A 108,314-nucleotide genomic window follows, 5' to 3' on the forward strand; every position below is an offset into this window, starting at 1 on the left:
TGAGAACAGCGCTCCGTGTGGTGAACACGTGTCATTACAGGGCAGTAACTGAGAACAGCGCTTAGTGTGGTGAACACGTGTCATTACAGGGCAGTAACTGAGAACAGCGCTTAGTGTGGTGAACACGTGTCATTACAGGGCAGTAACTGAGAACAGCGCTTAGTGTGGTGAACACATGTCATTACAGGGCGGTAACTGAGAACAGCGCTCCGTGTGGTGAACACGTGTCATTACAGGGCGGTAACTGAGAACAGCGCTTAGTGTGGTGAACAAGTGTCATTACAGGGCGGTAACTGAGAACAGCGCTTAGTGTGGTGAACACGTGTCATTACAGGGCGGTAACTGAGAACAGCGCTTAGTGTGGTGAACAAGTGTCATTACAGGGCGGTAACTGAGAACAGCGCTTAGTGTGGTGAAGACGTGTCATTACAGGGCGGGAAGACGTGTGGAGCACAGGTAGTACATTAGTCTGCGTTCACACTGCTGTATTATAGGTTACTGCGACAATAGCATTACCTCCTTCCCTTACATTACCACCCCTGTGACTATATATCATGGGGCCCCCTCAGGGGCAGGAGCATAGCACTTTCTTGTACTTTCTGGGTTCTATATGGCGGTATTATTCACAGATACTCATATATGACTCTGTGAGGTAATATTACACACACTGGACGTGATGCTATGTCCGCAGGTTATAGCGGTATTACCTGGGCACTATATGGCGGTGGTACGTATAGCGGCCCCCCCAGCTGTTGCAAAACTACAATTCCCATCATGCCAGGACAGATAAATGGTTCAGGCTGTTCAGGAATGATGGGAGTTGTAGTTTAGGTACAGCTGGAGGGCCACTATACATACCACCGCCATATAGAGCCCAGGTTATACCGCTATAATCTGCAGACATAACAGCGTCACGTCCAGTGTGTGTAATATTACCTCACAGAGTCATATATGAGTATCTGTGAATAATACCGCCATATAGAGCCCAGGTAATACCGCTATAACCTGCGGACATAACAGCGTCACGTCCAGTGTGTAATATTACCTCACAGAGTCATATATGAGTATCTGTGAATAATACCGCCATATAGAGCCCAGGTAATACCGCTATAACCTGCGGACATCACAGCGTCACGTCCAGTGTGTGTAATATTACCTCACAGAGTCACTGTATCACTGAGTATCTGTGAATAATACCGCCATATAGAGCCCAGGTAATACCGCTATAACCTGCGGACATAACAGCGTCACGTCCAGTGTGTGTAATATTACCTCACAGAGTCACATATGAGTATCTGTGAATAATACCGCCATATAGAACCCAGAAAGTAGAAGAAAGCGCTATGCTCTTGCCCCTGAGCCACCAGTGCCCGTATATACCGCCACACGTTACTGCCATCCAGGGTTCTGTTCACATGGATGAAACGCTGTCACATTAGAAGACTCCACAACCAATGACTTCAGGGGGAGACGGGAAACAGCGCAGTGACGTCACTACTGATCTGCGCAGCTTTGATCTGAAGATCCCACAGACTGAGAGAAAGCTGCAGCACTGCATTTAAAGGGGAACTCTGGAGAAAAAATTTAGGTCACATGGTGTCAGAAAGTTATATAGATTTGTAAATTCCAGTACTTATCAGCTGTTGTATGTCCTGCAGGAAGTGGTGTATTCTCTCCAGTCTTCCAGTACTTATCAGCTGCTGTATGTCCTGCAGGAAGTGGTGTATTCTCTCCAGTTGTCCAGTACTTATCAGTTGCTGTATGTCCTGCAGGAAGTTGTGTATTCTCTCCAGTCTTCCAGTACTTATCAGCTGCTGTATGTCCCACAGGAAGTGGTTTATTCTCTCCAGTTGTCCAGTACTTATCAGTAGCTGTATGTCCTGCAGGAAGTGGTGTATTCTCTCCAGTTGTCCAGTACTTATCAGCTGCTGTATGTCCTGCAGAAAGTGGTGTATTCTCTCCAGTCTTCCAGTTCTTATCAGCTGCTGTATGTCCTGCAGGAAGTGGTGTATTCTCTCCAGTCTGACACAGTGGTCTCTGCTGCCACCTCTGTCCATGTCAGGAACTGTCCGGAGCAGCAGCAAATCCCCATAGAAAACCTCTCCTGCTCTGGACAGTTCCTGACATGGACAGAGGTGGCAGCAGAGAGCACTGTGTCAGACTGGAGAGAATACACCACTTCCTGCAGGTTATACAGCAGCTGATAAGTACTGGAAGACTGGAGAGAATACACCACTTCCTGCAGGACATACAGCAGCTGATAAGTACAGGAAGACTGGAATTTCTCTGGCATAGCGGCTACGCGGCAGCTTATGGGCAACACATGGGGCACAGCAGCAAATAGTAGGATGGGGGGAGAAGAAACCACTCCGGGAATACAGGTTATTCCAGCGAACAAATCACTGACTAGAGATCGGCGGCAGCGTTACAGGATTCTCCAAATACCTCACATTCTCTGCAGGATATAAACCTCCAGGAACAGAAAGAGCGGAAGTACAAGCGGCTGTGCCGAGCCCTGGGTACTGTATACTGTATACGGGAGATCCGTCATGTCCCTGCTGCCCCCCTCCCCACATGTCTATATGGACCTTGCTGTGCGCACCAGTCATGTTCTTCCCCTCCATGTCTTTATGGACCTCGCTGTGTGCACCAGTCATGTTCTTCCCCTCCATGTCTTTATGGACCTTGCTGTGCGCACCAGTCATGTTCTTCCCCTCCATGTCTTTATGGACCTCGCTGTGTGCACCAGTCATGTTCTTCCCCTCCATGTCTTTATGGACCTCACTGTGTGCACCAGTCATGTTCTTCCCCCTCCCTCCATGTGTTTATGGACCTCGCTGTGTGCACCTGTCATGTTCTTCCCCTCCATGTCTTTATGGACCTCGCTGTGTGCACCAGTCATGTTCTTCCCCCTCCCTCCATGTCTTTATGGACCTCGCTGTGTGCACCAGTCATGTTCTTCCCCCTCCATGTCTTTATGGACCTCGCTGTGTGCACCAGTCATGTTCTTCCCCCTCCCTCCATGTCTTTATGGACCTCGCTGTGTGCACCAGTCATGTTCTTCCCCTCCATGTCTTTATGGACCTCGCTGTGTGCACCAGTCATGTTCTCCCCCCTCCATGTCTTTATGGACCTCGCTGTGTGCACCAGTCATGTTCTTCCCCTCCATGTCTTTATGGACTTCGCTGTGTGCACATGTCATGTTCTTCCCCTCCATGTCTTTATGGACTTCGCTGTGTGCACCAGTCATGTTCTCCCCCCTCCATGTCTTTATGGACCTCGCTGTGTGCACCAGTCATGTTCTTCCCCTCCATGTCTTTATGGACCTCGCTGTGTGCACCAGTCATGTTCTTCCCCTCCATGTCTTTATGGACCTCGCTGTGTGCACCAGTCATGTTCTCCCCCCTCCATGTCTTTATGGACCTCGCTGTGTGCACCAGTCATGTTCTCCCCCCTCCATGTCTTTATGGACCTTGCTGTGTGCACCAGTCATGTTCTTCCCCCTTCATGTCTTTATGGACCTCGCTGTGTGCACCAGTCATGTTCTTCCCCCTCCATGTCTTTATGGACCTCGCTGTGTGCACCAGTCATGGTCTTCCCCCTTCATGTCTTTATGGACCTCGCTGTGTGCACCAGTCATGTTCTTCCCCCTCCATGTCTTTATGGACCTCGCTGTGTGCACCAGTCATGGTCTTCCCCCTTCATGTCTTTATGGACCTCGCTGTGTGCACCAGTCATGTTCTTCCCCCTCCATGTCTTTATGGACCTCGCTGTGCACCAGTCATGTTCTTCCCCTCCATGTCTTTATGGACCTCGCTGTGTGCACCTGTCATGTTCTTCCCCCTCCATGTCTTTATGGACCTCGCTGTGTGCACCAGTCATGTTCTTCCCCTCCATGTCTTTATGGACCTTGTTCCCACAAATCTGGAAGAGACAATTGTCCACAATGTTTTGAGGCTGAAGCATTAGGATTTCCCGTCACTGGAGTCTCCTTCCCCCAGTTCTCATCTGCTGCTTTATTTGAAAACACCAAAGCCTGTGTGTGAGCCTTTCTCCCCCCTCCCTTCTGAGATGGCTGATGTAAACAAGTCCCTGGCCTGACTGTATCTGCAACACTGTAGCTTCTTTGTAATGATTGACCTCAGAGTAACCATGCCAGCATTACAAAAAAGCTACAATGTTTCAGATACAGCCTGCCAGAGACTTCTTTACATTAGCCGTCTCAGAAGGAAGGGGGAGGAGTGGGAGACAGAGAGAAAAGCTCGCACACAGATTTTTGTGTCTTCAGCAGAAAGCAGAAAACCTATCACTTATATCTCTCACATTCATGTATTATTATAGGACAGTAAAGAATAAGTCTAATGAAATCCATGTGCATGAAAGCTTCAACTAAAAAAAAAACGACACACACACAATGTGAACATTGACATAAAATGTATTGACACAAACCATGAGCATTGATCTGCAATGAGACATCTCCACTCTTTACTGCATTACCATAAAGCACAAGACTCACATACAATGGTACAATACAGAGAGGACCTGGAGAATAGCCGTCAGTGTGTGTGACAATATAGCATATATTATATATAATGGAACACATGGATAGGGGGCCGGCGTCACATAAACAACGGCAGTGGGAATGTACATGGTAAAAAGAGTAAAGCGGGGTGAGTGACGGCAGTGAAAGAGCAAACAAGGGACGGCAGTGGTGGAAAAGATCAGGAAGATAGACACTGGGGCCGTATTCCTGGCTGCAAACCCGCTATAATCCCCCTTCATCTTATTACAAGTTCATGGTCACTTTTTGTATAATGGATCAGATGTGTGAGGACCCAGACGCAATAATATTGTTATTAATGTCATATTCCAGGCAAAATATATATATTTTTTTTAAATGCCTCTAAGGCATATAAGTCATACTCACCTGCCCTGATCCCCCGCTGCTGCTGTGACGGCTTCCAGTGCTCGTCGCTCTTCCCCTCTTGTTCCAGACAAACACCGGCTCAGACAAGTCACTGATTGGCTCCATAGGCAAAATATATTATAAGAACCAGGAAGGCAAAGAGCAGCAGAAAACAGAAGTCACGAAAGCAGCAACAGCGGCGGCGGCAGGGAGTCAGGGCAGGTGAGTATGACTTATCTTTACTGCAGCTGGAGGCAGTGTGTGAGAAAGTGTTTGGAAGATGTTATTGTCTTCTTTGTGGATTCCTCTTTTCTTTGCTTATCCTGGTTTTGCTTTTTATAAAAAAATAGTTGAAAATGGAAAGAAAATACCTAAAAAGCAGCGATGATTCAGGGCTGGAAATGCGGAGAAGAGGCGAGGTAAAGCCGGAGCGGAACAGTGATAACTGTGATCCTGTAACACTCCAGTACGTGTCTATGGTTCAGCAGCTTTATGTCCAGATGACTTATACAGTCGTTTTGCTTTTTTTTATGTGGAAAATTGCATAGTCTATTAGCCACAATAATAACACACACATATATATATATATAGGCGGACAGCTACAAACATTCAGAATACGTTGTTATTTTCTAGAGAACAAATGACACTGGGTAAATTGGTGCGACTGCATTTCACATTAATTATATTTCTCTATAGCAATATGTACTGAGTGTATGAGAAACACGCTGCACAGGTTACTGAGTGTATGAGAAACACGCGGCACAGGTTACTGAGCGTATGAGAAACACGCTGCACAGGTTACTGAGTGTATGAGAAACACGCGGCACAGGTTACTGAGTGTATGAGAAACACGCTGCACAGGTCACTGAGCGTATGAGAAACATGCTGCACAGGTTACTGAGCGTATGAGAAACATGCTGCACAGGTTACTGAGCGTATGAGAAACACGCTGCACAGGTCACTGAGCGTATGAGAAACACGCTGCACAGGTTACTGAGCGTATGAGAAACACGCTGCACAGGTTACTGAGCGTATGAAAAACACGCTGCACAGGTCACTGAGTATGAGAAACACCCTGCACAGGTCACTGAGTGTATGAGAAACATGCTGCACAGGTTACTGAGCGTATGAGAAACACGCTGCACAGGTCACTGAGCGTATGAGAAACACGCTGCACAGGTTACTGAGCGTATGAAAAACACGCTGCACAGGTCACTGAGTATGAGAAACACGCTGCACAGGTCACTGAGTATGAGAAACACGCTGCACAGGTCACTGAGTATGAGAAACATGCTGCACAGGTCACTGAGTATGAGAAACACGCTGCACAGGTCACTGAGTGTATGAGAAACACGCTGCACAGGTCACTGAGTATGGGAAACACGCTGCAAAGGTCACTGGATGGCACACAACCCAGTTTTTCTTTCTGTCGCATTTAGTACAGTGAAACCTCTTAATAAGAGAATATTTATAAAAATATAAAAAGAACATTTATTCAAATATCACACAAAGAGTCGTGTCGCCTATGGCGCATCCACAGCAAATACAGTAGCAGCAAAGTAGATGAGATTTAAAGGGGTACCCCAGCGATTTTAATTATTATTTTTTTATTCAACTGGTACCAGAGAGTTATAGAGATTTGTAATTTACTTCCATTTAAAAATCTCCAGTCTTCCAGTACTTATCAGCTGCTGTATGTCCTGCAGGAAGTGGTGTATTCTCTCCAGTCTGACACAGTGCTCTCTGCTGCCACCTCTGTCCATGTCAGGAACTGTCCAGAGCAGCAAATCCTCATAGAAAACCTTTCCTGCTTTCTAGACTGGAAAAAATTAAGACTTCCTGTAGGACATACAGCAGCTGATAAGTATTTGAAGACTGACACTTTCAGTACATTTGAAAACTCCCCCCCCCCCCCCCCCCCTGGAGTACCCCTTTAATAAAATCCGCATGGGAAGTTATCTTGCTTTGTGGCTTTTAAATCGCAGCACAGCCAATTGTTTTATTGTGTATTCCAATCACAGCCAATACAACACATAGAACGTCCATGATGAAGAGAACGGAGGACAGAGGCGCCGGAGGACCTGGAGATGAGGAAGAGTTTCTCAGAAAATATTCAGATGGTGGATTTACACGTAATCCTCGTCCCTACACTTCTTCACCACCATGGAGGCTCCAGCTGAGGTCGGTGTGATGGACCATCAGGCTCAGGCCGCTTGGTACTCATCATATGCTGTATACCATATACTGTACACCACATACTGTATACCATATACTGTACACCATATACTGTATACCATATACTGTACACCACATACTGTATACCATATACTGTTCACCACATACTGTATACCATATACTGTTCACCACATACTGTATACCATATACTGTACACCATATACCGTATACCACATGCTGTACACCATATACCGTATACCCACATGCTGTATGCCATATACTGTACACCATATACCGTATACTGTACACTGGACTAGTTATATTTGTAAAAATAATATCAGCAAGAAAAAAAAAATCTTGAATTATAGACTCAGCTGAGAATGTCATCATCACTTTGTGCGTAGGAGAAGCCGATGAAGGCGTTGGAGCAGCTGGAGCCGATACTGTTCAGGTCAGGAGTACGACTCACGGAGCTCGGCACTGCTTCCTGGGTGAACTCTGGATCAAAGTGGCGCAGATCGCCTGGACCGGCCTATTAAGGTGAGAGCACAGATATAACAAACACAATAAACATCATATACAAAAGATATCAGTCAGTAAACATGTATAGTGGCGGATTACAATGAGTGATGCACAGGGGGGACTGCACAGGGGACCACATATAATAGGAGACTACACAGGGGGCCATAGACTAAAGGGGGACTACACAGGGGACCATTTATTAAAGGAGACTACACAGGGGGCCATAGACTACAGGGGGATTACACAGGGGACCATTTATTAAAGGAGACTACACAGGGGGCCATAGACTACAGGGGGATTACACAGGGGACCATTTATTAAAGGAGACTACACAGGGGGCCATAGACTAAAGGGGGATTACACAGGGGACCATTTATTAAAGGAGACTACACAGGGGGCCATAGACTAAAGGGGGATTACACAGGGGACCATCTATTAAAGGAGACTACACAGGAAGCCATGAACTAAAGGGGGGCTACACAGGGGACCATCTACTACACAGGAACCTCACTGAAGGCCATCTACTATAGGGGACCTACACAGGGGGGCATTTACTATATGGGGGATGCACAGCACTATGTACAGAGTGCACACTGATGGGGGGCAGGTTATGTGGACAGCCTGGGGTACAGGAAGAAGTGTCTGCAACACCAGAAGCTCTGAGTGGTTTGGCCTTTTATAAAGAACCTGTTATTTCAGTCACTAATATGAAGAAGAAGATGCTCGTCTGCATTCACTCTGCCCTTTAGTCTCGGCTTTGCTGACTTCAGGTAGCTAAAGCGAGTGGTAGCACAGACAGATATATGACAGGTACCATGTGTCTCCTTGACCTTATAGCATCTAATAGTGTCAGCAGTTTTAAACGTGAATTACAGCGGTGAGATTCCCCTTAAAGAGTCACTGTCATCAGGAATGTCAAAGGTCGCAGCGGTCTCACTGCCAACACCCTCTGTGATCAGGAGATGCATCTGGGGGGTGGATGGCGCCGCTGCCACGCACTCTCTCTAACTATATCTCCTGATCACATGGGGTCTCGGCACTGAGACTGGTGCGACTTTAGACATTCCTGATGACATCTTACATGTTGTTGGTAATGCAGGGTACTCTTTAAGTCGATGCTCGTGCCCCTCTTCTTTACTAAGTGGTTGTAGTAAAATGAGATGGTTACGTACGACATTCGGGTTGTACGGTGGATGAATCTTCTTATGATACAGGTCGTCCCAGTTGATTGGACTGAAGAACATGTGATTCTTGATTTCCAGCTGGAAAACAGTGAAACTACATTTCAGTCTATATAGCAACATTGGGATCTCATCATCTCACCTTTCCTGACTATACATTTCTTCTTATAGCCAAATGCATATATGAACTGGTATATAGATGATGTCAGACTGTACATGTACATCATGATTAAAGGGGTATTCCACTCACACATAACCTTTGATATTTTGCTGCCCATGGTGAGACTAACAATTCCTTCCATACCTGCACAATGTTGCAGATAAAGCCTGCCAGAGGATGTTTGCAAAATGCTGTGTGTGTGAAACTTGCCATATAGGCTCCGGAAACATTTTAAAAATTTTTTTTTTTAATTCTTGCTTTGTACTCATATGGTATAAAACACCTTCTCCATAGGTCTATATTAAACATTTAGTTTAGTTTCTTCTCTACAGTGTGTACAGTTTGCTGTAGGTGCTCTGCTTTCTCTTTATACTTGTATACAGCCTGTATGGTTGCTATGTATTTTGATTTCTACTTATTATGGTATAAAAACACTTTCTCCAGAGGTCTATATTAAACATTTAGTTTAGTTTCTTCTCTACAGTGTATACAGTTTGCTGTAGGTTCTCTGCTTTCTCTTTATACTCGTATACAGCCTGTATGGTTGCTATGTATTTTGATTTCTACTTATTATGGTATAAAAACATGTTCTCCATAGGCCTTTATTAAAGATTTTGTTTAGTTTCTCCTCTACAGTGTGTAGTTTGCTGTTGGTGCTCTTCTTTCTCGTTATACTTGTATACAGCCTTTATGGTTGCCATGTATTTTGCTTTCTACTTATTTGGTATAAAAAACACGTTCTCCATAGGTCTTTATTAAAGATTTTGTTTAGTTTCTCCCCTACAGTGTGTACAGTTTGCTGTGGATGCTGTTCCTTTTCTTTTTACTAGTATACACACTATATTATTGTCATGTATTTTGCTTTCTACTTATAATGGTATAAAAACTCTTTCTCTATAGGTCCATATTAAACATTTCATTTAGTTTCTCCTGTACAGTGTGTAAGTTTGTTGTGGGTGCTCTGCTTTCTCTTTATACTTGTATACAGGCTGTATGATTGCTATGTATCTGCTCTCCTGTCTATCTACACCCTGTGAGCGCTGACCTCCGATGATTCTCTCCCTACTGTCCACACTCTGAGCTTATGTGTAACTTCCTCCCCATCTGTGCGGATAACATTGACTCTAGACGTCAGAGATCGGGCTGTTGGATTTATCCTATCTTTTTTCTGAGTAGCAGCTAAACGGTAGGAAATCTTTAATGAAGACTATAGGACGGAGCAGGGAATACAATAACAGATGAAGAGTAGTAATAATGAATTACAAAGTCGGTCTTGGCTCCCAGGCGGCAATGCTGATCCTTGTGTAGTAGTCCCTGAAGAATGTCGCAGGCTGCGGTGGTTTTCCCTCCCGGTAGTTGCAGGGGTTGATGGAGGATATTGTCATACATCTGTGACACATCCCGGCTATAGAAAGGCGGCTGCACACAAACAATAAAAGGATAATGTCAGAGCTTACTGTGTATAAGGACAGGCCTATAATATAAAGAGCTGCTATAGGTGAAAGCCACGAATGATACAATAGAATGGCTGTTATTGGAGAACTCCGACCACGGCAATTACCGGAATATCAGGGTGGGAGAATACTGTGTATTATATGTGAAGAGTCGTCTACGCGCCTTTGTCTCTTCTACACTTTAAGGACGTGGAAGAAGAAGAAGGTCTAGAGACCTGGAGGATCACACACATCTGTGAACTGACTGTGTAACTGATCACTGCCTCTGCATACAGGTCCTGTACAGCAGTACTTAAAGGGGCACTCCAGACAAAAATGTATTGTTTTCAGATCAAGTGGTGTCAGGAAATTATACTGATTTGTAAATTTCTTCTATTTAATAATCTCCAATCTTCCAGTGCTTATCAGCTGCTGTACGTCCTGCAGGAAGTGGTGTATTCTCTCCAGTCTTCCAGTACTTATGAGCTGCTGTATGCCCTGCAGGAAGTGATGTATTCTTTCCAGTGCGACACAGTGCTCTCTGCTGCCACCTCTGTCCATGTCAGGAACTGTCCAAAGCAGGAGAGGTTTTCTATGGGGATTTGCTGCTGCTCTGGACAGTTCCTGACATGGACAGAGGTGGCAGCAGAGAGCACTGTGCCAGACTGGAGAGAATACACCACTTCCTGCAGGACATACAGCAGCTGATAAGTACTGGAAGACTTGTAATTTACTTCTTTTAAAAAAATCTCCAATCTATATAACTTTCGGGCACCTTAGACTCACAATAACGGGAAGTGATGTCATTTAACTGACAAATTAAAAATGGAGAAGGCAATTTGGAGTGAAAGATCACGTGATCATGTGACTCAGCACATTGTTCCATTTGTTCCATTATCGTTTTACTACTGTACTAAGAACATTGTCAGAGAAATAGGTGAAGTGTGAACTATGGGGCGGAATGATGCAAAGGACACAACTGGGAGCTCACCCCGTCCAGGATTACTCACACTGCCCCCACCTCCTGCAGCATATCCTCAGCTACCGGGGAAAGAGAAGAGGAGACGGAGCGAGAGCCAGAGAGAGAGGCGGGATGCATCATATATAACATATACCGGGGAAAGAGAAGAGGAGATGGAGCAAGAGCCATAGAGAGAGGCGGGATGCATCATATATAACATATACCGGGGAAAGAGAAGAGGAGACGGAGCGAGAGCCATAGAGAGAGGCGGGATGCATCATATATATAACATATACCAGGGAAAGAGAAGAGGAGACGGAGCGAGAGCCATAGAGAGAGGCGGGATGCATCATATATAACATATACCGGGGAAAGAGAAGAGGAGATGGAGCAAGAGCCATAGAGAGAGGCGGGATGCATCATATATATAACAGACACCGGGGAAGGAGAAGAGGAGACGGAGCGAGAGCCATAGAGAGAGGCGGGATGCATCATATATATATAACAGACACCGGGGAAGGAGAAGAGGAGACGGAGCGAGAGCCATAGAGAGAGGCGGGATGCATCATATATAACATATACCGGGGAAAGAGAAGAGGAGACGGAGCGAGAGCCATAGAGAGAGGCGGGATGCATCATATATAACAGATACCGGGGAAGGAGAAGAGGAACCAGAGCGAGAGCCATAGAGAGAGGCGGGATGCATCATATATAACAGATACCGGGGAAGGAGAAGAGGAGACGGAGCGAGAGCCATAGAGAGAAGCGGGATGCATCATATATATAACATATACCGGGAAAGAGAAGAGGGAGCGAGAGCCATAGAGAGAGGCGGGATGCATCATATATAACATATACCGGGGAAAGAGAAGAGGAGACGGAGCGAGAGCCATAGAGAGAAGCGGGATGCATCATATATATAACATATACCGGGAAAGAGAAGAGGGAGCGAGAGCCATAGAGAGAGGCGGGATGCATCATATATAACAGATACCGGGGAAGGAGAAGAGGAACCAGAGCGAGAGCCATAGAGAGAGGCGGGATGCATCATATATAACATATACCGGGGAAAGAGAAGAGGAGACGGAGCGAGAGCCATAGAGAGAAGCGGGATGCATCATATATATAACATATACCGGGAAAGAGAAGAGGGAGCGAGAGCCATAGAGAGAGGCGGGATGCATCATATATAACAGATACCGGGGAAGGAGAAGAGGAACCAGAGCGAGAGCCATAGAGAGAGGCGGGATGCATCATATATAACAGACACCGGGGAAGGAGAAGAGGGAGCGAGAGCCATAGAGAAAGGCGGGATGCGTCATATATAACATATACCGGGGAAGGAGAAGAGGAACCAGAGCGAGAGCCATAGAGAGAGGCGGGATGCATCATATATAACATATACCGGGGAAAGGAGAAGAGAAGACGGAGTGAGAGCCATAGAGAGAGGCGGGATGCATCATATATAACATATACCGGGGAAAGAGAAGAGGAAGCGAGAGCCATAGAGAGAGGCGGGATGCATCATATATAACAGATACCGGGGAAGGAGAAGAGGGAGCGAGAGCCATAGAGAGAGGCGGGATGCATCATATATAACATATACCGGGGAAGGAGAAGAGGAGACGGAGCGAGAGCCATAGAGAGAAGCGGGATGCATCATATATATAACATATACCGGGAAAGAGAAGAGGGAGCGAGAGCCATAGAGAGAGGCGGGATGCATCATATATAACATATACCGGGGAAAGAGAAGAGGAGCCGGAGCGAGAGCCATAGAGAGAGGCGGGATGCATCATATATAACAGATACCGGGGAAGGAGAAGAGGAGACGGAGCGAGAGCCATAGAGAGAGGCGGGATGCATCATATATAACAGATACCGGGGAAAGAGAAGAGGAGCCGGAGCGAGAGCCATAGAGAGAGGCGGGATGCATCATATATAACAGATACCGGGGAAAGAGAAGAGGAGCCGGAGCGAGAGCCATAGAGAGAGGCGGGATGCATCATATATAACAGATACCGGGGAAAGAGAAGAGGAGCCGGAGCGAGAGCCATAGAGAGAGGCGGGATGCATCATATATAACAGATACCGGGGAAAGAGAAGAGGAGCCGGAGCGAGAGCCATAGAGAGAGGCGGGATGCATCATATATAACAGATACCGGGGAAGGAGAAGAGGAGCCGGAGCGAGAGCCATAGAGAGAGGCGGGATGCATCATATATAACAGATACCGGGGAAGGAGAAGAGGAACCAGAGCGAGAGCCATAGAGAGAGGCGGGATGCATCATATATAACATATACCGGGGAAGGAGAAGAGGAACCAGAGCGAGAGCCATAGAGAGAGGCGGGATGCATCATATATATAACATATACCGGGGAAAGAGAAGAGGAGACGGAGCGAGAGCCATAGAGAGAGGCGGGATGCATCATATATATAACATATACCGGGGAAAGAGAAGAGGAGACGGAGCGAGAGCCATAGAGAGAGGCGGGATGCATCATATATAACAGATACCGGGGAAAGAGGAGACGGAGCGAGAGCCATAGAGAGAGGCGGGATGCATCATATATAACAGATACCGGGGAAAGAGGAGACGGAGCGAGAGCCATAGAGAGAGGCGGGATGCATCATATATAACAGATACCGGGGAAAGAGGAGACGGAGCGAGAGCCATAGAGAGAGGCGGGATGCATCATATATAACAGATAGTTACCAGTCCATACAGCATCTCATACAGAACGGCCCCCAGACACCACCAGTCCACCGTGCGATCATACGGCTGCTTCCTAAGAACTTCTGGCGCCAGGTACTTGGAAGAAAAGAAAAATTAAAATGAACTCTACATAAGCATCATAGTACTGGTAGCTGGGTGGTATATCAGGTGTATATACCATATATGTGTGTGTATACTATGTGCACAGCGTTCTTTATGACACCACAAGGCATAATACATAGGAAACAGCAATATGAATCCAGAGAATTACCTCCGGCGTCCCACAGAAAGTGCTGGTGGTCCCTTCTGCCTCCATCCCCTCCTTACAGAGTCCAAAGTCCGTCAGCACCACGTGGCCCTGAGCAGAGGAGAAGATTAGTCTGTGACCGGCCGGCCTCACACTGCATTATTGCAATCTGTATTTTTCATTTGTTTATTGCAAAAAAAAACATACAAAACAAAAAAAAAAAACAGACAAAAAAAACTGAAGGATTTCTGTCCATCCATTTTGATCCGTTTTCCATTGACTTCCATAAAAAAAAAAAAAAAAAAAAAAAAAACAGATCAAAATGCATCCTTATTTTGGCGTACACAAGAATAGGGTCAACCACATTTTTGGGTACGCTAAAAGTCAATGGAAAACGGATGAAAATGGATGGACATAAATGCTTCTGTTTTTTCGTCTGTTTTTTGATGGAACGGATGAAAAAAAATGGATTGCAATAACGCTGTGTGAACCCGGCCTAATTGTGTCCTGTTTGTCAGCATGACGCTAGGTTATGGTTCTTGTCCCCTACCTGGCTGTCCAGCAGGATGTTTTCTGGTTTTAAATCCCTAGAAAAACAAAACAACGATTGACTTAAAGGAGCAGTGTCACAAGAAAACCAGGTCTATACGGATACATTAGGTTAATTTAAACATTTCCAATGTACAAGCATTTCCTACACTGTGTCGTTTGAGAGCTATAGATTCACTAACCATGTGCTGCTGTGTTTGATAACCTGTTGCCATTGGTTACAGCCCACCAGGAATCCACTAGGTGGGCTCAATCACAGTTACATGATCTGTTCTATTAGTACTGTCAGTTGGTCTTAACTTCACATGCAGCAAGGGGGATTATGGGAATGTATAAACAAATCCCTGGCAGGCTGTATCTGCAACATTATAGCTTCTTTGTGACGCTGCAAGGGTTAATCACAGTCAGTTTATCAGCAACTTGACCTCAGAATAACCCTGCCATCATTACAAAGAAGCTACAATGTTGCAGATAAAGCCTGCCAGCGACTTGTTTACATCAGCTGTCTCAGAAGGGAGGGGGAGACAGAGAGAAAAGCTCACACACAGATTTTTGTGTCTTCAGTAGAAAGTAGCAGCTGAGAATTGGGGGAAGGAGACTGAACAGATAATAACAAGTATGGAAGGAATTGTTAGTCTCACGATGGGCAGCGACATATCAGAAGTTATGTTTGAGCGGAACCCCCCTTTAATAATGTATGGGATGCTGTAGTTTGCTGTTCTCTGGTGACATACTATTACAGAGCACATATTGCATTGTACACATAGTTTTGTTCTCCTGGTTCCTACCTGTAGATAATGTTCTGAGAGTGTAAGTAGCCAATAGCGCTGGCCACCTCCGCCGAGTAGAACCGCGCCCGCGGCTCCAGGAAAGAACGCTCCCTTTGCAAGTGGAAAAAAAGCTGAAGAATAGAGAGGAGAAAGAGTCAGCACCTTCTTAGGAGGGATTGGTTATATAACTATATCACCCGTGTTCCCTTATACAATGAGGTATGGAGGTCATAGGTCACTGCGTATACCGCCAAACCCTCTCATGCTGAAATCACCAGTTACCCTATTACATAGTATTACATAGTCTCCTCTATGAGCCAAGTATTTGGAAATGATACGATTGTGTAAGCAGTACATTAGAAATCAGAGCCGCTGGCGCTATATCGTAACGTCAGACTAATGCCAGACTAAAGAACACAAAAATGACAGTGTACAGAGGGTCCTGCATCCATAGTGTCCAAGCAGCAACGTACTGCATCTCGTGCACAGAGAACAGCAACGGCTCGGTAAAAACACAGGCCAGTCGAAACGTTGCTGTTCTCTGTGGCTATGGATGCTGCAGGACCCTCTGTATACTGTAAGTGCAGTCAGCATTAAGGTGTGCGGCAGTCCCGGCGTGCACCCTCATCACTTCCTTGGCAGATTGGAGACACTATTGAAGGTTGAATAACGTTGAATAACACAGAACATTATACAGCGCTTATACTTTACATCCATTCAGACATGGAGACGTATTAGGTGTCCTCAGATTTCTTCTCTGTAGGCGCCATCTTTTATTTTCAGTATAGACTGTTTGCTATGACATCTCCCATACACTGCACACACACAGATCCTGCTCCTCTACTACATCACAGGAAGGAACATCAGTATGGAGGACATTCTAGAGCAGCACTGAGCAGTGTAAGCTGTGTATAAAGCCCTGGGAAGAGCTCTATAACAGTACATTTGCAGTCTCTTTTTACTTCCGGCCTTCTCCATTCACTTCCCCTTCCATCTCCCTATTTGCCCCCCCCCCCCCCCCCCTCCACCCATTATCTTGTTTGGGTAGCATGTATTCTGATCCCTCTGTCTTATAAACACATCATTACATCCGCTGGCAATATTGATTCACGCAACGTTTGTTACAATGGCGGTGACTATTTCGGACCCCTATTGTGGGGTGATGGGATGACGTTGTGTAACAGATGATAGTCGCGCTCCAGTTATACTGCTGATGTGATGGTGTCTGTCAGCATCTGTGCCGCCACATGGGGGAACCTGCTGATCGCAGCACAAACACACAGGGCTTTGTTTACTTATTCCAATACAACTCGGTGTAGAACCTCAGAAGATGACAGCAGCTAATACTGCGCGGTGGACAAAACCGTATACAGGGGAGTCAAGGGTCTTAGGACGAGAGATGAGCAAACTTGGAGCGAACCTGAGGGTGGGTAATCCAATGCCGCAAGGTCAGGTTCAGACTCTACGCAGGTCCCATTTATTTCAGAAACAAAATGGAAAATTATACATCTGATACCCCAGCAAGTAACACTTAAGGGGTCTATCTTTTTCGGATATGTTCAGGACATGGCCGCCATCTTGAAAGCTGCCACATTGGATCAACAGAAAGTGTTCCCAAGGGGAAGGTGGTCATGTAGAATATCAGAGAAGACCACATTTGTCACACGTCACTGAAAGCTGCAACAACGACCTGGAACGTTCTCTGGGATGCACAGCTATCGGACGTGTTCAATGTGTTGTCCCTGGTGCTGAACACAAAGCAAAATCTGTGTTGAAAATTTTTGAAACACAAGAGATATTGCAAATCTGATTGATATGCTATATTATCACTGATTTAATACGGCGGCTTTCAAAATGGCGGCCATGTTCTGGCCTACAAGATAGACCCCGCCCCCCTTGCCCATTACTTGCTGGGATATTCAGGTTTTCCCTTCTGTTTCTGAAATAAAAGGGTCCTGAGTGACTCTAACTCACACATTCACATATTGGGTCCACCATCGCGAGAAGTAAGTCGGGGAGGAAAGATATCGGAAACAACGACCTCCGATATTGGCCGACCCAGCAGAGGACTCTGGGCTACTAGTGGTCGGATCTCACCTCTCCCCCATTTACATAGTCCAGGACAAAGTAGAGTTTCTCTGAGGTCTGGAAGGAGTAGTGCAGGCCCACCAGGAATGGATGCTTCAGGTTCTTCAGCAAGACGTTCCTCTCGGCCATGATGTGAGATTGCTGAAAACGAAACAATAGGTGATGAACGCCGAGGAACCCATAAAGCCAATCTGCAGCCGGGTATGTTGGAGTGCACGGTGGAGTGTATGGTGAAGTGTCTGGTGGAGTGTACGGTGGAATATATGGTGGAGTGTACGGTGAAGTGTATGGTGGAGTGTAGGGTGGAGTGTATGGTGGAGTGTATGGTGAAGTGTATGGTGGAGTGTACAGTGAAGTGTATGGTGGAGTGTACGGTGGAATATATGGTGGAGTGTACGGTGAAGTGTATGGTGGAGTGTAGGGTGGAGTGTACGGTGGAGTATATGGTGGAGTGTACGGTGAAGTGTATGGTGGAGTGTAGGGTGGAGTGTATGGTGAAGTGTACAGTGGAGTGTAGGGTGGAGTGTATGGTGGAGTGTAGGGTGGAGTGTATGGTGGAGTGTAGGGTGGAGTGTATGGTGAAGTGTACGGTGAAGTGTCTGGTGAAGTGTATGGTGGAGTATATGGTGGAGTGTAGGGTGGAGTGTATGGTGGAGTGTAGGGTGGAGTGTATGGTGAAGTGTACGGTGAAGTGTCTGGTGAAGTGTATGGTGGAGTATATGGTGGAGTATAGGGTGGAGTATATGGTGGAGTATATGGTGGAGTGCACGGTGGAGTGTATGGTGAAGTGTCTGGCGAAGTGTACAGTGGAGTATATGGTGGAGTGTACGGTGAAGTGTACAGTGGAGTATATGGTGGAGTGTACGGTGGAGTGTATGGTGAAGTGTACAGTGGAGTGTACGGTGGAGTGTATGGTGGAGTGTATGGTGAAGTGTACGGTGGAGTGTACGGTGAAGTGTATGGTGGACGATACCTCTTTCCTCTTCAGGATGGTCTTCTTCTGTAGAACTTTTACAGCATAGAACTTATTGTCACTCTTATGTTTGGCCAGCAGCACCTGTGGAGCATAAACCTTCTTTATTGCATCAACGTGTTTAGAAACAAAGAAGAAAAGGACCCGCTCCATCTAATCCGCCCTTATATTATCTCCTTCCTTATTATCTTAGGATAGATTATATGTACATACCAGGCAGGTTTGCATCATGTCCCCCCCATACAGCCCAGCATACCATTATATATATATATATATATATATATATATATATATATATATATATATATATATACAGCCCAGCATACCATTATATATATATATATATATATATATATATACAGCCCAGCACACCATTATATATATATATATACAGCCCAGCATACCATTATATATATATATATATATACATATACAGCCCAGCATATTATATATATATATATATATATATATATACAGCCCAGCATACCATTTTATATATATATATATATATATATATATATATATATACAGCCCAGCACACTATTATATATATACAGCCCAGCATACCATATTATATATATATATATATATATATATATATACATATACAGCCCAGCATATTATATATATATATATATATATACAGCCCAGCATACCATTTTATATATATATATATATATATATATATATATATATACAGCCCAGCACACTATTATATATATACAGCCCAGCATACCATATTATATATATATATATATATATATATATATATATATATATATACATATACAGCCCAGCATATTATATATATATATATATATACAGCCCAGCACACTATTATATATATATATAGCCCAGCATACTATTATATATACATCCCGGCAGTTAGTTCCTCTGCAGTTTGGCTCCCATACACTGCTATGGTCTCCACAGTTAGATTCACTCAGGATTTAGTCCTCATAGAGCTCATTTTATTTCAGTATTTTTAGCACATTATTATGGGATTATTATGGTATATAGACCGCCACAATGTTTCTAGAGCAGAACTTTGCTCTAATGGTGACTGTCTGGGAATGGACAGTCTATAAGCACTCAGCAGTCCTAATGCAGCAGATAGATGTGTAACGTCAGCCGTAGGGACAGGTGAGTATAAGTGTGACTATAAAACAACAAGATCTCCTAATACACAGAGAAACAGCAGCCCCCCCCCCCCCCCCCCCCCATGTGGCCGATCCTGCAGCGTCAGCTCCAGATTATAAGATTAGCTGCAAACTCAGAGTCCTTGGCAGCAGCAGCTGGAATTCTCACTGCGGGGCCCCCGAACTTCTCCAACCTGGAGCCCCATGCAGCACAAATCCCACCCAATGCCACAGAGGAATGGCGACTATATACTATATACTGTCACAGCCAGGGATTTTATCTCTGCTTATACTCTTATTGGCAGTGGAAGGAACAATCATCTGACAGGACAGCGCCTCCAATCTGTGACTATCCACACTACAACTACCATAAAGACAAAAATTCTTTCCAGTCTTCCGGTACTTATAAGCTGCCTTATGTCCAGCCTTCCGATACTTATCAGCTGCTGTACGTCCTGCAGGAAGTGGTGTATTCTCTCCAGTCTGACACAGTGCTCTCTGCTGCCACCTCTGTCCATGTCAGGAACTGTCCAGAGCAGCAGCAAATCCCCATAGAAAACCTCTCCTGCTCTGGACAGTTCCTGACATGGACAGAGGTGGCAGCAGAGAGCGCTGTGTCAGACTGGAGAGAATACACCACTTCCTGCAGGACATACAGCAGCTGATAAGTACTGGGAGAAATGAAACCTAACAGTGAGAGTACCGCTGTCTTGGAAGCAGGAAGTGAGTTTATAAATTAAGCAATAACTCCCGTCTTCCCGTCGCTCTCAGCTCCTTCATTGCTTCTTTCCCCTTTGTTCTCGGTGCAGATTACAATCTTATATCAGTTCAGTTATACAAGGCCTCAGAATCTCTCTGGATAGAATCAGCGGTTTAGGTTTGATCCACACCACAGGATCCAGATTTACGGACAGGGGAAGGACCCATTGGTGTTAGTGGGGGTCATCCACACATCCATTGTTTGGCTGCGGATCTGATCTGCAAATGGATGGAGCCTGCATGGTCTGCACGGTCAGTGTTTGCAAAGCGGAGACTCCAATAAAATCAATGGATCTGTTATGTTTACATACAGTATAACAACGGCCATTGTTATACTGGCCGAACATCGGCCGATGTTTCCATGTTCCTGCGGCCGTCAGAACATTTATTTCCATACACACCAGGCAAGAACAGACTGCAGCTGTGTCTGCGTGGTAGATTAAGGCTATGTTCACACACAGTAAGAGACTGGCCGTTCTGCGACCCCTGGTACTTAAGTACCAGCCGGATGATCTTTCTGGCCGCAGAGCTCTGAAGCGGGCGCACGCTGAGCTTCCCATAGCCCACAGTGAAGCGAACGATGTGTATACGCTCCAGCCGGGATCCCATTAAGAAACAGGCTATGTTCACAGGCACATAAAATACGGCCGTTGTTGCCGATGTGAACATAGCCTAATAACGGATGCTGTCTGTGGAACGCCCCTTTTCGGTGCAGCGTGTGGCTATGTTCACACGTTTTTTTCAGCTCCGTTTAAAATGCCGTCCGTTATTTTGAGTCTAACAATAACGGACATTTTTAGCAGCCTGCCTCCCCTTAGGGTCCTATTCCACGGGCCGAGGAGGGCCCGATCAACGATGTAAACGAGCGGCGATCTGCTAGATCGCCGCTCGTTTACTGGGCCTATTCCACGGCCCGATGATCGTTGAGCGAGGGCTGCAGGGACATTGTTACCGATGTCCTTGCAGCCTTTGCAGCATCGTACATTACCTGTCCAGGCTTTTTCTCCGCGCTGTCTTCATCCCCGGGTCCCGCGCGCTCTATCTTCAGAATGGCCGGTCAGCTGATAGGCCACACTCAGCCAATCACAGGCCACGGCGGTCCCGGCCTGTGATTGGCTGAGCGCTGCGTCAGCTGACCGGCCATTCTGAAGATAGAGCGCGCGGGACCCGGGGATGAAGACAGCGTGGAGAAGAAGCCTGGACAGGTAATGTATGATGCTTGAATATGCAAAAGAGGAGCCCGTGGAGCCTCATTTAAGAGTCTCAAAACCCAGGACTAGCCAGATGTCCCTCCGGGAAGGAGCCGGCTCCTGTAGGGAAACCACCAAAACCACCATATTAAGTGGCCCTATTAGTCAATGTAATGACAAAGGATTATCCAAGGCCAGGTAACCATCCACATACAGCTGTTTCGGGGTGTTGCCCTTCATCAGTGTGGAGCAGGATTCTGGCTAGGTGGGAGCAATGCCTAGTAGAGCCATAAGAGAAACAGATCACTGATCTCAGGGAGACCAGCCAAATGACAACACTGCCGGCTGCTAGTGAAAGCGCTCAATGCAGTGAAGTCCCAGGTGCATTGCCCCCTGGGAAACATGAATATGCAAAAGAGGAGCCCGTGGAGCCTCATTGAAGAGTCTCAAGACACAGGACTAGCCAGATATCCCTCCGGGAAGGACAAATGTATGATGCTGCTTGTCAAATCGTCGGTCGCCCGCCGCGCACCGCTATTCAACGATGATTTTAGGTCTGGTCCTAAATGAACGATCAGCCGATGACACGATCACCGGCTGATTGTTCTCTCTATTTCACCGAACGATAATCGGCCGAGTCGGGCCAAATGGGGCCGATCCGGCCGATTATCGTTACTGTGGAATAGGGCCCTTAGTGCAATGACTAAGGGTGCGTTTACACAGAGAGATTTATCTGACAGATTTTGGAAGCCAAAGCCAGGAATGGATTTGAAAAGAGAAGAAATCTCAGTCTTTCCTTTAAAACCTGATCCCTGTTTATAGTCTGTTCCTGGCTTTGGCTTCAAAGATCTGTCAGATAAATCTGTCTGTGTAAACGCACCATGATGTTTGCACATTATTTTAGTTTGAGGTTACTAATTGTCCGCTGTTTGGAAAGATGTCCGAAAATAATGTTCATGTTCATTATTTTGACGTCCGTCTTCCCATTGACTCCAATGCATTGCCATTGCAGTCAGTTAAATCGCGGCAAAAACAGACTTTTTTTAAATAGCGATGTTTTTTTCTCCATTTTTGATGTTGTGTGAACATGGAACAGGCGGCAGTGCATGGTTTTCAATACGATATTGCCCAGGCTAAAAAGAGCATGTTGTGTGAACATGGCCTTACACCGATGCCACACAGCTGCACCATGCATGTGTCGGCCGTTCTCAGGGAGGCATTGCCTGCCATCCCCCCCGCAGGCTCTATCACATTACCGATGCCGCACTGATCACTGATCCTGATCCCAGAAGAAAAACTGACCGTGTGGATGAGGCCTTAGTGTACAATCTGTTTTAGGTTGCCCGTACACCTTTAATAACTGATGGCTGATCGTCCGTCCGTTCTCTCTCCCGTCCTCCCCATGCACATACACTGCGCGGCTGAGAGTCCCTGTGTTCTCTATGGGGAGGAGTGAGCTGCAGCCAGCTCTCAGAACAAAGGGGCTGGGGGTGATTTTCCATCACATCCGTCCGTGTATCTCCGCTGGCATCATCTGTTGGTAGACGGTCAGGCGCCGTACACCTCACAGTGATGTCCGAACCCTCCCTGAGCGGCAGACATGGCCGACACGAGTATAAAGTGTACGGGGACCTATAGAAACCGTTTTCCACCCGCAGACCTCCCCTTATAGATTTGTGGCTATAGACGGGGGGACAAACCTTGCCGAAGCTTCCTTTTCCTATCACTTTTAGGAAGTCGAAGTCTGTCGGTTTAGCACTAAAAGGAGAAAAACCAACAATATAACAATATAATGACAATTAGGCTGCGTTCACACTACGTATATTTCAGTCAGTATAGCAACCAAAACCAGGAGTGGATTAAAAACACAGAAAGGCTCTGTCCACACAATGGTGAAATTGAGTGGATGGCCGCCATATAATGGCAAATATTTGCTGTTATTTTAGAACAACGGCTGTTATATTGAAATAATGGCCGTTATTTACTGTTATATGGCGGCCATCCACTCAATTTCACCATTGTGTGAACAGATCCTTTCTGTGTTTTAAATCCACTCCTGGTTTTGGTTGCAAGACTGACTGAAATATACGTAGTGTACGTAGTATAGGACTGAGAGGAGTCGTCACATGTAGCAGATTCTGTGGCTGCTCCAATCATCTGATTCCACAGACACCAAAATCTGCTGCACACGGCCGTCCTGACTGTGCACGGCTGCTCAATATAAAAGTATACGACAAAACCAAATGTATACAATAATCAAGAACATCCGAACTATCCCCCCCCCCATATAGGCTATGTTCACACAATTTTTTTTTTTATCTCCGTTTAAAATTACGTCCGTTATTTTGAGTCTAAAATAACGGACTTTATTTAGCTGTCTGGCCTCCCCTTAGTGCACTGACAGGTGTTTGTACATTATACTGGTATTAGTTACTAATTGGACTTTGGATGCGGCTTAATTAAAAAGTCCATTGAATTTAATAGTAAAAATGGAGACAGAACGGTGACAAAAGGAAAACTGTGTGTAAACTACAAATAAAAACGTCCGCTGTTTGCAAAAGACGTCCGAAAATAATGATCATGTTTATTATTTTGACGCCCGCAAAAACGTCTGTTATTCAATACGCTGTGTGCATTGGACGTCCGTCTTTCCATTGACTTCAATGCATTGCAGTCTGTTAAATCTCGGCAAAAACGGACGTTATTTTAAATATAAAAATCGGCCGCCTTTTTAATATTTTTGACATTGTGTGAACACAGCCATACACCGAGCATGAAAAATAATTCTTAGTAAATTACTTCAACCCTGCAAGTAAGGTTACCTATATAGTATATATAGTATATAAGGTTACCAGTGCCCATAGTATATATGGTATATAAGGTTACCAGTGCACATAGTATATATAGTGTATATAAGGGTAGCAGTGTATATAGTATACATGGTATATAAGGTTACCAGTGCACATAGTATATATAGTATATAAGGGTAGCAGTGTATATAGTATACATGGTATATAAGGTTACCAGTGCACATAGTATATATAGTATATAAGGGTAGCAGTGTATATAGTATATATGGTATATAAGGTTACCAGTGCACATAGTATATATAGTATATAAGGATAGCAGTGTATATAGTATATATGGTATATAAGGTTACCAGTGCACATAGTATATATAGTATATAAGGGTAGCAGTATATATAGTATATAAGGGTAGCAGTGCACATAGGGTGACATGCATGAAAAGGCGTAAATGCCTTTTTTACGTGCAGATGGGGCAACTCGGCGTAAAAATATTTGCAAACGGTATTTTTGTGAATATTTTTTTTGCATCTGTGCCACCTTTGCCAGTGGGGCGGAGAGGGGGTGTTGCGGCAGCACACAGAGGGGGCGCCGCATTTATCATTTTTCCAGGGGTGGGGGGACGTGCACTCACTTGGGGTTGGCAGACGGGCCCAGGTTTATGGTGGAAGTCATGATGGGACGGAGGCGTCTGCTGCTCCAGTGTCGATGTCACTCAATGATCTGTAAAGTGAAAAGGTCAGATCCCTTGTAGTTACCAGAAAGCTTCAGATTTATGAGGAAAGAGACAAAGTCAGATATAAGAACTATGAGGCTCATTCACATGTACCCCGGGGATCCCCAACCTGGGGCTCATTCACATGTACCCCGGGGATCCCCAACCTGGGGCTCATTCACATGTACACCATACACTGGGGAACCCCAACCTGGGGCTCTTGCACATGTACCCCAGGGATCCCCAACCTGGGGCTCATTCACATGTACCCCGGGGATCCCCAACCTGGGGCTCATTCACATGTACACCATACACCTCTCTGCTATTCACCTTAAAGCCATCAATGTATCTATTGACATTCACCATTGGGTATTGTCTCAAGATTGTCTCAAGATAGTCACAAAATTGGAGCAGAAAGACACTTTACAAAACCACAAAAAAAAAAAAAAAAACACTTAAAGGGGGATTCCTATCTCAGCTAATACACTTATACGGCTTGTTAAAGGTAAATATTTTTGCACATACAGTCATTTACCAAATGTGTCTTCTTCTCCGACCACCACTCTGCTCTAAAGGCAATGGTCTGGCTGGTGTATATGGGGATATAATGTAGATGTATACATACTGTATAATATATAAATATGTATATATACACCAGCCAGACCGCTGCTTTTAGAGCAGAGTGGTGGTCGGTAACCTAGACAAGAAGCTGTAAAAAAAAACGGGAGGAGAAGAGCAGCAGATCAGGAGAAGAGGAAGAGACGTTGCTGAATGTCTGTGCAGAAATATTTCCCCCGGTGAGTTGTGGACATTGTTGCGCCAGGATCACATTCACGTCTCACTTCAGTGACTCTGCGGAAAGAAGCTTTTGCTGTAAAGAACACGGCCCCAGTAGGGTAACATTACAGGATGGGTGACCACTCTCACCTCCCTGTATATAGCTGTATATACCTGTATATTAAGCATTCACCCCATTCAGGTTACACTTGTTGCTTTGTATATGTGGTCGCGGAGGTGTCGCCATTACGCTGCATTTATGCTACCGGCCGTTGTATGGAAATTCTAGGCTGAGACTTTGTTTTCTTCACAAGGATTAGAGATATGATGTGTAGAACATAGTGACCTCACCGGGGTGCGGGATACTATTACTTATACACCAGAAATCAGGCACAGAGTTCATTTACAGCAGGGATTGTTCACATTCACCAAGTAGACAAAGCTTAGCGGGAAGAAGACGCGTTCCTGCAGCCCAGAGTGTTAATAAAGCATTAGGACATTTATAGTAACATTTAACCTCGGAAGTTAATGATTAGACTGGTTCGGACTCCTGAGACCGGCTGTAATCCTGAGAGTATGTGACAGTGATCCTGGGAGTATGTGAAAGTGATCCGGAAAGTATGTGACAGTGATCCTGGTAGTATGTGACAGTGATCCTGAGAGTATATGGCAGTGATCCTGGTAGTATGTGAAAGTGATCCTGAGAGTATGTGACAGTGATCCTGAGAGTATATGGCAGTGATGCTGGGAATATGTGCCAGTGATCCTGGGAGTATGTGAAAGTGATCCTGTTAGTATGTGACAGTGATCCTGGGAGTATGTGGCAGTGATCCTGAGAGAATGTGGCAGTGATCCTGGTAGTATGTGGAAGTGATCCTGAAAGTATGTGACAGTGATCCTGAGAGTATGTAGCAGTGATGCTGGGAATATGTGCCAGTGATCCTGGTAGTATGTGGAAGTGATCCTAAAAGTATGTGACAGTGATCCTGAGAGTATGTGGCAGTGATGCTGGGAGTATGTGGCAGTGATCCTGAGAGCATGTGACACAGATCCCGAGATTATGTGGCAGTGATTCTGAGAGTACATGGCAGCGATCTCTAGAGTATGTGACAGTGATCCTGAGAGTATGTGGCAGTGATCCTGAGAGTATGTGACAGTGATCCTGAGAGTATGTGGCAGTGATCCTGAGAGTATGTGGCAGTGATCCTGAGAGTATGTGGCAGTGATGCTGGGAGTATGTTACAGTAAGATTATGTGACACTGATCCTGAGAATATGTGGCAGTGACCATGAGAGTATGTGTCAGTGATTCAGAGAGTACATGGCAGCGATCTCTAGAGTATGTGGCAGCGATCCTGAAAGTACATGGCAGTGATCCTGCGAGCATGTGGCAGTGATCCTGAGAGCATGTGGCAGTGATCCTGAGAGTATGTGGCAGTGATGCTTGGAGTATGTGACAGTGGTCCTCAGAGTATGTGGCAATGCGCTACACTCAGATTTTATTAAAGGAGAAGTTTGGCCAAAATAATTTTTTTTATATGTTATTACTTTGGAAAGTTAGACAAATTTCTAATATACATTAATTATGGGAAATGCACATATACTGCTATTTCCCTTACATTAGTAGATCAGGGAGACTTCAAATTATCTCAGAAACCGTGACGTCACGAATCAGGTGTGAGGGTGCGTGCACACTACGAAATTCCTGCATTAAACCCGCGGCGGATTCCGTCGCTCGTACCTACACGCGGCACTGCGCATTTCCGCCCGTGCCATAGACACTATTCTATGCACGGGCGGATTACGCATTCTGCCGAAAGAATTGACATGTCACTTCTTTCGGCGGAATGCGGAATCCGCCTGTGCATAGAATAGTGTCTATGGCATGGGCGGAGACGTGCGCCGCCACGTGCGGGTACGAGCGACAAAATCCGCCGCGGGTCATACGCAGGAATTTCATAGTGTGCACGCACCCTAATTCCTATGAGTACCATTGACTTCTATATATAGTGCGCCCCCTGCTGGACACTCTATGGATTCAATTGATGTGTATTTAAAAATGTAATATACAGTATGTTTTTGATTGAATACATTTATGGAATACTTTGAGGAGCAAGTGTCCTTGCTCCCCAAAGTTTTCTTTAAATGTATTCAATCATTCAATCTGGCAGGGAGGGGGGTGGGCGGACTGTTTAGTGATGGCCCTGGTACTACTCCCCCATTATCTGTTCATACTATGAGCAGATGATGGGGGAGTAGTACTGTGTATATGTGTCCAGCACTGAGCAGGGAGGAAGGGGGGAGGTAGTTAGATGCACAGGCACCTCTCTCCCTCCCTGCTCGGTGCCCTCCAAATCTACTGATTGAATACAGTTATGGAATACTTTGGGGAGCAAGGACACTTGCTCCCTAAAGTATTCCATAAATGTATTTAATAAAAAACGTACTGTACATTACATTTTTACATACACATCAATTGAATCCATAGAGTGTCCAGCAGGGGGGTGCACTATATATATATAGAAGTCAGTGGTACTCATTGACTTCTATATATAGTGCGCCCCCCTCCTGGACACTCTATTGGAATTACAGCTGATTCGTGACATCATATTTTCTGAGACAATTTGAAGTCTCCCTGATCTACTAAATTAAGGGAAATAGCAGTATATGTGCATTTCCCATAATTAATTTACATTAAAAATTTGTCTAATTTTCCATAAGTAATAACATATTAAAAAATACTTTTGGCCGGAGTTATCCTTTAACAGCTGTATGGGTATGCACGCAGTGAGTAAGTTTGGCGGAAACTCCGTCGCGGAATTCTCAGCTCGTTCCCGCTCACGAACTGCTGCGGGTGCACGCGTCTCCACAGGTGTCATAGACTTCATTTTATGCCCGGGCGGATTCCGCCCTCCATCCAAAGTACTTGATCATTCTTTGGACGGATGAAAGAATCTGCCCGTGCAAAGAATGGAGTCTATGACTCACGCGCACCCGCCGCAATCTGCACGCGGAAGAGAGTTTAGAATTCCGCAATGGAGTTTCCGTCAAAATTACTCAGTGTGCACATACCCTATCTCAGGAAACAGACTCAGTCCTACCTGTTCTGCTCTCCAGCTCTTCACTTCCTCCCTTTGGTCGTCTCTAGAGATGACTTTCAAGATGAGAGGGAGACGGAGCAAGTTGCAGGCTTTAATAGATGCCTGATGTCACCGATCTCACAGTGTATGTTGGTGTAATGCTGCCCGATGTTACTGATCTCACAGTGTGTGCGGGTGTGATGCTGCCCGATGTTACTGATCTCACAGTGTGTGCGGGTGTGATGCTGCCCGATGTTACTGATCTCACAGTGTGTGCGGGTGTGATGCTGCCCGATGTTACTGATCTCACAGTGTGTGCGGGTGTGATGCTGCCCGATGTTACTGATCTCACAGTGTGTGGGGGTGTGATGCTGCCCAATGTTACTGATCTCACAGTGTGTGTGTGTGGGTGTGTGCTGCCCGATGTTACTGATCTCACAGTGTGTGCGGGTGTGGTGCTGCCCGATGTTACTGATCTCACAGTGTGTGCGGGTGTGATGCTGCCCGATGTTACTGATCTCACAGTGTGTGTGTGTGTGGGTGTGTGCTGCCCGATGTTACTGATCTCACAGTGTGTGCGGGTGTGATGCTGCCCGATGTTACTGATCTCACAGTGTGTGCGGGTGTGGCTCCTGCCTTCTCTCATCTCAGAAGTTATCAGCACAGAGGGAGGACTTGGAGTGCTGGAGAGCAGAAGAGGTGGGACCACTTACCTTCGAATTAACTGTTGTAGATTTCCTCTCGGTCCCCGGCCTCTTCGTTTTTTTTTATGGAGCCGCTCTCTATATGTTATCCCATATGTTACCCCCCTCTCATTCTGTGGATAGGGGATTAGTGTGGGCAGAATCTTTCTTCCTGCAGCTGCAGTCCAGGTGGCTTATTCCTATGGGGCACGGCCGGCCGCAGATGTCGCAGCTTGGTGTGCTTCTCCTGATACATTGGCAGCTATTTACAGACGGGAGTGTAAAGTGTCGGCCGTATGTAAATCTGCTCCTACGTCCGGTCACTGGCATTACAGTTTCTTCCTCCTTTCTCCTTTTCGTTCCCGTTTTTAGTACAACAGAGAAAGTAAATATTTTATAAAGGGGATGGAGACCTGCAGCCCTCCTGATGTATCAGAACTACAACTCCCATCATGCCTGGAGAGCTGAGCTGGAGGGACGCAGGGTCCCAGGTGTAAAGAGACGTTATTACTTATTACAAATATATTCTCCGCTGGGGCAGGGACACCCAGGGACCCCCGGACACCCAGGGACCCCCGACCCCCAGGGCGCTATAATGCAGATCTGGTACAAAGGTTTGGTTTTCTGCAGTCACTGCCGGTGTTATATATAGAAGGAGTGACCACATTGTGGTACTGTCAGTGTTACGTGGTGTCCCACCACGGGTGTTGCTATTGGTTACACCCTTCATAAAAGCCTGTACTTTTAAGTGTAAGTTGTAATTTAGTAATACCAGAGTTTTGCCACAAGATGTTGTTGTTATAACTATGTGTATTCAGATATTGCACATAGATTATTGTTTGTTTATGTATCACATGGATCTGCACACCAATGAGAGTTCTTTCTTCTCTTCAGCTATCATCTCTCTCCTTACTTCTTCATACGCACTCCTCACCCACTCACAGCACAAGTTACACATGCTGTAGGAAGGAAGTCACATGGGTAGAGGAAGTGTAGGGTCTTTTGCCGTTAGACTCTGTAGAGGTAGGATGCTCCCTACAGTTTCTCCTCAAGTAACTGTATTCTACACTATGCAGTGTTAAGCTTCCACTAGAAAGGACAAGTCAGGGATCATCCTAAGCCATGCCGTGGACCAGAGGAACACAGTGCAGGATAGTATCCTCAAAGAAGTAAGGGAACTGATCCGGATAAAGCAAAACTGCTAGAAGCCTATGCACTCTATGTCACAGCACGGGTGTAATCAGAGAACTCTGACCACTCTGCTCATCCCAGGTAACAAGGTCTGGGGCTTGTGTCTCCCTCTAGGACGGGTCACCCGACACTGGTGGGCAATAGGTGGTGCAAAGACCAAAGAGTCAAAACACAGTCACAAGTCTTCTCTCTACTCTCAAGTAGTATTCTATTTCTACCTCTGAAGTTCCGGCAGAGCACAGAACTACTTGGGTTGGGACTCTCTCAACATCCTTCTCTCTACTCTTCTGTTCCTCTTTTCTACCCCTCATCAAGCAACTCAATCAGCACAGCTGTATCACTCCTTCTCCTCTCAGTACAGATCTGGACTCTAACGTATTAAGTAGCTTATCAAGTGTAACGTCTTGTATCAAGGCAAAGCTGTATTACCTGCTGCCTCCTTCAGGTATCTTCAGAGTAAACAAGATTATATTTATGATAGAGAGACTCTGTGATACCTCGTCAAGCACCGACTCAGCACACACACCTTCCTGGGGTCATCTCCCCTTTCTGTGGGTGGCAGTACCAATAGTCCGGGTGGGTCACTACTCCACTCTGGACCACTGTGATAAGTACCCAAGGGACCCAGCAACAACCCGGCAGGACACTGTCCACAGGGGAACAAGATTTAGCCGGCCACCATAACTGTGTGCCCAACCGGCACTGGCGTCACAACACATTACCACTGGGCAGAACTATACCTCGGCCAACCACCATAGGACTGGCGTCACGCTTAACCATCTAGCAAGTGATTGTCCGCACCTCCACACCGGGGGAGAGCCCGGGGCAGTCTGCACATTGTGGTACTGTCACTTATCTATATATATATATATATATATATATATATATATATATATATATATATATATATGAGAGCCCAGGGCAGTGTGCACATTGTGGTACTGTCACAGATAGATATATTATTTATATATATATATATATATATATATATATATAGGATAGCCCAGGGCAATGTGCACATTGTTGTACTGTCACAGATTTTATATATATATATATATATATATATATATAGATATATAGATAGATAGATAAACCAGCAGCACTCTGTTCTCTGTAGTTCAAACACAAAAAGTGACTTTTATTCCATATTGGTGCGACGTCTCGGGGCCTTTTTCAACCATGCTTGAAAAAGGCCGCGAGAGGCGGTTGAAATGTCGCACCTATATGGAATAAAAGTCACTTTTTGTGTTTGAACTACAGAGAACAGAGTGCTGCTGGTTTATCTACGTATATACTACAGTGGACCCAAGTCTACGATCCGACCCGCTGGCACCAGTTACAACTACGAGTAGTGCTGCTCTGATCCTTTGAATATATATATATATATATATATATATATATACACTCACCGGCCACTTTATTAGGTACACCTGTCCAACTGCACTTTACCACTTAATTTCTAATCAGCCAATCACATGGCGGCAACTCAGTGCATTTAGGCATGTAGACAAGGTCAAGACAATCTCCTGCAGTTCAAACCGAGCATCAGTATGGGGAAGAAAGGTGATTTGAGGCCTTTGAACGTGGCATGGTTGTTGGTGCCAGAAGGGCTGGTCTGAGTATTTCAGAAACTGCTGATCTACTGGGATTTCCACGCACAACCATCTCTAGGGTTTACAGAGAATGGTCCGAAAAAGAAAAACCATCCAGTGAGCGGCAGTTCTGTGGGCGGAAATGCCTTGTGGATGCCAGAGGTCAGAGGAGAATGGGCAGACTGGTTCCAGCTGATAGAAAGGCAACAGTGACTCAAATAGCCAACCGTTACAGCCAAGGTAGGCAGAAGAGCATCTCTGAGCGCACAGTACGGCCAACTCTGAGGCAGATGGGCTACAGCAGCAGAAGACCACACCGGGGGCCACTCCGCTCAGCTAAGAACAGGAAACTGAGGCTACAATTTGCACAAGCTCATCGAAATTGGACAGTAGAAGATTGGAAAAACGTTGCCTGGTCTGATGAGTCTCGATTTCTGCTTGAACATGACAATGAGGTCACTGTACTCCAATGGCCTCCACAGTCACCAGATCTCAATCCAATAGAGCATCTTTGGGATGTGGTGGAACGGGAGATTGGCATCATGGATGTGCAGCCGACAAATCTGCGGCAACTGTGTGATGTCATCATGTCACTATGGACCAAAATCTCTGAGGAAGCTTCCAGCACCTTGTTGTATCTATGCCACCAAGAATTGGGGCAGTTCTGAAGGCAAAATATATAGGAGAGCCCAGGGCAGTGTGCACATTGTGGTACTGTCACAGTGTTATATATATAGGAGCCCAGGGCAGTGGTGACCACCGTGTAACACAGCAGGAGCCGCCCCGCGCTCTTCCCAGACTGTATCAGTAGAGAATAGGATGACTTTATGCTTTTATAGCTGTTTTATGTCTGACTCTTCCGTCTATTATACTCCCACAGATCAACTATTTTGTTGCATTTTGTTCTGTATTCTACAATTCCTTAAAGGGGCCGTTCACCCTTTTTTTCCTTTCAAATCGTCTGGTGTCAGAACGTTATACAGATTTGTAATTTACTTCTATTAAAAAATCTCCAGTCTTCCAGTATTTATCAGCTGCTGTATGTCCTGCAGGAAGTGGTGTATTCTCTCCAGTCTGACCCAGTGCTCTCTGCTGCCACCTCTGTCCATGTCAGGAACTGTCCAGAGTACCTCTTTTAGCCTGTCTGTAGATCCTGTGATTCCCATGACATTTCCTTCTTGGAGTTGCAGCTTCAGGGGTGAGCAGTGTATTTGCCGGTTGATTTCCGCCATGATTTCGGCATTCACCCAATTTACAGCCAAACAAATACCAGGAAATACAAACAGTAGTTTGTTTTTTTTTACTGCAAATACTTAAAGGACAACTCCGAACAGGGCGATTTTTTGTAAAAGTTTCGGGGAGAAGGAGGCTGAAAGAAATAACGTGCACTCACCTCCCCCGCCTCCAGCACTGATGCCTCCACCACTCCGGTCCCCCAACCACTTCCTGTTAGAGAGACGTGACGTGTCAGGTCCGCTCAGCCAATCAGCGGCTGTAACAGGGTCCCACCTCGACCACCGACACATCACGACCCGTGTCCCCTTTCTAACCAGGAAGCAGCCGGGGACCCAGGAGATCGGAGCAGCGGTGCACAGCGTCAGCGCTGGAGCCGAGGAGGTGAGCGAACCTTGTTTCTTTCAGCCTCCCCCTCTCCTTTACAAAAAAAAATCAGAGTTGTCCTTCAAAGTGACTGTACCACCAGGCCCAGGCTGAAGCACTGGAGGCGGCCGACCCACCCTTAGTGGGAAGAAACCCCCGCCCCTCTATGACCTGACTCCATTAGAATCAATGGAACCCTATCATAGAGGGCCGGGGGTTTCCTCCCACTAAGGGTGGGTCGGCCGCCTCCAGTGCTTCAGCCTGAGCCTGGTGGTACAGTCACTTTAAGACACCAGTGGAGGGGGAACACCAGAGATCAGGCTCAACTCCTGCTTGAAATGAAGCTGGTCAGGTGATCAGCTACACATACAACAGACCTCCTCCACTCAGGTGATCAGCTGTGGATACATCCCCCCCCCCCCCCACACCAGGTGATCAGCTGCGGATACATCCCCCCCCCCCCCCACTCAGGTGATCAGCTACAGATACAACAGATCTCCTCCCCTCAGGTGATCAGCTACACATACAACAGACCTCCTCCACTCAGGTGATCAGCTACAGATACAACAGACCTCCTCCACTCAGGTGATCAGCTACACATACAACAGACCTCCTCCACTCAGGTGATCAGCTACAGATACAACAGACCTCCTCCACTCAGGTGATCAGCTGCGGATACATCCCCCCCCCCCCCCACCAGGTGATCAGCTGCGGATACATCCCCCCCCCACCAGGTGATCAGCTGATATGACAGACCCCCCTCCCCTCCACCAGGTGATCAGCAGTAACTGCTGCTGCTCCTCAGGCGTCTGATCTGGCTCTGATCCCTTGTCGGGTCACCCCCCCTCCCCCCACCTCTATAACGGTGATATCCCCAATAAAGCAGCTGAGGAATCACCACAACTCCCATCATTGTAGGACGCCGTATAACAACCTGTGGCTCTCCAGCTCCATCAGGAATGATGGGAATTTAGTTTCTGAAACAACCGGACAGCAGCAGGTTGGGGAGGCTGGAAGCCATTGTTGTGTCCCCCGACCCAAGCACGGCTCATTCTACATCACCGCCCTGCGCAGCGGTCCGGTCAGAGATTAGTCGTCCGTCATAGTTCTCTATCAGCGCAGACTTTCCCTGGTTTATGACACTACAGACTGATGGGAACTGGTGGCGCCTCACATGGACAACAGCTAATCCTGTGGATAGAACCAAATATCCAGCTGGGAAACCGTCCGTGAGGCTGAAGTCACACAGCGCAGTTATTGTGCCAAAACCAGAGGAGGATTCAAATGGGACAGAAAATATACAGACAGGATGTGGCTACAGCACACCGTCACCCCCTCAGGTACAGCTACAGCACACTGTCACCCCCTCAGGTACAGCTACAGCGCACTGTCACCCCCTCAGGTACAGCTACAGCACACCGTCACCCCCTCAGGTACAGCTACAGCACACTGTCACCACCTCAGGTACAGCTACAGCACACTGTCACCGCCTCAGGTACAGCTACAGCACACCGTCACCCCCTCAGGTACAGCTACAGCACACCGTCACCCCCTCAGGTACAGCTACAGCACACTGTCACCCCCTCAGGTACAGCTACAGCACACTGTCACCCCCTCAGGTACAGCTACAGCACACTGTCACCACCTCAGGTACAGCTACAGCACACTGTCACCGCCTCAGGTACAGCTACAGCACACTGTCACCACCTCAGGTACAGCTACAGCACACTGTCACCGCCTCAGGTACAGCTACAGCACACCGTCACCCCCTCAGGTACAGCCACAGCACACTGTCACCCCCTCAGGTACAGCCACAGCACACTGTCACCACCTCAGGTACAGCTACAGCACACTGTCACCACCTCAGGTACAGCTACAGCACACTGTCACCCCCTCAGGTACAGCTACAGCACACTGTCACCCCCTCAGGTACAGCTACAGCACACTGTCACCACCTCAGGTACAGCCACAGCACACTGTCACCACCTCAGGTACAGCCACAGCACACCGTCACCACCTCAGGTACAGCTACAGCACACCGTCACCCCCTCAGGTACAGCTACAGCACACCGTCACCCCCTCAGGTACAGCTACAGCACACCGTCACCCCCTCAGGTACAGCTACAGCACACCGTCACCCCCTCAGGTACAGCTACAGCACACCGTCACCCCCTCAGGTACAGCTACAGCACACCGTCACCCCCTCAGGTACAGCTACAGCACACCGTCACCCCCTCAGGTACAGCTACAGCACACCGTCACCCCCTCAGGTACAGCTACAGCACACCGTCACCCCCTCAGGTACAGCTACAGCACACCGTCACCCCCTCAGGTACAGCTACAGCACACCGTCACCACCTCAGGTACAGCTACAGCACACCGTCACCACCTCAGGTACAGCTACAGCACACCGTCACCACCTCAGGTACAGCTACAGCACACCGTCACCACCTCAGGTACAGCTACAGCACACCGTCACCACCTCAGGTACAGCTACAGCACACCGTCACCTCCCCAGGTACAGCTACAGCATACCGTCACCACCTCAGGTACAGCTACAGCACACCGTCACCTCCCCAGGTACAGCTGCAGCACACCGTCACCACCTCAGGTACAGCTACAGCACACCGTCACCTCCCCAGGTACAGCTACAGCACACCGTCACCACCTCAGGTACAGCTACAGCACACCGTCACCACCTCAGGTACAGCTACAGCACACCGTCACCTCCCCAGGTACAGCTACAGCACACCGTCACCACCTCAGGTACAGCTACAGCACACCGTCACCACCTCAGGTACAGCTACAGCACACTGTCACCCCCTCAGGTACAGCTACAGCACACCGTCACCCCCTCAGGTACAGCTACAGCACACCGTCACCACCTCAGGTACAGCTACAGCACACCGTCACCTCCCCAGGTACAGCTACAGCACACTGTCACCCCCTCAGGTACAGATACAGCACACTGTCACCCCCTCAGGTACAGCTACAGCTACAGCACACTGTCACCACCTCAGGTACAGGTACAGCTACAGCACACTGTCACCCCCTCAGGTACAGCTACAGCACACTGTCACCACCTCAGGTACAGCTACAGCACACTGTCACCACCTCAGGTACAGGTACAGCTACAGCACACTGTCACCCCCTCAGGTACAGCTACAGCACACTGTCACCCCCTCAGGTACAGCTACAGCTACAGCACACTGTCACCACCTCAGGTACAGCTACAGCACACTGTCACCCCCTCAGGTACAGCTACAGCACACTGTCACCACCTCAGGTACAGCTACAGCACACCGTCACCACCTCAGGTACAGCTACAGCACACTGTCACCCCCTCAGGTACAGCTACAGCACACTGTCACCACCTCAGGTACAGCTACAGCACACTGTCACCCCCTCAGGTACAGCTACAGCACACTGTCACCCCCTCAGGTCGGCCCAGGAGCTGACAGATTCCCTTTAAGCTTTTTATGCTGCATTTTTACATTTGTACCCAACATTTTGGTGATTTTCTCCCTCTCAGTCTGGTTAGTTCCCTCCATCACCTTTCACTGACAGGAAGCGGAGATTTAGAGACCTCCCTGGGCGCCAAAACAGAAAAGTCTTTGGTTGTTGATAGTAACGCGGGATGTCACTTATAGAACAGAAGAGGCAAACAAGATCATCTTGTCTTCACATGTTAGGAAAACAATCCCTGTTGTGTATACACCGAGAGCGATCAGCAGGATCGTCCCCATTCACCTCGCTGATCCGTCTGACTGCGAGCGATCAGCGTGGAAGACAATGAGGAGATGTGTCACCTCCAGGGACCTCAGTGTGTACATGTCCTAAATAGGACAGGGGTGACCCCGGCTACAAGGTGACCGGACAGCAGATGGATGCAACATCTAATGGCCGGGCCTACATGGTGACATCACATCCAATGACTGCAGCATGATGGCACCACCGCACTATAGTTACCACATTGGGCAGTGGTTGACCCCCTGGCTACGAGGTGACCTATCAGGTCAGCAGATGGATCCAACATCTAATACCCGGGCCTACATGGTGACATGACATCCAATGACTGCAGCATGATGGCACCACCGCACTATAGTTACACTAAACATTTTTTATACTTTTAGTTGCAAGTAATTTTGCCTCAGTGTAAGTTGTGTCACTTATCTACAATTTGTTTTATTTTAACTTATAATAATTATACAAGTTCGACGACTGGATGCGGTTTGGTTGGAGTGACGCCGCTCAGCCGGTGCTCCTGGCCTTAACGTTAGTGTCAAATAAATGAACCCTGACCCCATGTGACCTGACGGAATGCTGAATGTTCATTTATCTGACACTAAAACTCGATCACACTATATACTAACAATCACACTATATACTAACAATCACACTATATACTATTCTATATACTAACGTTCATACTATATACTAACTGTCACACTATATACCATACTATATACTAATGATCACACTATATACTAATGATCACACTATATACTATTCTATATACTAACATTCATACTATATACCATACTATATACTAACTGTCACACTATATACCATACTATATACTAACGATCACACTATATACTAATGATCACACTATATACTAACAATCACACTATATACTATTCTATTTACTAACATTCATACTATATACCATACTATATACTGTCACACTATATACCATACTATATACTAATGATCACACTATATACCATACTATATACTAATGATCACACTATATACAGTACTAACAATCACACTATATACCATACTATATACTAACGATCACACTATATACTATTCTATATACTAACATTCATACTATATACCATACTATATACTAACTGTCACACTATATACCATACTATATACTAATGATCACACTATATACTATTCTATATACTAACATTCATACTATATACCATACTATATACTAACTGTCACACTATATACCATACTATATACTAACTGTCACACTATATACCATACTATATACTAACGATCACACTATATACCATACTATATACTAACGATCACACTATATACTAATGATCACACTATATACTATTCTATTTACTAACATTCATACTATATACCATACTATATACTGTCACACTATATACCATACTATATACTAATGATCACACTATATACCATACTATATACTAATGATCACACTATATACAGTACTAACAATCACACTATATACCATACTATATACTAACGATCACACTATATACTATTCTATATACTAACATTCATACTATATACCATACTATATACTGTCACACTATATAACATACTATATACTAATGATCACACTATATACCATACTATATACTAACGATCACACTATATACCATACTATATACTAATGATCACACTATATACCATACTATATACTAATGATCACACTATATACCATACTATATACTAACGATCACACTATATACCATACTATATACTAATGATCACACTATATACAGTACTAACAATCACACTATATACCATACTATATACTAATGATCACACTATATACAGTACTAACAATCACACTATATACCATACTATATACTAATGATCACACTATATACCATACTATATACTAACGATCACACTATATACCATACTATATACTAATGATCACACTATATACCATACTATATACTAATGATCACACTATATACCATACTATATACTAACGATCACACTATATACCATACTATATACTAATGATCACACTATATACAGTACTAACAATCACACTATATACCATACTATATACTAATGATCACACTATATACAGTACTAACAATCACACTATATACCATACTATATACTAATGATCACACTATATACCATACTATATACTAATGATCACACTATATACAGTACTAACAATCACACTATATACCATACTATATACTAATGATCACACTATATACCATACTATATACTAATGATCACACTATATACTAACAATCACACTATATACTATTCTATATACAGTGGTACCTTGGTTTAAAAGTAACTTGGTTTAAGAGCATTTTGATTTAAGAGCTCACAGTTTTTCAGAATTGTGACTTGGTTTAAGAGCATTGCTTTGGTTTAAGAGCTCCCTGTACTGGGTGGGAGGGGGAGTGGGGGAGGGGCATGGTCTGCATAGCGGGGTCTACAGCACTGTACTCTGACCCAGGAAGTCTCCCTCACCTTCCAAATTATAGCAGATCCACTTCAGGCTGGGGCTTACATCAGGGGACAGGATTGTGGAGGTAATCTCTCCATAGCTGTAACCCCTCTCTCCCCGGACAGAGAGCGCTGCATGTATGTGCCCACATCTGCCCTGCTCATTCCTTCCTGCTCCCTGCAGTCTCTGCCCTTGTGTTTCCCATCCTCTCCATTACGGGACAGTAACTTATAATATCACATATTCTGCTGTTTCTGAATGTTTGTTTCATTTGTTTTACATGTTATTCAGAATGATAAATCATTATTTTTGGGGTGTGGAACCAATTGTCTGCATTTCTATGATTTCTTATGGGAAAATTTGCTTTGGTTTAAGAGTGGATTTGGATTACAAGCGCTGTCCCGGAACAAATTATGCTCGTAATCCAAGGCACCACTGTACTAACGTTCATACTATATACCATATTATATACTAACGATCACACTATATACCAACAATCATACTATATACCATACTATATACTAACAGTCACAATATATACCACACTATATACTAAGTCACACTATATACCACACTATATACTAACAATCATACTATATACCATACTATATACTAACGATCACACTATATACAGTACTAACAATCACACTATATACCATACTATATACTAATGATCACACTATATACCATACTATATACTAATGATCACACTATATACCATACTATATACTAAGGATCACACTATATACTAACAATCACACTATATACCACACTATATACTAACTGTCACACTATATACCACACTATATACTAACTGTCACACTATATACCACACTATATACTGATGGTCACACTAGATACTAACAATTATACTACACTACTGTATATACTATATACTGTCACATTATGAGGCAGCAGTATATTGGGTGTCTCTGTTGCCCTTAGTGTGATATTACACGGCAGCAGCAGCTTTACATAGGACTGCAGACATCTGGGTACAGAGTTACATAACACATACAGCTGTACTATATATAACATATATAATATGTCTCCTCCATCTACCACATATAGACAGTGACAGCTCCCCCTATAGACCACCCAACTGAGAAGACCCCCCCATAGGACACCATGGCTAAATGCAGGTTGGGCGCTCTTCTCAGAGATCTCGCTGTACTGGGGAGTTTTAAATAGAAGTAAATTATTTATAAATCTGTATAATTTTCTGAAACCAGGTGATTTGAAAGAAAACTATTTTCACCAGAGTTCTCCTTTAATGCACAAGCAAAGTTAAACAGAACTTAGTTCTGCCACATAGACGACTATTACCTGCAAATAATACCGTCATTCCATTCTTTATCAAAAGAGAAATTTGGCAGCATTGTTACTTTCCCACATCACATATATAGTATATAGTCTCTATTACACCTGCCGCCTCTATAGTCTCTATTACACCTCTCTCCTCTATAGTCTCTATTACACCTCTCTCCTCTATAGTCTCTATTACACCTGCCGCCTCTATAGTCTCTATTACACCTCTCTCCTCTATAGTCTCTATTACACCTCTCTCCTCTATAGTCTCTATTACACCTCTCTCCTCTATAGTCTCTATTACACCTCTCTCCTCTATAGTCTCTATTACACCTCTCTCCTCTATAGTCTCTATTACACCTCTCTCCTCTATAGTCTCTATTACACCTCTCTCCTCTATAGTCTTTATTACACCTCTCTCCTCTATAGTCTCTATTACACCTCTCTCCTCTATAGTCTCTATTACACCTCTCTCCTCTATAGTCTCTATTACACCTCTCTCCTCTATAGTCTCTATTACACCTCTCTCCTCTATAGTCTCTATTACACCTGCCGCCTCTATAGTCTCTATTACACCTCTCTCCTCTATAGTCTCTATTACACCTCTCTCCTCTATAGTCTCTATTACACCTCTCTCCTCTATAGTCTCTATTACACCTCTCTCCTCTATAGTCTCTATTACACCTCTCTCCTCTATAGTCTCTATTACACCTGCCGCCTCTATAGTCTCTATTACACCTCTCTCCTCTATAGTCTCTATTACACCTCTCTCCTCTATAGTCTCTATTACACCTGCCGCCTCTATAGTCTCTATTACACCTCTCTGCTCTATAGTCTCTATTACACCTCTCTCCTCTATAGTCTCTATTACACCTCTCTGCTCTATAGTCTCTATTACACCTCTCTCCTCTATAGTCTCTATTACACCTCTCTCCTCTATAGTCTCTATTACACCTGCCGCCTCTATAGTCTCTATTACACCTCTCTGCTCTATAGTCTCTATTACACCTCTCTCCTCTATAGTCTCTATTACACCTCTCTCCTCTATAGTCTCTATTACACCTCTCTCCTCTATAGTCTCTATTACACCTCTCTGCTCTATAGTCTCTATTACACCTCTCTCCTCTATAGTCTCTATTACACCTCTCTCCTCTATAGTCTCTATTACACCTGCCGCCTCTATAGTCTCTATTACACCTCTCTGCTCTATAGTCTCTATTACACCTCTCTCCTCTATAGTCTCTATTACACCTCTCTCCTCTATAGTCTCTATTACACCTGCCGCCTCTATAGTCTCTATTACACCTCTCTGCTCTATAGTCTCTATTACACCTCTCTCCTCTATAGTCTCTATTACACCTCTCTCCTCTATAGTCTCTATTACACCTGCCGCCTCTATAGTCTCTATTACACCTCTCTCCTCTATAGTCTCTATTACACCTCTCTCCTCTATAGTCTCTATTACACCTCTCTCCTCTAGTCTCTATTACACCTCTCTCCTCTATAGTCTCTATTACACCTCTCTCCTCTATAGTCTCTATTACACCTCTCTCCTCTATAGTCTCTATTACACCTGCCGCCTCTATAGTCTCTATTACACCTGCCGCCTCTATAGTCTCTATTACACCTCTCTCCTCTATAGTCTCTATTACACCTCTCTCCTCTATAGTCTCTATTACACCTCTCTCCTCTATAGTCTCTATTACACCTCTCTCCTCTATAGTCTCTATTACACCTGCCGCCTCTATAGTCTCTATTACACCTCTCGCCTCTATAGTCTCTATTACACCTCTCTCCTCTATAGTCTCTATTACACCTCTCTCCTCTATAGTCTCTATTACACCTCTGGCCTCTATAGTCTCTATTACACCTGCCGCCTCTATTACACCTCTCTCCTGTATAGTCTCTATTACACCTCTCTTCTATAGTCTCTATTACACCTCTCTTCTATAGTCTCTATTACACCTCTCTCCTCTATAGTCTCTATTACACCTCTCTCCTCTATAGTCTCTATTATACCTGTCTCCTCTATAGTCTCTATTACACCTCTCTCCTCTATAGTCTCTATTACACCTCTCTCCTCTATAGTCTCTATTACACCTGCCGCCTCTATAGTCTCTATTACACCTCTCTCCTCTATAGTCTCTATTACACCTCTCTCCTCTATAGTCTCTATAACACCTCTCTCCTCTATAGTCTCTATTACACCTGCCGCCTCTATAGTCTCTATTACACCTGCCGCCTCTATAGTCTCTATTACACCTGCCGCCTCTATAGTCTCTATTACACCTCTCTCCTCTATAGTCTCTATTACACCTCTCTCCTCTATAGTCTCTATTACACCTGCCGCCTCTATAGTCTCTATTACACCTGCCGCCTCTATAGTCTCTATTACACCTCTCTCCTCTATAGTCTCTATTACACCTCTCTCCTCTATAGTCTCTATAACACCTCTCTCCTCTATAGTCTCTATTACACCTGCCGCCTCTATAGTCTCTATTACACCTCTCTCCTCTATAGTCTCTATTACACCTCTCTCCTCTATAGTCTCTATTACACCTGCCGCCTCTATAGTCTCTATTACACCTGCCGCCTCTATAGTCTCTATTACACCTCTCTCCTCTATAGTCTCTATTACACCTCTCTCCTCTATAGTCTCTATTACACCTCTCTGCTCTATAGTCTCTATTACACCTCTCTCCTCTATAGTCTCTATTACACCTCTCTGCTCTATAGTCTCTATTACACCTCTCTCCTCTATAGTCTCTATTACACCTGCCGCCTCTATAGTCTCTATTACACCTCTCTCCTCTATAGTATCTATTACACCTCTCTCCTCTATAGTCTCTATTACACCTGCCGCCTCTATAGTCTCTATTACACCTGCCGCCTCTATAGTCTCTATTACACCTCTCTCCTCTATAGTCTCTATTACACCTCTGGCCTCTATAGTCTCTATTACACCTGCTGCCTCTATAGTCTCTATTACACCTCTCTCCTCTATAGTCTCTATTACACCTCTGGCCTCTATAGTCTCTATTACACCTGCCGCCTCTATTACACCTCTCTCCTCTATAGTCTCTATTACACCTCTCTCCTCTATAGTCTCTATTACACCTCTCTCCTCTATAGTCTCTATTACACCTCTCTCCTCTATAGTCTCTATTACACCTCTCTCCTCTATAGTCTCTATTACACCTCTCTCCTCTATAGTCTCTATTACACCTCTCTCTTCTAGTCTCTATTACACCTCTCTCCTCTATAGTCTCTATTACACCTCTCTCCTCTATAGTCTCTATTACACCTCTCTCCTCTATAGTCTCTATTACACCTCTCTCCTCTATAGTCTCTATTACACCTCTCTCCTCTATAGTCTCTATTACACCTCTCTGCTCTATAGTCTCTATTACACCTCTCTCCTCTATAGTCTCTATTACACCTCTCTCCTCTATAGTCTCTATTACACCTCTCTCCTCTATAGTCTCTATTACACCTCTCTCTTCTATAGTCTCTATTACACCTGCTGATTTCAGTTTCTCATTCACCACTTGTGTTGCAGTTATGGGGACTGATCCAATCATCCTGGTTTCCCGATATTTCTATAGACCCCCCCGGCTATATGCTTAGTGCATTGTGGGTAGGTGACATCGGCGGTCTCTATGCACCATAGAGCGAGCAGAATTGTTGTATTATCTTTGCATTAATAGCTTTACAGCCTCGTATAGCTGTATATATACCTGCAGCTGCAGAAAGTTCTGATTCTTAACCCTTCACACCCCGCACCCAGCAGCCACTTCTCCTACCTGTAAAGCAGTGCAGGGGTGTGGGGGGGTCCACTCTCCCAGGCGTCTCCGACCCCGAATTACTTAAAACTAACAACAAAACTTGTTTTTTAGTTCAAGGAGGTGGGGAAAAAAAGTAGCCGGGGAGGAGGCGGAGGAGGAGGAGGAGGAGGGACGGGCGGGGGACGGTGTGAAGGTCAAATCCATTTCTCTCAAGGAGCGCCTGGGGTTTAGCCGGTTAATGGATAATCCCTCAGTGTTTGGGCATTTTTTATAGGGAATTAGAAGTGCGGGGAGGAATGGTTCCCAGACTCCCATCCGGTCAGGTGCGATCTCAGCGCCGGGGAAAGAAAAGCAGCAGGACGGGAGGCGGATAGAAAAAAACGCAACTATTCACACAGAAAATCCAGAAAAACCGGGCGACCACACAAGTGTCACGTAGATTAGGAGGAGAGAGACGGATGAGGGAGAGACGGGTGTCTGACAAGGTTATTTATACCAGGACGCCCTGCAGCCAGACATTTTATTAAGCTTGGTTTGGGGTTCGGCCGGGCAGGTGACTTCTATCCCATACAAAGTATATACATGTAGGAACAGTGTCATACAGCGCCATCTGGTGGCGGAAAGCGCTCACCACTTCTCCGTGGTCTTCAATGTCCTCCAGCTGCTGCAAAACTACAACTCCCATCATGCCCTACAGCCAACCTGTGGCTCTCCAACTGGTGCAAAACTACAATTCCCATAAAAGCCTGCCAGGCATGATGGGAGTTATAGCTTTGCAGTAGCTGGAGAGCCACAGGTTGACTGAGGGCCTGATGGGAGTTGTAGTTTGGCAGCCGTGGGGAGCCACAGGGCTACACACTGTGCACTTAGTACTGGGCGGCATTCCATCAGTGGGGTTTTCATAGTCGGTGTCGGCTGTAGGGCATGATGGGAGTTGTAGCTGTGCAGCAGCTGGGGAGTCACAGGTTGGCTGTAGGGCATGATGGGAGTTGTAGCTCCCATCAGTCGGGGCTACACACTGTGCACTTAGTATTGGGCAGCATTCGATCAGTGGGGTTTTAATAGTCAGTGTCTCAGTGACCGGTAGGTTCCCTATAGAGGGCATCCCGGGTGATATGGGGCACAGGTAATGAAGCATCCCAGGTGTCCGTCAGTCAGTAGAGTCCTCCGTATTCTTGAACATAAGGATGGAGTTGTATATTTTCACCGCCGGTCCCAGCTTGATGCACAGGATCTTGACAATGTCCGTCTGTGTGAGGAGTAGGAGAGCCTGTCCATCTATCATCTGTGCGGAGGGAAGAGGAGAACGGGGACACTGGTCACTAAGGCTGGGGTCACACTGCGTTTTTGCAATCTGTTCAATGTATCCATTATTAATTGGTTACTTTTAACGGACAGAAAAACATAGTCAACACTACTTTTGTGTCCGTTAAAAAAAAAAAGCATCCGTTTGTTTTTTTTTATAATGGAGGTCAATGGAAAAATGGATCTAAACAGATGGCACATAATTGAATCAGTTTTTTCCATAAAACATATACGTTAAATTAATTGCAAAACTGCAGCATGAACCTGGCCTTATATGATGAGTATCAGCACAGTAACCTGCATGGGATACACAGACAATCAACGTGTGTGTGTATATATTATATATATATATAAACACTGGCATCTATATTCTGAGCTGCACACATCCCCCCAGGTCAACCCGGCCTAACAAAGAGAACCTCAAGAGGGCGCCGTCACATAGAGACCACTGGGCATCTGTGCTGGGTAGGTCACAGCTACTGGACATTATTATCAATATATCTATATAATAGCAGCATACGGCTGCCACATCCTGTATCATATCACAGATCCTGGGACTGGGCGGTCACCTCTCCTTCCCTCTTATACTGATGACAGACGGTGACATGGATATAACTACCAGACAGAAGATGCGGCTAGGGGGATGTCAATCTGGGTGAGGCCTCAGGCATTGGCCCTTTCTGTGTGGCCGTTTTTACACTTTTGTATTAAAATAACAGCCGTTGTTTTCAGTCTTCAATGGTTTTCATTGAAGTCTATCGGAAAAATGGCCGTTAGTCCTCATAATGCACAAAATAACAGCCGGCAAACTAATGTTCTGGACATTTATTGTCAGCTGTTCTCATTATACCAGCGTATACACCATGTGTGCATTATACCAGTGTATACACCATGTGTGCATTATACCAGTGTATACACCATGTGTGCATTATACCAGTGTATACACCATGTGTGCATTATACCAGTGTATACACCATGTGTGCATTATACTCAGAGTCTGCGCGATTCACCATCCGTTCCGCAAAAAGATACGCCGAAAACCTACTCCAGTCCTCAGCTGGCGTAGGTTTTCGGCGGTGCGCACCAGAGCGCACAGGATTTATGTAGAGGCAGTCTGCCTCTACATAAATCCCCGTAGCGCCGGCGATGCAGGGACATTTATAAGTCCGGCGTAAAAAACGTCGGACTTAATAAATGTTCCCCATGTGTGCATTATACCAGTGTATACACCATGTGTGCTTAATACCAGTGTATACACCATGGGGGACATTTATTAAGTCCGACATTTTTAACGCCGGACTTATAAATGTCCCTGCATCGCCGGCGCTACGGAGATTTATGTAGAGGCGGACTGCCTCTACATACTTTCCGTGCGCTGATGCGCACAGCAGAAAACCTACACCAGCTGAGAGCTGGAGTAGGTTTCCTGTGTATCTTTAACACCCCCCCTTCCACACCTCCTCCCCGCCCCCCCTGGCGTACGAGGCAGAAAGTGGCAATTTGCGAATATTTTATTCGCAAAACGGCCATTTTGCAAATAAAATATTCGCAAATCTGCACTTTCTGCCGAAAAACAAAGATACGCCACTTGATACATGTCCCACCCATGTGGGCATTATACCAGCGTATACACCATGGGGGACATTTATTAAGTCCAACGTTTTTTACGCCGGACTTAAAAATGTCCCCGCATCTCCGGCACTACGGAGATTTATGCTCCGATGCGCACAGCTGAAAACCTACGCCAGCTGAGGACTGGAGTAGGTTTTCGGCGTATCTTTAAGTGAAAAAAATGCTGAATCGCGTGGACTATGAGTCCGCACCCCCCATTCCGCCCCCCTCCCTGCCCCCCTGGCGTACCCGCCGGAAAGAGCCGATTTGCGAATATTTTATTCACAAATCGGCCGTTTTGCGGATAAAATATTCGCAAATCGGCTCTTTCCGCAAAAAAAAAAGATCGTCGTGACTAGGCAGGGAGGAGGCGTAGCCTGTCTGCGCCTCATTTATCATGATCCAAATCTACACCTGCTTGAAACAGGTGAAGATTTAGTACGCCAGCCACAGATTCTGGCGCCCGGCCGGCCGGATTCACTAAGAAGCGCCTGCCTCTTTGTGAATCCTGCCAGAGAAAAGGGGGCAGGGCCTAATATAAGACCTGCGTAAATCCCCCCATGTGTGCATTTTACCAGTATATACACCATTGTATGTGCATTGCTGTACCTCTTTAACTACCAGGACTACAGCTTTTGAAGGTCTCACCTCCTCTTTGAAGAGCCGGGCCTGGTCCTCACATCCCGTCAGTGTCTGCACAAAGTTGTACACCTGAAAAGAAAAACGGATTTTATTTATCACAAATGAATATTATAGATGTAAAATAAGCAAAACTATAATATCAGCAATACATATATTACATATAATACACATACTATACTATCAGCAATACATATATTACACATACTATCAGCAATACATATATTAATCATAATACACATACTATCAGCAATACATATATTACATATAATACACATACTATACTATCAGCAATACATATATTACATATAATACACATACTATACTATCAGCAATACATATATTACATATAATACACATACTATACTATCAGCAATACATATATTACACATACTATCAGCAATACATATATTAATCATAATACACATACTATCAGCAATACATATATTACATATAATACACATACTATCAGTAATACATATTACATATAATACACATACTATCAGCAATACATATATTACATATAATACACATACTATCAGTAATACATATATTACATATAATACACATACTATCAGTAATACATATTACATATAATACACATACTATCAGTAATACATATTACATATAATACACATACTATCAGTAATACATATTACATATAATACACATACTATCAGCAATACATATATAACATATAATACACATACTATCAGCAATACATATATTACATATAATACACATACTATACTATCAGCAATACATATATTACACATACTATCAGCAATACATATATTACATATAATACACATACTATCAGCAATACATATATTACATATAATACACATACTATCAGCAATACATATATTACATATAATACACATACTATACTATCAGCAATACATATATTACACATACTATCAGCAATACATATATTACATATAATACACATACTATCAGCAATACATATATTACATATAATACACATACTATACTATCAGCAATACATATATTACATATAATACACATACTATACTATCAGCAATACATATATTACACATACTATCAGCAATACATATATTAATCATAATACACATACTATCAGCAATACATATATTACATATAATACACATACTATCAGTAATACATATTACATATAATACACATACTATCAGCAATACATATATTACATATAATACACATACTATCAGTAATACATATATTACATATAATACACATACTATACTATCAGTAATACATATTACATATAATACACATACTATCAGTAATACATATTACATATAATACACATACTATCAGTAATACATATTACATATAATACACATACTATCAGCAATACATATATAACATATAATACACATACTATCAGTAATACATATATTACATATAATACACATACTATACTATCAGTAATACATATTACATATAATACACATACTATCAGTAATACATATTACATATAATACACATACTATCAGCAATACATATATTACATATAATACACATACTATCAGTAATACATATATTACATATAATACACATACTATACTATCAGTAATACATATTACATATAATACACATACTATCAGTAATACATATTACATATAATACACATACTATCAGCAATACATATATAACATATAATGCACATACTATACTATCAGCAACACATATTATAGAAGCAATCCTATAATATCAGTAATACATATACACATTATATCAGCATTACTATTATATCGGCTTATGCGGCGTATTCCTACACATGTGGCTTGGATAATGGCGCTCTCATCCAGCACAGAGGTGATACAGTCCACATAGCCGGGTCTATAGGACATATCTACCTCTTCTGTACTCCATTTTGATACGGTGCTGGCACTGATCCCGGCCACACCGGGCAATAGACGGCAGTGCTGCTCCCAGCAGTGAGCGAGGGCGCGATCAGGATGGACGGACATGGCCGACATGAACAGTGACTGGTGGACTGGGTCTGGGGAGAGAACAGCAGCACAGTGTTATATACAGGAGATGGATATCAGTAGTGGATTATAATAGGCCTCTTTCGGGCGGTAGCCTGGGGCCCTGAGCTCCTGGGGGGCCCATGGCCACCTAAAAATACTTTTACTTTCAGTGGTGTGCTGTCTCCTGGGTACAGTCCTGCCATGATTTGCAAAAATATCTATGCTTTTTTACTGCAATTTTGCACAAATCAGGGCATCATGACATTATCTGTCCTGCACTATGAACACTATGCTAGTGTTTCCATAGTAGTAGTAGTATGGGTGGGCCCAGGCTTGGTGAATGGCCTATGGTAAAGTTAATCCGCCCCTGATAGATATATACACACATCTAATGGTGCGTTTACACGTAATGATTATCGAGCGAATTTGCACGATAACGATCAAATTCAAACGATAATCGTACGCGTAAAAGCAGCGAACGATCAAACAACAAACAAGAAATCGTTCATTTTGATCTTACAACATGTTCTCAAATCGTTGTTCGCAAAAAATTTGCAGATCAATCCGTGTAAACAGTCGTTCGCCAATTTAACCAATGTGTGAGATAGGCTTAAGCGATCGCAAAACGAATTTTCCGTACGATATATCGTACCGTCTAAACGCTGATCGTTATGAAAAAAAAAATGTTACTCCGACATTGCTAATCGTACGATCGGGCCAATTATCGTCTCGTGTAAACGCAGCATTAGTAGCCGTCCTTTACCTTGAAAGTTGTCTTGCTGCACTCTGCGATATTTGGGAGGACGACCAATCCTAGAAGGGAGGAAAGTGTTAGATAGGAATCCTACTGGAGACAGACAATGTACGGGGCGAGACTACAGAGTATGGAGGAGAGTAACAACGTCCACGAGACACAAAGGACCATGACACCAGAGTGGAGGGATCAAGTTCTTGGACTATGCGGCGTCTTCTTCCCAGGGTCAGGATGGGGTCTACAGTCAGTGGGGTCTCTACCCACAGAGGTGGAATGACTGAAGATTCAGCGTCCATACAGCCCTCTACCATCCATCACACACAACTTCACAGGGCAATATGGCCGACACAACCAGGTTCATAGACTCTCTATACTGATGACCACTGATCAGTCACCTGCCGTGGTGTCTGGATTTCCTTCGAGGAGGCAGGGGGATGGGATTCCTGGTTCTCGCCGGCTGCTGGTTCCGATCAGCCAGAGGACAACCAGACAAACAGTGATGAGCGGTGAATCTCCCGGTCACATGTCCAGAGCCGTCGCAGCCAGGAGTGGGGCACTTCCTATAGGGGAAACCGAGGAACCATCAATGATACAAGAACGGCAGGAAGACGGACAAAAAACAGACGAGAAAAGGCGAAACAGATGAGTCACATGACACCTGTGCCGGGTATCTGGAATGTTTCTGAGATTTCTGGGGCGTCTGGATTAATAATTCTGCCCCTTTCTATTTTATTCAGGAATCTTTATCACTAGAGATGAGCAATCGGTTTGGCACAAATTAATTTTGTTCTAAATTTCCAGAAAATTTCACAAATCCAGAAGTTTTTAAAGCGACTCTGTACCCACAATCTGACCCCCCCCCCCACACACACCATTGTACCTTCGGATAGCTGCTTTTAATACAAGATCTGTCCTGGTTCCGTTCGGCAGGTGATGCAGTTATTTTCCAAAAGACAATTTTTAAACTTGCAGCCCCGTGCCAAACTGCCGTGGCGTAGAATATCTGTGCCCTAACTTTACACCTCCTCCACACCATCTTCATCAATAGGAATGCCACTGGCAGGATTTTTCCTATTCCTCTGCATTGAACACTGCACAGGTGCCTTAACGATCCAGCCCATGTGCCGTGCTGGATCACCATGTGCCGTGCTGGATCACCATGTGCCGTGCTGGATCACCATGTGCCGTGCTGGATCACCATGTGCCGTGGGCATTCCTAATGATGAAGAGGGCGGGGAGGAGGGATGGAGAGGGTGTGCCAGACTAATGCATAGTCACTCTAGGCCACGGCCGTTGGCCACAGGGCTGCAAGTTTAACAGTTGTTTTTTTTAGGACAATAACTGCATCACCTACCGAATGGACCGCAGGACAGATCTTGAATTAAAAGCAGCTATCCGAAGGTACAAGTGTTTGGGGGGGACAGATTGTGGGTAGAGAATCGCTTTAAGTTAATTTCTGGTGAATTTCTTAAAATAGTTCCTCCTCCTCCATAATGTTTAGAGATGAGCGAACCGGGTTCGGGTTCGAGTCGATCCTACCCCAAACGTTCGGCATGTGATTAGTGGAGGCTGCTGAACTTGGATAAAGCTCTAAGGTTGTCTGGAATACATGGATACAGCCAATGACTATATCCATGATTTCCACATAGCCTTAGGGCTTTATCCAACTTCTGCAGCCACCGCTAATCACATGCCGAAAGTTTGGGTTCGGATGGACTCCAGCTGCTCCAGGGTCGCTCATCTCTAATCATGTTACATACTGTACTACTACTACACAGTGGCACATCTCCTGTCTTCTTTTTACATGATAATCACTCGGTGTGATATGGCCCTAACACATCCCAGACTGCAGACGTCCAGTAACGGGCTGACAAGGGTGCCGACCTGTGGTGGAAACTGTACTTGTTGCTTCGCGAATGAGAAATCCCTTTACAGCTGAGAGACACACAAGTGCCGGGTGACAGGTTGGGAGAATCGCGGTGTCCTGGAGAGAGAGGAAGATGTGAAGCTGAGGAAACCTTTATATATATATTACATATATATATATACATACAGGAGAAGGTGGATTACATTGCGTCCCGGCACGTTGCAGGCATCCTTGTGATTTTGTGATTTATGTGATATACTAGATAGGTAAGGTGCTGTTCATCATACTCGTCATGCACGTTATGGAGCGATATGTTGTCGGGAATATATCATTCTCTTTATTCCCCTACATTAGACATCCATAGTTTGCAGTACTCACGGAGTGGAGTTTGCAGTGGGTGTCCGGTTCTTTGGCACCAACCCACAGGGTGTAAATCTGGGTGGTCAGCGTCCAGCCAGAAGTCATACAAATGGCTCCAGCCATCAAAGTGAACCTTGGGAGGTGGGACGGGTTGTCAGAAACCCAGAAATTAGCAACCCTTCCCCGTGCCCCACAACATAAGATGGAAGCACACCAACACCCACAGGGCAAATGGGCCAAGCCACAAAGACATAGGCGTGTAATGGGGGAGAGGGGAACGCTGCACACAACGGAGGGGGCTGAGGCACTCACCTTTATCCGGCACTCCTCCACGTCCACCACCGACGCCACCCGGATCAGCGAGGGGTTCCTCCTGTCCACCGCCTCCAGCTTCATGTTCTCTTTGAATCCATGGGGGGGGCGCTTAAGGAGATTTTAGGGATAAGAACTGGTTATGGATGAGGAATATTGGGGGGAATCTGTATGTTATAAAGTGATATAAATCTTACAGTGTGGAAGGCTCGGGCCGGCACCGCCGCCGCTCCCGTCTCCAACAAGTATCTCTCCCAGGTGAAGTTATCGGGGTCTGGATAATCTACAGGAAGGACGCCATGTTATTATCCATCTAGGTTTTGTATATTAGGGTGGGTTCAGACAAATGTCCGCGGAATTCCGTCAGCTGTCCGCCCGCACATCTGGGCGCCTTTCCGCCGGCCCCATAGACACCATTCTATGGGCCGGGGTATTCCGCTGAACACTGAAAGAAGTGTCATGTCACCTCTTTCAGCGGATCGCGGAATACGCTGGCCCATAGAATGGTGTCTATGGGGCCGGCGTAAAGGTGCGCGGGCGGACAGCTGACGGTGAGAATTCCTCAGTCTGAACCCACCCTTATTGTGGCGTCAGAACGTCCTGTGTGGTTGTACCTTGTGGGGGAGTAAGAGGTTTCCCTTGTTCTTGACACCATCCCACAGGATGAACGTAGGGACTGCTGGGATCACACCTACAGGGATAGGAGGGAGACATCACTGTCACACAAGACCCAAATGTAACTGATCTGCATGTGTCCCGGGGCGGTCATACAGTATTCACACAATCCTTCTTACATCTCTCCTATAGGAAACACACAAGAATCCCATGCCAAGCTGCTCCGAGCCCCGTGTTCTGTATACGGCGGGACTCTTTTTGCTTCTGAACTTTACTCCTGTAAAAAACGATGCTGACTCTAGAACAGGGATGGGGGACCTGGGCTCTACAGCTGTGGCAAAACTACAACTCCCATCATGCCTGGACAGCCAAAGCTTTAGCTCCCCAAGCCTGATGGGAGTTGTAGTTTTGCAGCAGCTGGAATCTGAGTTTCTACTATTGCCGGACAGCCCTGACAGAGGCCATTGAGTTATCAAGATTCAGGTTTACAACAGAGAAGTAAGCCAGCAAGCAGCAAAAACCTGATAGAACGGACCCAAACAGCAATGTAAACACAGCATATAAAGTTCTTAGAAAGACTTAAAGGGGGACGCCGGCAAACAAGGTTTTCTTTCAAATCAAATTGTGTCAGAAAGTTATACAGGTTTGTAATTTACTTCTATTAAACAAAATCTCCAGTCTTCCAGTACTTATCAGCTGCTGTATGTCCTGCAGGAGGTGGTGTATTTTCTTCAGTCTTCCAGTATGTATCAGCTGCTGTATGTCCTGCAGGAAGTGGTGTATTCTCTCCAGGCTGACACAGTGCTCTCTGCTGCCACCTCTGTCCATGTCAGAAACTGTCCAGAGCAGCAGAGGTTTTCTATGCGGATTTGCTGCTGCTCTGGACAGTTCTTGACATGGACAGAGGTGGCAGCAGAGAGCACTGTGTCAGACTGGAGAGAATACACCACTTCCTGCAGGACATACAGCCGCTGATAGGTACTTTAATATATAAGTAAATTAGAAATCTATATAAGTTTCTTTAACCCATTGGTCTGAAAGAATTTCTTTTGCCAGAGTTCCCCTTTAAGTATGCATGGTTATACTATAGGTTACAACTACCAGAACGTAGGCTACCACAGTCAGTAATGGAAACAGGTCAGGATCAGGATTTATCATAGACTTTCTTAAAATCAAGAGGAACAAACATCAGTGATTGTGTAAGCTGCGGCTATGGGGCGTCATGAGCGCCTGAAACCCGTAAGTGTCACTGCTGTTTGCCTATTTCTTTTGTTTGGTTCAGCCGATTACTTTTATTCTAGTTTTAGTATGTGAGTGTGTTATCCCATCTGGCCCCCCCCTTATTACAAATTTGATTTGAAAGAAATTATTTTCTGCTGAACTAAGGGCCCTATTCCACAGGAACGATAATTGGCCGAATCGGCCCCATTTGGCCCAATTCGGCCGACTATCGCTCGGTGGAATAGAGAGAACGATCAGCCGATGATTGTGTCATCGGCTGATTGTTCATTTAGGGCCAGACCTAAAATCATCGTTCCCCCACCGCACATCGCTACGGTGGAATAGCAGTGCGCGGTGGGCAACCGACGATTTCACAGCACAATACATTACCTGCAGGGCTTCTCCTCCGCTCTGTCTTCCTCCCCGGGTCCTGCGCGCTCTAGCTTCAGAATGGCCTCTCAGCTGACGGAGCGCTCAGCCAATCACAGGCCGGGACCGCCGCGGCCTGTGATTGGCTGAGTGGCCTGTCAGCGCGGGACCCGGGGGAGGAAGACAGGGCGGAGAAGTCCTGCCAGGTAATGTATGCTGCAAGGACTGCAATAACATCGGTAACGATGTCCCTGCAGCCCTCGCTCAACGATCATCGGGCTGTGGAATAGGCCCAGTAAACGAGCGGCGATCTAGCAGATCGGCGCTCGTTTACATCGTTGATCGGGCCCTGCTCAGCCCGTGGAATAGGACCCTTACCCTTTTAAAGAGATTTTTCAGAATACAGTATAACATCCTGGTCTGTCTTGGGCTATATTCACACAATGTGTCCAATATATGTTCTAATGCTGCGTTTACACGGAACAATTATCGTGCGAATTTGCACGATAACGATCGAATTCGAACGATAATCGTACGTGTAAACGCAGCTAACGATCGGACGAGCGAGAAATCGTTAATTTTGATCTTTGAACATGTTCTTAAATCGTCGTTTGCAAAAAATTCGCAGATCGTTCTGTGTAAACAGTCGTTCACTGGTTTTTCCTATGTGTGAGATAGGCTTAAGCGATCGCAAAACAAATTTTCTGTACGATATATCGCTCCGTCTAAACGCTGATCGTTATAAAAAAAAAGTTACTTCGAAATCGTTAATGGTACTATCGGGCGAATTATCGTTCCGTGTAAACGCAGCATAAGTCACTGGACAATCCTAAGCTTATTTTATACGACAAATTTTTGAAGGAAGTGTCTTAATCCATAACCTGGATGCAGATTAGCCCCATCGAACCGGTCTAATTTCAGCATCATGAAAGTGAAGGCTATGCCATGGATCAGCAATGAAAGTGAAGGTTATGCCATGGATCAGCCATGAAAGTGAAGGCTATGCCATGGATCAGCAATGAAAGTGAAGGCTATGCCATGGATCAGCGATGAAAGTGAAGGCTATGCCATGGATCAGCGATGAAAGTGAAGGCTATGCCATGGATCAGCGATGAAAGTGAAGGCTATGCCATGGATCAGCGATGAAAGTGAAGGATATACCATGGATCAGCCATGAAAGTGAAGGCTATGCCATGGATCAGCCATGAAAGTGAAGGTTATGCCATGGATCAGCCATGAAAGTGAAGGCTATGCCATGGATCAGCGATGAAAGTGAAGGATATGCCATGGATCAGCGATGAAAGTGAAGGCTATGCCATGGATCAGCGATGAAAGTGAAGGCTATGACATGGATCAGCGATGAAAGTGAAGGCTATGCCATGGATCAGCAATGAAAGTGAAGGCTATGCCATGGATCAGCAATGAAAGTGAAGGCTATGCCATGGATCAGCGATGAAAGTGAAGGCTATGCCATGGATCAGCGATGAAAGTGAAGGCTATGCCATGGATCAGCGATGAAAGTGAAGGATATACCATGGATCAGCCATGAAAGTGAAGGCTATGCCATGGATCAGCCATGAAAGTGAAGGCTATGCCATGGATCAGCCATGAAAGTGAAGGCTATGCCATGGATCAGCGATGAAAGTGAAGGATATGCCATGGATCAGCGATGAAAGTGAAGGCTATGACATGGATCAGCGATGAAAGTGAAGGCTATGCCATGGATCAGCGATGAAAGTGAAGGATATGCCATGGATCAGCGATGAAAGTGAAGGCTATGCCATGGATCAGCGATGAAAGTGAAGGATATACCATGGATCAGCGATGAAAGTGAAGGCTATGCCATGGATCAGCGATGAAAGTGAAGGCTATGCCATGGATCAGCGATGAAAGTGAAGGCTATGCCATGGATCAGCGATGAAAGTGAAGGATATGCCATGGATCAGCGATGAAAGTGAAGGCTATGCCATGGATCAGCGATGAAAGTGAAGGATATACCATGGATCAGCGATGAAAGTGAAGGATATGCCATGGATCAGCGATGAAAGTGAAGGCTATGCCATGGATCAGCGATGAAAGTGAAGGATATACCATGGATCAGCGATGAAAGTGAAGGCTATGCCATGGATCAGCGATGAAAGTGAAGGATATGCCATGGATCAGCGATGAAAGTGAAGGCTATGCCATGGATCAGCGATGGAAAAGTCTGTTGTGTGCCGGTGTGGATTATATCGGTAAGAGATTCCTACCAGTAGTCATAGGTGTCGCCCCAGTTATCGAAGTGCACAAGGAATCGGTCTTCTACGACATCGGTGACGCTGGCCACACATATAAGAGAAGGATTCATCTTATCCACAGCTTCTAATTTCATACCCACCCGGAAGAGGGAAGGGGGAGCGCCCTATAAAAGATGGAGAACACCGCGTATAGACCGGACGGCTCCAAACATCCGACCAAATAGGGTCCAATCAATACCAAACAATATGACCCCATAAAGTGTATGTTACCCTACACAACACATTCAGAGGATAGCCTCTATAATGTGTTCCATACACTACTACACACAGAGGATAGCCTATATAATGTGTCCTATATACTACACACAGAGGATAGCCTCTATAATGTGTCCCATACACTACACACAGAGGATAGCCTCTATAATGTTACCCTACACACACACACTCAAAGGATAGCCTCTATAATGTGTCCCATACACTACACACACACAGAGGATAGCCTCTATAATATGTCCTATATACTACACACAGAGGATAGCCTCTATAATGTGTCCCATACACTACTACACAGGGGATAGCCTCTATAATGTGTCCCATACACTACTACACAGGGAATAGCCTCTATAATGTGTCCCATACACTACTATACAGGGGATAGCCTCTATAATGTGTCCCATACACTACTACACAGGGGATAGCCTCTATAATGTGTCCCACACACTACTATACAGGGGGTAGCCTCTATAATGTGTCCCATACACTACTACACAGGGGATAGCCTCTATAATGTGTCCCACACACTACTACACAGGGGATAGCCTCTATAATGTGTCCCACACACTACTACACAGGGGATAGCCTCTATAATGTGTCCCATACACTACTACACAGGGAATAGCCTCTATAATGTGTCCCACACACTACTACACAGGGGATAGCTTCTATAATGTGTCCCATACACTACACACAGGGGATAGCCTCTATAATGTGTCCCACACACTACTACACAGGGGATAGCCTCTATAATGTGTCCCACACACTACTACACAGGGGATAGCCTCTATAATGTGTCCCATACACTACTACACAGGGAATAGCCTCTATAATGTGTCCCACACACTACTACACAGGGGATAGCTTCTATAATGTGTCCCATACACTACTACACAGGGGATAGCCTCTATAATGTGTCCCACACACTACTACACAGGGGATAGCTTCTATAATGTGTCCCATACACTACACACAGAGGATAGCCTCTATAATATGTCCCCTACACTACACACAGAGGATAGCCTCTACAATGTGTCCCATACACTACACAGAGGATAGCCTCTATAATGTGTCCCATACACTACAACACAGAGGATAGCCTCTATAATATGTCCCCTACACTACACACAGGGGATAGCCTCTATAATGTGTCCTAAATGTCTGATAGGTAGGGGTCTGACCTATAGACAGAATGGGGGTCACAGTGTGCTGAGGTAACTCACTATTTTTGGAGTTATAAATAGGTGTTTAGGAGCCACATGAGCTTTGGTTAGCCTCAGGTAATGGGTCCAGCTGAAGTCCTCATCTTTGTATCCTACGTAGAAGAAGTGGGAAATATAACACGTGTTAATACAAGAGTCGTCGTCACATGACCTGGGACGTAATGGCTGATATGTGGGTCATATAATACACCGGTGGTTTATTGCTGTTATAGTAACAAGAAGAAAAATAATAATAATAATAATAATTTTTATTTATATAGTGCCAACAGACAACAATCAGACATTACAGAGAGATACATATAATTATCCCTACATGAGGAGTGAGGTCCCTGCTCACATGCATCAGCTTATATACTATCAGGAGGGGGTGCGAGACAGAATGGCAGAGGGGCAAAGTGCTTCCTTTTTAGCATGGTCCGGCCATCTTTATAAATAAGGCAGTGCAGGTAAGGGGGGGTAAACCAGTCACCAACCAATGACCCCTGCTACAGGTCTAAGGGCTTGAATGCCTGGCGTATGTATTGGCGGGGGGGGGGGGGGGGGGGGGGGGGCAATTTAGGGAACCTGGTATGCCTGTTTGAACAGATGTGTTTTGAGGGCACGTTTGAAGTTTTGGGTAGTAATTTTACTATTGACATTTTCGATTACAATAGTAAAAGAATAACGTAAACCAGTTAAAAAAAAAAAAAAAACTGTCCTCTTTCTTCCTGACCTTTCGGGGGCTGTAACTTGTGTCCCGTCCTCTCGCACCAGCCGGCCGGGTGGATATCGGGCGAGTCTGCGTTCACCCAGAAATCATGGCAGTCCGAATACCCATCAAAGTGAACTCTGATCCTGAACCCGCAAACCTAAGGAACAAGACAGAAATCAACGGGCAAGAAACCAGCACAAAGTGACCAGTAAGATCCGATAAAAGGAACGGCCACAGATCCAAGACAGAGAAAAGCAGAAAGCCTCCGATACAGACCAGGAGCTCGGGGGGCTACAATACAGACCAGGAGCTCGGGGGGCTACAATACAGACCAGGAGCTCGGGAGGCTACAATACAGACCAGGAGCTCGGGGGGCTACAATACAGACCAGGAGCTCGGGGGCTACAATACAGACCAGGAGCTCGGGGGGCTACAATACAGACCAGGAGCTCGGCCGGCTACAATACAGACCAGGAGCTCGGACGGCTACAATACAGACCAGGAGCTCGGACGGCTACAATACAGACCAGGAGCTCGGGGGGCTACAATACAGACCAGGAGCTCGGGGGGCTACAATACAGACCAGGAGCTCGGCCGGCTACAAGTAACGGGAACCGACAAATAATAGCGGATGGTTCTCGCCCTTTGAGGCATTTATTCGGCCCTTTATTTTTTTTTGCATTCGGTTGTATTTAAAAAAAATTTTTAAGTTGTTCTTAGAGGCTTTTCAGATGTTTTTTTTAGCAAATGTTACAACCCAAGAAAATCTGATGTGGATTAGGCAAGAAAACAAGCTTTCCTCTTTTACACCACTGCGGCCCTCGTGTTTTCCCCTCCTGTTTTTTTTTTAAACTTTTCATCTAAAAATCTGCAAAATCAGAAAAGTTTTGACTTGTGAATTTAGTGCAAATCACCAGGATGCGCCAAAATCTGGAAAAATCACAATTTAAAAATAATAATAATACTGAACCTACGGCCGGGGAAGCCCTGGATTGGGCTCATTGCTGTCTGAATCTTCCTGGTGCGGTAGAGACACAGCTGCGCCGCCTGTTTCCTCAGGTACCGTCCATCATGTGATCATTTCTAGTTTAAAAAGTATTACATTTTTCCCCCCACAGATTTTGGTGCATCCTGGTGATTTGCACTGATTTTAGTAAATAGTGATTTTCATGGATTTTTACTGAACTCCTCTGATTCCAATCAATGTGACTAAAATTTTCTGATTTTATTAATTACCAACCCTGCTGGAAGCCTGCTCCTACCTTGTCCACCTCCAGAACTGTCCCCGGCTGTACCAAGGTGTGGGCAGAGAATGAGCCTTGCCCCTCCTGTGCCACCATCTCCTCATTCATCATAGCCTGAAGGGTTTTTTTTTCAAGCTGGCACAGGATGGGGATGGTAGCGCGGATGATGGGGATGGTAGCACGGATGATGAGGATGGTAGCACGGATGATGAGGATGGTAGCGCTGATGATGGGGATGGTAGCGCGGATGATGGAGATGGTAGCGCTGATGATGGGGATGGTAGCGCTGATGATGGGGATGGTAGCGCTGATGATGGGGATGGTAACGCTGATGATGGGGATGGTAGCGCGGATGATGGGGATGGTAGCGCGGATGATGGGGATGGTAGCGCGGATGATGGGAATGGTAGCACGGATGATGGGAATGGTAGCACGGATGATGAGGGTGGTAGAACTGATTATGGGGATTTTAGCGCAGATGATGCTCTCCAGTATGGCCCCTGCTGCTCCTTACATACTCTGCAGCTTGACTGATGTCCAAACTACAGTGATGTACCAGCCCCCCAGGTGATAATACCCAGATGTACCACCCTCCCCCCCCCCAGGTGATAATACCCAGATGTACCGCCCTCCCCCCCCCCCAGGTGATAATACCCAGATGTACCACCCTCCCCCCCCCCAGGTGATAATACCCAGATGTACCGCCCTCCCCCCCCCCAGGTGATAATACCCAGATGTACCGCCCCCCCAGGTGATAATACCCAGCCCCAGGTGATAGTACCCAGATGTACCCCCCCCCCCCCAGGTGATATTACCCAGATGTACCCCCCCCCCCAGGTGATAATACCCAGATGTACCCCCCCCCCCCCCAGGTGATAGTACCCAGATGTACCCCCCCCCCCCAGGTGATAGTACCCAGATGTACCGCCCTCCCCCCCCCCCCAGGTGATAATACCCAAATGTACCCCCCCCCCCAGGTGATAGTACCCAGATGTACCGCCCCCCCCCCCCCAGGTGATAATACCCAGATGTACCGCCCCCCCAGGTGATAATACCTAGATGTACCGCTCCCCCCAGGTGATAATACCTAGATGTACCGCTCCCCCCAGGTGATAGTACCCAGATGTACCGCTCCCCCCAGGTGATAGTACCCAGATGTACCCCCCCCCCCCCCAAGGTGATAATACCTAGATGTACCGCTCCCCCCAGGTGATAATACCCAGATGTACCGCCCCCCCAAGGTGATAATGCCCAGATGTACGGCCCCCCCCCCCCCAGGTGATAGTACCCAGATGTACCGCCCCCCCCCCCAGGTGATAGTACCCAGATGTACCGCCCCCCCCCCAGGTGATAGTACCCAGATGTACCGCCCCCCCCCCCAGGTGATAGTACCCAGATGTACCACCCCCCCCCAGGTGATAATGCCCAGATGTACTGCCCCCCCCCCCAGGTGATAGTACCCAGATGTACCGCCCCCCCCCCCCCCCCCCGCCAAGGTGATAATACCCAGATGTACCGCCCTCCCCCCCCCCAGGTGATAATACCCAGATGTACCCCCCCTCCAGGTGATAGTACCCAGATGTACCGCCCCCCCCCAGGTGATAATACCCAGATGTACCCCCCCCCCAGGTGATAGTACCCAGATGTACCGCCCTCCCCCCCCCCCCAGGTGATAATACCCAGATGTACCGCCCCCCCCCCGGTGATAATACCCAGATGTACCCCCCCCCCAGGTGATAGTACCCAGATGTACCGCCCCCCCCCCCCCCAGGTGATAATACCTAGATGTACCGCTCCCCCAGGTGATAATACCCAGATGTACCGCCCCCCCCCCAAGGTGATAATACCTAGATGTACCGCTCCCCCCAGGTGATAATACCTAGATGTACCGCTCCCCCCAGGTGATAATACCCAGATGTACCGCGCCCCCCCCCCCCCCCCAGGTGATAATACCCAGATTTACCCCCCCCCAGGTGATAGTACCCAGATGTACTGCCCCCCCCCCCAGGTGATAATACCCAGATGTACCGCGCCCCCCCCCAGGTGATAATACCCAGATTTACCCCCCCCCCCAGGTGATAGTACCCAGATGTACCGCCCCCCCAAGGTGATAATGCCCAGATGTACTGCCCCCCCCCCCCCCAGGTGATAGTACCCAGATGTACCGCCCCCCCCCCCCCCCCCAGGTGATAGTACCCAGATGTACCGCCACCCCCAGGTGATAATGCCCAGATGTACTGCCCCCCCCCCAGGTGATAGTACCCAGATGTACTGCCCCCCCCCAGGTGATAATACCCAGATGTACCCCTCCCCAGGTGATAGTACCCAGATGTACCGCCCCCCCCCCCCCCGCCAAGGTGATAATGACCAGATGTACCCCCACCCCAAGTGATAATACCCAGATGTACCACCACCCCAGTGACCCACAGACTGGGCAGTAAAGTTTGCTGATTGGCTGATTAGCAGCCTTTCAACAAAGTTTATTGTTTGTACTAATTCTGGACCAAGACACGCGGATTCGGGGACAGATCCGGACAGTACAATTTATATCTGCTCAACACTACTAATACATTAGGTTTACATGACTTTATTCTTCCTCACCTCGGCCACAGTGAGGATGAAGTACATGGACGGATGCTGGGGGTCGATTCCCTCGAGCTTCATCCCCACCTTGAAGCCATTCTTGTGCTGTGTTCCCAGCTGCCACTGCAGAAGAATCAATGCGCCACTTTATCAATCAGACATTACACCAATGAGATATGAGACGTGTGAAGCGCCATCTGCCGGGCGGATACGAGCGCCATCTCCTGGGCGGATACAAGGGCCATCTGCCGGTCGGATACAAGCGCCATCTCCCGGGCGGATACGAGCGCTATCTCCCGGTCGGATACAAGCGCCATCTCCCGGGGCGGATACGAGCGCTATCTCCCGGGCGGATACGAGCGCCATCTGCCGGGCGGATACAAGCGCCATCTGCCAGGCAGATACGAGCGCCATCACCCGGGCGGATACATGCGCCATCTCCCGGGCGGATACATGCGCCATCTCCCGGGCGGATACGAGCGCTATCTCCCGGGCGGATACGAGCGCTATCTCCCGGGCGGATACGAGCGCCATCTGCCGGGCGGATACAAGCGCCATCTGCCAGGCGGATACAAGCGTCATCTCCCGGGCGGATACGAGCGCCATCTGCCGGGCGGATACGAGCGCCATCTGCCGGGCGGATACGAGCGCCATCTGCCGGGCGGATACAAGCGCCATCTCCCGGGCGGATACAAGCGCCATCTCCCGGCCGGATACAAGCGCCATCTGCCGGGCGGATACAAGCGCCATCTGCCGGGCGGATACAAGCGCCATCTCCCGGGCGGATACAAGCGCCATCTCCCGGGCGGATACAAGCGCCATCTCCCGGGCGGATACAAGCGCCATCTCCCGGGCGGATACAAGCGCCATCTCCCGGGCGGATACATGCGCCATGTCCTGGGCGGATACGAGCGCCATGAGCTGAGCTGCAGCATGCGTGCCTCCTCCATCCCCCACCCCTTCCTGCATGATTCATGTACTAGGCTCAGTGGTAAAAGCCAAACTCAGGATATTAGAGAGTAAACTTTGAGTACGTTTTGATTAGTTCAAACCGAAACAAATCAAATCAGTATTTGATTACCGGTGTCTGGAGAAGTGGGATGCAGCCCTAGGGAGTCCGGGAAAACATGGATACAGCCTACGGCCTATGGTTGTATCCACCAGGAGTCCCTGGGGCTGCATTCAACTTCTTCAGCAACCAAGAGTCAAATGCTGAGAGTTTGGGTTTGGACGAATCAAAACGCATTTGGAGTTCACTCATCTTTACTGGATATCAATAGAAACACAGAGGATTGTAGGCAGAAAAAGCATGCAGTCTGCAGCTCGGCACACCCTCTATGACAGAATTAGAAACACTTACCTGCTTTCTATCAGATATAGCGCCACCCTTGTTCTCAGTTTGTTTGTGGCATGGTAGATCAGTTCCATTAAAGTGAATGACGTTGAGTTTATTGCTGCACACAACCTGAGGACGTGGGTGGCGCTGTTTTTTAAATAATGCAGCTATGTTTTTTAAATCCTGATTTAGATGGAATAGATGGATAGATGGAAACCATGATGTAGTGATATAAACCTCTGGAATGAATGGTGTGCAGTACACGTATACGGACAGCGATCCATTCATGCTATATACGGCCAGTAAACATTTCCAGGTTCAGCATTCAGCAATGTTCAGTGTCCCATAGAGAATAAGTCACGGCCTTCATTCTGGGGACATTCATGAGATTGGGAGGAGTTGTGGCAGTCGGACCCCCTTCATTAGCTTGTTATCCTGGGGGTCTGCAGGTGGGGACACCCCTTAGTTTTATTTCTCTGCTGCTATGCATAAAACCAGCCTATACTGCCATCTAGTGGGTTACTGACATCTAACAAGTCAGATATCTGATACATGACTGATGTAACTGGAGCGAGGTCCCAGCCGTGTCGTGACGTATCAGCTCTGGAGATCCTGGAGCCTGGTGGGGGTCCTTAGGCCGGTCCCACCGCTCACCGCGGGCACGGAGAGAGGTAAGATACTACTTGTAACCAATTTCCCCCCTGCCGGCTTTTATAATCCGCCGGACTTCTCCTTTTATGACCCGGCGGCACTTATCATTTTTGTGTTTTAGTTTCTCTTCCATAACTCTTACACACGGCCAGGTGAGGGCTTGTTGTTGTGTACTGTGTAATGGCGCCTTTCCATCTATGCCGATATATAATGTTTATTTATTTTTACACGGATTTAGATTTTTATTGGGGGAGGGGCTGACATATTACATTTTTTTTTCACTTTTTAGGTCTCTAAAGGGGACTAATATATGCAATCATTAGAGTGTACACACACTGATCAGGGTTATCTGGGATCTTCTCATAGACCTGACAGAGTCCGACGCTGCGGGGATCCTAAAGGGTGACGGGAGCGGCCCTAATGATGAACTGCTGTGTGGTTCTGGCTTTTAAGGAGTTAATGACGGCTGTCCTCTGCGTTTAAGGGATTAAAGGAGAAGTCCGGCAGGGAACTATAAATTTATTACGGTTAGAGATGAGCGAACCTGGAGCATGCTCAAGTCCATCCGAACCCGATCGTTCTGCATGTGATTAGCGGCGGCTGCTGAAGTTGGATAAAGCCCTAAGGCTATGTGGTAATCATGGATATAGTCATTGGCTGTATCCATGTTTTCCAGACAACCTTAGAGCTTTATCCAAGTTCAGCAGCCGCCACTAATCAAATACCGAACGTTCGGGTTCGGATCGACTCCAGCATGCTCCAGGTCCGCTCATCTCTAATTACGGGCAGGAGGTGGGCAGAACTAAAAAACACTATGCTTACCGTTCCCGGACACCACGCTGCGTTGCATCACGTAGCTCCCTGCTGGCTGTCATTTTCTCACCGGTTCTTTGTACGTCACGACCCAAGTTCCACATGACCAAAAGGTGGGATTTAGCCCGATCAGCCAATCAGTGTCCTGTCCCACTACTGACCAGCTGAGCGGGTATTTGTCAGCTGACTTGTCAGAGGGGAGCTAGGAAGACAGCCGGCAGGGTCCAGGAGCGGGCACCAGGACGGGTGAATATGACTTATTTTTTATTGTCCCCCCCCTCTCGGTAATGATCTTTTAGTTCCCCGCTGGACTTCTCCTTTAATGATGGGCGGTTGTGGCATTTAAGGGGTTAATGAGCTGAGCTCGTTTCATAGTGTTATATCCCTGCAGGACGTACATTTACACCCATCTGGGGGAGAGCCCAGCCTGCACGGGGTGTAAATGTACGCCCTGGATTATTAAGGGGTCAATGTTTTGGTTTTTTTTAATGTGCATTTTCCATATTTTTTGATCCCATGACCTGTATCCATCTATAATGGGAACATTTCCTAATAGATTATACACGGTTGTTGTGTTCTCCAGCAGCACTTACCTCCCGGAAGAGATGGAGGGGAGCAGCCAGACATTTCTGTTCCTCCAGGTAGGACGACCAAGACCACGATTCCCCCAACTCGTCTCCTGAAACTGTGAATAAGGCGAATAGTCATCAATACAGAGAAAACATGGCGGACGGGACTGATGGAGGAGATGAGGCCTGTGTATACACGGAGACTGATGGAGGAGATGAGGCCTGTGTATACACGGAGACTGATGGAGGAGATGAGGCCTGTGTATACACGGGGACTGATGGAGGAGATGAGACCTGTGTATACACGGGGACTGATGGAGGAGATGAGACCTGTGTATACACGGGGACTGATGGAGGAGATGAGGCCTGTGTATACACCAGGACTGATGGAGGAGATGAGGCCTGTGTATACACCAGGACTGATGGAGGAGATGAGGCCTGTGTATACACGGGGACTGATGGAAGGAGATGAGACCTGTGTATACACCGGGACTGATGGAGGAGATGAGGCCTGTGTATACACGGAGACTGATGGAGGAGATGAGACCTGTGTATACACCGGGACTGATGGAGGAGATGAGGCCTGTGTATACACCGGGACTGATGGAGGAGATGAGGCCTGTGTATACACCAGGACTGATGGAGGAGATGAGGCCTGTGTATACACCAGGACTGATGGAGGAGATGAGACCTGTGTATACACGGGGACTGATGGAGGAGATGAGGCCTGTGTATACACGGGGACTGATGGAGGAGATGAGGCCTGTGTATACACGGGGACTGATGGAGGAGATGAGGCCTGTGTATACACCGGGACTGATGGAAGGAGATGAGGCCTGTGTATACACCAGGACTGATGGAAGGAGATGAGGCCTGTGTATACACGGGGACTGATGGAGGAGATGAGGCCTGTGTATACACCAGGACTGATGGAGGAGATGAGACCTGTGTATACACCAGGACTGATGGAGGAGATGAGACCTGTGTATACACGGGGACTGATGGAGGAGATGAGGCCTGTGTATACACGGGGACTGATGGAGGAGATGAGACCTGTGTATACACGGGGACTGATGGAGGAGATGAGGCCTGTGTATACACGGGGACTGATGAGGAGATGAGGCCTGTGCATACACCAGGACTGATGGAAGGAGATGAGGCCTGTGTATACACGGAGACTGATGGAAGGAGATGAGGCCTGTGTATACACCAGGACTGATGGAGGAGATGAGGCCTGTGTATACACGGGGACTGATGGAGGAGATGAGGCCTGTGTATACACGGGGACTGATGGAGGAGATGAGGCCTGTGTATACACGGAGACTGATGGAGGAGATGAGGCCTGTGTATACACGGAGACTGATGGAGGAGATGAGGCCTGTGTATACACCAGGACTGATGGAGGAGATGAGGCCTGTGTATACACCAGGACTGATGGAGGAGATGAGGCCTGTGTATACACAGAGACTGATGGAGGAGATGAGGCCTGTGTATACACAGAGACTGATGGAGGAGATGAGGCCTGTGTATACACGGGGACTGATGGAGGAGATGAGGCCTGTGTATACACGGGGACTGATGGAGGAGATGAGGCCTGTGTATACACGGGGACTGATGGAGGAGATGAGACCTGTGTATACACGGGGACTGATGGAAGGAGATGAGGCCTGTGTATACACGGGGACTGATGGAGGAGATGAGACCTGTGTATACACGGAGACTGATGGAGGAGATGAGGCCTGTGTATACACCAGGACTGATGGAGGAGATGAGACCTGTGTATACACGGGGACTGATGGAGGAGATGAGGCCTGTGTATACACGGGGACTGATGGAGGAGATGAGGCCTGTGTATACACGGGGACTGATGGAGGAGATGAGGCCTGTGTATACACGGGGACTGATGGAGGAGATGAGGCCTGTGTATACACGGGGACTGATGGAGGAGATGAGGCCTGTGTATACACCGGGACTGATGGAGGAGATGAGGCCTGTGTATACACGGGGACTGATGGAGGAGATGAGGCCTGTGTATACACCAGGACTGATGGAGGAGATGAGACCTGTGTATACACCAGGACTGATGGAGGAGATGAGACCTGTGTATACACGGAGACTGATGGAGGAGATGAGGCCTGTGTATACACGGGGACTGATGGAGGAGATGAGGCCTGTGTATACACGGGGACTGATGGAGGAGATGAGGCCTGTGTATACACGGGGACTGATGGAAGGAGATGAGGCCTGTGTATACACCAGGACTGATGGAGGAGATGAGACCTGTGTATACACCAGGACTGATGGAGGAGATGAGGCCTGTGTATACACCAGGACTGATGGAGGAGATGAGGCCTGTGTATACACCAGGACTGATGGAGGAGATGAGACCTGTGTATACACGGGGACTGATGGAGGAGATGAGGCCTGTGTATACACGGGGACTGATGGAGGAGATGAGGCCTGTGTATACACCAGGACTGATGGAGGAGATGAGACCTGTGTATACACGGGGACTGATGGAAGGAGATGAGGCCTGTGTATACACGGGGACTGATGGAAGGAGATGAGGCCTGTGTATACACGGGGACTGATGGAGGAGATGAGGCCTGTGTATACACGGGGACTGATGGAGGAGATGAGGCCTGTGTATACACCAGGACTGATGGAGGAGATGAGGCCTGTGTATACACGGGGACTGATGGAGGAGATGAGGCCTGTGTATACACGGAGACTGATGGAGGAGATGAGGCCTGTGTATACACGGAGACTGATGGAGGAGATGAGGCCTGTGTATACACGGGGACTGATGGAAGGAGATGAGGCCTGTGTATACACGGAGACTGATGGAGGAGATGAGGCCTGTGTATACACCAGGACTGATGGAGGAGATGAGGCCTGTGTATACACGGGGACTGATGGAGGAGATGAGGCCTGTGTATACACCAGGACTGATGGAGGAGATGAGGCCTGTGTATACACGGGGACTGATGGAGGAGATGAGGCCTGTGTATACACGGAGACTGATGGAGGAGATGAGGCCTGTGTATACACGGGGACTGATGGAGGAGATGAGGCCTGTGTATACACGGGGACTGATGGAAGGAGATGAGGCCTGTGTATACACGGAGACTGATGGAGGAGATGAGGCCTGTGTATACACCAGGACTGATGGAGGAGATGAGGCCTGTGTATACACCAGGACTGATGGAGGAGATGAGACCTGTGTATACACGGGGACTGATGGAGGAGATGAGGCCTGTGTATACACGGGGACTGATGGAGGAGATGAGGCCTGTGTATACACCAGGACTGATGGAGGAGATGAGGCCTGTGTATACACGGGGACTGATGGAGGAGATGAGACCTGTGTATACACGGGGACTGATGGAGGAGATGAGACCTGTGTATACACGGGGACTGATGGAGGAGATGAGGCCTGTGTATACACGGGGACTGATGGAGGAGATGAGGCCTGTGTATACACGGAGACTGATGGAGGAGATGAGGCCTGTGTATACACGGAGACTGATGGAGGAGATGAGGCCTGTGTATACACGGGGACTGATGGAAGGAGATGAGGCCTGTGTATACACGGGGACTGATGGAGGAGATGAGGCCTGTGTATACACGGGGACTGATGGAGGAGATGAGGCCTGTGTATACACCAGGACTGATGGAGGAGATGAGGCCTGTGTATACACGGGGACTGATGGAGGAGATGAGACCTGTGTATACACGGGGACTGATGGAGGAGATGAGGCCTGTGTATACACAGAGACTGATGGAGGAGCTGAGGCCTGTGTATACACGGGGACTGATGGAGGACATGAGGCCTGTGTATACACCGGGACTGATGGAGGAGATGAGGCCTGTGTATACACGGGGACTGATGGAGGAGATGAGGCCTGTGTATACACCAGGACTGATGGAAGGAGATGAGGCCTGTGTATACACGGGGACTGATGGAGGAGATGAGGCCTGTGTATACACGGGGACTGATGGAGGAGATGAGGCCTGTGTATACACGGGGACTGATGGAGGACATGAGGCCTGTGTATACACGGGGACTGATGGAAGGAGATGAGGCCTGTGTATACACGGAGACTGATGGAGGAGATGAGGCCTGTGTATACACGGGGACTGATGGAGGAGATGAGGCCTGTGTATACACGGGGACTGATGGAGGAGATGAGGCCTGTGTATACACGGGGACTGATGGAGGAGATGAGGCCTGTGTATACACGGGGACTGATGGAGGACATGAGGCCTGTGTATACACCGGGACTGATGGAAGCAGATGAAGTAAATTACATGTGTATAACTTTCTTATCAGTTATTTTAATATATATTTTTTTATAGTAGAGCTCCCCTTTAATGTTTTTTTTTAACAAAATACCGTGAGACCATGTCCTGAGTACAGATGAGTGTGCACGTGTCCAGTTGTGCAGCATTGGCATTGGTTGCCGTCCTTGGGCGTCTAGTAGCTGTATCCATGTTTTCCAGGACTCCCCAGGGCGGCATCCAGGGGCGGGCTGGGCCGGGGGGCAGGAGGGCATGTGCCCCCCGGGCCGGTCTCCCCCACCAATGAGTGGGCCGCGACCCGCGGCCGACTCTCTGCAGTAATTGAGACTGAAAGAATAGCGCGGCCGGCCGCCGCGCTATTCCCTCAGTCTCTTCCGGGCCGCCTGATCCCCCCAGTAGCCGCAGACGTGCTGTACGCAGGCACGTCTGCAGGCACCTACATCAGGTCCCCAGCGGTGACGTCACTTCCCTGACGCGCCGCTGAGGACCTGATAGGAAAGGGAGAGGAGAGGAGCCGCCGCGCTGCAGCAGCAGGGAGAAGCTGCTGCACACTGAAGATCCGGCCCGAGGAGAGGTGAGTTGTTTTTCTTTTTTTCTAAACCCATTAACATGTGGCCACACCGGGGGGGGGGGGATGCACAGGGGGCTATTCTATGAGGGGGGATGCACAAGGTGGCTATTCTATATGGGAGGATGCGCAGGGGGGCTATTCTATGAGGGGGAATGCACAGGGGGCTATTCTATGAGGGGGGGGGGATGCACAGGGGGGCTATTCTATATTGGGGGGATGCACAGGGGGGCTATTCTATGAAGGGGGATGCACAGGGGGGGTATTCTATGAAGGGGGATGCACAGGGGGGCTATTCTATGAGGGGGGATGCACAGGGGGGCTATTCTATGAAGGGGGATGCACAGGGGGGCTATTCTATTAGGGGGGATGCACAGGGGGGCTATTCTATGAGGGAGGGATGCACAGGGGGGCTATTCTATGAGGGGGGATGGACAAGGAGGCTATTCTATATGGGGGGGTGCATGGGGGCTATTCTATGAGGGGGGATGCACAGGGGGGCTATTCTATAAAGGAGAATGCACAGGGGGGGTATTCTATTAGGGGGGGATGCACAGGGGGCTATTCTATGAGGGGGGGATGCACAGGGGGGCTATTCTATGAGGGGGGATGCACAGGGGGAGCTATTCTATAAGGGGGGGTGCACAGGGGGGCTATTCTATGAGGGGGGGATGCACAGGGGGGCTATTCTATGAGGGGGGGATGCACAGGGGGGCTATTCTATGAAGGGGGATGCACAGGGGGCTATTCTATGAGGGGGGGTGCACAGGGGGAGCTATTCTATGAGGGGGGATGCACAGGGGGGGCTATTCTATATTGGGGGGATGCACAGGGGGGCTATTCTATGAAGGGGGATGCACAGGGGGGGTATTCTATGAAGGGGGATGCACAGGGGGGCTATTCTATGAGGGGGGATGCACAGGGGGGCTATTCTATGAGGGGGGATGCACAGGGGGGCTATTCTATTAGGGGGGATGCACAGGGGGGCTATTCTATGAGGGAGGGATGCACAGGGGGGCTATTCTATGAGGGGGGATGGACAAGGAGGCTATTCTATATGGGGGGGTGCATGGGGGCTATTCTATGAGGGGGGGATGCACAGGGGGGCTATTCTATAAAGGAGAATGCACAGGGGGGGTATTCTATTAGGGGGGGATGCACAGGGGGCTATTCTATGAGGGGGGGATGCACAGGGGGAGCTATTCTATAAGGGGGGGGTGCACAGGGGGGCTATTCTATGAGGGGGGGATGCACAGGGGGGCTATTCTATGAGGGGGGGATGAACAGGGGGGCTATTCTATGAAGGGGGATGCACAGGGGGCTATTCTATGAGGGGGGGTGCACAGGGGGAGCTATTCTATGAGGGGGGATGCACAGGGGGAGCTATTCTATAAGGGGGATGCACAGGGGGAGCTATTCTATAAGGGGGGATGCACAGGGGGGGCTATTCTATAAAGGAGAATGCACAGGGAGGCTATTCTATGAAGGGGGATGCACAGGGGGCTATTCTATATGGGGGGGTGCATGGGGGCTATTCTATATGGGGGGGTGCATGGGGGCTATTCTATATGGGAGGATGCACAGGGGGGGTTATTCTATATTGGGGAATGCACAGGGGGCTATTCTATGAGGGGGGGGATGCACAGGGGGAGCTATTCTATAAAGGGGGATGCACAGGGGGGCTATTCTATATTGGGGGGATGCACAGGGGGAGCTATTCTATATTGGGGGGATGCACGGGGGGGGGGCTATTCTATAAGGGGGGATGCACAGGGGGGCTATTCTATAAGGGAGAATGCACAGGGGGGCTATTCTATATGGGGGGATGCACAGGGGGAGCTATTCTATGAAGGGGGATGCACAGGGGGGCTATTCTATGAAGGGGAATGCACAGGGGGCTATTCTATGAGGGGGGGTGCACAGGGGGAGCTATTCTATATGGGGGGATGCACAGGGGGGCTATTCTATGAGGGAGGGATGCACAGGGGGAGCTATTCTATGAGGGGGGGGGGATGCACAGGGGGAGCTATTCTATGAAGGGGATGCACAGGGGGCTATTCTATGAGGGGGTGCACAGGGGGCTATTCTATATGGGAGGATGCACAGGGGGGCTATTCTATATTGGGGGGATGCACAGGGGGGCTATTCTATGAGGGGGGGGATGCACAGGGGGAGCTATTCTATGAAGGGGATGCACAGGGGGGCTATTCTATAAGGGAGAATGCACAGGGGGGCTATTCTATATGGGGGGATGCACAGGGGGGCTATTCTATATTGGGGGGATGCACAGGGGGGCTATTCTATGAGGGGGGGGATGCACAGGGGGCTATTCTATGAGGGGGGGATGCACAGGGGGAGCTATTCTATAAAGGAGAACGCACAGGGGGGCTATTCTATGAAGGGGGATGCACAGGGGGCTATTCTATGAGGGGGGATGCACAGGGGGCTATTCTAAGAGGGGGGTTGCACAAGGGGGCTATTCTATATGGGGGGATGCACAGGGGGCTATTCTATATGGGGAGATGCACAGGGGGGGGCTATTCTATATGGGGGGGATGCACAGGGGGGCTATCCTATATGGGGGATGCACAGGTGGGCTATTCTATATGGAGAGATGTGCAGCGGGGGGCTATTCTATATGGAGGGATGTATTGATGAGGATGTTGCTGGAGCAAGAAGCCTAAAATGTCTGTCTGACAGATCCCGTGGAGAGGAGTCATGGCCAGAGAAGCCTTCATGATGGCCGGAGCCGGATGGAGAAGAAAAGGAAAAGTCGACGTCTCTTCATGCAGAGAAGACGCCTACTGTGAGTCACTGAATGTAACTGCACTATAATAACTTATAAGGTCTTATAACTTATCAAGGGTGTCAAACTATGTCCCTCCAGATGTTGCAAAACTACAATTCCCGTCATGGTTTATCTGTCCAGTCATGATGGGATTTGTAGTGTTGTAACAACTGGAGGGTCGGAGTTTGACAACTGTGTTCTATTGTCAGTGTTCTTATACCGGAGATAGATAGGAGATAGATAGATAGATAGATAGATAGATAGATAGATAGATAGATAGATAGATAGATAGATAGATAGATAGGAGATAGATAGATAGGAGATAGGTAGATAGATAGATATGGGATAGATAGATAGATAGATAGATAGATAGATAGATAGATAGATAGATAGATAGATAGATAGATAGATAGATAGGAGATAGATAGGTAGGAGATAGATAGATAGATAGATAGGAGATAGATAGGTAGGAGATAGATAGATAGGTAGGAGATAGATAGATAGATAGATAGGAGATAGATAGATAGATAGATAGGAGATAGATAGGTAGATAGATAGGAGATAGATAGATAGATAGATAGATAGATAGGAGATAGATAGATAGATAGATAGATAGGAGATAGATAGATAGATAGATAGATAGGAGATAGATAGATAGGAGATAGATAGGTAGGAGATAGATAGATAGGTGATAGATAGATAGGTGATAGATAGATAGATAGATAGATAGATAGATAGGAGATAGATAGGTAGATAGATAGATAGATAGGAGATGGATAGATAGATAGATAGATAGATGGATAGATAGGAGATAGATAGATAGATAGATAGATAGATAGATAGGAGATAGATAGGAGATAGATAGATAGATAGGAGATGGATAGATAGATAGATGGATAGATAGGAGATAGATAGATAGATAGATAGATAGATAGTTAGATAGGAGATAGATAGATAGATAGATAGATAGATAGATAGATAGAAGATAGATAGGAGATAGATAGATAGATAGAAGATAGATAGGAGATAGATAGATAGGAGATAGATAGATAGGAGATAGATAGGAGATAGATAGATAGGAGATAGATAGGAGATAGATAGATAGGAGATAGATAGATAGATAGGAGATGGATAGATAGGAGATAGAAGATAGATAGGAGATAGATAGATAGGAGATAGATAGATAGGAGATAGATAGATAGATAGATAGAAGATTCATTAGCAGTTCATTATGTATCTTTGATTACACATGAGATCACAACCAGCAGACACATTTTAATAATGAGAACCTTCTATGTGGATGATCCTGGTATTTGTACGGTGGATGTTAGTTAGTAATGGCGGTGGTGGTGAAGGGGTTGTGATATTTGTTTCTTTTATACTGGTATTATTGGTCTGGGTGTACTGGATCTCAGTTATGGTTTGGTGGTATTAGTTAGTATGGGGTGGTAATGGTTGTGGTCACAGTGACAATATATGTTTCTTATATACTGGTGTATTGGATTTGGTCAGTAACGGTATATTTCTTCTATCCCCTATTAGTTCTGTTCTGGGGTCACATCCACACACTGATCCCCCACAGAACTCTGTATACTGATCTCTCACAAAGCCTCCAGTATACAATACACCAGGAATCCTCCAAGTACAACAGCTGCAAACACTACAACTCCCAGCATTTACTTACAGTCTGCAGCCCTCAGGATATGCTGGGAGTTGTAGTACATCCTCTGATAACAGCTGGTGCTGCAGAGATTCAGGGCTGATGGTTTTAACATGATAAGAGAACCAAAAGGGCATTACAGCACTGATAACAGGGTCACCGGGTACACAGAATGGTACCTTAAGGGTGCATTCACACAGACAGATTTAGCTGACAGATTTTTGAAGCCAAAGCCAGGAATGGAGTTGAAAAGAGGAGAAATCTCAGTTTTTCCTTTATTACCTGTTCTCTGCTTATAGTCTGTTCCTGGCTTTGGCTTCAAACATCGGTCAGATAAATCTCTCTGTTTAAAGGCATCCTAAGGTACTATGCTGTGCACCTGGAGCTAGGTTCCCTTTAATCCAATAGATGTATATCACAAGGGCTTTTCGTGGCTGGGAACACTGGCCACAATACTATAATTCTGTGGCGCATGTGTAATCTTCCTTTCCCGCACTTATTTGGGGAGGGTAATACCAGGTAAGGGCCAGGGTGGTGGATGGGCCGCTAGCCTGCCAGTCAAGGGCCAGTGCCGTGTGCTTGCCCCCCAGGCTAAAATCTGCCAGCCAGCCCCTGGCGGCATCCAATGTCTTCATCCATCAGTAATGATATTCTGAGTGATTGGACTCCGGGAGGCTCCGGCTGCGCTCATCTCTAGTCATCATGTCATCATTCTGTCCTAGGATACGCCCTTGTTTCATGCACCCATAGTATCTACCCTCTATGTATCTAAGCAATGACACAGACAAGTAAAATACATAATTACTTTGTGAATCTCTCTGGCTCCATAGTTCTCCTTCTGAGCTCCGGACGTGGGGTTCATCAACGTCTCCCAGGGTCTTCACTTCTTTTTGCTTCTCCTGCATAGAAACACACACACATATATATATATGTATATGCAGATACAAATGTGACACAGCGCACACATGGACAGGGCACACACACACACAGGGCACACATGTTCAGGACACACAGGGCATACACACACACACAGGGCACACATGTTCAGGACACACAGGGCACACACACACACAGGGCACACACACACACAGGGCACACACACACACAGGGCACACATGTTCAGGACACACAGGGCACACTGTCTCTGGGCATGCAGCATGTTACATTGAAGATGTCGCCCTTTGGGCAGTAGGACGTGATCCAACATAACAATCATATTACACAGGGAACGTTTATTATAAGATACGGCTCATTATAACACAATGAAGCGGTCCAGATCGTCCAACCAGGAACCGGTCGGGGTGCCCACTGCACCCTCCATTCATAACAAAGACAATAGGTGACATGGATACAGTGATGGCTCAGTCCTCACCATTGGTTCGGCCTCCGACTCTGCTGGGCTGTGATATTCTTTTGGCCTCCGTTTCTTCATGGGTTTCGAGGCCTCGTTGCCTACTGCAAACCCTTGGGATGGCTCCACGACCAGGGACCTGCTGTGGACACCCCAGAAACCGGGGAGAGGGGTGACACTGACCCACTCCCCAGCCACCTCTCCCCTCCCCTGCCCCCCCAGCCACCTCTCCCCTCCCCTGCCCCCCCAGCCACCTCTCCCATGCCCCCCCCAGCCACCTCTCCCATGCCCCCCCCAGCCACCTCTCCCATGCCCCCCCCAGCCACCTCTCCCCTCCCCTGCCCCCCCCAGCCACCTCTCCCCCCCCCTGCCCCCCCCCAGCCACCTCTCCATTCCCCTGCCCCCCCCCAGCCACCTCTCCCCTCCCCCCCCAGCCACCTCTCCCCTCCCCTGCCCCCCCCAGCCACCTCTTCCCTCCCCTGCCCCCCCAGCCACCTCGCCCCCCTCAGCCACCTCTCCCCTCCCCAGCCCCCCAGCCACCTCGCCCCCCTCAGCCACCTCTCCCCTCCCCTGCCCCCCCCAGCCACCTCTCCCCTCCCCTGCCCCCCCCAGCCACCTCTCCCTTCCCCTGCCCCCCCCAGCCACCTCTCCATTCCCCCGCCCCCCCCCAGCCACTTCTCCCCTCCCCTGCCCCCCCCAGCCACCTCTCCCCTCCCCCCCCAGCCACCTCTCCCCTCCCCTGCCCCCCCCAGCCACCTCTTCCCTCCCCTGCCCCCCCCAGCCACCTCTTCCCTCCCCTGCCCCCTCAGCCACCTCTCCCCTCCCCAGCCCCCCAGCCACCTCTCCCCTCCCCAGCCACCTCTCCCCTCCCCTGCCCCCCTCAGCCACCTCTCCCCTCCCCAGCCACCTCTCCCCTCCCCTGCCCCCCTCAGCCACCTCTCCCCTCCCCAGCCACCTCTCCCCTCCCCTCCCCTCCCCAGCCACCTCGCCCCCCCCAGCCACCTCTCCCCTCCCCTGCCCCCCTCAGCCACCTCTCCCCTCCCCAACCCCCCAGCCACCTCTCCCCTCCCATGACCCCCCCCAGCCACCTCTCCCCTCCCTGCCCCCCCCAGCCACCTCTCCCCTACCCGTTATTGTCACCTGTAGATAGTTGTCTCACCTCTCTTTATAGGGACAGACCTCTCCACAGGTTTGGCACTTTACCCCAGGTACATGCTGGCAGCCGCAGGTATCACAGAGACACAGCGCAGTGTCAGACTGAGGACTCTCCTTACCCTCAAGACCTGGAAAAGAATACAGGAGCCATAAGAAGTGATCACAAAGTCCTGGACCAGATCGCAGAATTACAGGACGCATCTAATGTAGTGTCCCCAAACCTGCCGCCATTTCACTGTTGCAAAACTACAACCCCCAACATGCAATTGTAGCTTTGCAAGAGGCTGGGGAACACTGTACTAGATGGACACTATGATTTGGGATGTGTATATCTATCTATCTATCTATATATATATATATATATACACTCACCGGCCACTTTATTAGGTACACCATGCTAGTAACGGGTGGTCTTCTGCTGCTGTAGCCCATCTGCCTCAGAGTTGGCCGTACTGTGCGATCAGAGATGCTCTTCTGCCTACCTTGGCTGTAACGGTTGGCTATTTGAGTCACTGTTGCTTTTCTATCAGCTGGAACCAGTCTGCCCATTCTCCTCTGACCTCTGGCATCAACAAGGCATTTCCGCCCACAGAACGGCCGCTCACTGGATGGTTTTTCTTTTTCGGACCATTCTCTGTAAACCCTAGAGATGGTTGTGCGTGAAAATCCCAGTAGATCAGCAGTTTCTGAAATACTCAGACCAGCCCTTCTGGCACCAACAACCATGCCACGTTCAAAGGCCCTCAAATCACCTTTCTTCCCCATACTGATGCTCGGTTTGAACTGCAGGAGATTGTCTTGACCATGTCTACATGCCTAAATGCACTGAGTTGCCGCCATGTGATTGGCTGATTAGAAATTAGGTGGTAACGTGCAGTTGGACAGGTGTACCTAATAAAGTGGCCGGTGAGTGTATATTAGGGGATGCAGTACAGCTATTGGAGAACTACAACTCCCATCATGCTCTGACAAGCCTCTGGTTCTGTAATAGTTGGAGACACACAGGTCAGCGGATGTTACACAATGAGGGTCACCTTGGCTGCTCATCTCTATGGTCTCTTGAGGGTTTTCCTCTTTGAGGCGGATGCGGGTCTCTTCTTTAGGATCCAGAGAGCTGAAACGGAACTAACACAGAATACAGGGATGAGGTCTCGCGCAGATTGCAGTTTTAGGCTATGTTCACATTTGTTAAAAACAGTGGCTGTTCTTGTTAGAAAAAATACAGTCAGTATTTTTGCATCAGTTAACCCCTTCCTCCGTGTTACATGACCTATTCCTGGCTTTGGCTGAAGGAACCTGCAGGCGGCCTGTTATAGAGCAGGACTGAGCGGATTGATTTATAGGTTTACGGGAAAAGCTCCAGGATAACTTGTCATTTAGTCATGTAAATTTCAGCTCATTCTGAGCCAAGTAGTCAAGAGGGCGGGGCTAACTGTGATTGACGGCTTTTTATTCGTACAATTATACAAAGTTAGAAGTTAATCGCTGGGTAGGACCCTTGTGTGCTAAGTAGTCATGTGACTCCCTGACATCTGAGAAGGTGCACATATAAAAAAAAAACTGTCAATCACTGATTAGCACCGCCCATTTGACTACTCAGCCCAAAATGAGGAGAGATTTCCTTGAATAAACAAGTTATCTTTTCCTGTAACCCTCTACATGAATCCAGTCAGCTCCTCCCACTCTATAACATGATTGCTACAGATTGCATTGCATTTTAATGGTGACAGGTTCCCTTTAAGGATCCCTTTAAGAAGACCCATATCTGCAGTGTGTTATGGCTTACAGTTATTATTTAGGACAGAAGCATTATATTCTTATAATAGCTGTGATCCTGTGATAGCTGTCACCGCTTTATAGGCGCAGTCGTTGCTTATTGCGGTAATTGGTTCACATGGAAGGATCCGGTTATCTTTCGCTCTTGATACTTTATTGCATCGGCCAGATGTGCAGTGAATGGAGACTCGTGATATTTCCATTGAGGTTTCGCATTATTCTGCATTGGCTTTAGAGCGCGCTGAAGTCTTTGTACTGACGCGTTTCTGCTGTTTCTTTTGTGTGGCCGTCCTAAGCTACGTCCTCGCCTGAATGGGGCTTGATGGCTGAATAGATGGAACTGTACTATATAGAGTACAGATACGGAGCAGCCGCCATTCATGCATCCTGGGTAGTACAAGAGCCAGTGAATAATATACGATCATTGATTTCTATGGCTGTAACTTCTCCTTATGGTCGTAAGAGAGGAACCTTTACTTCTTCTGTTATTGGTGAGAGCACACGGAGCTTTATCAGGATCGGGAGTGTCTGATGGGCTATCATTAGGATATATTATTAGTTAGAAGGGACCGTAATGGGTATACTTCATGTAGACAGGGCCGCACTTAGCACATTTAAAGGGGTACTTCAGCAAAAAAAAAAAAAAACAAACAAACCAAAAACATTCCTTCAAATTAACTCTCCAGTCTGACACAGTGCTCTCTGCTGCCACCTCTGTCCATGTCAGGAACTGTCCAGGAGCAGGAGAGGTTTTCTATGGGGATTTGCAGCTGCTCTGGACAGTTCCTGACATGGACAGAGGACCATCACCCATCCCCCCATTGCTCATTACCCCATTACCCATCCCCCATCACTCATTACCCCCATTACTCATCCCCCATAGCCCCCCTTACTTATCACCCCTCTCACTCATCACCCCCATCACCCATCCCCCACAACTCTAGGTTACATGTAGTGCACCATGCTATCTTGCAGCCTGTTGGTCACCCCCATAACTTCCAGTCCCAGCTCTCGTCCTTATCCTGTATTGGTAATCCTTATAACATTGATTGGCAGGGGTGACCGCGGTCAGCATGGGACCACAGTAATATTGCTACTTTATTTCCTATAGGAACGACTGTCACAAGTAAGCGTGCAACAACTGCTACAAGTTCATCCGGGACAGCACTGCTTTCTTACATGTAAAGTCCCCTGACTGACCTGGGGGTTCACTGTGGCCGTGACGGGCTCCAATCTCCTCCGTTCTTGCTGCTCTTCCACAAGGGGGCGCTGCATTTCTGAGTAGGTAACTACTTGTATATTCCCCACTGTATAAATGACAGATACAATTCTCAGTAATATGATGTGGGTCACAGGGTGTAGCGTACAGGGATTAATAGGAGTTATTCCTAGAGATGAGCGCAGCTCGATCACGTCCGTCTGAACACGAGAGTGCGGCATGTGATTACCGGTGGCTGAAGAAGTTAGATGCCGCCCTAGGGAGTCTGGGAAACATGGATAGAAGCTATGGCTTATCGCTGTATCCATGATTTCCAGGCAGCCTTAAGGACCTGAGCATACTCGAGTTATTACTTACTAGGATAACGTACAGTAAAGGGAATCTGTCTGGTCTATATCATGCTCAGAGCTGTATACACAGGGAGATAAAACACAGTATATCTGACTGTTGTTAAAGTTATAAAATCATGTTTTCCTTCTAAGCTCAAGTGTCATAGAGAGTGGACTAAGCTGCAGCATGCGTGTCTCCTCCCTGCATGATTGATGTACAAGTTCAGGGAGGAGGCGTGCATGCTGCAGCTCAGCCCTGCCTCTATGGTTCTTGAGCTTCGAAGGAAAACATGATTTTATAAGATCAGCTAAGAGACACATATTATGTATCTCCCTATCTGTCCATCCTGATATAGAGCTGTCAGATTCCTGCTAATACTACATGATATTATACTGTATTACGATGTCACTGATATTAGGTGCATTAGTTATACCTAACGCAGCGACCCCCCCCCATGTCCATCACTGCTGCTATACCTGAGGCAGAGGGTAAGAGCATCATGTCCTCCTGGGTCACCTGACCCACCGACACGTCGCTGTCCTCATCACTTTTCATTGTGGATGTCACTCTGCCCGTCCGTAGTAATGTACAGCCTGAATGGACACAAAAAACACGGGGGCTCAGAGAGGGACAGAGATGGGGGATGGAATAGAAGATATACATCCATGGTAATGGGAAGAGAGATGACTGCACACACCGGGGACATCCACAGGACAACAGCACAGTATACACAGTATATACCCTCCTGCAGAACACACCGCATATATACTCCTCTCAGCAGGCAGGATCTCCGGCAGCTACATCCATGCTGGGGGGGACAGGACAGATGGGATCAGACATCGGGCATCAGGTGTTCCCTTTCCTTTCTGCGATGGGCTATGGCAGTGAAGAGGTTAAATGCAGAGGCTCTTACCTAATGCAACGACGCTGCTGGTCCAACCGCAATCTGCAGGGAGCGAGTGCGCCTGCGCGTGTGTAACACGGGGGAAGATACAAGAGAAGGGGGGAGATGGGAGCCCAGCGGCTTACAGGCAAATGAAGGACTCGCTCTCCTCACCTATATAATTATATATATATATATACATAGTGATACACCGAGGACAAGGAGGATACACGGAACCCAGAGAGATGACAGGAGCGGAATATGGCGTCTCCCATCTTGTATCATACCGGTCAGAGCGCGAAAATGCAGAACGCTCGTATAGAGCCCAAAAAAAGCTCCCATATGTGTATAACGCCGGAATATAAGATGAGCCTTCTGTAGGAATCCATCAGGCTTCATGCATTGTAGATACAACCCCGGGGGAGGTGACGGTATATATACAGAAGGCTGAACGCAGAACAGAATACAGAACACATAATGCAGAACTGAATGCAGAATGCAGAACAGAATACAGAACGCAGAACAAAATACAGAACACATAATGCAGAATGCAGAACACAGAACAGAATGCAGAACAAAATACAGAATGCAGAACACAGAACAGAATGCAGAACACAGAAAGCAGAAGACAGAACAGAATACAGAACGCAGAACACAGAACAATGCAGAACACAGAACAGAATGCAGAACACAGGACAGAGTGCAGAACGCAGAACAAAATACAGACCGCAGAACAAAATACAGAACACATAATGCAGAATGCAGAACAGAATGCAGAACACAGAACAGAATGCAGAACAAAATGCAGAACAGAATGCAGAACACAGAAAGCAGAACACAGAACAGAATACAGAACGCAGAACAGAACGCAGAACACAGAACAATGCAGAACACAGAACAGAATGCAGAACACAGGACAGAGTGCAGAATGCAGAACAAAATACAGAACGCAGAACAAAATACAGAACACATAATGCAGAACACAGAACAGAATGCAGAACAAAATACAGAATGCAGAACAAAATACAGAACACAGAATGCAGAACAGAATGCAGAACACAGAACAGAATGCAGAACACAGAAAGCAGAACAGAATGCAGAACACAGAACAGAATACAGAACGCAGAACAGAACAAAGAACGCAGAACACAGAATGCAGAACAATGCAGAACACAGAACAGAATGCAGAACACAGGACAGAGTGCAGAACGCAGAACAAAATACAGAACGCAGAACAAAATGCAGAATGCAGAACACAGAACAATGCAGAACACTGAACAGAAGGCAGAACAGAATGCAGAACACAGAACAGAATACAGAACGCAGAACAAAATACAGAATGCAGAACGCAGAACAGAATGCAGAACAAAATACAGAACACAGAATAAAGAACACAGAACAGAATGCAGAACACAGAAAGCAGAACAGAATGCAGAACACAGAACAGAATGCAGAACACAGAATGCAGAACACAGGACAGAGTGCAGAACGCAGAACAAAATACAGAACGCAGAATGCAGAACACAGAACAGAATGCAGAACACATAACAGAACGCAGAACAGAATGCAGAACACAGAACAGAATACAGAACGCAGAACAAAATACAGAATGCAGAACGCAGAACAGAATGCAGAACAAAATACAGAACACAGAATGCAGAATGCAGAACAGAATGCAGAACACAGAACAGAATGCAGAACACAGAAAGCAGAACAGAATGCAGAACACAGAACAGAATACAGAACGCAGAACAGAACACAGAACGCAGAACACAGAATGCAGAACAATGCAGAACACAGAACAGAATGCAGAACGCAGAACAAAATACAGAACGCAGAACAAAATACAGAACGCAGAATGCAGAACACAGAACAGAATGCAGAACACAGAACAGAACGCAGAACAGAATGCAGAACACAGAACAGAATACAGAACGCAGAACAAAATACAGAATGCAGAACGCAGAACAGAATGCAGAACACAGAACAGAATACACAACACAGAACGCAGAACAGAACGCAGAACAGAATACACAACACAGAACGCAGAACAGAATACACAACACAGAACGCAGAACAGAATACACAACACAGAACGCAGAACAGAATACACAACACAGAACGCAGAACAGAATACAGAACGCAGAACAGAATACAGAACGCAGAACAGAATACAGAACGCAGAACAGAATACAGAACGCAGAACAGAATACAGAACGCAGAACAGAATACCGAACACAGAACAGAATGCACAACACAGAACAGAATGCAGAACACAGAACAGAATACAGAACACAGAACAGAATACAGAACACAGAACAGAATACAGAACACAGAACAGAATACAGATTGCTGAATCGAATACAGAATGCTGAACACAGAACAGAATACAGAACGTTGAATGCAGAACAGAATACAGAACACAGAACAGAATACAGAACAGAATTCAGAACACAGAATGCAGAACAGAATACAGAACGCAGAATCGAATACAAAACGCTGAATGCAGAACAGAATACAGAAGGCAGAATGCAGAACAGAATACAGAACACAGATTGCAGAACAGAATACAGAACGCAGAACAGAATACAGAACGCTGAATGCAGAACAGAATACAGAACAGAGAACAGAATACAGAACGCTGAACGCAGAACAGAATACAGAACGCAATACAGAACGCAGAACAGAATACAGAACGCTCAATGCAAAACAGAATACAGAACGCTGAATGCAGAACAGAATGCAGAACGCTGAAAGCAGAACAGAATACAGAACGCTGAAAGCAGAACAGAATACAGAACGCTGAACGCAGAACAGAATACAGAACGCAGAACAGAATACAGAACGCAGAACAGAATACAGAACGCTGAATGCAGAACAGAATACAGAATGCAGAACAGAATACAGAACACAGAATGCAGAACGCTGAACGCAGAACAGAATACAGAACGCTGACAGAATACAGAATGCAGAACAGAATACAGAACGCTGAATGCAGAACAGAATACAGAATGCAGAAGGCAGAACAAAATACAGAATGCAGAACAGGATACAGAACACAGAACAGAATACAGAACGCAGAACAGAATACAGAACGCAGAACAGAATACAGAATGCAGAACACAGAACAGAATACAGAATGCAGAACAGAATGCAGAATGCAGAACAGAAAACAGAACGCAGAATCGAATACAGAACGCTGAATGCAGAACAGAATACAGAAGGCAGAATGCAGAACAGAATACAGAATGCAGAACAGAATACAGAACGCAGAATCGAATACAGAACACTGAATGCAGAACAGAATACAGAAGGCAGAATGCAGAACAGAATACAGAACGCAGAATACAGAATGCAGAACAGAATACAGAACGCAGAATCGAATACAGGACACTGAATGCAGAACAGAATACAGAAGGCAGAATAGAATGCAGAACGCAGAACAGAATACAGAACGCTGAATGCAGAACGCAGAACAGAATACAGAATGCTGAACGCAGAACAGAATACAGAACAGAGAACAGAATACAGAACGCTGAACGCAGAACAGAATACAGAACGCTGAACGCAGAACAGAATACAGAACGCAGAACAGAGTACAGAACGCTCAATGCAAAACAGAATACAGAACGCTGAACGCAGAACAGAATACAGAACGCTGAACGCAGAACAGAATACAGAACGCTGAACGCAGAACAGAATACAGAACGCTGAACGCAGAACAGAATACAGAACGCTGAACGCAGAACAGAATACAGAACGCTGAAAGCAGAACAGAATACAGAACGCAGAACAGAATACAGAACACTGAACGCAGAACAGAATACAGAACGCAGAACAGAATACAGAACGCTGAATGCAGAACAGAATACAGAATGCAGAACAATACAGAACGCTGAACGCAGAACAGAATGCAGAACGCTGAACGCAGAACAGAATACAGAACGCTGAACAGAATACAGAACGCTGAATGCAGAACAGAATACAGAATGCAGAAGGCAGAACAAAATACAGAACGCAGAACAGAATACAGAACGCTGAACAGAATGCAGAACAGAATACAGAATGCAGAACAGAATACAGAACACAGAACAGAATACAGAACGCTGAACAGAATACAGAATGCAGAACAGAATACAGAACGCAGAACAGAATACAGAACGCTGAATGCAGAACAGAATACAGAATGCAGAAGGCAGAACAAAATACAGAATGCAGAACAGAATACAGAACACAGAACAGAATACAGAACTCTGAACGCAGAACAGAATACAGAACACTGAACGCAGAACAGAATACAGAACGCAGAACAGAATACAGAACGCTGAATGCAGAACAGAATACAGAATGCAGAACAATACAGAACGCTGAACGTAGAACAGAATGCAGAACGCTGAACGCAGAACAGAATACAGAACGCTGAACAGAATACAGAACGCTGAATGCAGAACAGAATACAGAATGCAGAAGGCAGAACAAAATACAGAATGCAGAACAGAATACAGAACGCAGAACAGAATACAGAACGCTGAATGCAGAACAGAATACAGAAGGCAGAACAAAATACAGAATGCAGAACAGAATACAGAACAGAATACAGAACTCTGAACGCAGAACAGAATACAGAACACAGAACAGAATACAGAATGCAGAACACAGAACAGAACAGAATACAGAATGCAGAACACAATACAGAATGCAGAACACAGAACAGAATGCAGAACACAGAACAGAATACAGAATGCAGAACAGAACACAGAACGCAGAACAGAATGCTGAACGCAGAACAGAATACAGAACGCAGAACAGAATACAGAACGCTGAACGCAGAACAGAATACAGAACGCAGAACAGAACGCAGAACAGAATACAGAACGCTGAACGCAGAACAGAATGCTGAACGCAGAACAGAATGCAGAACAGAATACAGAATGCAGAACAGAATACAGAACGCAGAACAGAATGCAGAACGCTGAACGCAGAACAGAATACAGAACGCTGAACAGAATACAGAATGCAGAACAGAATACAGAACGCTGAATGCAGAACAGAATACAGAATGCAGAACAAAATACAGAATGCAGAACAGAATACAGAACGCAGAACAGAATACAGAACGCAGAACAGAATACAGAACGCAGAACAGAATACAGAACGCTGAATGCAGGACAGAATACAGAATGCAGAACAGAATACAGAACACCGAACGCAGAACAGAATGCAGAATGCTGAACGCAGAACAGAATACATAACGCTGAACGCAGAACAGAACGCAGAACAGAATACAGAACGCTGAACGCAGAACAGAATACAGAATGCAGAACAGAATACAGAACGCTGAACACAGAACAGAACGCAGAACAGAATACAGAATGCTGAACGCAGAACAGAATGCAGAATAGAATACAGAACGCAGAATGCAGAACAGAATACAGAATGCAGAACAGAATACAGAACTAAGAATACAGAACGCTGAATGCAGAACAGAATACAGAACGCTGAACGCAGAACAGAATACAGAACGCAGAACACAGAACAGAATACAGAACGCTGAATGCAGAACAGAATACAGAATGCAGAACAGAATACAGAACGCAGAACAGAATACAGAACGCTGAACGCAGAACAGAATACAGAACGCTGAACGCAGAACAATACAGAATGCAGAACAGAATACAGAATGCAGAACAGAATACAGAACGCTGAACGCAGAACAGAATACAGAATGCAGAACAGAATACAGAACGCAGAACAGAATACAGAACGCAGAACAGAACACAGAACAGAATACAGAACGCAGAACAGAATGCGGAACACAGAACAGAATACAGAACACAGAACAGAATACAGAACGCAGAACAAAATACAGAATGCAGAACAGAATACAGAATGCTGAATGCAAAACAGAATACAGAACACAGAACAGAATACAGAACGCAGAACAGAATACAGAACACAGAACAGAATACAGAACACAGAACAGAATACAGAACGCAGAACAGAATACAGAATACAGAACGCAGAACAGAACACAGAACGCAGAACACAGAACAGAATACAGAACACAGAATTCTAAGGGACATGCAAATCCTATGGGAACTGGGAGGAAAACACTAGTATATAACATAGAGACACATAGAGATAGAGTATGAGCCCAGCAGATCTGTGGACAATCCCATAGGGCAGGGATAGGGAACCTGCAGCCCTCCAGCTATTGCAAAACTACAACTCCCATCATGTCTGGAGAGCTTTAGCTTTGGCTGTCTGAGCATGATGGAAGGTGTAGTTTTGCAACAGCTGAGGGCAGGAGGTTCCCCATCCCTGACATAGAGTAGGACTGGCCGTACACATTACACACCAGTGTTCTCCAACCATTCTCATCCTGCTGTCCAGGCATATTTTGGTGCTATATATGTACATAGGGATGTCCTGAAGAGATGTAATCAATGGGATTTGCATGTTGGATTTTGAGATCGTTGATATATGAGTTTGCTTTGTTTATTATCCCCCCCCCCCCCCCGCCTTCCTCCATTTTGTGAATTTCGTGGGACTTCTCCTTAATAAACTCTCCGCCTAACCAAATCTTGTGTCGGCGCCAACAGAAGGAAGATACAAGGGGGAATCAAAAGCTTAAGGCCGCTTCTTAACTACAGTATTGTTATTAATTGCCCCATGAGTAGAGGGTGGAGATGGGAACAGGTGTTGGTTTACCACAGGTGGAGCAAATTTATTGGTGCACTGCAGTGTTGGTTTAATATAGGTGGAGCAGGATTTATTGGTGCACTGCAGTGTTGGCTTACTATAGGTGGAGCAGAATTTATTGGTGCACTGCAGTGTTGGTTTAATATAGGTGGAGCAGGATTTATTGGTACACTGCAGTGTTGGTTTAATATAGGTGGAGCAGGATTTATTGGTACACTGCAGTGTTGGTTTACTATAGGTGGAGCAGGATTTATTGGTACACTGCAGTGTTGGTTTAATATAGGTGGAGCAGGATTTATTGGTACACTGCAGTGTTGGTTTACTATAGGTGGGGCAGGATTTATTGGTGCACTGCAGTGTTGGTTAACTATAGGTGGGGCAGGATTTATTGGTGCACTGCAGTGTTGGTTTACTATAGGTGGGGCAGGATTTATTGGTGCACTGCAGTGTTGGTTTAATATAGGTGGAGCAGGATTTATTGGTGCACTGCAGTGTTGGTGGAGCAGGACTTATTGGTGCACTGCAGTGTTGGTTTACTATAGGTGGAGCAGGATTTATTGGTGCACTGCAGTGTTGGTTTAATATAGGTGGAGCAGGATTTATTGGTGCACTGCAGTGTTGGTGGAGCAGGACTTATTGGTGCACTGCAGTGTTGGTTTACTATAGGTGGAGCAGGATTTATTGGTGCACTGCAGTGTTGGTGGAGCAGGACTTATTGGTGCACTGCAGTGTTGGTTTACTATAGGTGGAGCAGGATTTATTGGTGGACTGGTGTGTTGGTTTACTATAGGTGGAGCAGGATTTATTGGTGCACTGCAGTGTTGGTGGAGCAGGACCTATTGGTGCACTGCAGTGTTGGTGGAGCAGGACTTATTGGTGCACTGCAGTGTTGGTTTACTATAGGTGGAGCAGGATTTATTGGTGCACTGCAGTGTTGGTTTAATATAGGTGGAGCAGGATTTATTGGTGCACTGCAGTGTTGGTTTACTATAGGTGGAGCAGGATTTATTGGTGCACTGCAGTGTTGGTGGAGCAGGACTTATTGGTGCACTGCAGTGTTGGTTTACTATAGGTGGAGCAGGATTTATTGGTGCACTGCAGTGTTGGTTTAATATAGGTGGAGCAGGATTTATTGGTGCACTGCAGTGTTGGTGGAGCAGGACTTATTGGTGCACTGCAGTGTTGGTTTACTATAGGTGGAGCAGGATTTATTGGTGCACTGCAGTGTTGGTGGAGCAGGACTTATTGGTGCACTGCAGTGTTGGTTTACTATAGGTGGAGCAGGATTTATTGGTGGACTGGTGTGTTGGTTTACTATAGGTGGAGCAGGATTTATTGGTGCACTGCAGTGTTGGTGGAGCAGGACCTATTGGTGCACTGCAGTGTTGGTTAACTATAGGTGGAGCAGGATTTACACAGTATATGAGAGCACTACCTGTATACATTCTGTTCTCATATCCTGCTGATTCTGATATGGAGTAAATTTCTCACAGGATGCCACCTACCCTCAGGCCGGCCCTGGTCCAGTGACAGCAATGACCATCTGTAAAACTGACCCTGAGCTGGTGCTGTGGCATGATGTAACAACGCACAACAGTGTATAAGAGAAGAGATTAGGAATGTATTAGATACGGATATGATTGGAGTATATGGGTATATAAGAAAGTGGTGGCAGTGATTCTTTATACCATGTGCAGAAGGTGCATTGGGGATTACTGAGGTCCCACACCAGCACTTCAGGTAATGGCCTCCATTAGGACTATATAACTGCTTACACTTAGTCATCTTAGCGCAGCGGGTGACTAGGCCCTCCAGACTAATATCTGACTAACCTATATACTTATTACTGTTCTACTGGGATCCTTCATCCTTATCACAGATTTACCTCCATTATACATTCATGCACTTAGGATTTATCTATGATCTGGATTTCTTACTATTTGTTTTGTTTTTTTGCTTTATATATTATGAATTTCTATACGGCTCATTCATCGTATTCACACTATTGCACTCGCTAAGTTTTATGTACGTAAAATGAAAAGGTAAAGTTACACCATCACTTTTTATTATGGGCTTTATGAATAAGATTTATTATGTTGTATCTTCGCATTGAGGTACTGGCCGATCCTTTACATATCTGCAACTACTTCTCCCTCATTCCCTATGACAGAGGGGAATCATGGAGGGGAGTAGGAGTGAGAGGGGAGTCATCGAGAGGACTAGGAGTAAGGAGGGGAGTAGGAGTGAGGAGGGGAGTCATGGAGGGGACTAGGAGTGAGGAGGGGAGTCATGGAGGGGACTAGGAGTGAGAGGGGAATCATGGAGGGGACTAGGAGTGAGAGGGGGAGTCATGGAGGGGACTAGGAGTGAGAGGGGAATCATGGAGGGGACTAGGAGTGAGAGGGGAGTCATGGAGGGGACTAGGAGAGGGGGGAGTCATGGAGGGGTCTAGGAGTGAGAGGGGAGTCATCGAGAGGACTAGGAGTAAGGAGGGGAGTAGGAGTGAGGAGGGGAGTCATGGAGGGGACTAGGAGTGAGGAGGGGAGTCATGGAGGGGACTAGGAGTGAGGAGGGGAGTCATGGAGGGGACTAGGAGTGAGAGGGGAATCATGGAGGGGACTAGGAGTGAGAGGGGAGTCATCGAGAGGACTAGGAGTAAGGAGGGGAGTAGGAGTGAGGAGGGGAGTCATGGAGGGGACTAGGAGTGAGGAGGGGAGTCATGGAGGGGACTAGGAGTGAGGAGGGGAGTCATGGAGGGGACTAGGAGTGAGAGGGGAATCATGGAGGGGACTAGGAGTGAGGAGGGGAGTCATGGAGGGGACTAGGAGAGGGGGGAGTCATGGAGGGGACTAGGAGTGAGAGGGGGGAGTCATGGAGAGGACTAGGAGTGAGAGGGGAATCATGGAGGGGACTAGGAGAGGGGGGAGTCATGGAGGGGACTAGGAGAGGGGGGAGTTATGGAGGGGACTAGGAGAGGGGGGAGTCATGGAGGGGACTAGGAGTGAGAGGGGAATCATGGAGGGGACTAGGAGAGGGGGGAGTCATGGAGGGGACTAGGAGAGGGGGGAGTCATGGAGGGGAGTAGGAGTGAGAGGGGAATCATGGAGGGGACTAGGAGTGAGAGGGGAATCATGGAGGGGACTAGGAGAGGGGGGAGTCATGGAGGGGACTAGGAGTGAGAGGGGGGAGTCATGGAGAGGACTAGGAGTGAGAGGGGAATCATGGAGGGGACTAGGAGAGGGGGAAGTCATGGAGGGGACTAGGAGAGGGGGAAGTCATGGAGGGGACTAGGAGAGGGGGGAGTCATGGAGGGGACTAGGAGTGAGGAGGGGAGTCAGAGGGGAGTAAGAGTGAGGAGGGAAGTCATAGAGGGGAGTCATGGAGGGGACTAGGAGTGAGGAGTCATGGAGGGGACTAGGAATGAGAGGGGAGTCATGGAGGGGACTAGGAGTGAGGAGTCATGGAGGGGACTAGGAATGAGAGGGGAGTCATGGAGAGGACTAGGAGAGAGAGGAGTCCTGGAGAGGACTAGGAGAGAGAGGGGAGTCCTGGAGAGGACTAGGAGAGAGAGGGGAGTCCTGGAGGGCATCAGGAGTGAGAGGGGAGTTATGGAGACTAGGAGAGAGAGGGGAGTCATGGAGGGGATCAGGAGTGAGAGGGGAGTCATGGAGGAGATTAGGGATGAGAGAGAGGGAGTCATGGAGGAGAGTAGGGATGGGAGGGGAGTCATGGAGGGGACTAGGAGATAGAGGGGAGTCATGGAGGGGAGTAGGAGAGAGAGGGGAAGTCATGGAGGGGACTAGGAATAGGAGGGGAGTCATGGAGGGGACTAGGAGTGAGGAGGGGAGTCATGGATGGGACTAGGAGTGAGAGGGGGAGTCATGGAGGGGACTAGGAGTGAGGAGGGGAGTCATGGAGGGGACTAGGAGTGAGGAGGGGAGTCATGGAGGGGACTAGGAGTGAGGAGGGGAGTCATGGAGGGGACTAGGAGTGAGAGGGGAATCATGGAGGGGACTAGGAGTGAGGAGGGGAGTCATGGATGGGACTAGGAGTCAGAGAAGTCATGGAGGGGACTAGGAGTGAGGAGGGGAGTCATGGAGGGGACTAGGAGTGAGGAGGGGAGTCATGGAGGGGACTAGGAGTGAGGAGGGGAATCATGGAGGGGACTAGGAGTGAGGAGGGGAGTCATGGAGGGGAGTAGGAGTGAGAGGGGAATCATGGAGGGGACTAGGAGTGAGGAGGGGAGTCATGGAGGGGACTAGGAGTGAGGAGGGGAGTCATGGAGGGGACTAGGAGTGAGGAGGGGGAGTCATGGAGGGGACTAGGAGTGAGGAGGGGAGTCATGGAGGGGACTAGGAGTGAGGAGGGGGAGTCATGGAGGGGACTAGGAGTGAGGAGGGGAGTCATGGAGGGGACTAGGAGAGGGGGGAGTCATGGAGGGGACTAGGAGTGAGGAGGGGAGTCATGGAGGGGATTAGGAGTGAGGAGGGGAGTCATGGAGGGGACTAGGAGTGAGGAGGGGAGTCATGGAGGGGACTAGGAGTGAGGAGGGGGAGTCATGGAGGGGACTAGGAGTGAGGAGGGGAGTCATGGAGGGGACTAGGAGTGAGGAGGGGGAGTCATGGAGGGGATTAGGAGTGAGGAGGGGAGTCATGGAGGGGACTAGGAGTGAGGAGGGGAGTCATGGAGGGGACTAGGAGTGAGAGTGGAAGCATGGTTGGTGGCCAGTAAATACACAGGATGACAGGTATATTGTTGTTAGCTCTTTTGTTAGTATTTCTGTGCTGTACGCACATCCCTGTATCTGGTCCCCGCAGCTTTAGCCTTAGGATTTAGTCTCCCGGAGCCCTGAGGCCTTGGAGACGAGTCGGACCTAACTCCAGGCGTCTCTTTATTCTCAGGTTATTACTTGTGCATCTTTTTATGTTTTGCTATGATCAGCCGGGGCCCTTTTCTAGGCATATGCTCTGGAGATGAATTAATTGTCGTTGCCGGGATAATTTATGCACGCTGTAAGGCTTATCTGTTGCCATGGTAACTGGCACCATTTTAATTTAATTTCTGTGTTAGGAAATAATTTTCAATATGGACGTAGAAGAGACGGCTAATAATGCACGGACATCACTGGTACATACACATACATTATACACAGGCCCATCAATCAGATTTTATCATTCATGTTACGTTACAATCATCTACAGACATTACTTACATGACCAAGAGCCGATCTCTGACAGCCGCCATATCAAATCTAGATTAAAGGGTTAGTTCTATATTTTTTTTTCCTTTAAAATCAACAGGTGCCATAAAGTTGAATACAAAAAGAGCCATGGGCATAAATTCTGAAGCACTACAAAATTTATTTATCACAGTTATGTTAATAACATGATAGAAATTTCATATAAAATATCACTAAAACGTATTTAAAAAACAACCAGGTACCATATATGTAAAAAATAGACCACAACATAGGATAGATGGGTGATAAAAAAATTAAAATGAACTACAAAGATGTGTCCTGTCTCAGAGTAACCCGCTATTCTAGCAATCGTATGGCATAAGACAAAACACAAATGATCATAAACCGTATTATCACTCACCCATCAATCCTATGTAGGTCACAAACGTCCCTACGTACGTTTCACCACACCGGGCTTCTTCAGGGAACTGTCCCCCTAACTCCCCCTCTCCCTTTTATACTGACCGGGCCTCATTATGGAGTCACCCCGCTTCCGGGCTCATCGGCGCGCTGGACCGGGAGCGAAGACCGCGTCACTTCCGGGTTAGCAGCTCACCTCACGCACGCACGGCCGCAACGTGTAACGTCACGGACATGCGCACTAGAGGTATTGAGGCCACCAGGAAGTGAACACAGCGTAAGCAACCGGCCGAGCGCGCACACCCATCTGCGGTGACTTCTCGATATTACTCTAACATGACTAGAACAGCGGTGATAGGACTAACAGACCTATGGGACACATTGTAATAATGTAAACAGTAGGTATTTACATCCCCTATCTCACTCCTCATACATAACATAATCGCATGACATAAATATCTCAATCTATAAGATAAAGTGATTAAATCATGAATACATTATATAAATAAATATAGATAAAGTGACAAGTGTTAAATAGAGCCAATAAATATTACACAGAATAATCTAATCTCAATATATATTACACAAAAAGTGACTAGTGCTATGCTAATAAATTATGAAAATATGCACAATACAAATGTGACGTACAAAAACGCGTCAAAACCGCAAGTGCAAAAAAAACCGCATAAAGTGAATAGGTGCATAAAGTGAAAAAAAAATTTTTTTATATAAATATGATTACAATTATGTTATATATGTTATTTATTATTTAAAAACACATTTTTACAATGAGATATCACACGCTGTCCAAGATTCTTCATTTCCTGAGGTACCCGACACCTAAATATAGATGAACTCCATAGTAGAATTAGAGATAGAAAAAACATAGTAGAAAGAAAGATGGAAGGAAAAAAGAAAGACATTAGTATCAAAATCAAACAATTACAAACTATTGTGGATTCATAAAAATGAAACAAAGCTACAATTTTCATTCAGCCCTGAAGGGGCTACTGTGCCTAACATTGTAATCCAGCGGCACTCCTTCTGCGCCAAAATCCTCCTCACATTGCCTCCTCTAATACCGACCTTGACCCTTTCAATCCCTCTAACTTGGAAACTTTTTGGATCGCTTCCATGGAATAGTTTAAAATGTCGGGGAATCGTTTTGAGGGACTCGATTTCATCTATGTCTCTGGCTGCCACTATACCCCTCACGTGTTCACTTACCCTCACTTTTAATTCACGTGCAGTCAAGCCCACATAAATCTTGCCACAGCCACACGTGGCGTAATACACCACATGTGTACTGTTGCAGGACACGTAGTCACGAATCATATATTCTCTTGTATTGTCAGCATTTTGAAAAGTCCCTATTCTCATAACATTTGGGCACGCTACACAGTTTCCGCAAGGAAAACAACCCTGCCTCCGGGTAATTTGCCCAAATGGATTCTCTACTTTTGGTGCATAGTGGCTCTTCACCAAGAGATCTTTTAAATTTTTTCCCCTTTTCGCTGTCATAGCTGGGGCTGAAGAAAGTTTACCTGCTAACACTGGGTCTGTAGTTAAGACCTGCCAGTGTTTATGCAATATTTTCCTCATCATGTCCCATTTACAAAAAAAAAAAAAAAAATTTTCACTTTATGCACCTATTCACTTTATGCGGTTTTTTTGCACTTGCGGTTTTGACGCGTTTTTGTACGTCACATTTGTATTGTGCATATTTTCATAATTTATTAGCATAGCACTAGTCACTTTTTGTGTAATATATATTGAGATTAGATTATTCTGTGTAATATTTATTGGCTCTATTTAACACTTGTCACTTTATCTATATTTATTTATATAATGTATTCATGATTTAATCACTTTATCTTATAGATTGAGATATTTATGTCATGCGATTATGTTATGTATGAGGAGTGAGATAGGGGATGTAAATACCTACTGTTTACATTATTACAATGTGTCCCATAGGTCTGTTAGTCCTATCACCGCTGTTCTAGTCATGTTAGAGTAATATCGAGAAGTCACCGCAGATGGGTGTGCGCGCTCGGCCGGTTGCTTACGCTGTGTTCACTTCCTGGTGGCCTCAATACCTCTAGTGCGCATGTCCGTGACGTTACACGTTGCGGCCGTGCGTGCGTGAGGTGAGCTGCTAACCCGGAAGTGACGCGGTCTTCGCTCCCGGTCCAGCGCGCCGATGAGCCCGGAAGCGGGGTGACTCCATAATGAGGCCCGGTCAGTATAAAAGGGAGAGGGGGAGTTAGGGGGACAGTTCCCTGAAGAAGCCCGGTGTGGTGAAACGTACGTAGGGACGTTTGTGACCTACATAGGATTGATGGGTGAGTGATAATACGGTTTATGATCATTTGTGTTTTGTCTTATGCCATACGATTGCTAGAATAGCGGGTTACTCTGAGACAGGACACATCTTTGTAGTTCATTTTAATTTTTTTATCACCCATCTATCCTATGTTGTGGTCTATTTTTTACATATATGGTACCTGGTTGTTTTTTAAATACGTTTTAGTGATATTTTATATGAAATTTCTATCATGTTATTAACATAACTGTGATAAATAAATTTTGTAGTGCTTCAGAATTTATGCCCATGGCTCTTTTTGTATTCATCTTTATGGTGGGTTTTTCTGGTATTTGAGTAAGAGTGACACCCATAGCCATAATTAATTAGTAGGCTATACTACAAATTTGGGTGATTAAGTCCCTCTTCTGTGAACCTTTGTGTATATATTTATTGTTTTCTAGGTGCCATAAAGTGCAGGACCCAGCTGAGAAGTATATGCAAACCGGCTCTCACACCAGCATGGGAAAGTGGCGTTCCTTCATGTCCATCACTATCTAGGAGTCTTAGGGCAGCAAGAACTAAATATATATCTTTAGGGATGTCCGTGCAGCCCTTACTTTGGTGTGAAATAATAATGCTATTACTTACCTGTCCAGGCTCCCAGGCATCCTCAGGCCTTGTCTGTAGGATTCCCTGGTCCCATGTCTGCACCCGTCTCTGGAGTGACAGACCCCTCAGCCAATCACTGGCCGCGCTGCTGTCCTGTCTCGGCCAGCTATTGTCTGAGCGGCCTGTCCCTTCAGAGAAGGGACCAGAAGTGAGAGCTGCGGAGTTCGGGGAATCCAACAGACAAGGCCTGAGGACATCGGGGAGCCTGGATAGGTAAGTAATAGCAATATTATTTTATACACACAATAATCACACGTCGCGCACTCAATGATTTTTAAACTTGTTGTGGTAAATGGTCACCTCTCCTCAGGTCAACACAAACATGGTTTTTGTTTTTTTTAATTTTCCTCTTTGCATAGTAAGAGGCCTAACTTGTATTTTTCATCTTATAAGCCAAAGACCCCCCCCCCCCCCCCCCCCCCCCCCCCCCGGCAGATATATACAGCATGGGAGCGTCTGCAAATAAACACACAGCACACAGATAATGTTTTCCACCTAACTCACCCTCAGCTATTATATTAGTGGGAATGGACTTAGGACTTCTGAAAAACTTCCCAGCGGTGAATATACACTGGAGAATTCGATGCTACGGTCTGATATTATAAGTGCTTACCATGTCACAAATAAACGGCCACCGTCACTTTAAATATCTGATTGGTTGGGGTCTGAGTGTGGGGCACGGACTCCTATAAGAGGGGGAGCAGCGTGTGGCTGCCAGACTCTCCCCCGCACCTGTAAAACACCTCAGGGTTTATTAAGGAGACAATATGAACAAAGAAATTTACATTTTTTTTCCAGGTTAAAATGCAATTTTGTAACTTTTTTGGGGGTTCCAGTGTCTACGTAATGTACTTTACGGTATAATCTACATGATATTTATTCTATACATCAGTCTGAATATGATGGACATGTTTTCATAGCTTTTCTTATGTTTTACTATTTTTTTTATTTTACAGTAAAGGTTTTTTTTTTTATTTAATGAATAAAATTGCTCTACTAACAGTTTTATTTTTGGGGCGTCTATTGGTATCATGTGTACATGGGAAGTTATGACTTTTGTTTTTGATATATAACGTAACAATAAATAAGCAATCCTGGCTGTGCCCCATTTTACTGTGCGGGAATAACATTGTTATATTTTAATAGATCAGACAATCCCGCACGCTACAATATATTAATGTGCCTTATTATTTGTGTGTGTTTTATTTGTATAATGGGACAGGTAGGGGGGTGATTTAAACTTTTATTAGGGGAAGGGGTATATTATACTTCTAAAAAAAAAAAAAAAACAGTACTCACCGGTAACGATGTTTCCCCGAGTACATGACGGCACAACCAGAGGGAGACTCCGCCCCCAGGGGCAGGAAACCTGCAGAGAGTAAAGGCCCTCCTCTCCATCCTCAGTGAATTTCCGAGACCAAGGGAGAGAGACCATCTTATTATTATCATATTGTTTACATCAAGAACTTTCACCAAATATACACACACACATATATATATATATATATATATACACACACACACACACACACACACACACACATATATTTCTATCTATGTTAATATTATGCACTACACTAGTGTCAAGCAAGAAATAGAAGGGTGGGTATGTAATGGTGCTGTCATGTACTCGGGGAAACATCATTACCGGTGAGTAACTACGGTGAGTTCCCCATTGACATGACAGCACCACCAGAGAGAAAACCAGCGATAAAATTTAGCGAGGGACCAAAGCTTGAAGAACCTTGCACCCAAAAGACATACTAGAAGAGTCTAAAAGATCCAACCGATAGTGTCGGAAAAAAGTACTTACGGACCAGGCCGCAGCTTTACAGATCTGATCCAGGGAGACATCTGTGCCCGAGGCCTGCACTGCCTCTCCGTCCCTCCTCCCCGCCCTCTTCATCATTAGGAATGCCCCCTTTAGGAGTTCTCCTAATCATTACTTGTCTGAACACTGCACATGTGCTGGATCGTTAAGGCACACATGCAGCGTTCAGACAGGTGAGGAACACCAATGATGAGGAGGGCAGGGAGGAGGGATGGAGAGGCGGTGCAGGTCTAGGCCACACCAATTTGACACAGGGCTGCAAGCACAATAACTGCATCACCTGCTGAACGGACCCCAGGACAGATATTGTATTAAAAGCAGCTATCCGAAGGTACAAGCAGTTTGGATTGGGGGAGAAAGGGGGGGGGGATTGCGGCCATAGACTCGCTTTTAGAGATAACACAGACATCTCTGGATATCTTACTACCCTTATTCAGGCCCGAAAACTGAACAAAGTTCTATCCTTTCTGAAACTCTGTATCTCATCACAGCTCTCCTGACATCCAAGGAATTAAACTCTCTCTCTTTGTAATTTCTGGGATTCTTAAAGAATGATGGTAGGACTACCTCTTGAGACCTGTGGAAATTGGTAAAATTGGTTTAGTAGCGGCCTTGGGAGATCCATGGTAGCACCCATTCATGAGTCACAGACAGATCCCTCAGACAGGAGAACCAAGCTCTGCGAGACCAGAATGGGGCTATTAGAATGACTCTGGCCTTCTCCTGTCTGATTTTCTTGATCCCCCTGGGTATAAGAGCCAAAGCAGGAAACGCATACACAGATGCCATGACCAAGCCTGAGCAGAGGGTGGTCTGCAGGAGAGGGAGAAGAAACCCTTCACCTGTTGGTTGGTTCTCGTGGCAAACAGGTCTATCTGAGGACCTACAATTTTCTGGAAGATGTCTGAATTTAAAGTGACACTGTCACCCCCTTTTTTGCCTTATGGCTTCGTTACACAGGTGTAAAGGGTAAATTTTGCAGTTTTCATACCTTATTATATCTCATACATCATGGTGCTTGTTCCAGTTAAAAGTCATCTTTTATCATCAGCGGATTGTTGCCTGGGTGGGGCTTTACGGCCACAGCACAACTGTAGCGTTGACCCCTGCCCTTCTGTGATGTCATAGCCATCTAGGCCCCGCCCCTAGGCTTGATCAAACATCGGAAAAAGCTAGGTTCGATCGAACCCAAACCTAGCCCGACCTTCCGCATTTGATTGCTGATGTCTTCACAGACCGTGCGGAAGGAGGAGACATCCCGGGGACCGCCTAGAATTCCGGGATTCAGCCTAGGTAATAGGCTGTATCCCGGAATTCGAGGAGGTCCCCAGGATGTCTCCTCCTTCCACACGAAAAGTGAAAGCTCCAGCAACCAAATGCGGACGGTCCAGCTAGGTTTGGGTTCAATTGAACCTACCTTTTTCCGATGTTCGATCAAGCCTACCCGTCCCCTCAACCTGCCATTGGAAAAGGCCGGCCTAAAGGTCTAGGCCCCACCCTAAATGGGTGCTAAGTGGCACTGCAGCTGCGAAACCCCACCTAGGTAGCACTATCCGCAGCTGATAAAAGATCCCTTTTTACTGAAACAAGTTCCATGATGTATGATATAAAATAAGGTGTCAGGAATTACTCTAAACTCAGGGAACCACTGGTATGGATGCTATAAGTAAAACCAGTAAGGACATACCCTTCCTGATCGTAGTCAGGGGATTCTGAATGACTGCCATCACTGCTGCTTCTATTTTTGGGATTATTTCTTATGGAAGAAGAGTTCAGAATGATGCCTAAACTTCGTTTGTTTTACTGGAATCAAAGACTTTTCATAATTTATAAGCAACTAACAAGTTGTTGTTTTTTTAATATGGCCAACGCTCTGTCAATCTAACTAATCGGAATCTCTTCAGATTCTGCTAGAGAAAGTCATGCAAATAGGGAATGAGCAGACCTTGTCCTTCTCTTATATGAGCTTCCACCTCAGACACGGTCTTGGTAAATACCCTGGAAACAATAGCAATGCCAAAAGGCAGGGCCCGAAACTGCAGATGCAACAGCCTGTGGTCTATCCAGATAGCAATTGTCAAGCACTTTTGAAAGTCCGGGTGAATTGGCACATGTAAGGAAGTGTCCTTAAAGTCTATGGAAGCCATGAAGCCATCCTTTGTAAGGAGATTTACTGTTGACTTGTCTCCATTCTGAGTTTCTGCCACTTCAGAAATTTGTTTAATGGCGTTAGGTTTACATTTACTCAGTAAGACAAATCTGGGTTTTGGTCTACGATATGCACACAAACCGAGCCCTATCTGAGACTCTGGCACATTTATATCTATCAGGGAGAGGACCTCTATTTCTAGGGATTTGTGCCCTCTTTCCCCCATGTGACTTTTTGTCACCAGAAAACGTGTGGGAGGCAGAGAGACTGAATCAAAACTTACACCATGAGGGACATACTGTAACACCCAGGAGCTTCCGTAGATCCTTTCCCACTCCTGGGTGAAATGACGTAGACTGTCCCCACAGTTTTGCTGGAGACTTATTGGCTGCTGTGCTTCTGGCTGATCTATCCGTACTTCTTAAGAAACCCCCCTCTGCCTGGAGTCCGAAAGGACCGATACTGCCTTGGCTGTGCAGAAGGAGGGAACACTTTCTTTTTATCACCTGCTTTTTCTAATAAATCATCCAAGACCGGTTCAAACAGAAAACCCCTCCACAGGGAACGGCACACAATTTTGCTTCGAAACCAGCATCACCAGCCCAATTTTTTAACCAGATCGCTCTTCTAGCAGAGTTTGACAAAGCTGCTGACCTGGCCGAGAATCTTAAAGAATCTGCTGATACATCAGCCAAGAATCAGCAGACTTTTTTTTTTTTTTAGAAGTGGCAAGAAGGCCAAGATTTTCTCCAGATTATTTTGCCTTTAACCTATCTTCAAAATGTGACAACCAGACTAACATGGATCTAGCAAGGCAAGTGCTGGCTATGTTGGGTTTGGAAGACCCAGTGGCTGTTTCCCAGGACTTTTATAGGAATCCGTACGCTTTTTTGCCCATCGGGTCCTTCAGAGCCCCCAAATAGTAAAGATGATTTTCTAGAAATTTTAGCAATAGAAATATCTATCTTTGGAGGATGGTTCCAAGTATTCTCAGTCATCAAATGGGTACTTTCTCTTAACTGCTCTACAGGTAAAGTTCTTTTTATCAGGCTTCACCTATTCTTTAACCCCTTAGCGACCCATGACGTACCTGGTACGTCATGGTGCCGCGGGGAGAGTTCAGACAGGGGTCAAACACCGGGGAGCACCTCTATTAGCCAGCGTGGGTCCTGTTGTTGCGCCGGCTAATTAAGCCTCTAAATGCAGCTGTCAATCCTGACAGCTGCATTTAGAGGCACTGCGCCGCACATCCCTGGTGGGAGATACGTTCTTCTGGCCGTGCCGGGCCTCAGCGTCGCAATGATGCTGATCCCGACTCGGCAATACATTGCACTGGCCTGCAGCAGGATGGATCTTTGCTGTGTATATATGATCTCTATGAGAGATCAGTGCTGTGTATATACAAGTCCCCCAGGGGGACTTCCAGTTAACGTAATAAAAAAAATCCCCTCCCCTAATAAAAATCCAAATCACCCCCCCCTTTCCCATTTTATAAATATAAACATATTTAGTATCGCCGCACGCGTAATCGCCCGAACTATTAATCCCCTTACCGATCTCGCACAGTAAACATCGTCAGTGCAAAAAAATTCCAAAGTGCAAAATTTTTGATCACATCAAATCCAGAAAAAAATTCAATAAAAAGCAATCAAAAAGTCGCATATGCGCAGTCAAGGTACCGATAGAAAGAACACATCATGGCGCAAAAAATGACATCTCACACAGCCCCATACACCAAAGGATAAAAGCGCTATAAGCCGGGGAATGGAGCGATTTTAAGGAACATATATTTGTTAACAATGGTTTGAATTTTTTACAGGCCATCCGATACAATAAAAGTTATACGTTATATATCAAATATTCTAGTGTAAGAACTCGTTATATATAGCAGAAAGACGCATTGTGCACAATATATCACCAGTCCGCACTTCAGATCTGAGCACCCAGCCACATTGGGAGAGGCAATCAGACATGAAACATACCTCCTGAAGCTCCACAAATGTGAGAGACAAGATCTGTGTGGAATACTCTGGGGAGAACCTCCCGAATGAAGGATCTTCGAGCAGGAGAGGCTTCATATCCATCTACATGCTCCTCACTAACTGCGGCCGCAGATCCTGCAAACACAGAGACTTTGGACTGGTGAGAGGTGGACCTTCACCGCTTTTATTCTATTTTAACTGTATTACCTCTGCATATACGAGCATAGCTAATAAGTGATATAATATACCTCGAATCAACTAACAGGAACAGTCCTATATTTACCATAAGTACAGTGACTACAAACCACTGCGACCTGCACGGGCCCTGCAGAGTCGCATATGGACAAGATCCTACTGCTATAATTGTTTATGAAATATACTACACAAAGATCGCCTTTTTTATGAAACATCCTTCTAGCTTTGCTATGTTTTTTATAAGTGTTTTACACTAAGAATTGTAATATTTATACTCCTGTGATTATCACACTATGAAGATATATACTGATATATATGCCTATAGAGCCTTATGAATCTTGATACAGGTGTGATTTTAATTTTGCTTGTATTCTTCACTGGTTAATTTTATTTTTTACTTGTTTCATCTTATGAATATAAAAACTATTTATCTCTACAAACAATTCTGACTTATTATAATCAACCATTTATGATATAACCAGAAACGATATATATCTAAGTCTATACATATTAACTTGAATAATTTAAGGGGAGTTACGCTAGAGAGCCTACTACTTCTATTACATGTTATATATCGTTGTAATCGTAACAACTTGAGGAACATATATAACAAGTCAGTATTACCCCAGGGCAAACGGCGTAAACACGAAACTCCCTGAAATGAAAACAAATTCCTTTTTTTTGTAATTTGACAGCGCAAATGATTTTTTTCCCGTTTCGCAGCATATTTTATGAGGAAATAAAGCCTGTCATTGCAAAGTACAATTGGTGTCGCAAAAAATAAGGGCTCATGTGGGTCTCTAGGTGAAAAAATGCAAGTGCTATGGCCTTTTGAACATAAAGTGAAAAAAGCAAAAGTGCAAAAACGAAAATTGGCTTTGACCTTAAGGGGTTAAGGATCAGGAAGGACACATTGGCTCTTTCTGATCCTCCAATGTCATGGTAGAGCCAACCCCCTTAAGTAAGGAGTCTACTTCTTCCAATCCAAAGGCTTTCCTAAACTATCTTCCTCAGATAGATCCAACACCTCAATCAGAATCATAAACATCAACTGCCTTAACAACGTTAGAAGGGCCAGGCGCATCTTCAGCTGGAGAAGTTGGCAAATTTTTCTGGGAAATATGAATTTCTTTAATCATATCCCTAAAAAAATAACCATAAACTCCAACACTCAATAAATAGGAAAAAAAGTAGTAAAGAACTAAGCACAAGAGTCTCAATTCATAGAGGACGATATAGCAGCCATAGATGGGACCTCAGCCGCTACCATTTTTGCAATGCAGGCCTCACAAGTTGGTCGATCAGTCAGAGCTTAGTCCACTTCTGAAAATCTTACACTCCATCCTTACGCTCCTAGATGATCTTCTAGAGGAATCCTCCTCCTATAGATATACAAATAGACAAGATATATTTCAGCAATGCATGTATGTGACATAAGGTAAGAATCTCTCACCATCCCAACTGGAAGAGTGTATTCTAGGTACCCTGGATTTCTCTGGAGCCGCGGATCCTGCCGAATCCCTTCTTCCATCTCTGCTGGAGCTCATGCTGACGCTGCAGCCCACGCTGATGATCTGGAAGGAAAAAACTCTGGCCCACACCACTTGTACTCCTCACTAAAGAGAAGCGCAGTGCCACCGCATGCTTCAGCAAGCGCAGCAAATCAAACCAGAAGAGCCTCTACCCCACCGACTACGTACACCAGTCACGTGCAGGAGCTCCAGATTAGCACATAGATACGGAGGACTATGGCCGCCTTAGGACCCTATTACACAAACAGATTATCTGACAGATTTTTTTTAAGCCAAAGCCAGGAATGGATTTGAAAAGGGTAGAAATCTTAGTCTTTCCTTTGTTATCTGTCTATAGTAGATTCCAGGCTTTGGTTAAAAAAAAAAATGTCAGATAATCTGTTGGTGTAATAGGGCCCTAAGTCTGCACACATGAATGGCTTCTCCCCCGGTAGCCAAACACTGTGGTAGCCCCAGGCACAGCTCCAGTTCTCGTCTAGTCCGGGACATACCACGTCCCGAGGGTTCGCCCTTTTATCTCTCCAGGTCTCTTTTCCCTGGGGCAGAGTCTCTCTCTGGTAGCGCTGTCATGTCAATGGGGAACTTTTTTTTTACACTTTTTAAGCCCTCTTAAAGGACTATTACATGCAATCACTAGACTGCTAACACTGGTCAATGCTATGCCAGAGGATCTGTGATCTTACAAAGGCGGACAGAATCAAACTATGAGAAGATCGGTGAATAGACTACATACAGTAATCAGTCAGTAAAACTGCAGGGGTCCTGATTGGAGCGGCTCCTGTCACTCTCTTAAAAGGGCACAATTGCTGTGTTTAAGGGGTTAATGACGGGTGGCAGCACTATCGCTGAAGACCTTCATTAACAGTGAGGACCCGGCTGCTAAAAGCAACTGACCCTCACCTGCTATGAAGCGTGCTCAGCTCCTGAGCCCACTGGACTCTATGGTGTACCAATACGGCATGGGTTGTCTAGGGGCTAAGGACCATGATGCATCATTCTTACTGTTCTGCTTTTTCCCCCACTATGGATACAGGGTGTTGCATAACCTACCTGTCAACTGACACTTAGGGGTATAGAGAATTTTTGGAGTAGAAACATGCCAGTTATTAGACACTTATTAACCCTATAAGTGTACTGTTCATACAGGCAAAAGCCTAGTT

General features: G+C 46.4%; 3 protein-coding genes across 3 annotated transcripts; 1 reads left to right on the forward strand and 2 right to left on the reverse strand.

The window, feature by feature from the left end:
- Positions 1-6,826: 6,826 nt before the first annotated feature.
- Positions 6,827-45,662, reverse strand: SGK2 (serum/glucocorticoid regulated kinase 2). Its single transcript, XM_069952527.1, has 12 exons — positions 45,522-45,662; positions 25,207-25,295; positions 23,469-23,526; positions 18,681-18,764; positions 17,717-17,848; positions 15,638-15,750; positions 14,851-14,887; positions 14,325-14,411; positions 14,054-14,149; positions 10,208-10,363; positions 8,776-8,865; positions 6,827-7,613 (listed from the first exon to the last, which is right to left on the reverse strand). Exons 2-12 carry the CDS (start codon positions 25,245-25,247, stop codon positions 7,452-7,454), a joined length of 1,056 nt encoding a protein of 351 aa, XP_069808628.1. The 5' UTR covers positions 25,248-25,295; positions 45,522-45,662; the 3' UTR covers positions 6,827-7,451.
- Positions 45,663-46,354: 692 nt separating this feature from the next.
- On the reverse strand, positions 46,355-83,035 carry L3MBTL1 (L3MBTL histone methyl-lysine binding protein 1). The gene is made up of 20 exons (XM_069951743.1): positions 82,956-83,035; positions 81,014-81,104; positions 79,984-80,107; positions 78,846-79,002; positions 78,279-78,372; positions 68,180-68,271; positions 64,805-64,909; positions 60,981-61,116; positions 60,269-60,360; positions 58,785-58,936; positions 54,945-55,021; positions 54,528-54,613; positions 54,331-54,441; positions 54,037-54,151; positions 53,676-53,775; positions 52,187-52,351; positions 51,801-51,850; positions 50,921-51,066; positions 49,068-49,130; positions 46,355-46,788 (listed from the first exon to the last, which is right to left on the reverse strand). The coding sequence occupies exons 1-20, from the start codon at positions 83,028-83,030 to the stop codon at positions 46,654-46,656; spliced, it is 2,166 nt and encodes a 721-aa protein (XP_069807844.1). The 5' UTR covers positions 83,031-83,035; the 3' UTR covers positions 46,355-46,653.
- A 1,648-nt stretch (positions 83,036-84,683) lies between these two features.
- On the forward strand, positions 84,684-87,823 carry LOC138771919 (trichohyalin-like). Its single transcript, XM_069951921.1, has 2 exons — positions 84,684-86,367; positions 87,186-87,823. Exons 1-2 carry the CDS (start codon positions 84,684-84,686, stop codon positions 87,821-87,823), a joined length of 2,322 nt encoding a protein of 773 aa, XP_069808022.1.
- Positions 87,824-108,314: the final 20,491 nt, after the last annotated feature.

The sequence above is a fragment of the Dendropsophus ebraccatus genome, chromosome 14 (assembly GCF_027789765.1).
Source record: "Dendropsophus ebraccatus isolate aDenEbr1 chromosome 14, aDenEbr1.pat, whole genome shotgun sequence".
Taxonomy (NCBI): Eukaryota; Metazoa; Chordata; class Amphibia; order Anura; family Hylidae; genus Dendropsophus; species Dendropsophus ebraccatus.

What these genes read in the sequence shown, in the direction of transcription:
- SGK2 (XM_069952527.1), bottom strand. Translation starts at nt 25,247, where the DNA reads ATGACTTCCACCATAAACCTGGGCCCGTCTGCCAACCCCAA. An exon ending in TCTCAGAACATTATCTACAG is followed by an intron (nt 14,888 to 15,637) that starts GTAGGAACCAGG and finishes TTGTTTTTCTAG; the next exon opens with GGATTTAAAACCAGAAAACA. An exon ending in ACATCCTGCTGGACAGCCAG is followed by an intron (nt 14,412 to 14,850) that starts GTAGGGGACAAG and finishes TCCTCTGCTCAG; the next exon opens with GGCCACGTGGTGCTGACGGA.
- L3MBTL1 (XM_069951743.1), bottom strand. Translation starts at nt 83,030, where the DNA reads ATGCAGCGCCCCCTTGTGGAAGAGCAGCAAGAACGGAGGAGATTGGAG. An exon ending in CATAGAGATGAGCAGCCAAG is followed by an intron (nt 80,108 to 81,013) that starts GTGACCCTCATT and finishes ATTCTTTTCCAG; the next exon opens with GTCTTGAGGGTAAGGAGAGT. An exon ending in TATTTATAACTCCAAAAATA is followed by an intron (nt 58,937 to 60,268) that starts GTGAGTTACCTC and finishes CATCTTTTATAG; the next exon opens with GGCGCTCCCCCTTCCCTCTT.
- LOC138771919 (XM_069951921.1), top strand. Translation starts at nt 84,684, where the DNA reads ATGCAGAACAGAATACAGAACGCAGAACAAAATACAGAACACATAATG. An exon ending in CGCAGAACAGAATACAGAAC is followed by an intron (nt 86,368 to 87,185) that starts GCAGAACAGAAT and finishes CGCTGAATGCAG; the next exon opens with AACAGAATACAGAATGCAGA.